Source organism: Cyprinodon tularosa, unplaced genomic scaffold (genome assembly GCF_016077235.1).
Source record: "Cyprinodon tularosa strain WSP-4 unplaced genomic scaffold, ASM1607723v1 ctg635, whole genome shotgun sequence".
NCBI lineage: Eukaryota > Metazoa > Chordata > Actinopteri > Cyprinodontiformes > Cyprinodontidae > Cyprinodon > Cyprinodon tularosa.
The window spans coordinates 204,667-320,719 of NW_024039380.1; the positions used below are offsets into that span (position 1 = coordinate 204,667).

General features: G+C 38.9%; 3 protein-coding genes across 5 annotated transcripts in view; all 3 read right to left on the reverse strand.

Moving 5' to 3' along the window:
- ndufs5 (NADH:ubiquinone oxidoreductase subunit S5) overlaps window positions 1-4,314 on the reverse strand; it is a 4,861-nt gene extending 547 nt beyond the window's left edge. The window contains exons 1-2 of the mRNA XM_038308367.1: window positions 4,211-4,314; window positions 2,128-2,353 (exon numbers count right to left, since the gene is read on the reverse strand). Of these exons, the coding sequence (XP_038164295.1) occupies window positions 2,128-2,343 (216 nt within the window). The 5' untranslated portion in view covers window positions 2,344-2,353; window positions 4,211-4,314. The remainder of the gene's footprint in view (window positions 1-2,127; window positions 2,354-4,210) is intronic.
- A 7,060-nt stretch (window positions 4,315-11,374) lies between these two features.
- Window positions 11,375-78,968, reverse strand: rnf19b (ring finger protein 19B). 2 transcript variants are annotated; one of them, XM_038308363.1, is made up of 10 exons: window positions 78,729-78,968; window positions 38,472-39,606; window positions 22,101-22,300; window positions 18,797-18,941; window positions 18,539-18,701; window positions 14,442-14,556; window positions 14,222-14,362; window positions 13,939-14,128; window positions 13,720-13,854; window positions 11,375-12,053 (listed from the first exon to the last, which is right to left on the reverse strand). In XM_038308363.1, exons 2-10 carry the CDS (start codon window positions 39,113-39,115, stop codon window positions 11,636-11,638), a joined length of 2,151 nt encoding a protein of 716 aa, XP_038164291.1. In that variant the 5' UTR covers window positions 39,116-39,606; window positions 78,729-78,968; the 3' UTR covers window positions 11,375-11,635. The 2 variants fall into 2 exon arrangements, with proteins under 2 accessions (XP_038164291.1, XP_038164292.1); XM_038308364.1 differs by lacking the exon at window positions 78,729-78,968 and adding an exon at window positions 46,221-46,364.
- Window positions 78,969-88,023: 9,055 nt separating this feature from the next.
- ak2 (adenylate kinase 2) lies at window positions 88,024-107,819 on the reverse strand. 2 transcript variants are annotated; one of them, XM_038308378.1, is made up of 7 exons: window positions 107,610-107,818; window positions 106,666-106,791; window positions 102,611-102,721; window positions 101,737-101,831; window positions 96,524-96,596; window positions 90,814-91,033; window positions 88,024-88,192 (listed from the first exon to the last, which is right to left on the reverse strand). In XM_038308378.1, exons 1-7 carry the CDS (start codon window positions 107,706-107,708, stop codon window positions 88,185-88,187), a joined length of 732 nt encoding a protein of 243 aa, XP_038164306.1. In that variant the 5' UTR covers window positions 107,709-107,818; the 3' UTR covers window positions 88,024-88,184. The 2 variants fall into 2 exon arrangements, with proteins under 2 accessions (XP_038164306.1, XP_038164304.1); XM_038308376.1 differs by lacking the exon at window positions 88,024-88,192 and having other exon boundaries at window positions 89,247-91,033; window positions 107,610-107,819.
- Between the last annotated feature and the right edge of the window lie 8,234 nt (window positions 107,820-116,053).

A 116,053-nucleotide genomic window follows, 5' to 3' on the forward strand; every position in this document is an offset into this window, starting at 1 on the left:
CTGATGGAGCGAAAAAGAAAACAAAACGGCAACCAAAAAATAGTCTTAATGGAGACTTTTTTCTGCTCCACCATTTCTCCAAAGACGGAGACGTTACTAATGAGCAGGACGGAGGATCTCAGTTTAGACAGAACTTTCTGCTGCGGCTGCAGGTCAGTCAGTCTATGGTCTGCTGACATCAGACTGAAAGGCTGACTTTAATTTAACGGTAGCAGAAACAGAGCAGGGACACAGTGCAAACAGCAGCATTTGGTTTTGGTACATTTAAAAAAACAAAAACAAGTCATCTATGATCTATATGAAGGGTTCCAAAACTTGTGTGAAACTAAAAATAACAATGGAGACTCCCATAAACCTTTAAACCTTCACTCTATATTTAGTTTTACTCTGTAAAGTGCCTTGAGATGACATGTGTTGTGAATTGGAAGCCTGATAAACCAGACTAAATGTGAGATTAAATGTGTAATCTAGTCTGGCCCTGATGAATGAGACATCGGACGATTGTTGATGAGAACAACCCGTTGTTTTTCAAACCATGTCTGTGCCTATTGGCCAACGCTCTGACCAATGAGGGCAACTGACTGTGACGTAGGAAGCTCAACAGGAAGCTGGTGGGGGAGTGTAAACAAACAGTAAAACGGCGAATACGTCCTTCTTAAAAATGAATGAGCGTAGAGCCTCTTCCTGCTCATGTTTCAACGAAAATAAAAGCCGGATAAACATCAGTTGGAGCGCGACTCAAATCGAAGAACCTTTGGGAGCAGTAACATCCACGTTTGATTTAAGCTTAGGTCAAACCGTCCGACGTTTTAATCTGCAATCTGATTTATTCTTTCCATGTCACACTGACTGCAGTTCGTATAGAGAGGATCCTGCTGGTCAGAGTGAGCAGATCCCGATCTGTACAGAATTTTTTCACTTCTGACTTTGTTCCCCACTAATTCCCCACTAAAAACCCAAATGAAATCCCAAAGCTAAAAAAAAACAAAAAACAGCTGGAACAGCTACAAAGCAAAGCCTCACTTCATGACCTGCGCAGTAAAATAGAGGATTTTAACATATCCAAAATGAAAGGAAAATGCAGCAATGAAGGCCAGAAATGTTTTTGGTTGTTTTGTAAAGAATTGAGAGCAAGCTTTTAGCTAGCAATGGATACAGGCATTCATTTTATACCCTTCACTAAATATATTAGAATTTTACACCCTGATTTTGGGATGTATGGCTTTGGTACGCCCTAATTTTTCCCCTGGAAACTTTGCTTAAATGTTCAAAATTTCAGATACTGGAGGTTGAAAAATTTTACTTTCGCTGCTCGACGCGCCACATCAACCAATCAGAGATGGTGATCTGGGAGCTGGCAGGGAGTCAGACACAGCACTGATGATACAGAACGCTATGATCACTCCTCTGAAACCGTTTATTAACGTCTAAATTAACTTAAAATGCTGAAACCTGCCGACAAAGCGTGTTCGCTTTTATTATCCTGGTGCCTGCAGTTTGTAGCACATTTTATAAGTATTCTGTCCTCCTATAACGTATACAGCATTCTGCTTCTTAAAATGTTTTGGTGATTATTTATATCTACCTGACTTATTATTTTGATTTTATTCTGTATTTTCTCCCAAAGCAGATGTGTTACTTAGCAACCAAGTCTTAAAAGTCTTAAACCCATGAAATTGCTGCTGAATTGCTGCATATTCTGAATAAAGTAGACCCGACATCTCGATCTGATCTAAGAAAATCAGTCAGGTTTTCATCCCCGTTCGCTTTCAATAAGCAGTAAATGCCACAAACTCTTAGGACATGAATTTCTGTTGTTGTACAATAATGTTCAATGTGTTAAGGACTTTAAGAATAGTTTCTCCCAGGAGTCGGTAAAACTTTTCTTCTCCTTTATGCTGCGTTCACACCAAGAGCGTCTAATGTGACCGCACCACTACAGGGAGATCTCTGGTCATTTGCATGAAAAAGGAAAACGCCAAATGATGCAACTCGGATCCTCTGCAGCCGGTTTGTTCATTCTGAGCTTTGTTTTCACACAGTTCTTACACTCGTCTCAGTTTTTGGACACCATTTATTTAAAATGGGAGCTACGTCCTGCACGGATACAATCAGAAAATCCCTCACCGTCTTCTGCCTGTGCATGCACTCATAGAAATCCTCAAACTCCATCAGGCACTCCTTCTTGGCTCGGGTCTGACCGATGCCATGAGCGCACTCGATCCATTCTTTCTCGAAGGCGTGGCAACGGGACGCCCGCTTGTACGGCTGCTCTCCGCTCTGCAGCAGCAGCCAGCGGTCCACGTTGATGCCGAGCCGTGACTGCAGGTCAACAAAGGGCATGGTGCTGGCGCTGTCAACAAAAGAAAAGGAGGTGGAAGATTTGGACAGGAAGCAAGGGAGTTTAGGATGAGCACTAAACATAGAGAAGTAGAACTTAGATGTGCTGCGTTCCTGTACAGCTAAAGCAGGATGGACGAATATTCAGCCTGTTGATCTAACAGGACTTAGATCAATAATTACTGGAACATTTCCAAACAGCTGCAAATATTTAAAACCAGTTTCTAATTTGTAACACCTTTATTTTGTTTGTGGGATTTTTATTTTTTCAATAACTCCTGCTTTACAACTTCAATGCTTAAAGGAATAAAATAATAAAATTAATATTGTATGCACTTGGATTATTTTTCCATCCTATCAGAACCTGAAAGTCAAAGGGATAATGTTCTAAAGTTTTACAGTGTCTTCACAACCTTATTTTTCTCTCTTCTGTAAACGGTTGCAATGCAAGAAAAATAATTTTCCAAAGGGGATTAGTAAAGTAATTCTGATTGAACCCTTGAGGTCCTTAATATCATGAACTTAATAGCATTCACATCTTTTCAAATGTTCTAGTAACTATCTGCATAATCTGCTGTTTTTATTCAGGTCTTTACTTACTAGATAAAGAAATGATTACTTTCCTCAGATACTGAAATATGTGTTTTACCATGTGGAATAAAATAGTGGGATAAAATAAATTTACACTTCAAAAACTTAAAGTTGGAGTTTAATTGCAAAACTTTCTGCTGCAGTTTTTGCTCATATGTTGCTCCATGAGATTATCAATAAACCCTGCCCAAACATACATATGTATATATGTATGTATATATATATATATATATATATATATATATATATATATATATATATATATAGATGAATAACATGATTATGTTTAGCGGCAGTATACAAAAAGAAATTTCGTTCAGTACAGCTCTCTTCTAAAGTAAAGCGGTGATAAAAAAGTAAACAAACACTGTACATGTTGCTGTTCATTAGCTGATTTAAGACAATTTGTGAATAAATATACAAGTTATTGTATTTCATATGGTGTTAATGTAAGTTAAAATGCATTTAAATATTATCAGGTACAAATTCATATAACTTTTCTTAATCTTCAGCATCCTTCAGGTTCACCTTTACAGTAATACAATCCCACTGCATATTTCCTTGATAGCAGTCTGAGTGATTTTAGAGCCACAAACATAAATATTATATATTATTTTGATGAAGTTTTTAGGTCCATTCTGTCTAACTGCTGACACCAAACCATAAAATAACACAAATCAAACTGAAAATAAACATTCCACAAATCAAGAAGCAAAGAAAACAATGTGGATAAGAGACATTTCTATTATAGTATTGCTTACATTTTAAACCTACAACCAGTGTGTAACAAATTCCCAGATGTTGTTAAATAATTGATCCACTAGAACAATGTCTCTGAAGAGGATATGAAGAGGTCACAAATTTAAAGATATTTACAGACTTTATTTTAAGTCCAATATTCAAATGATGGATAAATTCCTGGCAAACCAGTAAAGCAAACTATTGAGTCTGTTGGTTTTCCTCCTGCTAGCCAAACGGCTAACAGATAAACATAAACACAAGGGTTCAACGACGTTCATTGGAGGAAACAAAATAGTAGATGAAATATATAAACACAGTAAATACTTCATATAATAAGCAATGTGTGTTTATTTTTGCAGCTGAAGACTGACTCTGTCCGCAGGTTCTCCTTCAATGACAGGATGCTAATGCTAACAATCTTTTTCGAATTAATTTACCGAATTAAAACTGTCTGATAAAATTAAATAAAGATTGAATGCAGCTTCTTATATGAAATGTCATATATCTTTAGGTCGGGCGTTAAAATGTCTCTATTTACCGTATATCCAAGTTTCCTCCGAGCGGATTTAACCTTCCTCCGCTTTACGGCAGTCGAAAACACGGCCGTAAAGTGATTTGTTCTGGCTTCTAAACCGGTCATAAGGAGAGACAGCGCCTCTCAGCGGATTCAGAATGTAGAGCAGGTGATATATTTATTTATCTTTTTAAAATAAACAGTTTATTATTGCCTGAATATTGTCTCTTATTTGCGGTATCATTTTACGATGTGGTGGAATAATAATTTATATTTTATTCTCTAATAATATGGTGAGATAGTTTGGGGATGTTTTTCTTTTTACTTTAGTTTTTCATTATACTTTCAAAAAAATTACATTTAACAAGGCATTACATTAGTTCATTAAGCTTTCTGTTACTGTGTCTATTTTTGTGTGTCTAACTTGTTGTATTTCATCATGCTAAACTAAACTAAACTAAACTAAACTAAACTAAAGTAAACTAATGTCAACCATTAGCCAACAGTCAATATACTGTTGGATTAAAAAAAGGAAAATTGGGAAACTTGATTTTTTTTTATTTTTTGCAATCAATTTCTTGTATAATTCAAATATTGACAAAGGGAATAAATTATGTACGAAATTAAACAAAAATAAAATTGCAAAAATTGGAGTTTAATTGAAACCCTTCTGCCATGAGTATGGGCTGGAAGTCCCAAGGTCAAAATGGAAGACACCTCCTAAGGTAGTTGAGAATGACCGAGCTAAGATCCTATGGGACTTCAAGATCCAGACTGACAAACAGGTGATGGCTAACCAACCAGACATCGTGTTGATCGACAAACAGCAGAAGAAGGCAGTAGTGATAGATGTGGCAATCCCAAGCGACAGCAACATCAAGAAGAAAGAACAAGAGAAGCTTGAGAAATACCAAGAGCTGAAGGAGGAGCTAGAAAAGATGTGGAAAGTAAGAGCAGCAGTGGTGCCAGTGGTAACTGGAGCACTGGGGGCTGTGACCCCCAAACTGGGAGAGTGGCTACAGCAGATTCCAGGTAAAACATCAGAGGTCTCTGTCCAGAAGAGCGCAGTCCTAGGAACAGCTAAGATACTGCGCAGAACCCTCAAACTCCCAGGCCTCTGGTAGAGGACCCGAGCTTGAAGATGACACATTCCACCCCACGAGGGGTGAGAAAACAGTTTAGTTTATATATATATATATATATATATATATATATATATATATATATATATATATATATATATATATATATATATATATATATATATATATATATATATATATATATATAATGCATATATATAGTTACTATGTAACTTGTGTGATCAGTCTATATGAAATGTTTATTTATTTTGGAATTGAATGCTGCATTCTATATATATAATATGTAGTATAAAATTGCAAAAACCTGCTTCATAAGTTTGCCCACTCCTAGACTAATATCTTCTCCTAATGTTAGTGAATCTGTTTAAATGTTAACAAATTATTGAAACCAAATTTCAGCATTTTGCCCCCCCCAAAAATCCAAAAAGTAGATGTGCACAACCAATAGATGACCTTGGAGTCATGTTTGAGAGCAGTTTGAGATTTTACAAATCAATTGACATTAGGACTAATTTATATCAACTATGTTTTTCACCCAGATAAACCCTTTTTTTTTATCATACAGACTTTTAGAAATCTATTCATGTGTTTATGAGCTCGAGAATTGAGTTGCAGGGGCTGCTCAGTGGCGCAGTGGGTAGCACTGCTGCCTTGCAGCAAGAAGGTTCTGGGTTTGATTCCTGGCCTGGGGTCTTCCTGCATGGAGTTTGCATGTTCTCCCTGAGCATGTTTGGGTTCTCTCCGGGTACTCTGGCTTCCTCTCACAGTCCAAAAACATGACTGTTAGGTTTGTATGTCCTGTTTGTCTCTGTGTCTGCGATGGGTGTACCCTGCCTCTCGCCTACTGACAGCTGGAGATAGGCACCAGCACCCCTCTCGACCCCAACTGGGACAAGTGTGTCAGATAATGGATGGATGAATTAACTATTGCAGCGCACTCTGCAATCAACCATCTTCAGTTAGTTCAAAATGCTGCTCGCTTTTTAACCAACATTCCCTAAACTCAGCACATCAGCCCAGTCCTGCTTTCTCTTTATTTTAAGACCGATCACAAGGTCGATCTAAAGGTTCACAAAGCAGCTCTAGAAGTCGCTAGAGCTACAGTAGGTATGATGTTATGTTCAGGCCTTCTCAATCACTGGGAAAAGGCTACTGAATAAATTGTCTCTTGACATTTGTACGACTACTGACTGAATTTGTCATTTTTCAAACCCTATTTATTCAGACTGGCTTTTAGCATTCAGTATCATAGTTTAATGTTAATTTCTTCTTCTTGAACTTTTTTCCTTTCATTCTGTTTTCTGTCATGTTGATTTTATACACAGCACTTTGGTCAACTCGTGTTGTGAAGGGCTATATAAATAAAAGAAAATGTTGGTGGCAGTATCATGCTCTGGGATTTCAGACTTTGCCAAGGTTGATAGAATCATAAACATTTTTAATTAGCAGTTATTTCTAAAAGCCAAAGCCAGAGACGAAGAGGGACTTTTTTTTCTCTTTGATGGGTACGTCCAAATCAACTAAATAAAGGCTTCACCAGAAGAAAACTAAAGTTTATAGAAAGGAATAAGGCAAATTTAATGGAGTTTTTGAAGCATTTGCCTCAAGAATGTGGTGGACAAGAAAACTTTGAGGGTTGAATGTAGAGCAGGAATATAAGGATGATGTGAAAGAAAGGGACAAACTGTTAGTAGGCCCATTGACACAGCCAGGCCATTTCCGTTGTTTGATTTATTTCAAACTTTTTATTTTTCAGTTGAATTTTACAATCGTGGTCTCATTCTTTTCACAACACAAAACTTTTTTTTTATATATATATTTACAGGAGGGGTGTTATCATAAAAAAAAAAGTTAAGTAAAGTGTCTAACAGTCTGGACGCACATTTTACCTTTTCAGTTTGCATTAAAATAGAATGAAACACTTGACCGTAAAACGTTTAACAGTGTTGCTTCTATTACTCCATGTAGCCAGTCTGTGTGTGCAGATTCCTGGGGTGCACAGACTTTCACAGCTCGTTATATTAAATCAATCCATCCCAGTATAACAGACAACAAACCATGGCTTTGGTGCAACATAAAACTGTGTTTATTTATTAAATCTCCCCCCAAAATCTCCACAGTCTTACAGTCCGGCATGTGCAGTGCCTCATCAAAACAAGGCTTTCACCGCAACAATAATAATAAAAAAAAACAGTTCCTTTAATTATAACACTTAAATATTGCCATCTATAAAACCATTTCAAATAAACACAGAAGCAACTGTGTTCCTAAAGGGGATTAACACTCGTTGGGGCTCTTTCAAAGTCCCGGTTTTCCGTCTGTGGTACATTCGTCTTCTTCTGAAAGATAGGCAAAAACCTGTGACATGTGTGGACAAAACAGCACCGCTAAGTAACGAAAGCAGCAGAATCCATAAAGCTACTCTGAGATGAAGAAAAAAAAAACCCCAAAAAGGTTTCTGAAAACCTTCGAAAAAAGAAGCACAGAGGTGAGTCCAAAGCTTAGAGACGCGTCAGAATGGATGTGAGAAAACTCAACATTTGGCTCCAAAACTGGATGTTTACAAGTGATACTGGCTTGTAAAAATGGTCAGAGCGACGAAAATTCATAAAAAGAATGAAAATGAATAAATTATGTTAAGCTCTTGCATCACAGCATTGATTAAAAAGACACACACCAAAAAACACAATTTAAGATAAAAAAATACTGCGAAATAAACATGGTTTTGGAGGCAAACTTTTCTCTCGTTCCTTCCAACAGAAAGGCGTTTGTTTTTGGTTGTACCACAGACTTTTGTTTTTTACTCAAGTAAACATGTTAACAGCAACAGGTGATAACAGGCAAAAAATAAAAACATAAATAAGACGTTCAGATAAAGTGCACAAGTGCTCAGTCAAATCAAATGACAAAGTGGGTCGCACAAATACATTCATCACATGTTCTGTCGTTCATGCATGTAAGAGTGGGTCAGACGGGTAAAGAACTTCCAAAGCAGAACCAGCTGGGTGTGTTTGTGGTTGTGCTGGTCAGTGAGCGGCGTTCAGATGTGAGCCTGGCGCCAGATGCTGGAGCAGAAAGAAACCCTGAAAGAGTTCTGATGGAGCGAATGGCTCAGTGTAAAAACAACAGATCAGGTTCTGGATAAAATTTGGAGTAGAGACAAATACAAACATTTGGTCTGCTTTTGGTAAATATTTCTTTCCAAAAGGATTTTTTTGTTCAAATAAGTGTTGAGTATGTCTACATCAAGGGATATTTCAGGAAATTATGCAGTAAATGATGCCGATAACTGATACCGATAACTGATACTGGTAACTAATACCGGTAACTGATACAAGTAACTGATAGCGGTAACTGATACTGGTATACCGGTTACTGATACTGATAACTGATTCCAGTAACTGATACAAGTAACTGATACCAGTAACTGATACAAGTAACTGATACCGGTATACAAGTTACTGATACCGATAACTAATTCCAGTAACTGATACAAGTAACTGATACCGGTATACAAGTTACTGATACCGATAACTAATTCCAGTAACTGATACAAGTAACTGATACCGGTAACTGATACAAGTAACTGATACCGGTAACTGATACAAGTAACTGATAGCGGTAACTGATACAAGTAACTGATAGCGGTAACTGATACTGGTATACCGGTTACTGATACTGATAACTGATACCAGTAACTGAAACCAGTAACTGATACCGGTATACCAGTTACTGATACCGATAACTAATTCCAGTAACTGATACAAGTAACTGATAGCGGTAACTGATACTGGTATACCGGTTACTGATACTGATAACTGATACCAGTAACTGATACAAGTAACTGATAGCGGTAACTGATACAAGTAACTGATACCGGTATACCAGTTACTGATACCGATAATTAATTCCAGTAACTGATACAAGTAACTGATACCAGTAACTGATACAAGTAACTGATACCGGTATACCAGTTACTGATACCGATAATTAATTCCAGTAACTGATACAAGTAACTGATAGCGGTAACTGATACCGGTATACCATTTACTGATACCGATAATTAATTCCAGTAACTGATACAAGTAACTGATACCAGTAACTGATACAAGTAACTGATAGCGGTAACTGATACTGGTATACCGGTTACTGATACTGATAACTGATACCAGTAACTGATACAAGTAACTGATAGCGGTAACTGATACCGGTATACCATTTACTGATACCGATAATTAATTCCAGTAACTGATACAAGTAACTGATACCAGTAACTGATACAAGTAACTGATACCGGTATACCAGTTACTGATACCGATAATTAATTCCAGTAACTGATACAAGTAACTGATACAAGTAACTGATACCGGTATACCATTTACTAATACCGATAATTAATTCCAGTAACTGATACTGGTATACCAGTTACAGATACCGATATCTGATACTGATAACTAATTCCAGTAACTGATACCGGTAACTGATACCAACATCATGACACACAATAGGCTACAACAATAAAGGATAAGTAGTTGAGAGTTTTTGAAAGATTTGGCCGTGTTAGGAAAAATATTTTAGCGTTTAGACTCTTAAGCAAACCACAAAATGCGATACTGATATTATAACCCAGAAGGGATCAATAGTTTGGCCACTATTTCCAGTCATTCTGTTGTTTTTAGGTAAATTTTTCTGTCTGTCAAACCGTTTTTTTAACACAGTCTTAAATATTCCTAAATCAACTAAAGTGTCAGGAAATGGCGCAGTAACAATTAGATAATCAGTATGTTTAATAATCAATCACAACCCTTATCTTAGCTACATGCTTTATATGATTGTCTTCCACAAAACTGTAAAATAAATCTTGTTTCTGAAACTTCTGCTTCTGAAAATTCTGCTTCTGTTTATTTAGCATCTATGATTTATTGAATATATATATATAAAAAAACATTTTCATTGTAGCTAAATATTATAAGTGATTATCTATGATTGTCTCTTCTAAAACAACAATTTTTTTATGTTAATTTTAGGTCCTGCTGAAGTTTCTGAATCATAGTGAATTTTACAGAATTAAACAGTTAAGATATTAATTAATTTTATACATCTTTAAACATTTTTCTTAATTGATTGTAGCAAATGTGTTTTTTTTTAGATGCTCTGGAATGAGTTTATATAAAACTATAAAATTGATCTTTTTGTTTGAGAGTCAGAATCATTAAAGCTTTAAAAACAAATCTAATAATAATAATAAAGGGAATAATAACCATGGATACAATCAATCATTTGGCCGATTAGTTTCTTTTAGATCAAAATTAATCTATAACGGTTGTTTTTTTTGATCATCGTTTATGAAACAAAGAAAAAATGATTTTCTTTATTTTTAGGGGCTGAAACAGAAAATCTTTTCATCCATTACTGAATGATTCATCTTTCTCTGTGTGTTTTTGTGTTTTGCGTCGCTGTCGTCATCAGAACTCTCTCATTAGTTCACTCCTGCAGCGTGTGCACCGCTCCAAGGAGCTCCTTTACCTTTAGAGAACCGCTTTGTCCTCTGAAGGTAAACTCTGGGCAGGAAATGGTTCATGCAGGCTCATGCACGCCGCAAAGAAATACAATAACTTGATGTCAGAAATAGAGATGCACCGATCCGATGCGCTGATCGGATATCGGGTGAAAGATGCCGATCCAGCTTTCCGATCCAGTGATTTCTATTTTTGTTGATATCATGCGCAGCAACGCATTTACAGCGATCAATTTTAAGCAGTGATCATCTCATCATCCTGCAGAACAGCACAGCAGTAATTAATGATTTATATCTGTGTTTTTATTTTTTTATGAGCTGTACAGTTATTTCATTATACGGTGTTATCGGATCGGTATCAGATGTCAAATATCGGCTGAGATGCTCAGGCCGTGTATCGGATTGGATCGGATTAAACCTGATCAGTGCATCTCTAGTCAGAAACAGCAGAAGAAAAGAAAAGAAAAGAAAAGCAGACAGCTGTTGGTCTCCATTCAAACACGCCTCCATGTCTGTCTGCTGTGCTTGGTAACTGTCTCCTTATTTTATATCATTTTTGCATTTTTACTTCTCTGAATCGTTTTTCTTGTTTTGTTTTTTTTTTGCTTAAGAAGCCAAGGCATTTTGCACCGAGGAGTAAACAACAAATGGGAGAGGTAGAACCCTGACCGCTCACTCAGAAAAGGAGGCTGGCCAGTAGATCGATAAGACAAACGCTGTCTGCGTTTCAGACATTAAAGCAGCTGAAGAGAAACGACCGGAGGGAGGAAAACAAGGTTCCAAGGTGAGTTCATCAGTTCGTGTGCAATCCTGAGAGCGTCGCCCCTCTCAGACATACAGGATGACGTTGCTGTCCGCGGGACAGTGAAGGCCGTCGGCGGGGGGGTTCAGGAGCCTGCAGGAGGGAGGCTGCAGCTGCTGGCAGCTCTTCAGGTGAGGCGAGTCGCAGTCGTCCGACGTCAGCTCGGCGATGTCGTCCGACTGAGTGTCCGACATCTCCAGGTCGCTGCGGATGCTCTCCGGCTGAGCCAGGGTGACGTCTCTGAGCCCCTCCCTGATCGACGCCCCGGGCGAGCAGGACAGAGCCCCGCCCCTTCTGGAGCTGCAGTCCTGAGGCTCCTCCCCTCCGGAGGCAGTCGCCATGGCAGCAGAGCCTGGCTGTGGAGTCAGGTCCTCCTCGCTGGTCAGGCAGAGATGGCTGGGTTTGGTCTCGATGTCCACCTGGATCTCCAGGTTGGTGCAGTCCCTGAGGAGGAGAAACGCGTCACAACTCTGGAAATACGACACGACATTTCACTCTGATGACAGATGGGGCCTGCTGCAGCGCTGGACCTGTTCAACAAATACCTTCTTACCTAAAACAAGAGATAAATCTTAAGATTTTGTCACTCAATTAAGTTAATTCTTCTTTTGAAATTTGAACATATTTGAACATTTGAAAATAGATCTAAAGGTTCCATAAATCCCAGCCGGTGCTCTGTCAGCTCAGCATACCGCGTCAGGCCAGCATACCCTCAATAATACGCAAAACTTAGAGCGTCCTCTCTCTCCGCTCTCCTTACAGCCAATCATGCTGTTTTCACTAGGTTCACTACACACATTATCTTTTAAAAACAAGCATTTATGTCCGTTTGACGAGGATCCTATTAAAGAATGATCGGGACTTTTTCACAGAGAATTAGATATTTATAGGGAGAGGATCTTTTTTTATTTATTTATTTACTTTTACGTTACATGCAGAACTTTCAATTATTTTCAGATTACACGTAAATGATGCATGCATGCGTATTACTAAGGGTATGCTGGCCTGACGCGGGATGCTGAGCTGAAACCTGGCGGTTCTTCTCATTTCCCTTCCTTGAGTCGAGATGTTTCAAAGCAACGGTTTCAGTGGATTGAGGCTTAAAGGAATAGTACACCCAAAACATGATTAGCCTTCATTTTCTACTCCCCCCCATGCTGAACAACACTCTGGAGTACTTTTTTGATATCTCAAATGTATCTGGAGATCTGGGAGGCTTCTTGCTGTCTGCTGACATTCAAATAATGGAGGTCTATGGCGCCCGAGACAGAAAGGTCCATAAAAGTCCACAAAAAACGTGTCAATATTCCTCCATACTGCTCGTCCAATGTATTCCAAGTGTCCTGAGTGGGTAGCGTCCATAATTTACTCGAAACAAAGTCATTTAGAATGTTTTTAGAGCATAAACAGTAGTGTATAGGATTTCCTAAAAGCGCGTTCACGACGCTACGGAAGCCGGCAGACCAAACCAGATGAAAGTGCGCATTCAGCGTCTGCTCTGCCGATAATGCAAGCGTAGAAGAAGAAATGTGCTGTTTACCTGTGCAAAGAAAGAAACAACGAAAGAAAAATGTCTGAGGACTTCAGTGTTGAGGAAGAGCATGAGTTCTTTGCCGAGCTGAATGCGCACTTTCATCTGGTTTGGTCTGCCGCGGTTTCCTTAGACTCGTGAACGCGCTTTCAGGAAATCCTATACACTACTGTTTATGCTCTAAAAACATTCTAAATGACTTCGTTTCGAGTAGATTATGGACGCTACCCACTCAGGACACTTGGAATACATTGGACGAGCAGTATGGAGGAATATTGACACGTTTTTTGTGGACTTTTATGGACCTTTCTGCCTCGGGCGCCATAGACCTCCATTATTTGAATGTCAGCAGACAGCAAGAAGCCTCCCAGATCTCCAGATGCATTTGAGATATCAAAAAAGTACTCCAGAGTGTTGTTCAGCATGGGGGTGAGTAGAAAATGAAGGCTAATCATGTTTTGGGTGTACTATTCCTTTAAGCCTCAATCCACTGAAACCGTTGCTTTGAAACATCTCGACTCATGGAAGGGAAATGAGAAGAACCGCCAGGTCGCCCAGTCGGACGCCGCTTCCTCTCACCTGTCAGGTAAGGTGTAGGAGGAGATGATGGATCCGGCTATTCCCCGGGTGCTGGCGCAGTCGCTTCCTGCTCCCAAGCTTCCCGTCTCTCTCTGGGCCGATTCCTTGTTAAGTTCGCCGGGTTGAACCTCCAACCTGGAGCAGCACAAACATCTCAGTCATGACATCACATCCTGAGAGCCGGATGACTTCAGGCTATAGAACCTCTGGATCTCTGACCTGCTGTACTTGCTGGTTCGGGTCCCCAGAGCCCCGCCGGCCAGCGTGTTGAAGTGTGGAGTGTCTCCCAGGTTCCCAGGGGCCACAGAGAGCCCCTCGCTGGGGGACGTGGTGCTCAGACCGCTCACCGCTCCGTCAAGGCTGCTCTCTCCGCGGCTCGGAGACTTCAGGGCTCGCCAGGCGTCCGCCACTGCAGAGTCAGACGGAGAACATCGACCCGTTCAGATCCAACAGATAAACTCAATCGCTCTGCCGGAGGCTTTATCGTTCCTGTGAGACTCACCTGTGATCGGACCGTCGTCTTCATCAAAGTCGATTCGCACGCCGCGGCCCTTCCCCCTGCTGACGCCGCAGCCGCCTCCTCTGCACAGCGAGATGGGGACGACGCCGTAGACGTAGGCCAGCATGATGGGAACGCCGATACCTGGAAGCAGGTGGTAATTTTAGAAAGAGGAAACTAAAAGCTTTTTTTACTCATTTGAGACGGACCGGGCGATTCTTACCGACGCTGACGGCTGCGATGACGGGGGCGGTGATGACAGACAGGGCCACGCCCCCCGTGATGGCAAGGTTCCTTCTGTGGCGGGAAGCCTTCTTCAGCTCGTAGTGGGCGTGGATCTGCAGAGGACGGGAAAATTAAATCTTCTGATCAACAGAACTTCACTGGATTCATCCACATCAAACATGACCTGCAGAAGCTCTGAACCATGGAGACATTATTTATTACTGTTATTAATCTCCACAAGATGGCGCCAGAGATATAAAAATGAAACGCAAGGGTGGCCTTTGCTCTCATTTAAACATGCAACCCCCCCCACCTTCCAGTAAGAGCTAATTAGTGTCTGACTGCTTCACAAAAGACCCACAAAACCAAAAACCTCAAACTGACACAAGAAAAACAAAAACAAAAAAACATGAAATGAGAGAAAATTCAGTATCTGTAGGTTAAACTGGATTTTTGTCAGAATACGTGAGTTTATGTGGAAACAGAGAGGATCCGAGACCAAATTTGGTCATTTCTTATAAACTTTCATCACCGAGGTGAAAGTGAAACTGCAGCATCATTGAGCAATGCTGTAAATTCCAGATAATCGCAGAGGGAGGATTGTGACAGAACCCCTGTGTCTCTGTGGTTTCCTGTTTCTGGTCCCTGCAGGTGAGCAGCCTGGAGGCAGCGGCACAAAGGAGGCGTCCATAACCCGTAATGAATGAATGAATGGCGTGAGTGAGAAGACTGAGGGAAGAGTTTGCTAGAATGAGGCGTTTATCAGATGACAGGCTGCAAATGAAGGCCTGAACACACAGGCTGATGTTTCACAAGGTTTGCAGTCATTTCCCTTTGAAAAAAGCCCCTCTAGTTGATCATTAGCATTTCCTTTTTGTCAATTTTTACATGCAAACAGTTGCAAGCTAACCAAAATGGAAATACAGAACTGAAAACAAAAACGTTTATGTTCTGTTTCTGAGATCTTTACCTTATTAGAATGAATTTTAACATGATCTCGTTCAATTTCAACTTTCCGAAATATTTTAAAGGTGTGAACACAGAGCTTTCTTCAACGCTACACTTCTTCCACACAAAGCAGATTATTTTCTTTTTTTTTTTGTTGATTTTCTCTCTTCTGCTTTTGACTGTTAATGTAGATATTAAAATCATAAAATAATTTTATATTGAAAAAAAAATTTTATATCACAAAAACTATAAAAATACAGTAAACTAGCATAAAAAGTAAAATTACAATAAAATATGGTGAAACAGACATAAAAAAAAGGAAAAACATTAAAGTTATTTTGGGGTGGATCATCTAAATAAGTGGTCCTCCTAGTGTCAATCATTGATATATTTAAGGCCGTCCTACGCTCTCGCCCTGTTAGCTATCTTTTTCTGCACATGCACACTAAGGGTGTGCAAAATAATCGTCATGATGATGCATCGCGATTCTAATTTTTGTGATCTACTGCATCGATTCTTGCCTTCAAGAATCGACTATAAAAAAAAAAAAAAAAAAATGAACAAATCAAATACATTAATGGTTGGCGCACATCAGCCAAACCAAGTGGAATACAACTTCCAGTCCAGCAGATGTCGCTGACGCCCACTGCTTTGTGTCACAAGTATGTCCGGCCGTGGGATACTGCGACGAGTCATTCGTGAACAAAATATGTAGGAGATTGAGAAAATTCGCCCCCCGGCTCCATCACATTTCAAGTCAGATGCTTGGATGCATTCTGGCTTTAAAAACAAAGAAGGTAAAAATGAAACTGATATGATGCACGTCATTTCCAAAAGGGAAAATATACATTTGAATGTTTTCATTTAATTGGTTTAAAGGACCACTGAGGCCATGTAAACGGCTCTGATTATCCTTATTTTGTTATTTTAAGTTTGATGAATCCTAAGATCTTTTTGTCAGTGTGTCCTCACCAATAATAGTAATATTTCTGTCCAGTATTTGTTTCCATGGCAACACCTCCAAAAGTCGTTTCAATAAATACAGCTATGTATGAATTCAGTTGCTTTCAGTTATGCATCAATTGAAGACACCATCCAGATCACACCCAGCCAGTCAGCCACTGGTAATGGCTGTATCTTTTTCTTACAGTGTTCAGTGAAAATATCGCAATGCATCGCAATATTTCAAGTATCATGATGCATCGTGATAGAATCGCATCGTGGCATGTGAATCGTGATTAAAATCGATTAATTACTTCTTTGCCAATGCCCACCCCTAATGCACACTTTCAGGCATACGTCTGTGGTGAGCTACGGTTTCAGACAGTCATTGAAGCTCACCTTTCTCATCACGGGTCTTTGAAAATGGCCGACGGTCATAAGAGAAAAAGTTTCCACGGACTTTTTGAGAAGAAAAGAAAGGCCTCAGAAGAGGGAGATATATCCCAGAATGCTTTGCACGGAGAGCTCTCTGCAAAGCATTATGGAATTTGCTGACACAGAGGCAACTAATAACAAAGATGGCGCAGGTACTGCACAGTGGAGGAGTTATGTGACCAATAGAGCAAAAAGCAGTGATCATCTGTCCGAACGGTCCGTTAACTGAGTTTGCTATAAAGTCCACTATATATTCCCCGCTGCAGGTGGACACAGTTAGCTTGTATATTTTAAACAGGCCGTGCACGAGGAGAAATGGGCTCGTGCAAGCTCTTGCACATGCATTTTTTTAAATGTGGAGAGGGTGGTTACTTTTTTTTATTTCTATTTCTACAAGTAAAAACAATATAAAACAATGTAATTATATTAAAATCTATGTATGTTTCAGTAAATACTGTGGTACAGGAGTATGTTGCGCATTAATCTGTTTATCCAGCTCTCCCCAGCATGATGCTGCCTTTATGGTTTGGGGGCGGGTCATGAAGTTGGCTGCTCGATGCTGATTGGTCAACATACTGAAGGATTTTTAACTGACAGAGGGCAGACAGTGAGGAGGTTTTCCTCATAAATCGACATCGTAAAGTGATTATTCAGTCAAAACAGTCATTTTTGTGCTGAACTCTTGTAGTTTCTCGAGTTTATTATTTCACAGCGCTTCATATCAGAGTTTTATTTTTAATATTGGTTCATGCAAAACATGACATTTAGGTTTAATTAACACCCGCCACTGCTATGTGGCGCATTTAGGAATAAATTCTAAACAAATTAAGTAAACATAAAACGAATAATAGCTGCATGCTTTTAGATATTTATCTCTGAATAATTATATTATTTGTTAAACTTTTGATTTGCCTATTTATTACCCATTAAAACCAAAAAGAAAATTAAAAGCAGATGTTGAAAACTGAAAATAGTTTAGAAGGCTAATTAAAAGTAAATTAACTAAAAAATATTTAGGAATTTTATCCTTTTCTTTGCTTTAAAATGTTTTTTTTTTTCCTTCACACTGATCTCAGCTCTTTGGTTAGTGGTTTGCTTTTTAACAATTTTTATAAAAATTCTCTTGCGCCCTTAAAGTTAACGTAAAATTCGATCCAGAAACGGCCCTCTTTGGTGTCTCGGACACTCTTAACAAATTGGCTCGTGATGTAACAACAGTGGTCTCCTGTGGCATGATGCAAGGCTGACAGACCACCTAATTTTGAATCTTGGATCAAGGAATTTACAGGAATCTTGCACATAGAAAAAATTTGATTTGATTTAATAAACTGTCCTCAAAAATATTACAAAATTTGGAAACCCATTTTAGAACAACTGAAGCCATAAAGAACCCCTATCTCCCCCTCTTTTTTTGTTCTTCTTTACCCCATTTGTCATGAATAAAGGTGTGGACACTTCTAATTGACTGGTTGAAACTCCATAAAGTGTTTTTTTTTACTTTCAGTATGTCTAAAGTGTAAATGAACAAATTATTTTTATATAATATTATTTTTTGTTTGTCTAATGCTTTTTTTTTCTTTGTTTTTTCTGTTTTCTATTTTTGTAACAAGTGCTAAAGGACATTAATCATTGTCATGTTCTTGTTGTATACCTGTAAAAAAATCTATCAAAATAAAGTGGAAAAAAAATAATTTTTTTATAAAAAAAACCTTGCTATAAAAGACTCCATTTACACGTCTTGATGCGTCTCAGCAGTTTTTCTTCTCTCACCTTTCGGCCGACGTAAACCGGGATTCCGATGACCATGGCGGGAACGGCGATGCCCGCGATCAGGGTGATTCCCACCGGAGCTCCGATCAGCGTTCCCAGTTGCCACAAGATCTTCTTCTTCCTGCTCCAAGGCTTCTTCCCCCAGAAGGTGCAGCCAGATGGACTGATGGAGGGAAAGCAGAGGTGGAAGATGAAGAATGACAGACCGGGGGGGTGAATTCACATCACCGGGAGGTTCAGCAGGGCTGCTGCAGATACCTGAGGTAGTGCAGGTCGGAGATCTCCTTCATGCAAAGCCAGCAGAACTCGCAGCCGCAGACGGCGCAGGTCATGTGATTGCAGCTGCCGTCGTTCATCTTGATGATGTAGGCGCCGCAGCGTGGGCAGGGTTTGATGTCGTCGGCTGGAAACACAAAATGAGACGAGTTTAGGACAACTGATCAACATTTCCCCTTCTGAGACTTTAGTTCTGATAGAATTAAATAAGCTGCTGCTTTTAGGAGTCTGGGAAGCCATAAAGCTTTACGAGCAGTCAGCCTCTATAGACAGCAGCCATAAACATTAAGACTTCAGCAGCAGCAGCCAATAGAGACGCTGAGGTCTGAAAACCTTTACAGGGAACTTAATGCAGATCAGTCTCTAAAAATAGGAGATGAAAAACGCGATCTCACGGCCCCGGGTTCTGAGGAAAATGAAGAGGCAACATCGTTTCCTCAAAGCAGCAAAGAGACGGCAGTTTTTCCTTCCACTAAATTAACTGGAAGAACTCTTATCTTGTTTGTTTCCTGTTTCAGAAATACCTCAAACTCAAAAGTGATGAAATGTTCCAGTTTGGTTTGATTCAGTAACATTTAGAGAAACCAAAACAGAATCTGGAAATCATTTACAAAAAAACAAGTCCTTTTTTTATCTCTTTTCCATTACCTGCCAGGAATAAACTTGTTGTAAAGAAACAAACAAAACTCTTAAAGCTGCTGCAGGAACGACCAACAAACTGTAAAACGCTCCGTCGGGGGTCGTAAATACACAGGAGGGCTTTTAGAGTCGAATTCTAGAAATAAAACAGGTTTGCTGATTGAAGTAGGTGAGAAAATTCTTTATTTGTACTTTTTGTCTAAAAATGACCAACACAGACCCTTTATAGGAGTCTAAACCTGGGAGGCAATTTAAGCAGAGTCCTGTAGAGGAGCCAAACCTCATTAGAGTAATGGACCAAAAAACTGCAGCACCCGCATTTCTCAGGGTTCTACTGCATGTTTGGAATCTGCTGATCTGAGGTCGCTTTGAGCGTTTGTTATCAGCAGATGAATCTGCAAGGAAAGAAACGCTCCGAACTAGGGATGCACGATATTGGGATTTCGGCCGATATCCGATATGCCGATATTTTAAAACTCATGTAGCCGATAACCGATATCAATACCGACGTTAAAGCTGGACAAAAATAAGTATTCATTGAAAATAGCAGTTTTATTATCCATTTCTGACACTTTGAAAAATAATATACTCAAATATATTTTCATATGCTGATATCAAATAGATTTTTAAAAACGCGGTATCGATCTATTTTACTTTCAAAATCTCGTGAAATTTCATCGATCGGTTACAAACTCTTGCGATATTTCGCAAATTATTCCGAGATTTTGTTAGTAAAATAGATCGATACCGCGTCAATATATCAACATATAAAAATATGGCAAAATTTCGTGAATTTTCGGGGGATTTCGTAGCATAACGATGACATATAGCAACATTTCATTAGTAAAAGAGATTGATATGGTGTTTTTAAATGGCAATATATCAGCATATGAAGATATTGTGATATTTTAATGTATCAATATTTTTTCCCCCGTCTTTAGAAGTTTTTAAGTTTGTAAAAAAAGAAGTTTTTGAGGAAGAAGAAGTAGTATTTTATTTATTTTTTTTTTTTTTACTTTAGAAACTCAGAAGCTGATCAAATATCGGGTTAAATATCGGTGGGGTGGCCGATGTCCGATATTCAGTTTTAAGGCCGATACAGGCCGATACCGATAGGGGGCCGATTGTATCGTGCATCCCTACTCCGAACCCTTCGCTTCGCCGCTACTACTTCTGAAAACTTGGTGCAGGAGATTAGCAGAAAAGATCGGCGGCTAGAGGGATTTAGTGGATGGATTTTTTAATCAGAACAGGATTAAAGTGAAGATAAAGATGTTTGCTTGAACACCCTGCAGAGTTTATGCTCCACGTCTCTGATTGCATCACAAAGCAACACCTCAGCAACAACCGAGGCATTCTGTTTATTTCTGCTTCCTTTTTACATTTCTGTTGGACGCCACAACAAAAAAAAACCTAAGAAACAGAAGTAAAGGTCAAAGACGTCCGACAACAGAGAAAAAAATATGATTCTTTTAATTTCTGTCTAATTTATCCAGTGAATGTTTAACCAAAGTCATGAGGGAAACCAACTGATGGATGTTTAATCATCCCATTTCTTTAAATCGGGGAATGATAAACTGCTTTTAGCATCTTTTAGCCTATTTCATTACTATTTAACCCTACAAAGCCAAATGTATCATATTTGATACATACGGTTTCTGAAATGTTTTGCGTCTGACACCTTTTGCATAATTTAATTGTAAAAACTTTGCTCAAAAACCTATAGTACACAATCAGATATACCTGATAACAGCCAGTAGAAGACTACACAAAAAATAATCTTGACTTATCGCATAGTAATAAATTATTAATATCAAAAATGTATTTCTGTTTTTTCTTTTTACATATTTTGTTAAAAGGGCAAATAAGGAATTCAAACCAAAAAAAAGTAATTTTCTGTTTTGTTTTATTCTTGGATCGGGCTTTAAAGGGTTAATGGATGATTCCACAGCTACATGAAAAACATTAAGCCTGGATTAACAAGAGGAGGTTTATGTTTTAGACCAGGTTGGTTTGGACGACCTTCTAACTTAATACATAAAATCCTCAGAAAAAAAACTTATTTTATTCCCACAGACTGTCTTTAAGAAACAAAGAAGTAAAAACTGAAGCAATCTGAAAGAGGAAAGATGCTTTTCACAGCTTTTTTTATTTTTTTATTTACTTGTGTGCGACAAAGTTTTGGTTAAACAGCCGAGCTGAATGTGTTAAATCGGTCTGAAAGCCACAGAATGCAGAAATGCAGCACGAAACATGATCCCGGAGGTGACCTGAAGTTTTGGTGACATTTGAGACGTTTGACGGGTGCAGGATGCTGCAGTCGTGAAACTATCGAGAAACTGTGACAAAAATAGACACAGATGACTGATTTAAGCACTTCGCACTTCCTCCAGCGGTGGGAACGGAGCGCAGCCTCTGCTGCAGACGCCTCGCAGGGTTTTGATGCTGACAGACTGAGCAGCCGGACGTGTGATAAAGTTCGATAAAGACACAGAGCGTAAGAAAGGTGTGAAAATCATTGTTTAGAACAGGAAATGCTGCTGGTGTGCACCGTCTGTTTCAGCGCTGGTGCTTATCCGCCACATCAGCAACACAACCAGTCTAGTTTGAGGTCTCAGTCGCAGTGTTTGGGTTCTGGGGAACTCACCGGGACCCTGTTCCTGTGTGTAGCTGGGCGAGTGGCCGCTGTGGGTGTGCAGGGACTGCGCCCTCTGTTGGCGGGCCGAGTCACAGGTCTGGTTGGGGTGCCATGCCTGTTTGCAATGGTAGCAAAACTCTGCGCCGCAGCCTTCTCTCCGACACACCAGTCTGGGACAGCTGGCACAGCCTGAGGCGATGACTGCAAACCTGAGAGCAAAACACGGAGGAGGCACAAATGAAGGAGTCAGAAACATTTTCCAATCTATAATAAGCACTGAAACAGTCGTGTGTTGCAGCATCACAGAGACATCCTGGCAAACAGAACTGGGCCCCAATAAGCTGCTTTTAAAGCCAGACTCAGAGGAGATCCTCGCAGCCATTTTGCAGCTTTGTTCCGTAGAACCCCAGAATGCAGGTGATCCAGGGGGAACTGGGAATAACTAATGAGGCAAGCTGTCATGTAAGCTGTTTCACACCCTACTCCAGGGAAAAAACACGTCTCCATATCAGAGAGGCAGCGTGGGAGGCAGCAATCAGTGGTGCAAATGGACACAAAAATCCTCAGGAGGCTTTAAAAGCCGAGAACTTCCTGTTCTTTTCATCAAACTGTTTAACAGCGAACAGAAACCACAGCCTGTCGATGTGGTAGCATGACGATGATAAAACTTTAACCTGTTTCACATGAATAAAACTAAACTCCAAGTAAGCAAACATCAGCTCTACAGCCGTTTCAGGATTAAAAGAAGATTAGTTTTGTAGATTTCACAGATTATAATTAATTTACTTTTTTTGAAATTATTATTAAAATGCAGAACCGAACCTGGTTCTGCTTAGGTGGGACACCAGGAGGGAAGCATCAGCTGCTGCTGCCGTCAACAACTTCCTTATAGCTGATAGAGTCTGACCTGCTTTTCAGTGTTTGGTCCTGTTTCTCTCACAGACAGCTATGGGTTCAGCTTACATTGCAACCTGCTGGATGTGCTCTCTTTCATTGCTTTTGACTTGACAACCACCTCAGAGCTGATCTGTTTCTATCCAAGACAAGGCCACCTTTTCTAACATAGAACGTATTAATAGATCAGTGCTTCTATGTTCCTTTTATTGCCTGTGTTTTTTTCTTAACCTCTAGACCAGGCATCCCCAAAGTTAGTCCTTGAGGGCTGCCGTCCTGCAGGTTTTAGTGGTTTCCCTGCTTTAGCAGAGCTGATTAGGATGATTGCAGTTGAGCAAAAGCCTGTAAATCAGCTTTCAATTAAAATCAGCTGTGCTGGAGCAAGGAAACCTCTAAAACCTGCAGGACAGCGGCCCTCGAGGACCGACTTTGGGGATGCCTGCTCTAGACGGTCCTAGCAGAAGGCCGCTTACATTTAAAGGGAGTTTTTCCTCTCCACTGTTGCTGCATACATGCTGCATGAGGAACATCTGCTGTTGCTAAATGCTCATCTAGGAGAATTACATCCATCTACGTCAAAGGCAGGATCCAATCAGCTAATTTTCTTTAAAAAAATATATAGTTTTGACCAATCTGACTGGATGATCTGATCCCACAATGACATGTTGGAAATTGGTGTTGTATAAATAAACAGAATTAGGCTGAACTGAAGCATCCTATTCAAAAGAAAAACTGGTTATTGAAGAGGAATCTAGTGGCCAACCTTGGCATTATAACTTAATCAATATCAGCTTATTTTAGCATCTCTGTTCAGGCATGTAATGAAAATAAACATTTCAGCAATATTTATCTATTTATTTATGTAAGAATCCCCATAAGTCTCTATGAGAGTAGACCTGGACTCAACTTTATTCCTCCTCTGGGATTCCTCCCATTATGGTAATTATGGTTCCAGTAGCTTACAGAGAGTACAGCAAAATGCAATTAAAGATAAAAATACAACAGACAATATAAAATATGCGTATATAGTACAAAAGAGCATAAAAAGTTGTAATGTCCTGGAATATGTTTCATTTAGATATAAAATATCTGCACAGTAGAGAGCTAAGGAAAGACTGCACAGTAGTTGACTTGAATTAACGACTTGTACTGTAGAGATGTACTGACCATATAAATAAAAATAAATTATAAAATTAACGTGGATTATAGAGACTACTCTTCCTGGGGTCCATTTAATAAACATAGAATCCTCTGATAAGGAGGTTGTTCTTTGGGTGAGTTAGAATATTTAATGACCAAAAAGGAAATAGATAGAAGAACAGATGTTGACTCAAGTTTGAGACATTTGAGTCACACTTAAGTCCCAAAAATCAAACTCGTCAGACTTGACTTAGACTTTTGGTCTGAGACTCAGTTTTTATCTCCATCTCTTCATAAAGAGTCAAAAGAAGTCTGTATGCGAACGACAGGCTGCATATTTTACATTAAAATGATTAGTTTAATTATTGGTCAGTGACATTAGTGGATTATTATGGGATGTTAATGTTTCATAACCATCTGCTAATGTTAGCTGTAGCTCCATAATAATGACCATATTTACTAAACGCTGCATTAAGTGACTTTGGATCATTTGGGAGACAATTAAAATGCCCCAAAACTACATTTTATCATCTGTTGGGTAAATATAATCAGCCAAATGCTTATGTTGATCATTGAGGAACTTTAAAAACAGAAGAGTTCTGCAACAGTGAAGGAGATGAACAGGAGACGGAGATATGTGAGGCTGTCAGTCACAAGAAATAACAAAGCAGTGGATTTTAAAAGGCTGTCAGAAAGCTTAGTGGATGGAAAGACGTTGTGGGAGTGGAAGAAGAAAACAAAGCTGTTGTGTTATTAGGGCTATTAAAGGGAAAGAAGAGCGCAGCAGAAATGATAACCTGACAAACATTTTTATTGTGTTGCTCCTCTAACGTGGCAGCTAGTCGCTCCGGATTAACGCCTCCTCAGACTCTGACAGGCCTGCTCTAAGGACAGGGACTCAGCGGATACCGGCACGCTTCTTCTCTCCTGATGAGCATTGGAATCCAAACTAATCTCTGGTTTCGGTGCAAAGCCGTGTGGTTGGAGGTCAGACATGAAAGTCATCACATAAAAGAGCAGGAGATGAAGCGAAAATGGAAGATAACGCCCAAGGTGTTGTGAAGCGTAATCAGTGCGACATCATGCAGTGATGGAAGAACTTGCGTCACTAAAGCACGGCTGCACGGATAAAAGCAGTTTACTCCTTCTAAAAAGGCAACAAATTTTAGCTTTATTGTTGTGATCCCTGCAATAGATGAACCTTAAAGCTTGGAAAATAGCAACTCTTTAAAAAAAGTTCACTTTTTCCAGTCATGTTGAGAGACGAGGTCAAATTCCAGTGAGACGTCATCCATCCCAGTTAGTCTGGAAAAAACTGCACCTCTACGAGAATTCACCAATTTAAGTAAGAAAATAAAAACAAAACAGATGCACATGCTTTTCCTACAACATCAACACTTTAAATCTTTAAAAGGATTAGCAGAGAATCAGCCAGTAAGAGAAGCAGCGGTTAGAGTGGATCCCAAAGGTAAACCAAATGATGGTTTTCTGGGATGAAAAATGAATGAGATCAACAGAATTTACCAAATCTGCAAAGATCCTGTGCAAATCACCAAAAGTAAAAAAAAAAACCACATCTGTTTGGTAGAATAAATCTGAAACAGGGAAAATAACATAATAATTATTTACTGACTCTCTTTTGAGGATTTAATAGTAAGTTTTTTTTTCTCCATAGGAGTCCATCAGTTTATCTTTACATGGTGGCTTTTAACCAAGCTCTACCATTTTTTAATCTCTCAGATTGCAGAAATCATCTCTTATTCCCTGGCTGTCTTCAGGCAACCCAACTAGATCAGTTCTCAGCTTTTTCTAAACCAAACCAACAAATTTCCTCCACTAGAGAGTCAACTAATATTGCGGGTATCCTCTGCGCTAACCATGAGCATGTCGAGGTTTCTCTCCAGGGCTTTATTATTTCCATGACCTTAAAGTTCCTTTTCAAAAGTCCATTATCGCAGGACTTTACTCTTACTGCTGCATGGATAAGTTCTACTTTCTATCCTATGCATGATTCTGCATGCTAGCTGCAACCCTTTCTTCTCTTCTGTGTAGCAGCAAGCTAACTTTATGTGTATTACCAACACCTGAAGGGCTTGAGCCCAGAAAGATATGTATTACTGTTTGTTGTTAAATGTATTAATGTGAAATCTATTTATTAATTCCCAGTCCTACTGGGAACAAACTGAAACCCTAAGAAATAAACCCCTTCATTATGGTAATTCACTTCAAGAGCTGATCTAAGATAAAGTAAAACAAAAAAAATGAATTAGTTTGAGCCAGAAATAAGATGATCTGCTTGTAAAATAGTGTTTCTCTCCTTAAAATAAGATTATATGTTGTTATGCCCTTGAAATAATGCAATATAGTCTTTTTATTTTATTCCAAATGTAAATAGTCCTATTCTATCAAATCAAGGGAAAACAGAATTACTTAAAAAAAAAATGTCTCTACTTAGATTCAAATTTTTGCAGTGCTGGAGAGGGCTGAATGTTTAAAGGTATAGTTGACGACCTTTTTATTTCTGGGTGGATCATCTAAATGAGTGGTCCTCCTAACTGTCAATCATTCTGGTGATACGTTTACGTAAGGCCGTCCTACGTGCTCGCTCCGTTAGCTATATTTTTCTGCGCATGCGCACTTTCAGGCGTATGTTTGTGGTGAGCTACGGTTTCAGACAGTCGTTGAACCTCACCTTTCTCACCGCGGTTCTTTGAAAATGGCCGACGGTGGTACGAGAAACAGTGTCTACGAAGTGAATGAGAAGAGAAGAAAGGCCGCAGAAGAGGCAGATATATCCCAGAATGCTTTGGAGCAAGAAGCAGTGATCGTCTGTCAGAACGGTCAGTTAACTGAGTTTACTATAAAGTCCACTATATAGTCCCTGCTGTATTTGGACACAGTTAGCTTGTATGAGCTATGAGAACAGCACATTTTAAACAGGGCGTGCACGAGGAGAAATGGGCTTGTGCACGCTCTTGCACGTGCATTTTTTTTTTTTTAAGTGGAGAGGGCGATTTGTTTTTAAAAATCCTCCATAATGCCTTTAAGCATTAAACTGGTGCGTACCGTATGTTCAAAGAGAGAAGGACCCCCTCATCATGACGCTGCCATGAGCTGGTTTTGTAGCTGAGAAGTTCCAGTTTGGTTTCACCGACCATGATTGTCTGTCTGTCTGACTCAACATCTAACTGTGTAATTTCAATATATCATCATGACTAATGAGGGTCTATTTGCAATATAACACTGTATGATCTCATGCTGATCATGTCAATTTTTTCTGAGTGAAACTCGACCCAAAGATGAGGATGCATGAGGGAGCAGAAACGAAAACAAAACCCCAAATGTTTCATGTTTTTCTCCTCAGAGCGATTCCAGCATATGTGCAGGATTTGTTAGCTATCCAGCGACTTGTTTATAGAAAGGCATTTTTTCCCATGAAGGGGTAAAAGCGAATCTTTCAGAGAAGCAGGAGGAGCTTCATGAGTGCCGACGTGTTGCATGTAGAGAGGAAACGTGCACAGACACTTCTGTCTGTGTGCATCTCCTCTGAGAGCCCTGCTGGGGCGTAAAATGCTTCAGCGCACACAGACACACACCGACCGCAGCAGGTCTGAGCCAGAAACGCTCAGCCAACCTCCTTCAACAGAAAACGCTCAGAATCCAACACCTGGACGCCCTCAGGCTCGTCCAGCGCTCACGTATTGATCAGTGTAATTAAGCGCCGTTACCCCGGCAACACTCCCTCTGCACCACACTGATAGTCGCCATGGCAACTGACAGCCAGAGCCAACGGCGGAGAGACCGTCCTTTTGTTCTGACTGGATACTCAGATCTGACAGTCACAGAGGACAGATTCTGATTGGCCCAGACCAGGAGGAAGGGGTCAAAGGTGAACCACAACAAACATCAGGGGCACGGCGTGTTCCCATTCCAAACATGTTCCGTCTGAAGGGGAGTCTTAGTCATGATATGCTGCTGGGCGCTGAGCAAAGTCAGACATGTTTCAGAACAAACACAGGTGAGGAACGCGCTTGTGGTGCCGCTTCTGCATCATCACAAACACCAGTCACAACAAATGATGAGTTTAATCCATCGAAACCAGACGTGTGTCGTTACCTTTAGATTATATACTGGGAGCACCAGATCAGACCTGGTTTCCAATAAACCTAAGCTCACTTTCTGTTCTGATCTTCACGGAGGGCTAAGAAGAAACAAGCATATGGTGTTAAAAATGAACACATATGGCTCCATGAAAGAGTCATTTCTTCCTATGGATCATTTTCCATTTGAAAGACCTCTAACCGATGCAAGTGCTGGATTAGAGACCGAAATTCATGTTTCATTTACAGCAAGCTATCTAGATTCTCAAGCAGAAACCACCAGTAAACCCAGACCACCATACCTCCACCACTATGCTTGACCGGTGGTACAAAGTTCCATTCTAAAATGCTGTGTTGATTACACTCTACATTCGGTGCACTAAATATTTTGGATATCTTGAAATTTCCTTTTTTAAAGGAAAAGTCCGGTCATATTCAGAATTCAAATTATTACATTCTGTTCAATAAATGATCAATGTTTTTAATTAAGAGTAATTTCCATTTGAATGTGCTTTATTGGAGGCATCCATGTTTGTCAAAGAACACTACTGCCACCTACTGGTTTGTGACGTCACGGTGCGGTATCGGCTGTTGATCAAGTCCCAGTGCTGTATCTGGTGTTTGTCACAACGCGCTATTATCCAAGTCATCTTGAAAACATTCTTCTTCCAAATGTTGGCTACATATTACGGGTTTTTTCTCTGGCCAGAAGTTCGATGACAAATCCTCCCTCTTCAAGTTGGCGATCCAACGACCAACCCGTCCGTGGAGGATCAGGAATCAGAAAGGTGGAATGACTCTTTTTTTTCACTTTTACCCGATGTATTCCAGCATCCAGCTGCCATGCACGTGGGCATTGTCAGTTTCACTATAGCTCTGGTGAATTTCAATGGTGAAGTCCTCTGGAAATCTTCAATAATTGTTGTTGATTGCAGATGTGTCTAGTAGTTCCCATTGATTTAGCTTGGAAAGCGGGGAGAATGGCGCTAGGCTTACCGCACCGTGGCGTCACTGCTGGAAGATGGCAGGAGGGAGGGGCTACTATATTTGGGCAAAGGCGGTCCTGGGCTCAGTGATCGTGAAAAATATTGCTTTTATTTTTTTACTGATTAACGCTAAACTCATTAAATCACTGCAAAAGTATTAGTTTTAGGTATTAATAATGATCCATTGATTATTCCTTACTGACCCAACTTTTCCTTTAATAAATGTGAGATGGGAATTGTGTTTTATTTTGGGTCAGCAGTGGTTCTGGTCTTTCCATAAAGGCCATATTGGGCCAGTCTCTCTTTTTTAATGTTGACTTAAAGAAAAGCACTTTTGCAGTAATTCAGGTGAACCGGCGGCTCCTGTTTCTGTTTTCTGGAGTCCAGAGCCGTGGAAAAAGGTTCTGTCTGCCTTTCCAGACTAATTAATTAATATTATTTTTATTTTTTTCAGATCAGGGGATAACATGAGGCTGCTTGGGATCTTTTAGCTTTCTTCATATCGTTGTTCTTCGGGAATAATGTGTTCTTGAGGTTTAACAGTGATGACGTCTATTGAAGCAAAACTCTCCTTAAAGAAAATGTATCTTAATACAACTGCTAAATGTTAAAGTGGATGGATACATTTTCACATAGAAAAATTATTTTGATCTTGTGGAAAAACATTTTTTTTTACACTGCAAAAATGATCTAGAAATAAGTAAAAAATTCTTAAATTAAGTGTATTCACCCTTAATTTGAGTAATTTTACTCTTAAAATAAGATAATTAGATAATATGTACTTGAAATAAGACAATGCAATAGTGTTTTCTTATTTTAAGTGTAAATTGTCTTGTTTCATTGGCAAAATGTCTCTTTTACCTCCTCAATTCAAGAACAAATGCACTTATTTTAAGAAAAAATGACTTATCTAGATTTAGATTATTTGCAGTGTAGAAAAAGACCATGAATAACTTGACTGGGACCGGTTCATAAAGCTTTAAAGAAAACTAAAGACCAGGTATTTTATTAATTCATGCAGCCATCTTCATCAGTGTGATTTCAATCAGATCCAGCTGCTACACTTACACTTTTTACTCATTTCAGTAATAGTGAACTCTTAAAAACCACCAGATAAATCAGGTCACGTCTCCATAAATGAGTCCTTCTTCAGCTTTCAAAAACACTCTGAAGAAGTTCACAGCCTTCCCTCCCCTCTAGGGAAAACCATCAGCCACTCATTCGTCTCTGCAGCTCCGGATGTTTGTGCTGAATAACAATTTGGACTTTTGTCAACCTGTCTGAATTAAAGAGGGGCTGAGTCACCGCTGGCGTCAGTCAGAGGATCGTCCTCTTCCATATTCAGGCCAGCAGCCTCGCCTTTCCTGCCACACATGGGTTTTATTTTGTTTCCAACAGGAAACTGCAAGAACGACACATCTTGACATCTCTACTCAGAAACTGTCTTTAGCTGCTCTGTCCCAAAATGTTTTCAACCAACACAAGATAATAAACATGAATCTATCCAAGATGAATCAGATGAGCCCATCCTTTAAAAGGTTTTACTCACAGAAGGAAAGAAAATCCAAACCCAGCTGAATGTAAGAAGGGTTAAGATGAACCGGCAAAGCTAATCTTTACACAATAGTTTGGAGAAATAAAGAAAAAAAAGGCTTCAGGTTTATTTCCATCTGCACTCATGGATGACTCACACCATAATAACAAGGAGGCCCTGAAAACAGAACGAGAGGCCAGGTGACTGGATGGGTCTGATGGTGGGCGGAACCTTAATCAGATGCGGACAGTTGGGGTGTGGGCTGACGGTATTTCTATACGAAACCCAGAACAGGCTAATCAACCAGATAAAAACATATATAACTGGCATTCAAACCTCGACAATCACCACAATGAGTCACTCTCTTTCCAACCACACTGCAAAAAGGATCTGAAATTAAGTAAAAATGTTTTAAATCAAGTGTCTTTACCCTTAATTTGAGCAGGTAAATAAGATAGTTTGCCAATGGATTGAGTATTTTTACACTTAAAATAAGTCAATTAGATAATATGCACTTGAAATAAGACAATGCAATTGATTTTTCTTATTTCAAATGTAAATTGTCTTGTTCCTGTGGCAAAGTGTCTCATTTACCTCCTCAATTCAGGATAAAATGCACTTATTTTAAGAAAGAAATTACTTATTAAGATTTACATTTTTTGCAGTGCAAAGCTCCAACGATGAGCATACATTAAAAACTGAGTGAGATTAAATATATCTAAAGGGGATAAAAGTGCTGATCAGTAGCACCAATAATAATGTTCCTGTTTGTTCCTGCGATCGGCGCATTAACGAGGTTTAGGATTAGGGCTGGAACAATTAATTGGATTAATCGATGATTGAAATAATTAGTTTCTAATTTAACTAATTTAGTAATGATTTAATCGTTAACGGAAGTATAGAGACTCTAAAATGTTCCTTTAGCTGACAGAGTGAGACACTTAGAGCAGGAATTATAGAAGACAGCAGCCTTTTAGACAAAAATGCAATTCAGTTACTGAACGCTTTAGGCTCTTTTCTCTGATTCGTTAGCCTGGAGGCCAGAGAGAAAAGCAGTTAAATGTTTCAAAAATTTAATTCCAACAAATTTGTATTTTCTTTTGTTTTCAGGAGGTAAAAAGCACAGTTTGGAATAAGAGGATTTATGGTAAAAACGAGAAAAATAAATTAGGGATGCACGATATAATCGGCCCCCTATCAGTATTGGCCTTAAAACTGAATATCAGACATCGACCACCCCACCGATATTTAACCCGATATTTGATCAGCTTCTGAGTTTCTAAAGTCTAAAAAAAAAAATAAATAAATAAATACTACTTCTTCTTCTTCCTCAAAAACTTCTTTTTTACAGACTTAAAAACTTCTAAAGACGAGGGAAAAAATATTGATACATTAAAATATCCCAATACCTTCATATGCTGATATATTGCCATTTAAAAACACCATATCAATCTCTTTTACTAATGAAATATTGCTATATGTCATCGTTATGCTACGAAATCCCCCGAAAATTCACCAAATGTTGCCATATTTTTATATGTTGATATATTGACGCAGCATCGATCTATTTTACTAAAAAAATCTCACAAGAATTTGCAAAATATCACGAGAGTTTTTAACAGAACGATGAAATTTCACGAGCTTTTGAAAGTAAAATAGATCGATACCGCGTTTTTAAAAATCTATTTGATATCAGCATATGAAAATATATTTGAGTATATTATTTTTCAAAGTGTCAGAAATGGATAACAAAACTGCTATTTTCAATGACTACTTATTTTTGTCCAGCTTTAACATCAGTATCGATATCGGTTATCGGCTACATGAGTTTTAAAATATCGGCATATCGGATATCGGCCAAAATCCCAATATCGTGCATCCTTAAAATAAATCCATTATCTTATTTTAAGTGCAAATGTTCCTTTAGCTCCGCGTTTCTCAAAGTGTGTGGCGCGACCCACTGGTGGGGAATTGAGACGTGACAGGTGGGGCGCGCCAAGTTCCGGTGTGTGTGTGTGTGACTATAAATGTAGAACGTGTGAGAGCAAACTGTCCTTATAGCTGTATGTTGCCGCTTTTTAGACCAATCAAACCCACAAATTAATCATTACTAGCCTACATGCAGTCTAATTAAAAGAACATTAGATATGAGAAAAATTTCACCTGGAACTGAAGTGCCAAAATAATGATTGACGTGATGTCGGCATATTATTTGTAACGGAATAAACTTTCGCGCCCCAGTGTTGCCAACTCAGCGACTTTGTCGCTATATTTTAGACCCCTCCAGCGACTCTTTATCAAAAAAGCGACTAGCGACAAATTAGCGACTTTTGGAGACTCTTACGCGAAAGCACGTATCGTTCCTTTTCTTGTCCTCCAGCGGCAGGTGCTGCCGTGGGGCGCCTCCTCCATCCCAACCCTGTTCTCCCTCTCAGCGCTGCAGTCAGAGACACAGCATGTTTACCCTCAGCGCCCAGACTGCAAATAAAGCGCACATGCGCCGGGATTGACGGCGCAGGTTGATCATAAATAACTGAATTTGAAATATTTTATCTTAAATAAATAGGACCAGTTTATTGAAATGAAGTCTGACTCCACCCTGAGGCTCAGGTTTAATGCTCAGACTCATAGTGAATTCTGGTTTGGAGTGGAGAGGGAGTTTCCACTCATCGGGCAGAGAGCTGTGTGCATTCTTCTTCCCTTTGCCACATCATATCTCTGTGAGATGGGCTTTTCAACTGTTGCTTCACTGAAAACAAAATACAGATCTCAGCTGAACATTGAGCATGACTTGAGAGTGGCAGTATCAAGCCTGCAACCCCGTTTTGAGAAACTGTGCAATGCAAAACAGGCTCATTGCAGCCACTAATGCAGGGATAAATAGACCTGTATTGCCAGATGGATTTCACGTCTTTTCTTTTATTAACAGATTGCAGAGTGGCACTTTAATTTTTTCTATCTTTGAGCTTGATACAAATTTTGACACAGCTGCATTTTTATTTTCTTTATTTTTGAGCTTGCTGTTATTTGATGTAGATAGTTTGTATTTAGATACTACTTGTTACTTCAATAAAATTGGAACATTTTAAGATTGTTGCATATTTCATTAGCATTGTGTTGGGGCGAAGGGGACAGGCGGGGCTTGAAAATTCCCCCTTGTCCAAAGTGGGGAATGACAGAAAAAGTTTGAGAACCACTGCTTTAGCTGACAGAGTGAGCCACTTACAGCAGGAATTATACAAAGATTGTAAAAAAAAAAAAAAAAAAATGAACAATGAAAAATGAACATTTTGCATTTAAGATAAAAAAAAAAGTGACTGTCAACATGCTCTATCCAGAACTTCAGAGGAGGACAAGTTTGGCTCTTTATCTGATTATTAATCAAAAAAATAACCAAAAGAATAATAATTTTGCAAAATAATCATTAGCTGCAGCCCTACTTAGGATTTAATTAAAAAAAACAACTGAAGAAAAAACAGCGGAAAAGTTATTGGCTGTAGGATGTCCAAAGTAAAAAAAAAAACTACAAATGTTTAAGAAATATTAAGAAGTTTAAACTGGGCTCGGATGTAGACTAAGATGAAAAGTTAACATCAACATTGTGACATCAGCAAAATATTAAAATCCAAACAAGGATTGTGTAAAAACTGCAACAGGAACCAAAATACCAACTAGATGCCTTTAAGGTTAAAGTTTCTGTTGCGTATTTTGACTTTTTTTCCTTTTTCTTACTCATCTGTTGTGAAATTTAGAAATTTCCAAAACACTGCATGATGTCTTCCATCACGAAGTTACAATTTCCTAATCGTGCTTCATGTTTCTGTTCTGATTGGGGTTTCCCAACGTAACGGGAAGGCTAACCATTCAAAAAAAATGTGACGGAAACGCAGCGTAACAGAATAAAACTTCCCCATTAAGGCCTAACAGTCAGTTTAGGTTTAAATAGGTTAGAGTCAATTTAAACAGAAAGATGTGCTTTCCATCATCATTTACCCTGTGATTCTACAGCTTTATTATTATTAATACAGATACAGTCTTTACCTTTGCTTCAAAGAGTGGTGATCTGGGATATTTTAACCCACTGACTGAAGCACAGCAGGATTTGGACCCAAAAACTTTGTTCATGAGCTTTTTGATTGACAGCAGCCTTCAAACAAAAATGCAATTCAGTTACTGAACGCTTGAGGCTCATTTTTCTGATTCGTTAGCCTGGAGGCCAGAGAGAAAAGCAGTTAAATGTTTCAAAAATTGAATTCCAAGTAGTTTCTATTTTCCTTTGTTTTCAGGTGGTAAAAAGCACAGTTTGGAATAAGAGGATTTATGGTAAAAACAAGAAAAATAAACCCATTTTCTTATTTTAAGTGCAAATATATTGTGTTTGACAGATCAGTTAATTTTCCTGTTTAAATCAAAGGAAAAACACTTGTTTTAAGAATTTGCACTTATCTTTAAATCTGTTTTTTTTTTTCTTTTTCCAGTGTATAATTTGGTTCACATTATTGCAGTAAAAAAACTGTAGGAGCCCTACACTGGAAAAACGATCTAGAAATAAGTAAAAATTTCTCAAAAGGTATTTAGGTATTTAGATAAAATGCACTTGAAATAAGACAATGTTATAGTTTTTCTTATTTTAAATGTAAATTTTCTTGTTCCATTGGCAAAATATGTCTTTTACCTTCTAAATTCAAGAAATAATGCAATTATTTTAAGAAATAATGACTTATCTAGATTTAGATGTTTTCCAGTGTACAAAATATGTTACCCTAAAAAAATGGAAATCTAAATAAGTGCATTTGTTCTTGAATTGAGGAGGTAAGTGAGACACTTTGCCAACAGAACAAGACAATTTACATTTAAAATAAGAAAAAGCACCTGCATTGTCTTATTACTGGTGCATATTATCTAAATATCTTATTTAAAGAGTAAAAATACTCATTCCATTGGCAAATCATCCCATTTACCTACTAAATTTAAAGGTAAATACACTTGATTTAAGAAATTTTTACTTATTTCTAGATTATTTTTGCATATTAAGGCATACTCCTTTACAAAAGTTACTAGGGCTGCAAGAAGGCTTGTTCTGCACCTGAATATGTGCATAAAGGGAGAAACTGGTGAACTTTCCAGATCCCAATTACATCCTGTTATAAATATAAAGATTTTTTTAAAGCTAAATTTACATAAATAAGTAGAATTTCCCCTAAATGAAAGCTTAGCATCTCATTTAAATGTGAGAAAGCAGAGACATGCCGTCTGCTTGGCAGCCGCCACCAAATTTGAAATAGGAACATAGTTTGACAAAATTTACTGCAAACATTTCCCAGGCTTTAATAGATATTTAAGAAACTCAAAATTAAAGTGGTTAACAGAGATAAACCCTGCTGTCCTACTAACTTCTGCTAACCTTCCTCAGAGGCATGCAGCCTCACTAAAGTAATAAAAATAAATAGTATCATGTAACATTACGGAAGATTAGATGTTTATTGCTTTTAATGTGGAAAATTGACAGGGATCTATGAGCAGATATGATGGTTTGAACATTAGATCGAACTGCATGTAGTAAAGACAAAGTGGGGCATCATTTGGAAGATTTCTGCAGACATTAAACTTCCTGTATGTCCGCAAAAAATCGGAGACTTAAAGAAACAGTTAGCAACCCTGGTGTTAAAATAATGTAATTTTAACTTGACATCATACTGATGTTAGACTTGGGCAACAAAAGAAATTAAACTATTCTCCAAAAACAGTTCCACGAACCGCTAAAGGAATTATTAACTTCAAAAGCCGCCTATTTTAATCCATTTCTGGATCTACGTCTGCAAAAGATCGTTTTTGAGAAATCCAGCAACATGTCTACAAACCTTTTAAACCTACGTACTAAAAAAAGGCAGAAATCAGACAATAACAATAAAATAAAGTTTAATTCAACAGATGACGGCTCTAAAACAGCTGTTTGGTAAAAAAGAAACAATTTCTGAATTATTGAGCGGAAAACTACAAGTAAAGCTTAAGATTGGAAGGGCTAAAGTTAGCTGTAGTTATAGGTTTCTACCACCAGATGTCACTCTACAGCTGAAGTTAAACCTTTAAGATTTGGAGGAAATATAGAGCTATGAGATTAAAATGATGAAAAATCTCAAATTAAGAAAAAACCCCTGCTTTAATTAATAAGTTCCTGGTAAATAATCAGGTTTTGGATTTTTTTTTTATATTAATGGCAGCTTCCTCTTTAACTTAGTGCCGCTCTGCTGCTTCTGCTAAACAAAAAAAAAAAAAAAAAAAAAAAAAAAAAAAAAAAAAAGAAAAATCACTTTCATTGTCAAAAAAAAAAAAACCCGTCTGAGAGTGAGACAGAAAGCAGAGACCTGAGATGAAATCAGGTTTTTCCAGCTACCGCAGAGATTCTGTGGCTTTCCCCTCTGACTCTACCTGGGTTTTTTAGTCTAAACCAGAGCAGGAGAAGAATATCACAGCCTGCTGAAACCCAACGACAGTGAATCACTCCTGCTTTTTATGATCAAACAGACGCCTCTCATTTGTTCCAGAAACGGAGCAGCTCAGCCTCTGACTCTCTCCGACCACAGAGAAGCTCGCAGCTCTCTAACCCACTTACTGCCTCTCAGATCTCACTTTCAGCCTCTCACTTTTTTATCTGATCGGGTCGAAGCATCTCCTCCTTTATACTGTATATAACTTCCAAAACATGCGTTGAAAATAAACGCCTTCATCCGCAGCCGGGGCTCAGTCAGATTACATACACTGCAAAAAAGATCTATAAATAAGTAAAAAATTCTTAAATTAAGTGTATTTATCCTTATTCTAAGTAGGTAAATGAGGTAGTTTGCCAATGGAATGAGTATTTTTACTCTTAAAATAAGATAATTAGAGAATATGCACTTGAAATAAGACAATGCAATTGTGTTTTCTTATTTTAAGTGTAAATTGTCTTGTTCCATTGGCAAAATGTCTCTTTTACCTCCTCAATTCAAGGACAAATGCACTTATTTTAAGAAAAAATTACTTATCCAGATTTCGATTTTTTCCAGTGTGCATTCTGGAAAAAATCTAAACCTAGATAAGTCATTTTTTCTTAAAGTAAGTGCATTTCTTCTTAAATTGAGGAGATTAAAGAGATATTTTGCTAATGGAACAAGACAATTTAGATTTAAAATAAGAAAACACAATTGCATAGTCTTATTCCAAGTGCATATTAACTAATTATCTTATTTTAAGGGTAAAAATACTAATTCCATTGGCAAATTATCAAATTTACCTGTTCAAATCAAGGGTAAATACACTTAATTTAAGAAATTTTCACTTATTTCTAGATCATTTTTGCAGTAAAACTTCCTTGTTTTCACTCATTGCAAATAATGACTTCCCTTAAATATGTGAAAGATAAGAGTCAAAGCTACGCTATAATTGTGCAATAATTACAGACAGAACAAGAATTTGAGTTTTAAAGTTGCTCAAATGGACCAAACTGATCCTAATTTGACATTTTTAGTATTCATTATCAAACTATGTTTCTATAATATCTACCTCATTATTTGAGTTTTTCCTTTGCCTCTTTTAAGTTTAGTTTTTAATTCATAACTTGGAAGTTTTTTCCGTCCTTATGACTAAATATCTGCAGCTCAGGACATGTCTGGTGTCTTAGAAACGAAAAGTTAAACACATAAAGCCTGGAGGATCTTCTCTGAAGGCGCAGTGGACCGTTACTTACCCACAATCGGGCGCCGGGCACCATCTGCAGTCCGGGTCAGAGGCGAGGCACCTCCTCAGCAGGAACTCCTCGTACTTGTCCAGCAGGGCGGCGTCGTCCAGGATGTCGGCCACCTGCCGCGGGGCCAGCCTCTCGGCGCACTCGGGGCAGCTGAGCTGGACGCGGCTCTCGGTGATCTCGATGCGGAGGTACTGCCGCAGGCAGCAGAGGCAGGAGCGGTGGCTGCAGCCCAGCAGCTCGGGCAGCTGCTCGGCGGGCTGGCGCACCAGGCACAGCGGGCACTCCAGGAGGTTGGGTTCCCCGGATGCGGCGGCTCCCCTGAGGGACGGCTGGCTGGAGGAGAGCGGCTTGGAGGGGGTGCTTGAGGCTGCATCCTTACTGTTTGTAACTGCTGTGGTGGTCGTGGCGGAGGCTGCGGTTGGCGTTGAACTCAAGGCTGAAGGCAGCGGCTGATGATGATGATGATGAGTTAAAGGAGTGGCCGCTCCTCCTTTGGGGCCCCTTCCACTCCGAGAGCCCCTCTTGCTGTGGAAGAGGCTGTGGAAGGAGATACGGCCCTGGCGTTTCCCAGCTGCTCGGCACTTAGGGTTGGGAACGCTGCTGACTGATGAATGAGGAGACTCAGAGCCCTTTTCTGAGCCCATTTTCCTTTTTTTATTCCTCCTTAAACTTCCCACAAAGGGACACAGAGTCCGGTATGTTCCCTGGTAGAGCTGAAGTGAAAGTGTTTTCAGGCTCAGACTCTTAAGAAACTCCTCCTCGTGCTTTCATGAGAAACCAAACATCATCAGGAAAGGGCAGAGAGAGATAACACAAACAGAAATCGAAAGGAGTGACGCAAGTGAAGCCTGGGAAAAAAAAAAAAATTCCCTTCAGCTGCCTCTGTCTCTCAGACCGACCGTCTAAAGTTTCACAAAGAGAGAAGAGAGGAAGAGAAAAGCTCTATTTCAAAAATACAAAGTCAGCTTCATTCAGTCACACCTACAAAAACACAGAGCCATAAAAATCCTGAAAATCCCCGTTTGATGGATGTATCTCCTCTGGAATGGATCTTTTTGTCCTCTCTGCCGAGTCCAGGGCGTCTGATCCTCTCCTGCTGCTGTTGCTGAATGCCGGCTTCTCTGAACGCTCCTCTCTGTTGGAGAGAAAGAGGGCAGGAAGTTAACACAAAGAGCATGCTCAGTATGACACACGCCTCCTCTCCCTCCCTGCTTCTTCTGGCTCCTCCTCGGTTTCAGTTTTTGTGTGTGTGCATCTGAACTAATTGCATATCAGCTCTGATGGACATAAACACGTGGCGTGCTGTTAGACGGCACGCGCAAAGAACCAAAACCCATCGCTGGAGCAAAGTCTGCAAGATGAGACGAGTTGAAACCTCCGGCTGAACACATGACATCATCCTCCGCTCCAACCAATCGCTACCTTCAAACAGTCTCCCTCTCTACCACGCTGAGCACCACGAGCTCTTCCTCCACTTCACGCTGTGCGGATACTGCCGTCACCATGGCAACGCTCACTACAAGGATTCAAAACAGCGAGTTTCAACCTGACAGCTTTGTGTACGACGATAACAAGAAGACAAACCCATAAACTGGTTAATAGAGTCAGACGTTCACTAGAGACACCTAGAAAGGTGCTTTAATTAAATCAATCACAGATGCAGCTGCAAGAAAGATATGCAGAAACCTAACATCAACTTCTCCATCCCCTTTTTGGCTTTTGCCTATTTTATAAAATTATAACCTATAATTTAGATGTTTTTTAAGTATCATGATATGAGATGAATCTGCAAAAAAATGTCCTGTTCTATAACACCTTCCTTGTTATGCTGCCCTAAAAAGCTCTGGTGAAACTAACCACCTTCTAAAGTCACATAATTAGACAAATGAAAACCACCTGTATGTGATCCAAGCACCATGTTGTTCGGTATGAACAAAGGTTTTTCTAAAAGGCTGCAACGCCACTAAAGAAGAGTAACTAAGAGACAAAGTTGAGGAGAAGTAGGAGTCAGGGCGGAGTTATAAAAATTATGAAAAGTCTGTGATTTGCCCTCAGAGCTAAAACCCTCAACCTTGAAGGAAAACATGAAACAACAAACCTGCCGAGAAAGGGCGCCTCTCCAGAACCAACAGACGAAGCACGTAGGGCATCAATCAGAGAGACAGCACAGAGGCCAAAGGTAACCCTGAGAGCTCCTGGTGGATCTGTCCAATTATTTTATTTTATTTTATTGATTCATCGGATAACCAAAGGTTACTTACAGAAAAGCTTTTACGAAATGAATCCATGTGAAGCTGAAACGCTTCTACTTGAGGAGTCGTGGATAGAACATATTGACGAAAAATCTTACATGCAAAATGTTTACTTAATTTTTATAATTTCAGGTTATCCTGAGCTAGCTCTATAGTTATGCTGCTATAGGCTAAGAATGCTGGAGGACATAGGGTCCGCTCTTTCATCATTCTATCTCTATTCTCCCACTCTGCAGAATCTGTTAGTTCAATCTCTAACGTTCTGCTCTCTCTGCTTTTTCTCATAGTAGCTTCATCTGGTCTGTTCCTGTTTGGCTGTGACTCCATTCTGGAGAGAAATATCAGCTGTTGCTGCCATCAACACCTTTGTTTCTAGATGTTGGAGATTTGCCTGTTTTCCAGTGTAGTCCTGTTTCTCTGACTGTGACTAACTGGATGTGCTCTCTTCATCCTCTGATAGGGGAGCTGGCTCGGAGCTCGTCTGCCTGGCTGTGTGTCCTTGACTGGGCCGCCTTTTACAGTTGCCTTTTGTATCGATGCTTCTTTTTCTATCTCTGCTTCTGTCTCCTTGAACTCCAGTGGGCCTCAGCAGATGGCCGCTCACACTGTGCCTGGTTCTGCTGGAGGTTCCTTCCTGTTCAAAGGGAGTTTTTCCTCTCCACTGTCGCTACAAGCATGCTTAGTGTGTGGGATTGCCTTCGAGTCAATGAGTCGATAAAATCAACTGGTTTTCCTTAGATAGAAAACTATAAATCCCGTTGACTGGATGATCTGGTGAACTGTAAAATGCCTTGAGATGACGTGCTGTGAATTGGCGCTATAAAAATAAACTGAATTGAATTTTGAGACAGTCTCTATACTTCATTTAAAGGTACACTATGCAACCGGTGTTGATTTTCCAGCGAGGCTCCCCCCAGAGGGCGAAAGTAAAAGTGAACTGACGTAAATATGCTCAGCTGTTCTCCTGGTTTCTCCGTCAAGCCAGGCGCGGTTGTTTTGAGCTTAGCAGACAGGCGAACACAACGAATGACTAACACAGTGAAAGTATGAATATGCACACAGAGAGAGAGAAACCATTCCAATGTTACTTACAATCGCATCAGCAGAAACGCGAGGTCCGCGTCAGCCTTGCAGCCTTCTTTTTATTTTAGCTCTCGCCATTCGGAAAAAGCTTGCCCGATGTTCACCCGTGTACGACTCCTCTCTCTGTCCGGATCCCTTTTCCTCTTTCTTGCCTGCTCTGACATGGGCTTTCGCTGTTTTCACGCTGGTTCCGCCATGATAACTGCACAAAGACCGCCACTGTGCTAGCAACGAGCATGCTTTTAACTGGGGGCGTGTAGCAGTTCTCGCCGTAAAGCAAGACCGACTCTCGCGAGACTTCTGAGCCTGTGGGCGCGGGCCGAGGGGTCCTGCAATTGCAAGTGCGGTATTTCCCCCACAGACCACCAGGGCGGCCGAGAAAACCTTTGTTCAACCTGAAATGACTAATTTAATCATCCAAAACGTTATGGAACACATTAATTAACTGAAAAATGTTGCATAGTATGCCTTTAACAATTAATCGCTTACTAAATCAGTTGACGATTATTTCAATAATTGATTAAACAGGATTAATCTGATTGTTTCTTTCTATATATTATACGTATACTGTTAAGCTTTTGAAGTTCGCAGACGACGCCTCTCTAATCGGACCTATCTCTGACAGTGACGAGTCCGCCTACAGGTGGGAGGCTGACCATCTGGTGACCTGGTGCAGGGACCCCATCACCCTCTGTGACTCCACAGTTGACACTGTGAACCAAGAAAGCCCAGCAGAGGATGTATTTCCTGCGGAAGCTGAAAAACTTCAACCTGCCAAGAACAGCTATGGTGCACTACTACTCCTCCATCATTGAGTCCATCCTCACCTCCTCAATCACCATCTGTTACGCTGGTGCCACCGCCAAGGAGAAGGGCAGACTGCAGCGTGTCATCCGGTCTGCAGAGCAGGTGATTTGCTGCAATCTTTCATCTCTCCAGGATCTGTACGCCTTCAGGGCTCTGAGGTAGAGCTGGGCGATATGGCGATATATATCGTGAGGACGAGAGAAACATGTCTATCGTGACCTTTCTCCTCTATTTTTTTCTATCGTGATAAACTTTTTTATTATTATTATTACTGCTAATATACACTTTAATATAATTTGTTAATATAACATTTTGCGTTTTTGCTATGCAAACTCTAAGTGTATATAACAAAAAAAAAAGAGAATAAAAAGATAATGTGTATAGAACGTGGTTTTGCGACACTACACCGCTTTACGTCACGCGGCTTTGCACCATACGTTTGCGACATTACTGACGGAGAGAGCCCGCGAAATTTCTTTCTGGCTTGAAAAAAAATGAATGATGGACACCCAAGAAGATGTTACCACAGCAGCGGTTACAGAGTCCGAAACGGTTGCCAGGTCACAGACACAACAAACACCACTTTTGCCCAAAAGGGGAGGCAGCTCGGTTGTTTGGTTATATTTCGGATTTCAGCCATCTGATAAAGAACAAACGCAGCCGATATGTAAACTGTGCAGCAAAGCCGTTCCAGCGGCTGATGCAAATACTTCCGGCCTCTTTTACCACCTGAAGAAAAATCATGAACAAGAACACGGGAAACTACAACAACTCCGATCAAAACAAACAAGGGATGAAAATACAGGAAGCACTGGAAAGAAATTCTCACAGCCGAAGCTTAAGGAAGCATTCGCCCAAGGATCACAATATGAGAAGACATCTCAGCGACACAAGCAGATCACAGGTGCTATTTCACGCTATATCTGTAAAGGCATGGCCCCCGTTTACATAGTCGAGAAAGACAGCTTTCGGGACCTCGTCCGTACACTCGATCCCAGATATGTGATGCCTTGTCGAAAACATTTCAGTAAAGTGGAGCTGCCTGGCTTATATGCTAGTTGTCGGGCTGAAGTGGAGAGAGAGGTACGCAGTGGTGCGACGCATTATGCGTTGACTACGGACATGTGGATGAGTAGAGCAACACAGCCTTATATGAGTAAGTGAAAGACAAGAGAAAAACCTGGCCTTGGAATTTTATAAAATGTCAATAACAAATGAATATTAAATGATTAATTACTGCAGCGCAATAGCCAAGATTCTATACTGTTCACTGTCATGGCCGCAAATTGCATAACTGGTGTTCTTGGTTTGGAGTTGGGATTCTCATATTAGGAAACAAGATGATGGGTAAAAAATAGACGATGAAAGATTTTTTTCAACCCTGTCCATCTGACGGACTATGAAAACATAAAATGCAACATCAGTTGTGGTATATCGTGATATATATCGTTATCGTGATATAAAATAATCCATATCATGATATAGTTTTTTTTCCATATCGCCCAGCCCTACTCTGAGGCGTGCAGGGAAGATTGTACCTCCTCGCACCCCAGTCCCAAACTATCTCAGTCACTCCCCTCTGGCAGGAGGATGTGGTTCATCAGGACCAAAACCTCACACCACAAGAACAGTTTCTTCCCATCCGCTACCAGCCTTATCAACAAGGCCAAGAGATCCCCTTGACACTGCCTCTCTCCCTCCCCCGTTTTACGACCTAGAAGCTAGCATCTCCAGACCTTCTACGTTACATTAACACACATTCTACTGTGTATATAGCTATAGATTCTGTCTATATATATCTATTTTTTCTGCACCATCAACACAAAGTCAAATCCTTTGTAGGTGCAAACCTACTTGGCAATAAACTCGATTGCGATTCTGTTTATAAACCTCCTAAAAACGAGCGCAATGCACACAAAAAGCTGCATTGACATAGAAATACTGTAGTAGAGTAGGAAAATGATATTACTAGCCAACAGGCACACACATGTATGACAGGCCTAAAGGCATGCAGAGGCCCAGTACAGTGAAACAGGAGGAGCAAATGAGCACTCACATGTGAAAAGTAATAATTACCTAAACACAAAATATACATTCTAATTATGTTTTTACTAGAATTACAGACTTTTTTAAGCCTCTTCTCAAGATAAAGGCCCTGCAGCAGCAGATCTAAGCAAGCCTGTCTGTCTTTGGATCTCTCACTTTAAAGTTAAACAGATACTCTCTTTTGAGTCTTTTTTCTTTTGCTGCTAGACATATTGCACCTAAATCAATTTTGCGAGGCTTTGTCAGCCAGTTTTTGACATCTGTGTAACATCCAATTAAGAATAAAAGGAAATAGTAAAATTAGGATGTCAGCTGCAGTCAAAGAGGAGACAAAGTGGATTTTGGAAAGAGATAAAAGGGAAGCAGATGAGAGACCAAACTCAGCTACATCATTCTGGGCCATATGTAATAACTGGGTTATTATAAAGGAGGAATGTGTGCTAAACTAAGACATGGTTGCAAAGCAAACCCTTAAATATCATGCTTCCCTACCAGCCTTTCAGAGGGCTTACATAAAGCAAAGACGGAGAAGAAAGAATCCAGGTAGCAGCAAAAGCATGGGCGGTTCTAGACAGGGGCCAATGGAGGCCAGGGCCCCTGTAGATCATGTCCTGGCCCCTGTACTGAAGACATAATACTCAAAGAAATTCTGATGATGATCTGCGCTGGAACAGAAATGGTTACCAATAGATCCTTTGGATCTATTCCCTTTTTTTCTTTACAAATTCTGTTTTATTAACTGTTTAAAAACATAGCATCAGTGGTATTGAGATAGGATCCCAGTTTTCATCTGCTAAATGTTTTTTTTTTTTTTCAAAACAAATGTAAAAAAAATACTCAACTTAAACTCTAAATAAATTCTAATTCAGATTTTATAGAAAACTGTAATTTCAACTTAAATTAAGTAAAAAAAAAAATCTAAATTCCTAAATTCTGAATGTATATTGACCTAATTTTTATTTTATTTTTTATTTAATTTTATATACAGAGGGAAATTACTTCTCTGCATTTAACCCATCCCTTTGGGGAGCAGTGGGCTGCCATTGTGAGGCGCTCAGGGAGCAGCGTGAGGTTAAGGGTCTTGCTCAGGGAGCCAGAGTGGCAGTCTGTGGGAGTGGGGGATCGAACTCACAATCTCAGGATTAAAAGCCCTATGCTTTGATATTTGAATCCCTGTGTTTTATTTCATGCTTTTCTCTGCCCCCATGAAAACACGCTGGCCCCCTCTTGGCCCCCCCTGGTACATTTGGTCTAGGACCGCCACTGAGCAAAAGTAAAGGAGGGAATTTCTCTGACAGCTGTGTGGCACAGGGTTCATATTCACTATTACTAATAACACTCCCTCATGAGCATGGATATAAACATAGTGCTTCCAGCTCAACTGATTAATGGCATTAATCATATTTTTCCAATAAAAAGAACTGAAAGGTGTTCCTGAAAAGTTCTTACGCATTAAGATTTACGTTTAAAGTACTACTGAGGAAGAAAAAGCTGTGCTGGTTTGTGTCGCAACAGAAAATAAATTCCCAGCACAACAAAGGAAACAGACAAACACACTCACTCAGCAATCCAGATGTTTCCTGGTTTCCCCTCTGTGAAGCACCAAACAACTGAGCAAGCTTCTGTGATTGACTTAGCATTCACAAATCTGATTACAGCCACTCGTCCAAAGGCCTCTGTCTCTCTCACACACACACAGAGTTATGCTGACCCAGTAAACGTCAGAACATTCATGTGATTAGGATGTCTGAGAGCGTGAGGAGGGGACTGTGACGCACAGAAAAACATAGATAAGCCGACCAACCTTGGAGAGGCTGAGGCTCTGCATCCATAGTTTACAGAACCACAAGTTCTCTTATAATCACTGTTTTAGAGATCTGCAGACATCTGCACGTTTCCATCGTTATTTATTATTTTGATTTAATTTGGGGGCAAATTGATGCATCTGTGTGATCATTTTTGCATGTCTGAGCCCTCTAGTGGTCATGTTGTGAACTCCAACACCAAAAAATGGAAAGCATGAAGCAGATTCCAATCATATTAAATATATTATTAATAATAATAAGGCTTTTATTGAGGAAAAAATAAGGAAGAATAACAGAGCACAGTGAGATATGTTGGAACATGTCTGAAACAGCCAGACTGTGGGCATTTAAAGCTGTTCCTAGAATAATAAACAGAAACTGTTGGGATAATCTGAGCTGAAGATTGTCGGTCTCAACACCTACTTCTAGTCAACAAGCCAAGTTACTGTGGAACGGATGCAGCTCCGTCAAGGAGTCTCTAAAACAGTCCTACCTCTAATGTTCCTCCTTGTGTTTAAATGTGGTCTGATGAGCACAATTCACTGCACCACAAAATGTGGATTATGTGTTTTTCTTTTTTTTATTTGCATTTGTTACCTTTTTTTGTACTGAATGGTCTGCAAATATGCTCCAGTCAAATATAACATTTATGTTTTATTAAACTGTTTGAAAAATAAATGTGGGTAGTTGAAACAAATGAGATGTTTTTAGACACATTAGCAGAATATCATGATAAGTGAATATTAGTTTTGTAGATGCAAAACACAATACCATGTCGCCTCTATTAAAACCTCTTTAACTTTGCTTTAGTTCACCTCAGCTACACAAATCTTTCCACAGGTAATATTCACATCAGCGGGCAAGTGACTTTCACATTTCATTTGCCCAGAAACAATTTTTACTTGCCCAGTATAATGTTTGATAAATATAGTTCCTAATATTCATTTTTGTATATATATCAATGAAACAAGTTTGTTTTTTTAAATGTTCTTTTGTAATTCAGTAAGTTTCCAGCTTCCTGGTGTGTATCTGCATGCGTCAGATAATGAACTCAAGCCTACATTACCGTGTTAACATGCTTTTCAATCCTTCCTGCACATTCTTTTCAAACTAAACTTTGCTTTAAACTGTTGTGTGCTTGGAAAAATATAAATTGTAATGTTAAAAATAAAAAAAAAACTTGACAGGTAGCTTACTAATCACTAATTTAACATGTTTAGCTCTATAACATTTAAATGCACCACTCTAATGTCTAAGAGAAAAAACTTTAATGAATATTTTTTAATGTATGACCACTGCACAGAAGCCTGCCATATGATAGACATATTTACACTGTGCGCATACAATCATTATTATTTTCCTAATCCCTGACTGATCATTTTTAATCTAGCATGTATTATAGTATAGATTAAATTCATCATCCAGCTGCTGCTCTGCAGAATTCTCTCCCCAAGAGCTGAATCACAACATCTAGTGGAAAATCCCGCGGCTTTATCAAATCACGCGAGAATGTGTGCAAAACAACAAAGATGGCGCCGGCAACGCTTGTTGGTCGTTTTCAGCGAATGTCAGTGATTATAAAGTAATTTTGAGTGATGAATAAAATATTTTTTTGGGATCATTGCACTTGCCCGGCGGGCAAATGCAAGGAAATTTGTACTCTCCCGACAATAAAAACTACTTGCCCCGGGCGATCGGGCGATGGCTAACATCGAGCCCTGCACATGTTGAAATACGGTTTCCAAAACTTTGTAGCCTTCTTTATTACATTTCTAAAAGGATTATACACTTCTGCTGAAATACACACTGTTAGCTTTATTTTGATAGCAAGATTATTTTAAAGGAAAAGTTCGCTCATATTCAGAATTCAAACTTCTGAAAGTACTTTCAGAAGTAAGACGTCACGGTGCGGTATCGGCTGTTGATCAAGTCCCAGTGCTGTATCTGGTGTTTGTCACAACGCGCTATTATCCAAGTCATCTTGAAAACATTCTTCTTCCAAATGTTGGCTACATATTACGTGTTTTTTCTCTGGCCAGAAGTTCGATGGCAAATCCTCCCTCTTCAAGTTGGCGATCCAACGACCAACCCGTCCGTGGAGGACCAGGAATCAGAAAGGTGGAATAACTCTTTTTTTCACTTTTACCCGATGTATTCCAGCATCCAGCTGCCATGCACGTGGGCATTGTCAGTTTCACTATAGCTCTGGTGAATTTCAATGGTGAAGTCCTCTGGAAATCTTCAATAATTGTTGTTGATTGCAGATGTGTCTAGTAGTTCCCATTGATTTAGCTTGTAAAGCGGGGAGAATGGCGCTAGGCTTACCGCACCGTGACGTCACTGCCGGAAGATGGCAGGAGGGAGGGGTTACTATATTTGGGCAAAAATGGCCGCTCCCAGACTCAGTAATTGCGACGAAAATTATTATTTTTTAACTTATTTACGCTAAATTAATTAAATCACCCCTAACATATTAGTTTTAGGTATAGATAATGATCCATTGATTATTCCTTGCTGACCAGAGTTTTCCTTTTATATTGTGTAACTGCTAAGAAGACATCATTTAGATACGGGCAAGCTATTTTAGCACAAACTTCTTGAGAACTCACTGGGGCGTAACATGTTTGAATATAAAAAAGAAACAAAGCTGTAAACAAAGCTAAAATTATGCCCCATCCAGAACTTCACAGTTGCACGATTCGGTCCATCATAAGCAACATATGGACTTTACAGACATGAGACCATAAAGCAAACATGGTTGATGGTGAGAGAAGCAGAAGGAAAGCGGCTCCCTTTGCTTCTCTTATCCTTAACTATAACATTCTGACCTTTTTATGCATTATTGAACATTAACTTGGAGCTGTGGTAGCTAAATCAATCACAGAGATGTGAAATCCGCTGCCAAACTGGCTCCAACATTTCCTGTCAGCTGACACATTCACACGTAACCATAAAATGCATAAAGTGGTAAAGAAAAATCTGCTCTTTAATGGGTTCCAATGGAATTACATAAAAGTGGAAGAAATCTAAGCTCAGGGACGGATAAATGCAGTTTGACAGTGATAAAAAATATAAACATTTAACGGCTGTGATTAGGAATTTTTCATTGGAACTGCTTAAACGCGATCCGGATGCTCTTGGATCTTCAACCCTCTTTGTTGTCTGAGTGCGTATCAGTCAAAACAAAAGCTTCACAGTGACTTCAACACCTGTGGCTGATTTTATGGCTTGAGTTTAGATGAGATAAGAACATGCGGAAGTGAAATATCAAGTCTGGTAGGCAGGGCCATCAGATATGAGATAAAGATAAGCTTCGTCAGAATGCCAACAAGGCATTTGATCATGGAAGGTAACTTTCCTCGTAATTTCCAATCATTTTATACAGACCCTTAACTCCACATTACCACTCATAGGTAATGTGACAGCATACTCAAGGCTGCAAAAATTAAAAGACATAAAAAAGTACTCTGGAATTACAAACTGCAAAAGGTAAATACATTAAGCTCAGGAGCGTCTCTAGAGTCGAGTAAAGGGGGGCTACCACCCTTCTGCAGATCCTTGCCCCACCAGCTGTCTCCTCCAACTTTGTCTTTAAAATAATTATAAACAATGATCACTTGTTTGTGCAAAATCCTTTTACAGTCTTTTAATTAAACAGTATTTTAGCACAAATATATAAAAGTTAATATAAAGGTTTTAAATACAAAACCCCAAAAAACAAACATCTACAGTAGTAGTCATTCAAAATGTCCCCACTTTCCCTGATGGGTCGCCTAAAATTCATTCCTAAAGTCGCAGGGAAATCATATTTAAATGTCAAATCATTATGGTTTAAACATGTATATAAATGTACTCTTTATCAAATGATATGTTTTTTTCCAAAATTTAGAAAATTTCTATTCTTAAAATCTGTTTTTTTTTGTTGTTTTCTTATTCAGGCAAGTTATTTATATGTCAGCCTGAACACCTAAATTCGGCCAATCATATATCAACGGTCATCTGTCAATCAAATTTTTTCGGTCATAGCATTTTGATTCATATGTCGCAGCTAATATACGCAACGGTTGAAATCAGAATCCTTTCCTTTCCCATTGAGTTCCGCCCTGGCGTCCTCTTCCACAACATCTTCATCCCCCTTTCCTCCTCTAAATAAAAAATGGATGACGGAGGAGACTCATCCACGACCTCCGACACTAAACTCTCCTCCTCTTGCATGTTTCCGCTGTTCCCAGAAAAAGCATTGGTTCAAATTAGGATCTCTAGGCTTTTCACCTTTGCTTGCTCCAGGGACAGTATTTGAACATATCTAGTCACTGAAGAACAAAAAACTAATTCATCTCCAATTTGTCCTCGTTTAGTTTGATGCTCAGAAACACAATAAATCTGAAATTTGTGTTTATTTATGAGCCATAATTACTCAACAAGCCATGAAGCGGACCTAAAAACTGACAAGGAATGGAAGCCATACATTCAGAATAAACAACTAAAAAACCTTAAATGTCTGTTTTTAATACTAAAACACCTCAGGACAAAATCTAGCAACACCTGGGTAAAAATTAAAGCTTAAGTCTGGTTGCCTTCCAGTTTAAGCCTTTTGTGGAAGATTATTTACCATTTCCCTCCTGCTGTTTAAACCCCTGAGAATGATTGATCACGCGATCACTGAAACCTGGCTTCTGCTCTGTCATGTTGCATAATGACAAAAACTCTTGAACATAAAGAATAAGCTTGTCTATGACACACAAAGGGTCTGAGTTTGTTTTTAGATGCAAGCCTTCTCTGAACACGCAGCATCAAAGCTCGGATAAGAGAGGACGTCTCTTCTATCACAGGAAAAAAGATCTAGAAATAAGTAAAAATGTCTTAATTTAAGTGTATTTACCCTTATTTTGAGTAGGTAAATGAAATAATTTGCCAATGGTATGAGCATTTTTACTCTTAAAATAAGATAATTTGATAATATGCACTTAAAATAAGAAAATGCAATTGTGTTTTCTTACTTCAAGTGTAAATTGTCTTGTTCCATTGGCAAAATGTCTCTTTTAGCTCCTCAACCCAAGAAAAAATGCACTCAGTTTAAGAAAAAAATGACTTATCTAGATGTTGATTATTTCCAGTGTATACCCCTCCCCAACCTGTTGCTTAAATTCGATTAATCTCAGCCAACAGTTTGAGTAAAAAACAGCTGATTGGTGAAGTCAAGGAGTTGAACTTAGAACAGGTAGCGAGAAATATTTCTTCTTTTGGAGGTTAATCAACAGACAGACTCCAGCAGGCTAAAACATGTTCAGCTGGTTGATCTATCCTCATTTTAAGATATTTAGAAGATTAAAAATATCCAACTTTAAATTTTGGACTAACATGTCTAACCGAAGTGCTGTTAAAGAATATTAATCTCCTTCTTTTATCATTGTTTTTGTCATAGTTTAATATTATCAAACTCATTTAAATGTGTTTAATGAAATACAAGCAGCAGTTATGATTAAAACTTTTTTCATAAAGGCGGTAAAGCTATCAAAGCCAAACTGTTCCTAAGTCAAAGAAATGAGACAAAGCGTATTAATTCCGAGAATCTGCTTTGGAGCCACACCTGCACCCTAAAGTGCTTTCGAATCTAATTCCAACAAAGTGAAACAAAAACAGGTTTTCGTTTCAGCGAGGAATCACGGGATCAGATTCCTGAGGACATGACCTCCGTGTTCAGGAACAAATCAGCGTTCCTCCCTCTGATCGTGAAGGTCTGACGACGTATTTGGATCCTTCCCTGAAAGATCAAATCAATGCAATATGTCGACTGACGTTTGATAAAGGGAGCAGATGAACAAAGGAGGGATTCACGGCAGTAGAGAGTCTCGCAATGACAATATCAAGTGTGATATAAGCCTGCTTGTAAGCGTGTGCAGCAGAAAGACTCTACCCAACTGGCTAAATATTACAGCAGCGTATAAAGTGTAGAACATTTGGTATATATGAGCAAGCAATTATTGCAATCCAACCAGTCCTTAGCAACACAGATATTGCAGACATTAATATTGTGATGACAGCATATTAGCATGTATTGTGCATGGTTAGGATAAATGTCAGGAGAGCAGGCAATAGTGTGCAGATGGAGCCGAGCAGCCGCGGAGAACATGGTTTGTTATCTCACACTTCTCCTCCTACTCCACGGCTGCTCCCAAACACATGCAGCTTCAGTTCTGCAGACTTTCTGTCCTGCAAACCTGGTAAAATGTCCTCCTCTGCACATGTTCTTCCATTTAATTTCCTCCTAAATACGTTTCTCTTCCCCAGTCTTTGAAAACGGAGGCCTCTGCTTTCAGATGTGGACATGATGCAGAGGAGGAAAAAAAGCATCTAAATTAATCAGAAGACAATGGCATTGGGTTCAATAAGAAAGCTGGAATAGATTATGATCTTCCTTTCTTTAACAGTTCAGCTGTTAAATGTGCTGACTCTAAATGTGCTGAATAAAAACAACCTGATGGAAAAAACAAAAGAGAGAAAAATAAACTTTTTTCCCCCCTTTCTTTATCGCCTTGTTATAAATTTCAATTGCTGTGGTTGTTATTGTTAGATAAAACTATGACTTTACTGCACCTTCCAGAAGTATTCATACCTCATAAACATTTTCACATCATGTTTTTGTCATTCACAAAGTATTCTACTGGGATTTTATACGATAGAGACAAAGTACTGCATAATTATTAGAAGAAAAAAAGGATTTTAATTTTAGATACACTCAAATAAAAATAGAATAGAATTCAACTTAATTTTTATTACATTGTCACTAATATAAAGGCTGCAGAAGTCTCCCTAATTAATAAACAGAGTCCATTTATGTGTATTTTAATTTTGGTATAATTTAAATATACCAAATTATTGACCATCTACCAACGCAAGCATTGCTGTCCATTATATGAGCAAACTTTAAAAATGTTGCAAAAAAGAAAAAGTTAACCATTTGCATCTATTGGAGGGAGTAAACCAGGTGATGCAAAGTGTAATATCATCATACGTTTAGGTTAATGAACAGGAAGTAGAGTTAGCAAGCTAGGATGGAGCAGGGGTTCTAATGGATGCATTACAGTCGGGTGAGTTCAACTTCTTCTCAAGGCACTTTACCGTTCAGCAGATCATCCAGTCAAATTGATTCAAAGTTTTCTATCTAAGGAAAACCAGTTGATTGCATCGAATCATTGACTCAAAGGCAATTAAGCATGCTTAGAGCGACAGTGGAGAGGAAAAACTCCCTTTTAACAGGAAAAATCTCCAGCAGAACCAGGCTCAGTGTGAGCGGCCATCTGCTGAGGCCCCGTCCAGGAAACACACAGCCAGGCAGACGAGCTCCGAGCCAGCTCCCATGTCAGATGATAAAGAGAGCACAAATGTGAAAAGGTTAAAGGGGGTTGCTGACCTTAAACCAGCAGCGGGTGGGAAAAACAAGCCAGCAAACAAACATGTCAGCTTAAAGAATCTGAAATTTAAGAAGATGCCTTTGGGCATCAGAACAAAAACCTGATTTCTGTTGAACTGTAAAGGTTTATCCTCCTGTACGTCATTGAAAATTTCCACTATGAGGGAAATGGTTAAGGATTTGCCTCTGAAGGGGACCTGCTCCACAGTGTGCGATTTTCACAGTGACATCATGTAACAGATCCAGGTTCATGTTGGGTTTTCTGAGTCAGAAACAGAAGGTCAGACGAACAGGAAACTCAGAAAGGAAGACTCCGCTGTGCTCCACTTAGAAACGTTGCGGATTCCCACTTTGAAACTCCAAGGACTTCATGAACCTCTGGTCTCTTTTGCTGCAGGGAACACCCAACCTACATGCTGGAACTGGCAGGACTCACTCCCACACATCAGCTCAAGGAAGAGGACTGTAAATGCAGGTAATAAAACTAGCCCTGCTTCCAGCTTTACAGACATGAGGATTTAATGAGAAGAAGAAGACGTGGTAGCGCTTTCCTGATCTAGCATCAGATGAAAGATGCCTTATTATTCTACACAGCAAACTATTAAAAGAGTCGTAGAAAACAAACCAATTATTCTGTACAACGACTCTGATGGGTTTTCTGGGTAAAAGCAGCTGTAATGGGGAATTTTGATGTGCTCAAACACCCACCTGAGGCTGGTGATAATCAGCTCTGAGCTACAGGTGTGCTGCTGGGAGAATTGATTGCCGTTATGCAAACGGATCATCCAGAGCCAGCATTAAACACGTCCCATCATGTCCACATCAAAGCTGCAGCCAGCTAATCAGAATGAAATAAAAATTCGTATCACGCAACATTTCATCTTACAGTAAGCAGCTGTGATGGCTTTAATGGAAGAACAGCAGCTTTAGATCAGAGCAGGGTCGCATCAGAGTTAGTTTAACTCATGGTTTAGCAAAAAATAACTGAATCAAACATCTGTATTTACATCACCGAGAAAATTAACTGCTATATCAACAGCTTTCAGATATTGCTTGAATATAAGCAATATAAGGTGGCATAAAAAAAATTTCTACTTTGACCTTTTAGAAATAATTCTGAAAATGATCACTATCACTTTTGAGTCTTTTTTGTCAATTGAATGTTTTTTATTCTATTTGGAAAGAAGTAAAACAGCATATTCAAAGAACTGCGGTGAGAAAGGTGAGCTTTATATAGCGCCAATTCCCAACACATGTTAATTAAACCAGATCATACAATGAAATTGATTCAAAGTTTTCTATCTAAGAAAAACCAGTTAATTGCATCGACTCATTGACTCTTCAGCAATCCCTCACACTAAGCATGCTTGTAGCGACAGTAGAGAGGAAAAACTCCCTTTAAACAGGAAGAAACCTCCAGCAGAACCAGGCTCAGTGTGAGCGGCCATCTGCTGAGGCCGACTGGGGTTCAAGGAGACAGAAGCAGACATAGAAAAGGCAACTGTAAAAGGAGGCCCCATCCCGAAAACACATGGTCCTGAAATTTGATGTTCGGTCCTGAAACAGTTTCACTACGATTTTGATGAAATTTGCTGATGTTTAAACTTGTTCAAACAACCAACTCTTCTGCAGATTTCATTGAGTTATAAAAGCAATATTCCATTTTTTTTTAAATCTACAGAGTGATCTAAATGTGGAGAGTCAAACGAGGAGCTGTGCAGAGTTAGCTAGAGTAGCATGCAGCTAGCTTAGCAACAGCTATAGTTTAGTTTAAAACTTGCAAAACAAAAAAAGGCATTAAGACCGGTCCGTGGAGGATCATGAATCTGAAAGGTGAAATACCAATTTTATTTTGACACTTTTAACCAACGTATTACAGCATCCAGCTGCCATGTCAGCATTGTCAGTTTCACTATAGCTCTGGTGAATTTCAATGGTGAAGTCCTCTGGAAATCTTCAATAATTGTTGTTGATTGAAGATGTGTCTAGTAGTTCCCATTGATTTAGCTTGGAAAGCGGGGAGAATGGCGCTAGGCTTACCGCACCGTGACGTCACTGCCAGAAGATGGCAGGAGGGAGGGGCTACTATATTTGGGCCAAAATGGCCGCTCCTAGACTCAGTGATCGCAACGAAAATTATTAGGCCCGAGCAGCAAGGCGCTGCGAAGGCCTATTGTATTTCGAAAGTTTCTTTTTTACTTTAATTTTTTTTACTGATTAATGCTAAATTCATTAAATCACCACAAATGTATTAGTTTTAGGTATAGATAATGGTCCATTCATCATTTCTTGTTGAGTGGACTTTTCCTTTAAAGGCAGTTACTAAGTCAGCCTTTTACCACCTGAAGGTTATTTCTAGGATTAAAGGACTAATGCCCAAGCAAAACTCATTCATGCATTTATCTTCAGTAAAATTGATCTCTGCAACAGTGTCTTCATAAGTTTATCTAAAAAGCCCATCAAACAGCTGCAACTGATCTAAAACTCTGCTGACCATGTTCTCACTAGAACTAAGAAAGTAGAGCACATCAGCCAGTTCTGATGTCCCTACCCAGGCTCCCTGAAGCTCAGAGAATAGACTTTAAAATCCTTGTTAGTCTATAAATCACTGAATAGATCAGCACCTCAATCCATAACAGATCTGTTGTAAGTAGATCGACCTCTCAGACCACTCAGGTCTTCTAGTTCCAGCCTCCTTTGTCCACCCAGAACTAGAACCAAACATGGAACAGCAGCATTTAGTTCCTATGCTCTATGATCTGGAACAAACTTCCTGAAGACTGGAAAAAAGCTGAAAACCTGATTTCCTAGAAGTCAAAGTTGAAAACCAGTTTGTTCAGATCTGCATTTGACTGTTGAACTGAAACTGTTAACTGAGGTATTTTAACAGTTGTGGTCCAACTGTTTTGTTGTACTTAGACAAATTGTATTTAGTTATTTTGTACACAAAAAGAAATCTTGTTAAGTACAGCACTCTAGACTATCTCATTTTATAAAGTGCAGCTTCGATAAGGTAAGCAGCAGTGAGAAAAACAATGTGATGAAAAACAGTGACGTAGAAATATGACTGTACAGTATAGTTACAGTCTAATATTCAGTTTTTGTTAAATTTTTTTAATAACCCATTTTACCAAACATTTAGTCGTCTGATAGCAGTGAAGAAGAAAGTGTTCTGGAATCTGCTGGACCTGCATCGGATGCTTGGAAGTCTCTTACCAGAGGACAGCAGGGAGAACAGTCCTACAGTACCACCTGCTTTTATCATGTTTTTATCTGTATTTGCTTTTATTTTTCTTCTATTTTACTGCATAATTAATGTAAAACATGTTTAATTGTCCGTGTATTAAATGTTGCTATACAAATAAACTTTACATATATTCATTGATTTTTCTTTTTTTTTATTTATTGATCAAGCAGGTGGAACTGTGGACGGAAAATTCTATCTTCTGTTTTCTTCTTCGATTTTGCATTCACTTTATAGAAGTGTTCAATCAAGCTTTTTCTCACCTGCAAGGCCACACAGTGTCTGAGTGAGAGGAGTTGTTGCTTTACTATTTGTTTGGGACACAAAGTAAAGATTTCCACAAGGAGCCAGGCTCCTTCTCAGGGTCTTATTTATAACATTTTACTATTTTCCTCAACTGTCTGTAGCTTGTTTTGAGTAAATGTATGTAGAAAACTTTGCAGTTTTCTAGCAGACTTTAAGTTAGTGAGCGAAACGTCTAGTCAGAGGGAGACGGAGCAACAAGCTGTGTGCTCTGATCCGTCTTGTCTACTGCTTTCCTACAACACCTGTTATGCCAGAATGCCAAAAGGTCTAAAATTAAATCTGAAAAAGTAAAACATTTATTGATAAGAAGGATATGACTTTGAATAACCCCTAAAATAAATAATTAATCATTAATTAATTAAAAACATAATGCCGATCACAGTTGCATGTTTAACCAAAGCGTGTATATCTCCTTCGTAAAAAGCTGTAAAAATATCCACTCGGAGAAATACAGAGATGGTTAAACAAATATTCTCCTCCCTGATTTTTTATTCATAAGCATCCAACACATTTAGATTGCATTATTTTAGTTCCCTTAGATATAACAAAGCTGCAGCTTAGATTAAAGCTAGACTTTGATTTTTTTAATTACTAATGAGCAATTTTTGCTTAAAAATAAGTTCCAATCAGACACAGAACAAGTTCTGTTGAGTGTAATTACAGATGGAAGGAAGCCAGAAACATTAGTAAAGAATGAACTTCCTAGTTCTCGTTAGAGTCCTTTTATTTCTTAACTTGCTTAACAGGACTTTAATTGTTCCGCTGTAACAAACTGGACGGTTTACTCTGCTTACTTTCTTTAAAGTGTACCAACCTCAACAATAACTGTTAACCTACCAAAAGTACCAGACTTATAGACGGATTTTCAGGATGCTGTCAGGAAAAAACTGCAGCCTGCATTTATTCAGCCAATATTTATTCCATAAATATTTCTCTCCGTTTCATTTTTCTGCATAACCGGTTATTCATTCCAGTCATTATCCTTCCTTTCCTTGGAACTTTAATGACGTTTATTGTATTTGCTAATTCACACAGCCTTTAGTGTTACTTCCTGCTGCTCTCTGGCTCTAAACGTTGATCTTAGTTTTAAAACAAAAGCAAAAGGTGATGCTGCTTCAATCTTTCTGTAAAGGAGGCAAGCAGATGGCTGAAAGGTTAACGCAAGAGTAGCTGCAGCCCAGATGCCTTCCTTAATGTCATTTCAGCCTTTGATCTCTACCTGGGATGCTTTCATAAAATAATCTATTTAAATTACTGTTTATCTTTATCTGGAAATTAAACAGGAATCTTTCTCTATATCTGGTGCATTATTCAAATATAGAGTGAAACTCTGTTTTTGTCAAACATAAGTTGCTTTGCATTCCCTCTTTAGTCACATAATAAATCACCAGGATTACTCTGCTCAGCCTTTCCAGAACATCTTATCGCCTCGGATAAGAGCGTCAGCTAAAAGCCTGCTGCCCAAACTGACTGATGGCTCTCTTCTGTTTCCGCTCGAGCAGATCTGCAGAAAGCCGGAGTCCTGCAGGAAAGTCGGCTCAGACTTTCATCCTGTTTGCAGGAGTACCGACTAAAACCCTGCTAATCTGAGAGCTAGGGGGCCAGCTGCTGGGGGCCGGCCGTCTATGGATGGAACAGGTGGTCCTCCATTCAACAAACAGCTAATAATGTATTACGTCCGTGTGTGTCTGCGTTTTAAGGGAGAGCTAATTAGAGTCAATTAGCTAAAAGGCTAGCAGGCCGTGCTGTAAACAGACCTCTCCGTTTCCACGGAGCAACGGTGGCCTGAAAGATGGGTTCAACATCTGAACCAAAACTAAGGAAATAAAAAGATATTTCTATTATTTCTGTGATTAGGATTTGCTATATTGATAGGTTAGAAGCATCTTAACAGGTTTACTCTCTAAATGAATATTAGAAAGTGAAAAACTCTCCTCTGTCTCCTTGTATAGTTCAGCTGAGGACATCAAAGGGGGGGGGCTGCAGAAAGCTACCATTATATGCAATGGAAATGGTTAAAATATGCAACCAGAAAAGGTTGCATATTTAAAATAAAACATATTTTAAATAAAACATGAAAAGGCTAGAGATCAACGTATGGATTAAAAAACAATTAAAAATGTAGGTGACTAAATATTTTTAAAGGGCAATAAATGCATTGCTGTTTCCAGACTCTGATAATAATGGAATTTTTAATATTTATCTCTAAAACAGGTAAAATAAATTTTAAAAAGGTGGAGTTTATTCTGTCCAGAACCAAAGTGTCCTCCAGGTCTATGGAGTAAACAGTCTCAGGTCATATCTGATCACTAAGCTACCCTGTATTTAAAGGAGCTATAACCTGGTAATAATCATTCTGAAATTGTCTTTCTATTCATGTTTATTCATTATTATCAACAAAGTAAATAAAAAGAGCTTGAAGTAGTTTTAGAAACGTTCGTTTACCATTGTTTCCTGGTCTCTTACATAAAGGTAAAATGTAACACAAGCAGCATCACTTAGGGAATGCCTGCAGGTGAGTGTGATTTGGAGATTTAGTTCGTTTTAGTGAACATTAGAACTAGCATTCATAATCAAGGCGGAGGACCAAAAAACACGTCCTTGTGGGATTTTTCTGATTTCAACAAAGAGCCCAATCTATTACCCTTTTTCCCACTGGCCAAAAAAAACGGTTTAAACCCCGAAACAAGCTCTGATCGGCATGCTGTGGGAACACCACAGCCAGGTCGACTCACTAAATTACGTGTAACCATTGAACGCAACATACGGATGTCAACGCACCGCACCAGTTGCTTCTGATCTATAGGGTTGGGAATTTATGAGATTTTCAAGATTTCTATTCCCTTATCATGAAACGATTTGATTCTCTTATCGATTCTGTGAAACAATGACCTTGGTAAGTGCACTGTGACATTCATTTACCTTCGCCTGGAACATTCTCTTTCTGCCTTCCTCGGCGAAAACAGAAGGCAGTGAACGGGAGCTCCCAGCCTCTGATCCAGCCAGGCTACCCGTCTCGTCACAGTCATCCAAATCTAATGGAGAAGGCATCCACTTAATGAAAAAGCAATACTGTACAATTTCGGGAAATAAACTCATCTCCCCCTGATTTAAATAAACGAGCGTCACCTTTCTCTCGCTCCCTGAACTGCGGAGCAACTTCGTAGCGTGTCTAATAACTCCAAAGAGAGGTAGGAAATGGGTTTGTTTCGAGAAATGGCGTCTGATTTACAAGGAACCACATTAAGCACAGTCAGTGCTTAAGAGTTTCCTTCCATGCTGGTTGTAACTTTAGCTTCTGTCCGGAAGCATCAAAAACACGGCATTCGCTAAAATGTACGCCATGTTATTGCCACTTTGCAGTGATTGCAATGATTGCAAAGCGTCTCGTTTCCATCTTTCTCTTCCTTAAAATGAAGCCAAACTTACCCGATTGGATGCCATTTTTTTGGTATTGTTTTTCTTGACTTACGCCTAGTCACATCGTACTTGCTTACTGAACGCAGTGTGCGTAACTTGCGTCAAAAACGTGACGTAACTTACGTGACGTAAGTCGTGCTCTCCAGCGCTAGGCTCTGGTGCTGCCTGTAACCGTTAAGAGAACCGTTAAGTGAGCTGCAAAACGGTGCCATTTAATTGGGACACACAGAACCAGTTCTGAACAAGAACCGGTTTCGAATCCCTTCCCTACTGATCTAACAAGCTGAAACAACTCTCTTTACATTCGATAAACATGGAGCAGCTCTTGTGAGAGGGATTCAGAGAGATAATAGAGCAAAACAATAAAGCACACTGACTACACCCTGGCTTCCTTCAATGTTTCTCTACATTGTTTACTTTCCTGTCACAGCGGTGACATCATCAATGCTAACACAGTGTGATGACGTCACCAGACACGCAGCTGAGGGAGGGCAGAGGTCACACAGCTTTCCAGCAGGGGTTAAACCAGCTTTTTTTGCCAACGGGAAGGGAAACAAACGGCGACTGTTAGCGTGTCGACTCCTGTTAAAAAAAACATGCGCTAACGCGCTATTTTCAGCGAGCAAGTGGCTTAAGAAAACAGGCCACTCTCAGATTCCCGATTGTACGGTAGGTTTTAACTGAAGCCAAACACCAACACAAAAGATATAACATAAAAAGGACATTTTCAAGACGAGACACCTTTAAAATCCAATATGGCTGCCACGGATAAAATATGAAGTGAGATAAACAATACTCAGGCAAGTTTATCTACATTAGTCACCATGTTCTGTCTAATATTTTACGCCTTTTACCTGCCTATGCTGCTAATACTGGATCGCAACCCAACATTTAGTTAATCCAATTCCAGGTTGAGGTCATTCCTGGATCTAAGTTTTGCCTTCCCAAACACAGCATTATCTTCCCAGAGTATCATTAAGTTCTCCAGAGGCCTGCTCATTAAAACCAGGTCTGTTCAAGTAGAAAATTACCCAGAAACACAAAGAGTACTGGTCCTCTGAAGCTGAAGAGGCTCATTATTCCCACAGGTTGGAATTTCAGGTTTGATCCACATTCACTACAGTTAAATGTTAGAACCTCACAGTGAACCAAGCTCACACCAGCGTACATTTTTGCTGTTTTGCTCATTTGCAGACAAACAGCCTGCATAAACTCTGAGCACCACTGTGGCTCCATTCCTCTGAGCTATAAGGAAACAATATTAGGAAAAGTATTTTCATTTTGGCTCAGTTCAAAACAAGCATGACTGATTTCCTTTACACTGGAAAAGTTGAAATCTAGATAAGTCATTTTTTTCCTAAACTAAGAGCATTTATTCTCGGATTGAGGAGGTAAGTGAGACATTTTGCCAATGGAACAAGACAATTTACACTTAAAATAAGAAAACACAATTGCATTGTCTCATTTCAAGTGCATATTATCTAATTATTTTATTTTAAGAGTAAAAATAATCATTCCATCTCATTTACCTGCTGAAAATGAGGATAAATACACTTAATTTAAGACATTTTTTCTTATTTCTAGATTGTTTTTCCAGTGTAACAGCACATTAACATAAAGCGAAATAAGAAAAAAAAAAGATCCAACTGATGTTTTCAAAATACAGACAGTGTCTAATTATTATCTTTATTTGTATTAATGAATCCCTTGCACTATTCTTTTACAGATGAAAGTTCACTGTATAGCCGGGCATACACTGTGCGATTTTTTTCAATCGTTGCACGCAGCTACAGTTTACACTGTACAACGAAACTGCATGGTTTCGAGGAATATGAAGCTCATTATAGTGAATCGGCTGCCTTGGCAATTTGTGCAATTTTGTGCTGAAAGCTCTAAAAAGAAAAGGCGACGTATTTGGACAAAGACATGGCTGAGCAAACGTTGCTAAAAGTCTGTCAGTTTTACAGAAAGAACTCCATTTCACTCATTGCATCCCCGCCATCCTTCTGTGTTTTCATCTAAGAGGAAAAAGAAGAAGAATCGTTGTTTGAGCATGAACATTGAGGGATTTGCCCACAACGGCCGACTGAATTTCAAACATGTTTGATTTTCTCCTAACGATTCCTAATCGGGAGGTGGCCATGAGAGGCTGATCGCCCCTCGTTACCCCCTGTACACTACATGACATACGATCTGGCTGAAAGTCGACCCCAATCGAAAAATTTTCGCATGACTGGAAAGTAGGCCCGAAAGGGGCAAACATTTGTACATTGTATGCCCTGGCTTAAACAAAAAAAAGACACCTTTCTGCACTACATGCAATGAAATATTAACCTGACTCCGCCAGATGGATTTTCTACGCATATCTATCTGGAAACCTTCCGTTGAAGTAATTTTGGGAAGGGGCGAAAATACTGGTTAGCTGATTGGCCTATGTTGGTGATAGACGGGCCAAATAAACCAATCAGATCAACGAAGCATATGACGTACTAACAGAGCGACGACAAAGAGGAGCCAATTGATAGATCAAACTCTTGCCGAAACCAGTCGGGAGAAGAGCAAAAACATCTTTTCCTCTGAGAAAAGCTCCAGAGCAGCGTTTTGCTCTTCTTTCAGTGAAGAAATACTCTGTAATTCCGATAAAACTTGCTCGATAGCCACGCTAACGCTAGTTTCATCGGCTGAAGCCGCCATGTTCTTTAGAATGAACTGTCGCGCTTCTCGTTGCGTCACACCTCAACCCGCCTCAAAGCCAACGCTGATTGGACGTTCGTTTGGTGAATGGCTCCAAATTTTCTTCAACGGAGAGTCTCCAGACTGATCTGCGAGTGAAACCTTGAAAGCTCGCGAGATCAGGATGGTCTCACGAGGCTAATGAAATATCATTTGGAACCAGAAATTTCTGCAAAGATGTAGAGGCTGATTTTCTTTGGTTCAACGGGGCAAAAGAATCAAAAAGAACTAAATGGAAAAAAACATGTGTTTTTATTTTTCAGGATAAACTTTCTCCTTTTCCAAAAAGTGTGGGTCTGCACTGCAAAAACGATCTAAAAATAAGTGAAAAATTCCTTAAATAAGTGTATTCACCCTTGATTTGAGTAGGTAAATGAGAAAGTTTGCCAATGGAATGAGTAATTTTACTCTTAAAATAAGATAATTAGATAATATGTACTTGAAATAAGACAATGCAATAGTGTTTTCTTATTTTAAGTGTAAATTGTCTTGTTTCATTGGCAAAATGTCTCTTTTACCTCCTCAATTCAAGAACAAATGCACTTATTTTAAGAAAAAAATGACTTATCTAGATTTAGATTTTTTGCAGTGTGCTGGTCTGGTGTAGGATTAGAGCGATTTAAGTTCCCAGGAGTCGCCAGCAGCATTTTATTAGATAAAACTATGTAGAAACTTGCTAAATTACTTTAGAAGTATCCTTTTAACTAAAGCTGCTGCCAATTGCACAGCAATACGTCTGAACATGCTGGTTTCTTGGGAAAAACACGCAAAACCAACACATCTGTTCAGCCCCCTTTAGGGGGGTTCTGACTGTATCTGCATGCAGCCGACGAAGACTGCTGACTCGTTATTATGGGTAATTTATGGTTTCACATGCAGTTCTTACGGGGCATAAAAGCAGCCATTATTGTGTTGTCAGGAACCGTCCAGCAGGGAGGTAATAACTGGTTTAATGAACGACCAGATAAAAAGAAAAGTCTGCTTATTCTGTTCATTTTTTAAACAGTTCTGGGAAAGCAGAGATCTATCTCTGTGCAGATTGAGTGGTTCAGTTTAAACCCAGCAGCAGCCTTTAATTTCTTATAATATTTTAAAGGTTTCTATTCACCATGATCCAGTAGGAACAAAAGAGCCAAATCACCTCCATGATGCACCGACCAGAACAGTCTATGATCTTCTAAAGTACTGCACTGAAAAAGAAATAATGCAACAGTTTTGGTATCTACTTAATTGTTTTTTGTCCTGTTATGTTAACATGAAAAAACATGTGTTAGTAAGTAACTTAGTATTATAAGTAGAACCTGAAACGGTTGCATTTTTTTTCCAGTTCTTGCTCTGACTGGTACAAAGCTGCCTCCACCTTGATTCCCTGTAGGGATGATGTGTTTTCACATTGAAACCCAAAAAGTTCAGTTTGGCTTTCAGCGGTATATTTTACTAGCCGTCTTCTAGTTGGCATTTTTATTGCTTTCTTTAAACAGTGACTTTCTTCTTGTTCTTATTTCATAAAAGTCAGATTAGTATGGGTTTAATTTTGCCCAAAATTAAACTAAAATAAAAAAAGGTTTTGGGAGTTGTCCAATCAATTTACTCCATTTTTATATTTGCAAATGTTGTTTTTATAATTTCATTTTCATTGTTAGCAGATTTTACCCTCTTTTAGATTTAGTTTTATGAATTCCGTTTTTTTAAATTGCTTTTTACAAATCACATTCTATTCACTCGTGGAGGCAGGATTTCCTCTGGAATGTGGAGAGAAAATGAATTTCTATCGGTCAGCACGGACACCAGGAACAAGTTATATATTGGTTAACAGCAGGTTTCTGTATTGACCTTGAAATGAAGAGAAAAAAAAAACAGTTTGAAAATGGGTACGTTAAAAAAATTAAATGAAAAAAATTTAATATGAAAGATAAAACATTAAAAATAAATCATTGAAAAAATAAGCGAAGCTAAACTTTCTTAATTAAGAGGTTTTTCAAAGTTTCATTGCTGGATTCCAGATTTTTTTTTATTTCCATTTACAAAGCTTGTTCTTTGCTTGCAATAATAATGTGTAAAATATTCACTTCATATTTTAGCAGAGTTAGCTGTCCTGTGGACAGATTCTCCCACCTGAGCTGTTAATCTTTGCAGCTGCTTCAGAATCACATGGTCATCCCGGCTGCTTCCGTGATTAATGCTCTTCTGTTCAGCCTGTCTCTCTGGAGCAGTAAAGGACCGGAGACATTTTTAATTACAATCCGTTACTTTAAAAAGCATTTAACACTGAAATAAAAGGTTTTTATGTGACCATGTTATTGAACTTTTAAATAAAAAGATATTTTAAAATGAATTTTTTTTCCCATTTTAAAATCTAAATCGTTTTTTCAAGTAGAGAACACCATTTTGGTATATAGACAATTTCCTGATTACCATCTTTTATCAAACACCTGAACTGAGCGTTTGTTATTTTTCTTTCTTTTTTCTGTCTTAATGTTGGCAGTGGGCTTTAGGCTGCCCTGCAAGGCTTTAAACCTGGGTTTGAATGGAGACTAAGCCATTCTCAAGCATCTGTCAAGGTGCTCATTTTGAGCCTGAATCCTTGTTTATTGTTGATTCTGTTCATGGTGGAGAATCCTGCTTCACAGCAGCAGGTTGAGCCAAACATCCGCTAAATGTGCAGGGTTGTCTTTGAGCACGCCATTTCCCTTTTTTTCCCCCACTAGTTAACCGCTCTTCTTCCAGCGGTCCATGCTTTCTCTGCTTTCTATTTCTCATCACCCGGCATGCCACAGGTTTGCCTGATTTGTCTAAAACTGGTTCGCCACAGTGACCCACACTGGCAGCTCATTGGCTAATTTGTATCACATGTCGCCTGGTCCCGGAGGCTCCGGATGGCTTTACCATATTAACAGGAGAAGCAACGCAAGTGATGTTTAGACACTGTCGTCAGACAACATGCAGTAATTGATGCGTTTTTAACAGGTTGAGTCTGGATTAGCCAGCAGGTGAGTCCGGATCCAAGTCTGGTAATCTGTGACCTCTGCTTTAAAGGGAGTGCAGTTGGTCCATCCTCTCTCTCGGTTCAGATAATGGATTAAATAGAGCTCTGGGAGACAGTTCTAGACCCTGAACCTGCTCTAAACTGAACCAGAACTTCCTCTCCAACATGTCTCGGACCTCATGATGCTGCATTAAGAATCTGTTAAAATCCCACAAAGGGAAGCTGGTTAGGTGCCTGCTGAAGGCGCCTGGTTTCACTGGATTTTATTTATCAGAGTGAAAGAATGTAAATCTTTGTTCTTCCTCCCACTTCATTATAATCAACTCATTTTTGTTGGTCTTTCATAAGGTTGCAGCAGGGTTCATTCTCTCCTCATTTCCAAGGGACCCATCAGTCATAAATCCTTAAATGAATCAACCGTAGAACCAGATGAATCAGAATCATCTCTACTTTGCTTTCAAAAGTCACGGGGTTGAAAAAATTTCTTGCATTTTAGTTTCATTCTTTTAGTCGTTGATTAAATCCAACCTGGAAACAATTTGAAAACTGAAAATGTTAGAGCAGATCAGTTAGTGTAAACAGAAAAAAGAAGTATGCACAGCACTCTGCTGTTACATCACTATCAGTGATTACGGAAGGGAAATTCACTGGAAATGACTGCAACCAAGTCCAGGCAGAGGCCTTCAGGCTATTTTCATGGAAGAAACACCCTCTGGATAAAGCATGTGTCAGAACGCTCTCCAAATATTTATTAAAACGCTGATCATGTTTAATTTTGGGCTTCCTGAACTGCAGCCAGGGTGATTTGCAAAAGATTAGATGTTTTTAACCCTTTGAAGCTATGAAGCTGTGGAGCTTTATATTGGAACAGAACAACGCTGTGGTCCGTTTTCATATCACCTCCTGAACTTTGAATAGAACAAGCTTTCTCTAGATGCTTACAGTCCTAAAAATGATTTCATGTCCTCCATCTTTTATGGCACAAAAAAAAAAAAAGAAAATGTCTGCTTCTGTCTCCTTGAACCCCGGTCGGCCTCAGCAGATGGCCGCTCACACTGAGCCTGATTCTACTGGAGGTTTATTCCTGTTCAAAGGGAATTTTTCCTCTCCACTGTCGCTACAAGCATGCTTAGTGTGAGGGATTGCTGAAGAGTCAATGAGTCGATGCAATCAACTGGTTTTCCTTAGATAGAAAACTTTGAATCAATTTGACTGGATGATCTGGTGAACTGGAAAGTGCCTTGAGATGACATGTGTTGTGAATTGGCAATATAGAAATTGAATTGAACACAAAAGCTAAGATACACTGTTCAAAAAAATAAACAGAACATGTAAACAACACAATATAACAAATTAAATCAAACTTCTGTGAAATCACTTAGGAAGCAATTAACAGGTGGAAATTATTGGCAATTAGAAAGAAGCACTCAATAAAGGAGCAGTTCTGCAGGTGGGCACCACAGACCACTTCTATGCTTTTTGGCTGATGTTTAGGTCCCTTTTGAATGTTGGTGGTGCTTTTACACTAGTGGTAGCATGAGACTGACTCTACAACCCACAAAAGAGACCCAGGTAGTGCAGCTCCTCCAGGGCGGCACATCAATGGGAGCTGTGGCAAGAATAGTTGCTGTGTCTGTCAGTGTAGTTCCTGAGGCTGGAGGCGCCAGGACACTTGCCGTAGGAGGGCAAGGAGGAACAGGAGGAGCATCGCCAGAGCCCTGCAAAATTAGCTTCGTGAGACCATCCTGATCTCGCGAACTTTCAAGGTTTCACTCACTAATCAGTCTGTTAGTGTGGCTATCGAGCAAGTTTTATGGGAACTACAGAGTATTTCTTCACTGAAAGAAGAGCAAAACACTGCTCTGGAGGCTTTTCTATGAGGAAAATATGTTTTTGCTCTTCTCCCGACTGGTTTCGGCAAGAGTAGCCTGGCTGTTAGTACGTCATATGCTTCGTTGATCTGATTGGTTTATTTGGCCCGTCTATCACCAACATAGGCCAATCAGCTAACCAGTATTTTCTCCCCTTCCCAAAATTACTTCAACGGAAGGTTTCCAGATGGATATGCGGAGCAAATCCATCTGGCGGAGTCAGGTTACTGCAAAACGACCTCCAGCAGGCCACAAATGTGCATGTCTCTGCATAAGCGATAGGTTATATGCTCTTCATTTTGCAATGATGACAAATGTGGGAAATAATTACAAAATACAGAGGTAAAAATCAAATTTGGCTGATTTACCCAGCAATTCATGTCAATTATTGGGGGTGAGTATTAGCATGGGTGTTGCGATACGATACGTGTCACGATACTTGGGTCACAACATGATATTATCGCGATATTGCAATATTACTATATATTGCAATATTTTTCCCATATATCACATTAAATATATAGATAAAAAGAAATTATTGTTTATGTTCATCTAAAGATATTGATCGTTTAGTTATTTTGGTATCCATGATGTTTGGGGTTTGAGTCAGTCCACGTCTTCCACTGTGAGTGTTTCACCTTCAGATATAATGCTGCGCCGCACAGCGCCATCTGCCAGAGTGGTGGTGCAGAGGTAGCCCATTTTCCTCATTGTTTTGTTTTTTATTGATACTAGGAACTGGAAGATTGATATTATATTGTGTAGTCAAAAATTCACGAGACAAAAAAAAACGTTTTTTTATTTATATAATTTAATAATAAAGTGGGATAAATAATTGTGATTTTCGGGGAGTGGCGGCCTGGAGGTTAAGGCATAGAGCTTGGAATCCTGAGGTTCTGAGTTTGAGCCCCACTCCCACAGCCTGCCACTCTGGGTCCCTGAGCAAAGACCCTTAACCCCACACTGCTCCCCGGGCGCCGCGCAATGGCAGCCCACTGCTCCCCAAAGGGATGGGATAAATGCAGAGGTAAATTTCTCCAATGTGAGATCAATAAAGTTTAATTATTATTATTATCATGTGATTAATAAAAATGGAAAATCATAAGAAATGACTTATGATTAAAGGTTAAAGCCTGAGTAAAAAGGAAAAAAGACACAGATCTGAGTATTTAACAGGGGTGGAAAGTAATGAATTACATTTACTCAAGTTACTGTAATTGAGAACTTTTTATGAGTAGTTCTTGAAATATGTAATTTTTACTTTTTCTCGAGTAAATTTTAACCTAAGTAGTTTTACTTTGCTACATTTAAAGCCACCTCACGTTACTGAGTAAAAAAAAAAAAAAATACTGATGGTGAAAACATTAAATGTGGCCCTGCCTTGCATTTACCCTTTGTATTGTCTCATAATCCAGAGCTGCGCTTCGGAAGATGGCAGTTGCTAATAACAACTTAGGGAGTATGGATGAGGAAAGGCTTGAAGAGGAAACATATTCTGGAGACGAAAGCCAGAAAAACCCTCGGCCATATTTGGAAGGATTATTTGTTTTCAAATGCACAAAAGGGAACAATGTGATAATGCAGAGCAACAATTTCCTGCCCAGCAAAACGGAGCTTTCGGCTTTTAAAACATCAACATCCAATTTACGTAAAAATGTGGCGGTAAGTTAGTTATCATGGTGTCAGTTGGACTGTAGGATTGAAAATAGTTTGCACTTTATGGTTCAGGTTGTGGCTGTCCTTGTGCTGTGAGGAAGTAGGTTCTTTAGCCCAGGTGATCTTTTGCAGGTGAGGATGTCCACTGAAATATGCCTTGAAATCGATTAAAACACCTTGTGCTCAATTCGATTCATGACTCATCCTTTTTTGCATTAAATAATTTAAAGTAACTAAGTAACTTTTACTCAAATTACATTTTAAATGAAGTAATTTTGAACTTTTACTTGAGTAAATTTTGAGATGGGTAATATTACTTTTACTCTGAGTAGAATTTAGGCAAAGTAAAGATACTTTTACTTAATTACAATTTTTTAGTACTCTTTCCACCTCTGGTATTTAGTGTAGAAATGAAGTGAAACAGTTGATGCAGTGGGAGGCAGATGGGTCACAAACGGAGAGCTCGAGTCCTCTCGGTTTCCCACCGTTTCTCATTAACGCCTCGCTCCCACACACAAACACAGGGACCGTACAGGGAGAGTCCGGAGTGCTGCGGAGTGAATCGGGCTGGGTAGCTTCTATAATTAGAGGAGCCTTCAGGAGCCGCACTGCTGAGCTGTTGAATGTTTAATGCCTTGCCTGCGGGCCCTTCGGTGGCTGAGAGCAAACCTCTGAGCTTCCTCAAACCCCCATTTCCTTCACCGACTGAAGCATGAGTCAATTCCCAGCTTTGTGCTGTAACCTGAAGCCCATCATGTGAGGGGAACCTGAACCTGAACCCGCACTGGATGAGGTAATGCTCCATCAGAGCAGGAAGGGGAAATGTCTCAGACAAACGGAGGACAAAGGAGGCTCACCTTCATATCCTTTAGACTTGTAGCATGTTCAGGCTCACCTTCCAGCAGAAACAGCTCAGAAAATACTTTATCCTTAAATATATAACCCTCCACATCCGTGGCCCTCCACATAAAGTGCCCATAGTGTAAATAAAGGTTTTGTTTAAATATTCCCTGAGAAATAATCAGATTTTAGGCATCTATTATCTAAAATTCTGGATTTCCAATTAGGCAAATCATTCAGTAAAATATAAGTTTACCAAATACTGCTTCATTTTGTATCAGTCTGAACACATTCCAATCACTCTAAATTTGTCTAAAATGCAAATCCTTCAAGATACACTTTTGTTCTTTAACATAAAATCCATGCTGATATCATTGCTTTATAATATTGGTAATCAACCATTTTCATTTGCCTCATCCTTCTATGTTCCAGCTTTTTTCTTGTCATTACACTGTCACAATTATAGAGAAATGAAATTAAGTCTCTGTATTTAACCCATCCCCGTGGGGAGCAGTGGGCTGCCACTGTGCGGCGCCCAGTGTGGGGTTAAGGGTCTTGCTCAGGGACCCAGAGTGGCAGTCTGTGGGAGTGGGGCTCGAACTCAGAACCTCTGGATTCCAAGCTTTATGCCCTAACCACTACACTGCAAAAAATTAAAATCTAAATAGGTCATTTTTTCTTGCAATAAGTGCATTTTTTCTTGAATTGAGGAGGTAAGTGAGACACTTTGCCAATGGAACAAGACAAATTGCATTAAAAAAGAGAAAAAACAATTGCTTTGTCTAATTTCAAGGGCATATTATCTAACTATCTTATTTCAAGAGTTAAAATACTCATTCCATTGGCAAATTATCTTATTTACCTACTCAAATTAAGGGTAAATACACTTAATTTAAGACATTTTTGCTCATTTCTAGATCGTTTTTGCAGTGTAGGCCGCCACTTCCCTCAACTTCCCAGTAGCCATTTAGTTTAGTTGGGTTTCACTAGCTGACTTATAAGTTTGTAACTTAAATACTGTATGCTTGACATGAAGTTAGTCTGTTTCTGTAAATAGAGTCTTATGTTTTAATTGAAAACTGTCAATTTATTCTATATGATTGTAGAGTTATCTGTTTGACCATGATTTGAGCTTAAATCACAATATAATCTTTTAGTCCTAACACACAACTATTTGTAGTTTATAGAACAACAGGGCAGTCTGATCGTTATTTGATTAAATACCAACATAAACACATTCAATTGCACAACACTGACTAATAGGTGATAAAATGTTAAGAAGCTTTTAACCACAGCTACCTACACTTTTAATTACAACTCTTGACTCACTACGGAGGCATGTCTGAGTCAGACGCTTTTATGGCGCGATCAGTTTGGACTCGGAAATCGGAATGCCACGCATTTTTCCATCGTCGTTATGGCTACATATAAACAGGCAGCTTATAAACAGCTATGTACACATGTATTATGCTACCCAGACAAGTACTAAGTAATGATGGGTTCATGAGGCGTCATGAAGCGTTTCGACTCATTGGCAAACTGTATTGATACTCGTGTCACTGAATATCAACACCTGCTGGACATTAAAAACACTACATGCAGACTCAGACTAAACTGACACTGATTTGATGACCTATATTAAAATCATATGCTTTAACGTATATATCATATTTTATTTTAAATTGAAAATATGTTTGATATTTTTGACGAACTGACGAAAACATTTAAGCGAGCATGTGGGACTGGGATTTATTTATTTATTTAAGATAATTTTAAGTTAATAACTACAGGAAGAACGACAGGGTCAATATGAATCCGGATAAGTTGAGGGATAACTGAGAGGAACAGGATGACAAACCAAGAAAATAAATTGAAATATGAGATAGGAAGGGTCCCACTCGGCACCCTAAAACCTTTCTTTTCTCCTGAGGCTGATCCATGTTTTCTTGATTAATTTGATGATAAATCGCAAAACATCAGAATTTTTTTGGGCAGATGTGTTGCGTTGACAGATGCGCTTATAAACACAGTTTAGTGCGTCAGTCAGTTAGAAACAGCTCCTGTATCGGTCACGTGACTTTCTTGAAACGATACGCGCACCGACACAGGGTTTTGCTGTTAGAGCTAGACACACGCGCCTGTGCATCGGTGTTGCTGGACACATCTCTAGTACTAAGCTATGTTACACATTTCTATAGCGACGTAGACATAAACCAAGCTATGTAGAGATATACTTAAACACTCAGTCAAGCACTTAGCTATGTACAAATATATTAAGCTCTATAGAGATGTATCACGCTATGTAGACATAAACTATGAGCCAAGCTACATACAAATATACCAAGGTACACAGGCATGTAATATAATATGTAGGCATGTGCTAAGCAACCCAGACAGGCACTTAGTTATCTACATACAGTGGTGTCGAAAGTACACGTTACTTAAGTAGAAGTATAGATACTGCAGTTTAAAAACACTCTGGTAAAAGTTCAGGTATCAAACTGACCTCTTTACTCAAGTAAAAGTGAGTGTGTAAAAGTGTGCTCCAAAAACTATTTAAAGTATAAAAGTATAAAGTAATCTTTAAAAATACAGCCAGATGCCACTATTTGAAATGAAAGCTCAATTTTTCGACTATTGGGAAAAAAGGATGAGGGAGGTCTTGTTGGTCTCTGTCTCCATCTCTGGATACGCTCTCGCCTGTGTCCGACCTTTCAGACATTTCAACATCTTTTTCTGAATCCGACATTGTAGCACGGCATAGACAATTCACGATTGCAGAAAGTAACTTTTTGAGGAACACATTTTTTCCAAGAAAGGTAGACAGGAGAGTAGAGAGTTGAAATAAATGAACTAGAACTAGTTCCTGTTTCTACTTTAAACTTAGTTCTATCAACAAATTAAGTTTGGTTTAACCCTGCTGGACCAGGTTTAGAACTAGTTCTTCTTAAAGATAACTTGACACACCACTGCTTTTGTGCATTAAAGATATTGTGGAGGTTTTACGCACATTTTTTAAAAGACCTGCCCTCTCCACTGTGGTCGGAAAATTGTCTCATATATTCATTTATGCTATTCATCCAGTTAAAAATGTTTTTACTCAGTCTGTTTCACCTGCAAGGCCGCAAAATGTGAGAAGTGTTTTGCATACAAGGAATACTTATCCCATAACAAGCCAAATTATTTCTCGAGAATTGTTATTGTTTAACCCAAGTGTGTTTTATTTGTTTTGACTCTGACACAACCTTCACAGTTTTTTTTTTCTCATTATAAGTAGGGGAGGCAAACTCTGTCTAGATCAGAGCAGGTCTGATTACTGTGCTGTAACGGCCTTATGATGAACTTTTCTCTCTTTGCAAAGATGTAAAATAAAGTGGTGACAGAGTGAAATCCATCGATCTCCGTTTATTTAACTGGGAAGGATAGTTAAATACTTTTTTCCCCCCCCACTAAATCACTTTTTAAACCATTTTAACCATTTCTACGGAAGAGGATTAGGGCCACTGGAAAAAAAAAAAAGAGTTTACTGATTTTTAAATTTGATTGAATTCTGACTTTTTTCTTAAGAATTCTGACTTTAATCTCAGAATTCTGACTTTTTTCTTAGAATTCTGACCTTTTTCTCAGAATTCTGACTTTTTTCTTAGAATTCTGACTTTAATCTCAGAATTCTGACTTTTTTCTTAGAATTCTGACCTTTTTCTCAGAATTCTGACTTTTTTCTTAGAATTCTGACTTTTTTCTTAGAAGTCTGACTTTAATCTCAGAATTCTGACTTTTTTCTTAGAATTCTGACCTTTTTCTCAGAATTCTGACTTTTTTCTTAGAATTCTGACTTTTTTCTTAGAAGTCTGACTTTAATCTCAGAATTCTGACTTTTTTCTTAGAATTCTGACTTTTTTCTTAGAATTCTGACTTTTTTCTTAGAAGTCTGACTTTAATCTCAGAATTCTGACTTTTTTCTTAGAATTCTGACTTTTTTCTTAGAAGTCTGACTTTAATCTCAGAATTCTGACTTTTTTCTTAGAATTCTGACTTTTTTCTTAGAATTCTGACTTTTTTCTCAGAATTCTGACTTTTTATCAGAATTCTACAATAAAAAAAAGTCAGAATTCTGAGATTAAAGTCAGAATTTTGAGATTAAAGTCAGAATTCTGACTTTTTATCAGAATTCTACAATAAAAAAAAGTCAGAATTCTGAGATTAAAGTCAGAATTCTGAGATTAAAGTCAGAATTCTGACTTTTTTCCCCATACTATACTGAAATAAAATTAAAAATTTTTTTTTTCCAGTGGCCCTAATCCTCTTCCGTACATTTCTCCTTGTACAGGCTCTGTTTAAAAGTTGCTTTTCTGATAGCTCATACAAGCTTACTGTGCCCGAATGTCTGCCCTAACCCCTAAATCCCTCAATCAATATATAGAGCGGGGCCTATATATTGGACCTTATAGCAAACTCAGTTAACTGACCGTTCGAACAGATGATCACTGCTTTTTGGTCCCTGTTGGTCACATAACTCCTCTACCAGAGCGCGGTGCCTGCGCCATCTTTGTAATTAGTCACCACTGTCGTTTAGGAACAGTGAGCCGATGTAACAGCAAATCTCATAATGCTTTGCTAGGACAGCGCTCTGCGCAAAGCATTCTGGGATATACCTGCCTCTTCTGAGGCCTTTCTTTTCTTCTCAAAAACTTTTTCTCTTAAGAATGAGAAAGCTCAGCTTCAATGACTGTCTGAAACCGTAGCTCACCACAGATATGCGCCTGAAAGCGCGCATGCGCAGAAAAAGTTAGCTAACAGGACGAGCACGTAGGACGGCCTTACGTAAACATATTATCAGAATGATTGACAATTAGGAGGACCACTTATTTAGATGATCCACCCGGAAATAAAAGATTGTCCTCTATAACTTTAATCAGCATGTCTGTGCGAAGGAGGACGGTTGAAAAAAAGAAGACTTTGAGTTCTGAGAAAATATCTAATTTTGCCATGGAGGAACTTTGTGCCACATTAAAAAAAAAGAGAATACGTTTGTTACCTCTATTGGATCTCCTGTTCTTATTCACTTTGCCCAGATGATAGATTTGTTAGTTTTCAGGCAGGTAATAAAGGATACCGGTGAAGAGGAAAAAAACGCTGTGAAATGTTTACTCATAATCTCATTCTTTACGTCAAAAAGCCAAACACATCAAGAGGCATGAAGACTGTCTTCATCCACTGAATCCCAGCTGATGCTTCTTTGCAGCTGCTGCTCACAAAGCAAACACCACAGAGATAACAAGCCATTACAACCCCTCATCAGGTGTTATCAGATGTTATCTAGAAAACCCACAAAGCGCAGGAAACAGTTCTTGTTTCTCAGCTGCAGTGTTTGTGAAACTTTTCCTCCAGGTTATATGATTCTGGAGAAACGTCACCAACTCCCACATGGCAGTGGTGTCACACGTATACTGCAGTTAAAAAAAACACTTAAGTATCAACTTGACCTCTTTACTCAAGTATAAGTGAAAAAGTATGTGCTCAAAAAACTACTTAAAATATAAAAACAGCCAGATGCTACTATATGAACTGAAAGCTCAATTTTTCGACTATTTCTAAAGATTCTCTGAGATAGGGCCATGGATGAGGGAGGTCTTGTTGGTCTCCGTCTGCCGATACGCTCTCGCCTGTGTCCGACCTTTCAGACATTTCAACATCTTTTTCTGAATCCCACATTGTAGCATGGCATAGACAATTCACGTTAGCAGTTTGAAGAACACCTGCTTGCTTCTGATGATTTCTTTAGCTAACCAATGAGTGTTTGCGTTATATGACTCATCCAATCACACTAGTTTTCACTAGATTTGGGGGGAGCCAATGATCTGCATTGGATGGAGGACATGACGGGAAATAAAGATTTAGAAACATTAAACCGAAGCCAAGAGTAACGAGTAACGTTTGTTTTAAAAATGTAAGGAATAGAAACTTCAGATCCTTGTGTGAAAATGTAACGAAGAGAATTTTGAAGTAGGAAGAAAAATACGTAATGGAGTAAAGCAGAGGTCTTCAACAGGGGGTCCGCAACAACTAGGGGGTCCGCGGAGGTACGGCATGGGGATCCCGAAAGTCTTGGTTGATTACTTTTTTTCATATTCCCTCCTGCAATTTTTTGCACTAATTAAAATGTCTTTAAATCCACATTAACATGAATTGAACAGACTGTAGTAAACAGATAAATGGAGGCAGAAGATGTCTTTCAGTCATCAATGCTCACATTCAGCGACACACAGGAGCTCTTTCAAGCTGGACACCATTTCATTCACAACACCTGTCCCATCAACCAGGAATCAGAATCAGAAATACTTTAATAATCCCAGGGAGGGATTACTTTAGTTACATTACTCCATCTGTAATAGAGTGACTGTAGGACCAGTTTGATGTAACACAATTTCATACAATATATATAATTAGGGGGTCCCCGCTCCATCTCACAATCAGTTTGGGGGTCCTTGGCTTTGAAAACGTTGAAGACCCCTGGACTAAAAAATAGATACCTAGAGTGAAGTATTTGTACTTCGTTACTTGACACCTCTGCTACATGGTCCCAAAATCTGGCCTTATACTTAACATCAGCTTCGTATATCTAGTCTTATTCATATATCTAATATCCAGTTTCATCCTAAATGGGGAGTTGGAGGATTCAATATTTTATTATAATAACATTATAACAATAACAAGGCTAGGCTTAAAACTTTCATTTTTGATAAAGCTTCTAGTTAGAGTGGCTCAGGTTATCATGAGCTATCTCTATAGTTATGCTGCTATAGGCTTTGGCTGCTGGAGGACATAGGGACCCCCATTTCATCATTCTGCTTCATTCTATCTCTATTCTCCCACTCTGCAGAATCTGTTAGTTCAATCTCTAACGTTCTGCTCTCTCTGCTTTTTCTCATAGTCTGTTCCTGTTTGGCTGTGACTCCATCCTGGAGAGAAACATCAGCTGTGCTGCTGCCATCAACACCTTTGTTTATAGATGTTGGAGGTCGGCCTGTTTTCCAGTGTAGTCCTGTTTCTCTGACTGTGACTAACTGGATGTGCTCTCTTCATCCTCTGACATGGGAGCTGGCTTGGAGCTTGTCTGACTGGCTGTGTGTTTCCTGGAAGGGGCGCCTTTTGCAGTTGCCTTTTGTATCTATGCTTCATTTTCTATGTCTGCTTCTGTCTGTTTGAACCCTAGTCAGCCTCAGCAGATGGCCGCTCACACTGAGCCTGGTTCTGCTGGAGGTTTCTTCCTGTTAAAAGGGATCTTTCCTCTCCACTGTCACTACAAGCATGCTTAGTGTGAGGGATTGCTGAAGAGTCAATGAGTCGATGCAATCAGCTGGTTTTCCTTAGATAGAAAACTGAATCAATTGGACTGTAGGATCTGGTGAACTGTAAAGTGCCTTGAGATGATGTGTTGTGAATTGGCGCTATAGAAATAAACTGAATTTAACTGAATTAACAATATGCCTTGTTATTATTTTAATGGGTTTGTTTTTCTGATCACTGAAAAATGACCATATGGTGATTTGAAACGGTGGAGGTGTTTAACTGGATACAGATATAGAATCTGAGAGGATTGCTGTCAGACATCCAGCTGCTCTGCTGCTGAATCCTCCCTGCATCTAACGGTCCACATGAACACATTCCTCCTCTGCTCTGTTTATCTTTCAGACGATTTTGACTAACATCCACATTTCCACCCAGTTTATCTGCGCAGTTCTAACACTGAGATAGGATTTAAATGCTTGTCATGTCTGCAGCAGCACTTACCCCTCCAGCGGCGGATGTGTTCCTCCGCAGAGGCTGAGGAGCGGCTCCTCCTCCGCTCCTTTATCCACCAGCAGCGGGTCTGAGCTCCTCGGAGGACGGGGCCTCTGCTGCGGGGTTTGCTGGCGGTTTGAGGCGGTCTCCGGGCTTCCTGCGCTCCGGCACAGCAGCGCTAATCTGGGGCTATAATCTCTGAGCTCACTGCCGCCCCGCGAGGAGGAAAACCCTGCCGATGACGTCACCCCGTCAGCTGTACGGAAACCCCACCCTGTGACGTCTTCACCCTTCAATATCCAAAACATATTTGGCTGAACATATTTAAAAACTCGAAAAGCCTTTGTCCTTTTCAATATTATTTAGAGTGCTGTTTCCCCTTAGCGTTAATTTTTGTTTAATAAATGTAAGATCTTAGTTTTTTTTTTTTCCTTATTGTTTCTTGTTTTGCACAAAACGAGTTCATTTACTTGACTGGTAAAAATGTGAATTTACACTTGTTGAAAATGTCTGTAAATAATGGTTGTCGTGAATTCCTATAGTGCAATGTGGTTGCTCTGTATTGTTCTTTGCAGAAACAAATAAAGTTGTTTGAAAAAAAAAAAAAAAATGCAAATTTTTGATATTTTGGAGATACTGTTCTATAGCTTGTGATATGTTTTGTAATAAGCAACTTTTAAATAAAGTTTTGTATTGAAAAAAAGTAATAAATACATTTAAAACATTTAGAAAAAATATGGACATATTTAGGCTATATGAAAGTGACTTATGTTAATAATAACAGCAATAATTATTATCATTTTAATGATTAAATTAATGCTGCAAAAAAACTAACAGAATTTCAAAAAGCAAAAGACAGAAATGCTAGAAATATTTTTCTGCAATTCATTTATGCTTAAAAATGTAGGTTTTAGCTTCATATAATTTTTTTTTTCTCTGAAGGAACGTTTATTAGTGTTAAAGTATTTATAAGCTGAACAAATACGTCATCAGTAGCGGTTTCTGGTATGGGCTATATGGGCAGACGCCCAGGGCGGCTTTGCCTTAGGGCGGCATTGGCATGAGATCCCTCCACTGAGTGCATGCCTCCATGCACGTGTAAACAATTTAAAATAACAGCCTTGTTTGATTTCTTATTTTTATTTTTAAACCTCTGACATTTGTTAAATATATTATTTTAGGTAAAATTACGCTCCATGTCCAGAAGCTGCGCATGCGGACCGGGCCGTGGAGGCACCCCGCCTCGACCACCACCCAGTCCGCTCAGGAGCCCAGTCTGATCTAAAGGAGCCAGCTGAGGAGACTTAAGCATCCGTTCCGGATGCCTCTTGCTCACCTCCCTCAGGAGGTGTTCCAGGCATGTCCCAATAGGAGGAGGCCTGGTGGTAGGCCCAAGACACGCTGGAGGGACTATATCTCTGAGCTTGCCTGGTGTCGCCTCATGGTCCCCCCAGAGCAGCTGGAGGCTTGTGTGGATCGGGAAGTCTGGGCATCTCTGGGCATCTCTGCTAAAGAATGTCTGCAGAGATTTTATTTTCTTCTTGAACATAATTGTATAAATTAAAGATTATTATACAGTGAGACTGTATCATACTTTACGAGGAGCGGAAAGATATTTCCCAAAGATACCCGGAAATCACTACTGACTTCAATTCTGCTTAAACGTTTAGTGCCTATTCTAAACATATGTCATATGATGACACTTTATTGACATGATTTAGTCAAATCATGCAATTAGATTAGTTAACCCCTAGAACCCTACGGACCCACCGGTGGGTCCAGCTGCTACGTGACCTCGTAATTTTAACAAACCCCCAATATTGATGTAAAAAACACATTTGGCACAGTTTGGTGACATTTTTGGATAAATGTGCCAAAATGGCCTCTCCGCCTAAGAAATTTCTCACTAATACCATTCTAAAATAAATATGATTCATCTGATTGAGTCCAAATTTGGTATATTTTTACACAACATTTAGATTTAAAAGTCTGTACTACTTTTTTGTGCTATAAATAATATTTTGGTAGTGTTTTGCAATGTTTATTTCAAAGAAAATTTTGGCGAGGTTCAAAAAATGCAAAATATTTTGTATTTTGTCCCTAATATTTCAGGCAGGGTCAAAGCTACAATGGTGCTGACACCAGAAAACCATTCTATGACATCTTACCTTTACAGACGTACCAAAAGTTTCTTCTTAAATCTAATAGCTGTGAGGCTATAAGTGATTTACTTTTGTGTGTTTTTGTCAGGCAGAAATTTATTTATACCGCCTGAGGGTGTAAGAGGTTAAGAGATTTCTATCTATGGAACACCAGCTGACTGCATCCATTCATTGACTTTGCAGGATTTGCTCCTCCTGGATCAGCACTTTACACTTGCATTGTTTCATTGACAATTTGGCAGTTTCTTACACAGAGCATGCATGCAGTGGCTCGACAGACGCCTCTGTCTAGGAAACAAACACTTAAGCAGATGACCTCTGTGCCACTTTTCATGTAAAAGGGGTTAAAGAGAGCACCTCTAGTTAGTCACAGTAAAAGCTAAGCCCATAGTTATTACTAAGAGAGAAACAGGACTTAAGTCTGAAAATCAGTCCCAACTCTATCATTCCAAAAAAGTTAAAAAACAATCCACTGGACTTTGTTTCCACGTTTTGAACACGTTTCACTTCCCATCCAGGAAGCTTTTTCAATTCAAAATGTCAGAAATAGCATTGAATTGAGGTTGTTTTGGGTTCTTTGTTAGTCTGCGATACCTGATACTGATCTATGCCCCTCAATGCTAACTCTCAATGCTAACTAATTCTGACATTTTGAATTGAAAAAGCTTCCTGGATGGGAAGCGAAACATCTTGAAAACTTGGTAACAAAGGCCAGTGGATTCTTTTTTGAAATGACTATGACCTGGATGACTGAGAATCTACACCTGCATAAAATCCCAACTCTATCATTTATATGGGAGTTGTTAATGGCAGAAGCTCTGCTGACTCCCTACAGGATGGTGTCACAGCCAAACACAACCAAAACAGAAAAAAACTACTTTGTGGAGAAAAACAAGTAGACAACATAAAGTATAGACATTAAATGAAGCAGAATGATGAACAAGTGGTCACCATGTCCTCCAGCAGTCTAAGCCTATAGCAGCATAACTGTAGAGATAGGTCAGGATAACCTGTAAACGTTTGACAAAGGAACCTTTCTAAGCCTATTCATCAAAGTATACACGATGTCTGCCTCACGGGCTAAAACTGGTAGTTGGTTCCACAGTAGATTCAATTCATGAATTGTACCAATGTGTTTTCAGCTACCAAAATGAAAAGTTGGATTAGCTTTGTAGGGTATCGATACCACCCCATGCCATGATACGACCCCACCATCAACCTGGCTGCGAGCACTTAGTGCTGGAAAGAGGTGATTTATTCCAGCAAATACCTAGAAAACTGATCTGTTCCTTTAATTTGGTTTCTATTACATTAAAGGTTAGGTGTCCCAAAGTGCCTCCCTGCTGCTGCTCTGTAGTTTCTAACCGTTTTAGCTGATTAACAACTTCCTTAAAACAGCGCTTGTAAATGAAATTGGGAATTAAATCTCAGTGCAGCTATTTTCTTCCCTGTGTGAAGCAGGAAATGTATTCTGTATAATTTTCCAGGGAAGTCATTAGGGCTAACTAATGGAGTGAGTTTCAGTTTGAAGGTGCATTTTAAAAGTCATCTTTCCTTACTAACAAATAGGAACCAACATTTGCAACAATGAATTTTAAAAACAAATATTTAGTTCAAAGTATAAGTTTTAAACCTGCACAATAGTCAATTTACTCTGCAGGACATCAGAACAATATATTTATCTCTTACATAACATAAAGAAGACAAAAAAATATTTAAACATACAAGATTATCCTTTAAGTCTTAATCTCATTTACTGACTTATTTCAAAAGTTAAACATATTAAAGAAGTCATAATCAAAACGTTTCCTTTTTTGACTTTAGCTGCTTTTCCTGTTTTTCGGTGGATTTTTTTGTTCTGTTTTTAAACCAATGTTATTTACCTAAAACACAACATGAGGTGAATCTGTTGTAACTTGCAAGGAAACCAGAAAACCTTAATTAAAAAAAAATACATACAGATTTTGCTTTTCTCTCATTCTTTGGCACCACATCAGATGTTATGTTGATACCACGTACTATCCCACCCCCAACCAGGATTTAGAAGTTAGAAATTAGAATTTAAAAGTTTTAACACAAGGCAGGGCTCAGTGTGTCCAAAAAACAACAAAAACCTAATTTCCAGATTTTATTATCTTCTATTAATATCTATATAGAATCCTTAGAATTCAGTTCAAATGCTAAAGCCATTAAAATCATAACTGCCCTTAAAGATTTGCAACCCTTGAGCACAGATTTGATTTTGACATCGTAAAATTGCTCTGTTTTATAAAGCCCTTTGATGTTGTATCTGTTTGTAATTAATAATGTTCTATATTATTCTTATTTTTCTTGTATGTTCTTTTTTGCAATAAAAAGAAAAAAAGAAAAAAAAAAGTGTCCAAAAACATGGCCGCAAATCAGACTTCCTATATTACTATATGGAGTCAATTTTGCTCCATTATTGCTGCAAGTAAAGTAATGCATTTTGTAAGTGAAGAATGAAAAAGAATCCAATGCAGAAATTAAAAACCACTAGATAACAAAAAAAAAAAAAAAAAAAAAAAGATTTGAATAACTTTAATCGTGGCTGTTTTCTTGAGACTCTTTTTCATATTTAAATTTTTTACTTTCTTTTTCAGATTTGGTTCTACAAATTAATTCTCTTCATTACTTAACCTGAGCTTCCTGATGAGGATCAAGATTTAGTTTTTTTATGGCTAGAAATGAATCTAATAACAAAAACATGCATATAAATCCAAGGGAGCTGTCATTACTAACCTGTCTATGTGTTGGAATCTGCATCGTTGCTGCACTGTAAGGGGGAAGAGGGGTAGGATACAGACTGGCAATACCGGTAATATTTTGACAGAAAAGAAAAATATTCACAGCACTATAAATAGTGTCAACAGTATCAATTCTGCTATAAGTTCTAAATCAATCAAAAAAGTTTACAATTTTACTTCTTTACATTTTTCTGTTGTGGCTGAGGAATGAAGATAGACTTTATGATTAATGAAAATCAAAACATTTAGCTGAAGGAGGCGATTAATTCAGAAAAACCTTAATCTGAATTTTATTCATTCTAACAAACTCAAGTTATTTAAAACCCAGAACATATCAGTAACTGATATAAAGTTGATTTTATTTTATTTTTATTTATCCTTTATTTAACCAGGTAATACCCATTGAGATTAAAAATCTCTTTTGCAAGGGAGACCTGGCCAAGATAGGCATCAAAATTACATCACATAATTACATACGTACAAAGACACACGCATAAAAGCCAAATATGCACTATCCAACTCAAAACATCTCATTCTCAGCTTAAAAGTATTCAAAGGAACCAATTTACTAAGGTTCAAGTTATTTTGCAGCAAATTCCCTGTAAAGGGAGCAGAGTAAGCAAAGGCCTTTTTACCCAGCTCAGTACTGACACGTGGGACAGAAAGTTCTTGAATCTTAGTCGACTGCTGAGATCCTAAAATCACTTTTATTCACTTATTTATCAGAGCTTTCCAAACATTTGAACATTAGTGTAAAAATGTTTCTTCTTATATGAATTCATTTTACTGCCCTTCATTCCACTTAGGAATAAACTACATAGATTTTCCTTCAAAAATGGTTAATTTTTTAGACTTAAACTTTATTGTGATTTTGTACACACAGCGTGTAAACAAAAAGAAATTTTTTTCAGTACTTGCTCTTCAGATATTCCCGTCTCTTAAAGTGCAGCAGTGATAAAATGTAAACATGGTGATCAAATGTAAAGACAGAGATATGATTTACAGTTTTTCCAACATTCCGTTTTTTTTTCCTTCGTTTTATGCAACATTCATCAGTCTAATGGAGGTGGGGAAGAAGCTGTTGCAGAACCTGCTGGTCCTGCATCGAATGCTGTGAGGCCTCTTCCCAGAGGGCAGCAGGGAGAAAAGTCCATGTTGGGGGGGTGAGGGGTCATTGATGATGTCACTGGCTCGGGACACGCAGCGCTGGGATTAAATGTTTCTTTTATCGAGGGAAGAGGAGCCCCCATGATCCTCTCTGCTATTCTCACCTTCTTCCAGTCTGAGGCGCTGCAGCCTCCACAGCACACAGTGAGACAGCTGGTCAGAATGCTCTCTACGGTGCTTCTGTAGAAGGTGGGGAGGACTTTCCTCAGACACTTGATGCGCTTTTGTGCCCTTTTGACCAGTGAGCATTTTAACCATCAGTGAAGCATTTACTGTTAAATTCTTTAACTTCTGTGTTTTAAAATATATAAAAACTCTCATTTAGGACATTCATCTTTGCCTCTCTATCAGTATTAATATCCGTTATTAAGAGCTGTGTGGGTCCATGTCATACATACCAGAAACTGCCACTGATGAAAGTATATTTTCATTCTGAAAATACTCCAACCCCATTAAATGGTTGTTAAGAAAAAATATTTTTATGCAAGACGAAAACCTACATAAGAGTTTCAGTTTGAGTAAAACTGTCCTTCAATTAGTTTGTTTTAATATAATTTCATATATTACTCATTGTTCAGGACAATAATACAGTAAACAAATGAAAGGTAAATTTGCTGTAAATCGATAGTGCACCTTTAAACATCCCTGAGCTGAAGGTTTAGAATCAGCACATTATGTAACACTGATTGCTGATGAAGATGGTCAGGCATCCCCAACCTCGGTCCTGGAGGCCCGCTGTCCTGCAGGTTTTAGAGGTTTCCTTGCTCCAGCACAGCTGATTTGAATTGAAAGCTGATTAACAGGCTTTTGGTCTACTGCAATCATTATAATCAGCTGTGCTAAAGCAGGGGAACCTCTAAAAGCTGCAGGACAGAGGGCCTCGAGGAACGACTTTAGGGATGCCTGATCCAGGTCATAGTCATTCCGTAAAAGTGAAAAAACAAAACAAAACAAAAAACAATCCACTGGACTTGGTTTCCAAGATTTAAAGATGTTTCGCTTCCCCTCCAGGAAGCTTTCTCAATTCGAATGCCTGGATCCGCAGTGAGGTCATCATAGAGGAACAAAGTACCTCCTATCTCCAGCCGGTGAACAATACCTCCTTAACAACCGACCCTTAACAATCAGACAGGTTTCAGGTATCACAGGCTAACAATGGAACCAATTGAATTGAGAAAGCTTCCTGGAGGGGAAGCGAAACGTCTTCAAACTTTGGAAACCAAGTCAAGTGGATTTTTTTATTTTACTTTTACGGAAGGAGTAACACTGATTATTTACTGGCACCAGTAGATACGGTGCTTTTTCCCAGTTTGAGCAACACTTGCTTTGTTTACACCTAGTGGGACAACTGCAGTAATGTGATCTAAATGACCGTTTAATGTTTTTTTTTAGGCAGAGGTGTCAAAAATACTTCCTTATCTTCAAGTATAAATTATAGCCATCTATACTTTATTGGTATTAAGTATTATTTTATGCAATTTCTTACTTCTACTCCTTACATCTTTTTGCAATTATCTCTACTTTCTACTTCTTAGAATAGAAAGAATAGTTTAATTAGTTTGATTGCATGTAACTTTATTTTCATTATGGCCTGTTGGCATGGGCGGTTCTAGACGGTGGCCAACAGGGGCCGGTGCCTCAGTAAATCATGTCCTGGCCTCTGTTATGGCCCCTGTACTGAAGACATAATACTCAAAGAAATTCTAATGATGATATGCGCTGGAAGAGACATGGTTACTGATGGGTCCTTTGGATCTATTTCATTTTTTTTCTTTAAAAATTCTGTTTTACTAATTATCTAAAAACAAAGAGGTGATAGCTTCAGTGGTATTGAGATAGGATCCCAGTTTTCATCTGATAGTTTTTTTCCCCCAAAAAATATTTACTCTAATTTTTAGAGGTGAATTTATCAGTTTTTTCTTGAGTTCTAATTCAGATTTAACAGAAAACGGTAATTTTCACTTAAATTAAGTCAAACATATGTAAAATTCCGAAATTATGAACATATATTGACCTCAGAAGAAGATTAATTAAACCTAATTGAATAGAAATTTCACTTCATGCAGCTCTCTTAATACGTTTGAAACCCTTGCCCTGTTTTTTATTTCATGCTTTTCTGGGCCCCCAAGAAAACACTCTGGCCCCCTCCTGGCCCCCTGGTACATTTGTTCTAGAACCGCCACTGCCTGTTGGTATTTAAAAAAAATAAAACCCCTCAAAATAATTAGTTTCATCCAGACTATTTCTCTACTGCACCAACTAGTTGTCCGCCACATGCCAAAATAAAGTTTTTTAAAATGATGCAAAGTAAAATAAAACGCTGTTACTATTGGTTATAAAACTAAGATAAGCTTAACTATATTATCGTCCAGAATTGTAGAAAAATGATTCTGTAAACGGGTTGTGCAGTATAAGTTTTAAAGCATCTGTCTTTAACATTTCTTCCTGCGTTACTTTTAATTTACACTTTAATTGTAAAAATTGTACTTTTACTTAAATAAAACACTTACGTTGATACTCTAATGTCCAGAAAACTGTTTTTAAACAGTAGGATTTATATTTCTACCTGAATAATACTTTTGGGACCTCTGGATTTAGGAATATTCCCTCAACTATTACCGTAGCTAAAGTAAGATTATATTTTTCCTAGAAGCTCTAATTGTTTCATCAGTCAGAACTTTTAAGTACTTTATTTCAGGTTAAATTCTCTCCATTCTTCATCGTGTCGAGCTAATCCTGATGATGTGTAAGGCGAGCTTGCAGCCATGTTTTACCGGATTAATACCGGAATAATTAGCTGTAACTAAGGCTACATTCACACTGCAGGCAAATAAGACCAAATTTCACCACCTGATTATTTGTAAAGCCGCCACCTCTGCTTTGTAAGAGATTTGTGCTCCCCTAAAACCACTTTGTAGGTTTTAGATTGTGCCACACTTTTAGTGTTAAATGCTTTTAAATTTGCTTATAAAGAACTCAGTTTTTTTCATTTTTGTTCCTTAAAAACTGACAGAAAAAGTATTTTTTTTTGCTTTTGATTAAAAGTATGGCTAAAGCCATTCAAGGCAAATGATTATGCTAAAATATATTAGCGTGTTTCGTGAATGCTGCGAACTCCTTCAGTTCATGTTGGAAGTTAAAAGGAACCAGAATAAACAAGAAGACCTGGGTGTCAATAAAAAGGTTAAAAAAGAACCCACAGGAAAAAAATTGTGATTGTAGAAAAGCAGCAGGTTTATTAGAGGGGATGCGCTGGCTCAGTCATAACCTACAGGGAGTAGAAACGCTTTGAGGAGCCTAACAGCACAGTGAACTCAGTCTACCCTCCTCCCTCCTGTTTGATCACCTCGGGACGCGGAGCAGCTCAGGGTTCAACCAGCTGCAAGAAAAGAGGGAACGGGGAGGAGAAGGTTCTGGGTGAATGAACGTCACTGAAAAACCAGAACCAGAAAACATCTTTAATCTCAGTCCGTTACATTCAGGAAGGTTTCACTGTAAACGTTCACAGCTTTTTAACAAACAAAAGATACAGATCAGGAAGTCTGGGACGAGAAGAAGACAAACGACAGAAGGAAAGTTGGATCAGGGGGAAAATTAATGCAGCAAAAACATATTTACCAACATGAATCAGAGGATGAATTAAATTTTAATTTAAAGCATTTGTATTCTCATATAAGATATAAGATAATCCTTCACAGAAACCAATAAATGATGCCAAATATCTCACAACCCAAACTACAAGAGCGCTGAGCCTCAGCAGCAGGCCTCTAGAAAATAAAACTTAAAGAAATGAATGTAAAAAGTGATAAAGTGCTTCAAGTAACAACATTATCCCTCAAATTAGTTTTTATACCAAGAAATTAGAAAACAAAAAACAACAACAAAATGTTCAAGTCCTCTGCTGTTCAGCAGGGGGCGACTTCTATCTTCTATCAGAAGATCAGGACCTTCAAACAGTGTTCTACGGAAGAGGATTAGGGCCAGTGGGGCAAAAAAAAGTTAACTGATTTTTTAATTTTATTTCAGTTTAGGGTGGGAAAAAAGTCAGAATTCTGACTTTAATCTCAAAATTCTGACTTTGATCTCAGAATTGTGGATCTTAATGTAGATGGGCACCATGAAGGAAGAGATGTGGAGCACTCAGCTTCACTGACAAAGATGTGAGTCGTTTGAGGTGGCCAGTGACACATTGGTGGAAAATGATGGAATTAGGCAACTTTTTACGTGCCTGAGGGGTCCCCTCATTAATGGAGGAGAAGAAGGTCATTAAAACAAGAGAGCTAGTCTCTAAAACAGACATGGCTATGGCTTGATGCTAACATGTTTGTTAGCTGTCAGAATTCAGAGAAAAAAGTCAGAATGCAGAGATTAAAGTCAGAATTCTGAGAAAAAAAAAAATCAGAATTCAGAGAAAAAAAGTCAGATTTCTGATGTTTCTGTAGCCACATGGAAGACCAGGAGCCATGGTTTTAAATGCTCTCTGCTCCCACGGGTTGAAGTCAACAAGTTTCAGATCTAGACAGCAGGAATCCATCTGCCAAACATGGATGAACAAAGCTCTAAATTCTCCATATGAGCAAACAAATCTGAGGATTTTCCTAAAGCGCTCAGCCGAAGATCCCGATATTCTCTGGTGTTTGAGTTGCAGATCATCACCAGGATATTTTCTGATCATATTTAAAGTCCGTCTTAAATCCTGATGATTTACTTTTCATGGTTCAGATGCAGTCAGAAAACCAACCTCCGCAGCCAATAAAAACCCACCATCTGCTGGTTCTAGAGAACCTCTGCAGGGTCACATTAGGTTTACAGGAAAACTCTGCTTCTTCACTGAAAACAACATTCTGTCCTCTTCCCAGAAAAAGGTTCTTATTGATTTGGCTAATTAGGCCGACAGTAAAAGCTCCCTTTCTAATGCAGACGGGTCATCAGAGGGCGGCAACAGCAGATGGCAGATTGTTGCACTAATGGATAAACAAATGAGGGAGATTTGATTCGCTTCTTCAGGCACTGAGAAAGAAACGCAGCAGACAGAGGATTAGTTTCCTCCTCTGTAGGACAGATTCTAGATCTATAAAACCAGATCCCTCTACTGGTCAAAAGGTTAGTGGAGGAGAACACATTTGATTTACCAGCTGGATGTTCTGGTTTGGTAAAAAGCTCCAGAAACTGTTCAGCTCTGGTTTAAAAACCTAAATGTGTTGCTCCTTCCTGGTCTGAAAGTTCATATTGGATGAAATACAGCAGCTTTGGATCCAACATCCTTACTTTAGACATCCTGTTGCAGCTCGATAACTTTCATTACAGATTTGTTTCCTTTGTTAATCTGGTTCCAACTTCCTCATAAAGCAGCAGACGGATCAGGTTACCTTGTTTGAAGAAAGGTTTGGCTCACTAAGCAATCTAATGAAGCTGCCTAAGTGGTGGTTAAAATTAACGGGTTTATAAAGCAGAAACAGCATCAGTAGCAGATTTAATCCATTTCTGATTTCTGGTTTAATCTCTTCTCACATTTAAAGCAAAGAATGGTTTCATTTACCTTTTAGTTATTTGGGACACAGACAAATGAGTCAGGTTCCAAAATCTACTTTTAACATTTAGAAACGGCGAAACAAATTCAAATCAGCTGCAGTTTTTCAGAGCAGGTGAAGTTATAGGGGGAAAAAGAAGCTGGAATGGGACGAAAAAACAGGATCGTTTATAAGAAGAAAGCCTCGAGAGGAAAGGAGAAGGTTAAAGAAAAGCAGATGTGTCCAGAAACAAAAGGAGAATACTGAGGGAATGTTTCCTGAGGAGCGGTTTGCAGCGTTCAGTTCAGCTAAAGGTCAGAACTATTAAGCTAAACTTTTAATCTGTTATCACCACAGAAGCCACCCGCTTAGTAACAGCCCATCTTCTTGGACTCTGACACCTCAGGTCTGGTATATAAAGGAAAAAGAGGCAGCGGAGCAGGAAACAGGAAGGAGGAAGAGGTTTAGATGAAGAACACTTGGTCTTTACAAGCTTTGGCGCGAGCCGGGACTTCTGTGGCTGCGGAGAAGGCGGCGACGATGGAGGCGAAGACCACGTTGGGGCTCTGGGCGGCGTCGATGGCAGTGTGCAGGCCCCTGGCGCTGTAGTACTGCACCAGAGGGGACGTCTGCCGGTGGTAGGCGACCAAACGGGAGCGTAGCGTCTTCTCGTTGTCGTCGCTGCGGCGGATGAGCGGCTCGCCCGTCACCTGAGGTAAAGACAAAGCAGGAAGGAAGCCTCAGTTTGGGAACCATGGTTTGAGTCAGGCATGCAGCTGCTTGTTTCCGCTGTCGCCCGAGGAGGAAAACAAAAAGAAAGAGTAAGAAAATCTTTAATCAAATGAGTCAACAAACTGACATGTTCCAGCAGAAAAACCTAAAGATTTGAAAAAGGTTCCCAGGATAACTTTAACGACTTCAAATTAAAAACTCAGAAATAAAATCAAGGATGGTTTAAAATAAGGCTGAACTAATTAATCCGATTAATTGATTATTGAAACAGCATGTATACAAAATGAAATTAAAATGCATACAGCTTACAACAGTAGAACGGTTAAAATCTGTATTAAGCCACTGCCTGCGGGAGCCGCCATGTTGGATTGGATTTATTTTTGATTCATTGTTAACTGGAGGCTCTAAACTGTGTCTTTAGATGACAGAACGACCCACTTAAGAGCAGCATTTATACCAAAATTGATTTCAAGATAAATGAAAAGTTTGCGTCCGTCAATCTGCTCTATCCAGAACTAGTTTGACCTGGTTTAGTTTCATACCAAAATCTGCTTTGAGGAACATTTGGGAATCCGATTATTAACACAAAAAAATAATCGTTAGTTTCAGCCCAAGTTTAAACGAATCAGTCAACCTCTAAGACAAGAAGCGGAACACATTCCTTTTAAATTTGACCTCAGAGGCTTAAATCTGGCGAGTTCATTTCTTTTTTACTCTTAAAAGTCGCATAATTATTTTTTTTCCAAACGTCAACCACTTTCGGGATATTAGCCCATTTATCAACAGGACTCCTAAAGGTCAAAAGGTCAGGAAGGGAGCAGTTAACAGACAGATCCCAACATGCTGGAAGTAAACTCTCTCCTTCAGAGCTTTTCTTCCTGCTGCTCTTCTCCCTCTGATGGACACCTGACAGCCGCCCTTACAACCTGCCCCTCTACCCAGAAACAAAACAATGGGACGATACGCACACAGATACCATAGCCCTACTTCCTATGAAGCAGGGGCCACTAATTAAAAATCAGTTGGGATCCGAAAAAAGAGAATCAATCATTAAAGGTCCAGAGACATTTTTAATTATAATCAGTGATGGGAGTAACGGCTTTTTTTAAGCAATTACTTTGTAACTATAATGCAGTTACCATTGCAAACACCCCGGAGGATGAGAATGGCTGATGTAAAGTGAGATTCCGTCTGTCAGTTGGGTAGGTGGGTGTTTCTGCTGGTGGGTGTTAACGTACAGCACACACAGAGAGATGGAGAGTGAGGAGGACTCCAGCAGCAAAACTACGTTTTCCAGATGGAAATACCGGTGTTACGTCGAGCTGCGTTTTCCCATCACATACGGTTTCCCCTGCATCTCCGCACAGAGCAGATGGCACGATTCACCGCACATGCTCGCTAAAGGCGCGCAACAGTTGCCCTGTGCTCGCGCCACAGGGGAACTACGGAGAGCGTGAACGATCATTAGCCTATATGGAGAAAGGGAGAAATCTGGATGGATGGATGGATGTTGCAGTATCTATAACAACCCAAACACACAGGGTTTCAGAATTAAACATCCCCAGTTATTAATTTCATTCACTCACCAGATCTGAACGTCCTGTTAAAAAACTTCACACCCATTAGTAGAGGTAATGCAGCCTGATGATATTTACACCGCATCAGATACCGTTCCCCCATGTAAAGCAGGGGGAACGCTATCTTACGGGGTTAATAGACCCATCAGGTGGCGTTCCCCCCTGATGTCATTTACGTTGAGTTGCAATAAATGCTAAACTCTCTGCAGGTTCTTGTCTTTGTCGTCCGCTCTATTCAGCTGGCTTTGGAAACACACGGCGAGAAGGTGGGGGCCGGGTGGGGAGGGTTAGGGGGGCGAGAAACGCAAAAGTAACGCAATAGTTACTTTTACTAGTAACTAGTAACTTTTATGGTGGAGTAACTCAGTAACTCAGTAACTTTTTGGGAGAAGAAACTAGTTACTGTTACTAATTACTTTTTCAAAGTAACATGCCCAACACTGATTATAATCCATTACTTTGAACAGTTTTTAAGATTGAAATAAAATGCAGGTGTTTATGCATCCATGTTATACTTTGATTTAATAAAACAAAAAATAGAACGTTTTTCCGTTTTAAAATCTAAAGTGCTTTTCAAACAATCTTTCACAGTTCAGCATAAAGATGATTTCCAGACTTAAAGCTACAGTGTGTAACTTTTAGCGACATCTAGCGGTCACACTGCAGACTGCAGCAACATGAACATCTCCCCCCCACCGCTTCTCCCCCCCAACAGTACGGCGAGCGTTACGGGACAAAATGTCTTCCACGACGTCCGCATCACCTACCTTCTCAAGTGATGAGGTTTGTTTACATAGATAATTTTACAGATAGTATTTCATTAGTTTATGTGTTCAGTACCGTCTCAGTTCATCTCTCTCAACTTGCCGTAGTTACTTTCGAGCGTAATGGGCGATCTCGCAATCGCTAGTTTGTTGGCTCTGCGCTGCCGTAGCGCAAAGATGTCTGCCTCCATGGCTGCGAGACCCGCTCCTATGTAGTTATAAATAACGAATTCTAAGGCAACGCAAATATTAAGGTTAAGAGGCTGAGCTCGTAGATGATGATAAATAACATAGTTATGTATAATATATTACATTTCTGACTGTATATCCCTGTAATTATTACACACTGTAGCTTTAAGGTTTTATAAAACATCTAAAACTTCAGCTGATCCAAAATGCTGCAGCCAGAGTTCTAATGAAAATTAAAAAGAGAGATCATATCTCGCCTATCCTGGCTTCTCTTCATTGGCTTCCTGTTAAATCAAGAATAGAATTTAAAATCCTCCTTCTCACATATAAAGCCTTAAATGGCCAAGCTCCATCTTATATCAGAGATCTGATTGTTCCTTATGTTCCTAACAGAGCACTTCGCTCTCAATCTGTAGGTTTACTAGTGGTTCCTAGAATTTCTAAAAGTAGAATGGGAGGCAGATCTTTTAGTCATCAGGCTCCTCTCCTGTGGAACCAACTACCAGTTTTAGTCCGTGAGGCAGACACCCTGTCTACTTTTAAGGCTAGGCTTAAAACTTTCCTTTTTGATAAAGCTTATAGTTAGGGTGGCTCAGGTTATCCTGAGCTATCTCTATAGTTATGCTGCTATAGGCTTAGACTTTTGGAGGACATAGGGACCCCCATTTCATCATTCTGCTTCATTCTCTCTCTGTTCTCCTATTCTGCAGAATCTGTTAGTTCAATCTCTAACCTTCTGCTCTCTCTGCTTTTCCTCAGAGTAGCTTTGCCTCGTCTGTTCCTGTTTGGCTATGACGTCATCCTGGAAAGAAACATCAGCTGTGCTGCTTCCATCAACACCGTTGTTTATAGATGTTGGAGATCGGCCTGTTTTCCAGTGTAGTCCTGTTTCTCTGACCGTGACTGAGTGGATGTGCTCTCTTCGTCCTCTGGCATGGTAGCTGCCTTGGAGCTCGTCTGCCTGGCTGTGTGTTTCCTGGACGGGGCCGCCTTTTACAGCTGCTTTTTGTACCTCTGCTTCTGTCTCCTTGAACCCCAGTCGGCCTCGGCAGATGGCCGCTCACACTGAGCCTGGTTCTGCTGGAGGTTTCTTCCTGTTAAAAGGGAGTTTTTCCTCTCCACTGTCGCTACAAGCATGCTTAGTGTGAGGGATTGTATTTGAGTCAATGCAATCAACTGGTTTTCCTTAGATAGAAAACTTTGTATCAATTTGACTGTATGATCTGGTTGAACTGTAAAGTGCCTTGAGATGACATGTGTTGTGAATTTGGCGCTATATAAATAAACTGAATTGAATTGAATTAAAATGACCTTTTTTCCCCCCTATTTCAATTTTTTTGTCTTAATGAGAGAAGCGGGCTTTACGCTGCCCTATGAGGATTTTTAAACAAGGTGCTCATTCGTGAGCCTGGATCGACATTTATTTATTATATTGATGGTGGCGAATCCTGCTTTCATCAGTTCACTGCGCTTCTTGGGGCAGTCCACACTTTCTCTGCTCTCTCATCATCCTCCTTCTTTACCGTATTAACAGTAGAAGCAGCGCAAGTGAAATTGGATACTGCTGTCAGACAACTTGTTGTATTTTAGAAATATTTTAAACCAGGTGGGTCTAGATCTGGGCTGTGGTCTGCTAATCTGTGACCTCTGCTCTTAAGTTTTAAATATTAAGCTAATGAAGATGCAACATGAGCAAAAAAGAAAAGAAACCACAGAATGTTTTTTTGTGTGAACCAAACTGACCAATATAGACAAGTCTGATTCTTCAATCCGTTTAATTGTAGTTTTTGACTGGAGCGCATGATTATTTAAATACATTTTACAGCATTTTTTTTATGTTGGAATTTGATAGTAAGATTTAACATTTTTATTCCACCACATGAAAATACTGATAGTTAATCAGACTCAAAGAACAAAAGAAAAAACACTGCAAAATACTATTTTTGTTATATTTTTCTATGAAAAAAAGGGTGAACCGTTCAGTTACCGTATTTTCACAACTATAAGGCGCATATAAGCGTTTTTTTCCCCTCAAAATGTGTGGCGCGCCCTATGTGTGTTGTTACTGTGGACGTTTGAGACCACCATGAGATCGTTAAAGTGGGAAGTGTGGGAGTGGATTGTGTATAAGAGAACAGGTATGTACTTTATGCAGAACTCCTCATTGAGGCCTAGTGGTTAGGGCTTAGAACTTGGAACCCAGACGTTCCGAGTTCAAGCCCCACTCCCACAGACTGACACTCTGGGAAAGACCCTTAACCCCCAGACTGCTCCCTGGGTGCTGCACAATGGCAGCCCACTGCTCCCCAAAGGGATGGGTTAAATGCAGAGAGCTCATTCTATTGCTCTGTTTGTTCGACAGTGTAATGACAACACTGGAAAAAAAAAAGAAATAAAGACCATACTTAGTTATTATGATTTATTGATAACTTCTGTGCACATTTTTATAATTAGTTATATTATAAATAGTTAGAATATAGTTAAAAGTGGAGGGAGGACATGAAAGCTAACGGAACTAGCCCATGTGAATGAGTTGAACTAGTTGAACAGGTTTCAAGTCCAACGAAAAAGCAAAAATGACCTTCCTAGGTCAAATAAAATATGTCAAGGTTTAGTTCTGCATGAGGCAGACATGCTTTCCAACGGCAGCATTTATTTGAGAAGAGAAAGCGTTTCCCCAATGGACACTTCTGTCCACCTAGAAGGACAGAACAGTCCCCATGAACTGAAAGTGGGTCAGAGCTTTCAGGGAAGTCTTTACAGACGTGACAAACAAACACCGCATGTGAAAAAACCCCCCAACATGATGCAGGTCTGAAAGTGAAAACAGGTTAGTTACTGAAAAGCAGCAAAACTCTGACCCATTTCCAGCCTGAGAGTCATTTCAGGAGGATTACACAGACCGTCCTCTGAGTAGGCTGAGGATGAAACTACTTACGTCATCCTTCATGGGCTCTTTGGGGGGGTTGAACTCCTCGTGGTAGGAGCGGCCGCTGGGCTGGTGGATGAGTCTGAGGAGGAGAGAGGCGACAGAAACGGCGGTCAGGCAGGGCTGATGACTCACTACTTCTCTGTCCTTTCACATCCCACATCATGTCCTGGTAGGACCCAGGAGGCGGCGGCGTCCTCGTTAACGGGAGGACCCGCGCAGACAGATGACTGTGCTTTAACTGAGCTCCAGTTGGGACAGGTTTATGTGATTCAGAACAAACAACACATTTCACAACCCGCATCTTCCTCTGAAATGTCCGGAAGAAAAAAAAATGTTACAAAAGGAGGAAAGATGGAGACAGAAATGCAGACGCGGCGTCTTTCTCAACGTTTTCCAGGTGGGATCAGTTAAACCACAAAAAAACATCCTTCACAGAGTAGCTGGAAGCTTAAATTAGACACGGTTATGAAAATGATCTGGCCTAACACCAGCTGGCTGTGCTTCCCTCTCAGGCAGCGTCATTTACGGACACTTTCACATCTCAATGGGCCGATTCCTGCATCACTGATCTGAATAAAAACGGGCGTTTAGAAAAACAAACTGTCCTGGATGGGCTGAAGTATGAACCGTAATTCCAAATGTTTTTCAGATGAAGTCTCATCCAGTCTGTGTGACTCTGAACACCAACTGAATCAGTCAGAAACCTAAACTGTGTCGAGATAAATGAATCACAAAAAGACTTTTCTACCTTTCTAAAACATATTTTGAGACAGATTAACCATCTTTATTTCATGTTTCCTCTATTGGTTAAAAACGTCTACTTATCCACCAAAAAACTCCAGTCTTAACTTATTTTTTAATAGATTTGCTTACAATATTTTATAAAAATGTTTCATTGATCTGAGAGGGAAATAAAAGTAAACTGAAAAAGTTTAAAAGAGTTTGCATTTGTAAATGAAGGTTTTTTTTTTTTAATCTACTAAATTAATACTTTAACTACAATATTTCACTTCACATGTAGCATTAAAGCAAAAAGGACTTTTTAACAAATACAACTTGGTTATAATAGAATAGATAGAATAGATTTACTTTATCCCAAGCTGGGAAATTGTAGTGTAGCAGCAGCTTTACACATAGTGACAGTCACAACACAATAAGATAAAGAAAAAGTAAAAAAATCACACAACATCCACACGTATTTACATTATAAAAGTACAGTGAACAGTCCTAAGGTGCAGTGAACAAATTATAAATAATGTATTAAAACAGCCGTAGACAAAATATAGAGCTTTTCCTTGCCGCTGCAGGACTACGGTGCAAAACAGAAACCAGTATAACAAAAATTATATATTTAAAGATAAAAAATAAGCTTTTTATCTGCTTCCATTCATGGCGTCAGAGTCTGTGCCCAAAGTCGGTATTTGATGGAGTTTCCAGCACAGCTGATTTTCATTAATAGATGATTAACAGCAGGGTTCCTACAGCATAAGGAAAGTTAAATTCAAGACTTTTTAAGACTTTTTAATGCCACTTGAAATAAAAATTTAAGACCAAATTCACAAGAAAAACCTGCTTGCGACAACTTAACCCAAAGGTTTATTCTAACATAAACCACTGCACTAATGTTTCAAATTTAGAAAAGCTTCCCATACAGGAAGAAAGCTAAAAACACACAAATGACAGATATATTTTAACAATTATTTAACTGAATTCACAAACTTTGTTTTAGCAGGGAACAAAACAAATCAGTTTTAAAGCCACAACATAACCAGTGCTAAGTCTTTTTTGCAGCTTTTTTTCTTTGTATGGTTTTCTTAGTATGTTTGATTTGGTGATAAGTGGAGGCGTTGCAGAGACAAGGGTGGAACTAAACTGAGAAATACCGGCTGTTTCTCTGTAACTCCATTTTGACGCTTTGTGTTTCGCGCTTCGCATGTGCGACTCCACTGCCTTAATTCCCATCGTTCTGAGCTTGAATCGCTTCTTGCACTAAATCCACTGAGCCTCATGTATGTTCCCTGGTTTTAGTCATGGAGAAAACTCTTGGCTGGAGACAATTTTGGTTACATTTACACTTGCTCATATTTTCCAGACAAAAAGTAAATGGCGCATCTCCCAAATGTCCCGGCCGCAACAACGCTTTTATTGGTTCAGCTATCGGGACGGAACCAATAATGGCGAACCGTTTTTTATTTTAATGTTTTATTTAGATTACAAAAATAAATCATAATAAAAATAATCCTATTTATGATGCTTTAAAAAATAAGACCTAAGAAAGACTGATTTAAGACATTTTAATACCAATTAAGGCCTTAGTTTTATTTTGAAGAATTCAATGCCTTTTAAGACTATTTAAGGACCCGCGGGAACCCTGCCTGCTGTAGAGTGTTTAACGACATTAAGGGAAAAATGGCGGTCAGAATCAGAGCAAAACTATTACATCTGCATCACCTTCCTCACATGAAGGCAGCTTTTAGGAGCATTAGTGTCGTCTCAATCAGCTTCTATTTACAGAGTATGTGTTTAAAGACACATAAGTTGAATTAATTGAAGAAAGAAAACTTTCTGGGTTTTTCCCACAGTTCAGTTTCAGAAGTTGGAAACGACAACCAGGAAGTGAGCAGCTTTGGCACTCCAGCCTGTTTCGCAGGTTATCACTTCATTAAAGATTATTTGCAGGACGCTCCAGCACCTTCAGGCCATCTTCTGTTAATTGCATGATTTCACGCTCCACTTGGCTCCAACACTATCGCACCGTCCCAGGCGCTGCCGAATTAATCCACCGACCCGACTGGAGTTTAAGATGCAGATGGAATGAGGATCATCTGAAAAAATACTGTCATGACTAAACATCTTCTATCCAGATCCGATGCACGATGGTTTAATGGCTGATTGCTCAATAGAACACTGAGGTGGTTCTACTGGATACCAGATTTAGATCAGAGGGAAGCTGTGGGTCCAGGTATGATCCATCAAGAAAAGTTAAAATATTTAGGGTCAGGATCCCCCCTCTGTTACATATTTAACCCTCATCCATCAATCCCGTCTGCTGCATAATGAAGGTCGGGTCCCAGAGGGTCTGGTGATTAATGGCTGCTCTGATTAATGGACACAAAATCATGAAACATCCTGTGCAGGGCTGAGGACGTTTTCCAGGCATCACAAATCGATGAAAGATTAAAAAAAACAGAAGAAAACTTTAAGCACCTCCCACCACCTGGTCATCAGTTCATAAGGCGTTAAAACAAACTTCCAGAAAATGACCAAACCAGAGGGGATTTCTATCCCACTCAGAGTGTTTTGGGTCGATCTTTTCCAGTAACTCATTAGAGTTGCTTTGGTTTGGGAGGTTCTTTAAAACCTCTAAACACCACAGGAGAGTTTTAGAATGTAGATGGAGCAATAAATCAGAGCTCCGCCTCTAAGCTCAGCTGCTTCACCCAAACCAAACTTACAGGAACCTTTCAGAGGAACCAAACACTAGTAATAAATGTTAATAACCAGAACAGCTTACAGTTACAGGTCAGCGGAGGGGCCTGGTTTCATTCCAGTAGGGGATTTATCAGATCTGGACACATTCACTTTGCTTTTGTGTTTGAGTGATCATCTTTGCAGGGGAGGATCTTTGAGCTCCTTTCTACAGGACTCATTATTTGACTTTGGCCATTCAGTCTGGTGCTTCAGTGGGATTGATAGCAATGATGGTGAAGAAACCAAAAAGATTTCAAAAGGTCCTGATCCAATCATCATATTGAGGCTAACTCACCTAAAGTCTGAACATGATGGTTTGAAAAGTCGCTCATATTCAGAATTCAAACTCCTGAAAGTATTTTAAGTATGAGATTATTCCATCCTATTCAATAAATGATCAGTGTTTTTAATTCAGAGTAATTTTCATGTGAATGTGCTTTACTGGAGGCATCCATGTTTGTCAAAGAACACTACTGCCACCTACTGGTTAGTGACGTCACGGTGCGGTATCGGCTGTTGATCAAGTCCCAGTGCTGTATCTGGTGTTTGTCACAACGCGCCATTATCCAAGTCATCTTGAAAACATTCTTCTTCCAAATGTTGGCTACATATTACGGGTTTTTTCTCTGGCCAGAAGTTCGATGGCAAATCCTCCCTCTTCAAGTTGGCGATCTAACGACGAAAAACGACGGTAAAATAACTCTTTTTTTTCCACTTTTACCCGATGTATTCCAGCATCCAGCTGCCATGCACGTGGGCATTGTCAGTTTCACTATAGCTCTGGTGAATTTCAATGGTGAAGTCCTCTGGAAATCTTCAATAATTGTTGTTGATTGCAGATGTGTCTAGTAGTTCCCATTGATTTTGCTTGTAACGCGGGGAGAATGGCGCTAGGCTAACCGCACCGTGACATCACTGCTGGAAGATGGCAGGAGGGAGGGGTTACTATATTTGGGCAAAAATGGCCGCTCCCAAACTGAGTAAACGCATTTTATTTTCAACCGATTACCTCTAAATGCATTAAATCACCAGAAACATATTAACTTTAGGTATAAATGACGACCCATTGTTTATTCATTGCTGACTGGATTTCTCCTTTAATAAATGACAAATCATTTATTTGAGAACATAAAAGCTTTTCTTCTTCAGGGAAAGATCGATCATCATTTATCATAAACTTAATTTTAATAAATGTGGAGAGGAAATTAACTGATTTAACCCCTGTAACCCAGATAACATCTCAGGCCAACCAGATCATGCACAGTCCAGCAGTGCCACCTAGTGGTCCAATCTGCATCCTGCACTGGTTCCCAGTAATGTTCTTTCACTCAATTCAAGAGCCACATTAGTTTAGACATTTCTAAGCGCTGCTCCATGTGTTTCATCCAGCATTGCGCAATAAGTAAACCTTTCTGTTGTGGTTCCAACTCATCCTGCAGCCCTTTGGTTCTAGTCAGAGCAGACCGGGTTGGGTCGACTGATTCCTGATCTTAGCTCTCCTTGCATTCAACCAGCAAACATGTTGCTGCAGTAGCTTTAATTTTTTTCTTTTTTTCCCCCCTGGCATGAAGCCAAAAAATACGGCTGCCAGTTAAACGCTGGCAGTGAATCAGCAGAGGAACCGCTGGAATGAAAAAGCCCTGGAGCTATGAGAAAAAAAAAAAGAAGCAGCTATAACCCAGGCTGCTCATCAAACTTAAAACTGTCTGCATCTTAATAACACCTTGTGATTCTGGACGCCTACTAACCTGCCGCAGATCCGGCGAACCAGCAGGGAGTCGTCGACAGAAAACTCGATCACAGAGTCCAGCTTCTCGTCCCTTTTGTCCAACAAGCCATCGAGCTGGAGGGAAAACCATACCGGACATGTTTAGACGTCTTTACAGCCTCCAAACTTTTCCAACTTCTAAAGTTCAGTTCTTAGAGCAAATTTAACCAGAGAGGAAGGATGCTGCAATTAGTGACGAATAAAAAGATTTAATGTTAGTATTTAGGTAAATAAAATCAACATGTTATTAAGTTATCAATGTGTTGTCTATTGTTCTATGACTGAAGTTTACACCCATGAGATTAATACAGATGTGTAGACTAAAGTTTACATCTACATGTAAAAAAAAAAAAAAAGTATATAAAGAAAAAGAAATACATTTTCATATATCAGAAATAAATAGAGTGATAAATTTCATACTCCTCACATATTTACATCTAGAAATAAAGTAAAAATGTTATATTTCCTCATCTTCTCAGAAAGGAATCTGGAGAATTAAACTAAAGAGATTTTATCAAAATTTCCATTTTGTCTTTTGTCGCCATTTAAGTCTTAAACGGAAAATATCTAGAATTTGGTTGGAAAATAATGCTTAATGTTTGGCAAAGAAGTATAAAAACAACAGAAAATTTTTGATAAAGATGCCGAACAAACTTTATCTTGTCAACAATTTAAATTAAATTGAATTCATTTCAAGTAAAGATGCAGCAGGGAGGCCTTTGAGATGTAGCTTATAAAAAGAAAAACAAATTATTACACTGAGGGACAAATTTTCGTAAATATCAAAAATTAACTCAGATTTCCCAAAACCTGACAAATATCAAAATCGATCAGGAATAAATTAACTTTCTAACCATCTCTGCTTGTTTCACGGTCCGAGGAAACCCGTCCAACAGGAAACCGTTCCTGCAGGCGGGCGTGTCCAAGTTTTTCTCTATGAGCTCAACGACCATCTCATCGCTGACCTGCAAACAAAAAAATCTTCAGCTTATTAAGAATGATTCAGCTTTATACACACAGTAGAGACTTGGTGCTGGGACCATTGCAACCAGTCACTATTTACCAAAGGAACAGATGTGGGAGAAATATTCAGGGTTCACACCAGGAGTGTTTTTTTTCTTTGTTAATCTTATTGTAGCAACAAGAACCTGGATAATAAAGTCCTACGTTTCCCGCCGGTGTAGAGGTGGACTAGTAAACGGTAAATAATATCGATGAAAGGGTTCAGCCCAAAGTAATTAGCAGCACACATCAGGGATCGCATGGACCGATTAAATAAAAATCAGTATCGGGCTTGATAAAAATTTTGTTTGGTTGATCTCTACACCAGTGTGTAACTCGATTCTACCTCTGTCTAATTATAAAGCATATTAAGATAGAAGAGATGCAGAAGGAAATACATCATACATAGTTAAATGATTTACTATTTACCTGGATTACACTACAGGTAAACCGATAAATCAACCGGCGGATAATGGCATTTCTGCCGTGTATCGGCCTACACATGCATGCCTCATAACTTACACAAAACATACTCATAACTTATCCAACAGAAGGGCGTTTTTGCCAGATTTTTAATACGTCAGGCATATGCTGGTCTAAATCCTCAAGGTGTAACAGTGGCTTTAAGCTCTGAACTGATTCAAAATGATCTAGCCTACTTTTTCAGTGCCATTTTATTTGTGCAGGTAAAAATATTGTTTGTGCTGATTTGTTTTTTTTAAGCAGCAAGCGTTAGTGCTGCGCTCATTTCCTGATATAAAATTATTGCATAACATCACATCTCATTCCTCCGCTCTATTGAATATAACAGTGGGAATTTTTTACCTCATTTAGTGGCTGGAATGATTGTTTAATATTTACTTAATCACCAGCCTTCCAGCCCTCTGCTTTTAACTTGCCGTTACCCCGGGAACCCATTTTATTTTCTGTAAAGGTCTTGCTGTCCATCTGCATTTCACAATAAAAGCACAGGTGAAACTTATCACTGTCTGCTGTTAAATTGCTCTCTACGAACAACGTTTTAATCACCTTTGGGAGACCATCATTTTTTTTTTGGAAAAGCACAAAACCTCTGACAAAAAAAAAAAAAATCCAGACCCTTCATTGCACGGTTTGTATAGGGATTCTATGTGAATCCACAGCACTCTGCATTGCCACCGCCTCCAGTGTGAAAATATCAGCATAACTCCAATGTAAGTTTCAGCCTAGATGTTAGTAAAAGGACTATCTCTATACAGGTGCTGGTCATAAAATTAGAATATCATGAAAAAGTAGATTGATTTCAGTAATTCCATTTAAAAAGTGAAACTTGTATATTATATTCATACATTACATACAAACTCATATATTTCAGATGTTTATTTTGTTTAATTTTGATGATTACAAATGACAACAAATGAAAATCTCAAATTCATCATATCAGAAAATTAGAATATTGTGAAAAGGTTCAAAATTGATGGCCCCTGGTGCCACACTCTAATCAGCTAATTAACTCAAACCACCTGCAAAAGCCTTTAAATGGTCTTTCAGTCTAGTTCTATAGGCTACACAATCATGGGGAAGACTGCTGACTTGACAGTTGTCCAAAAGACGACCATCGACACCTTGCACAAGGAGGGCAAGACACAAAAGGTCATCGCTAAAGAGGCTGGCTGTTCACAGAGCTCAGTGTCCAAGCACATTAATAGAGAGGCGAAGGGAAGGAAAAGATGTGGTCGAAAAAAGTGTACAAGCAAGAGAGATAACCGCACCCTGGAGAGGATTGTGAAACAAAACCCATTCAAAAATGTGGGGGAGATTCACAAAGAGTGGACTGCAGCTGGAGTGAGTGCTTCAAGAACCACCACACACAGACGTATGAAAGACATGGGTTTCTGCTGTCGCATTCCTTGTGTCAAGCCACTCTTGAACCACAGACAGCGTCAGAAGCGTCTTGCCTGGGCTAAAGAGAAACAGGACTGGACTGCTGGTGAGTGGTCCAAAGTCATGTTCTCTGATGAAAGTAAATTTTGCATTTCCTTTGGAAATCAAGGTCCCAGAGTCTGGAGGAAAAGAAGAGAGGCACTTCATCCACGTTGCTTGAAGTCCAGTGTAAAGTTTCCACAGTCAGTGATGGTTTGGGGTGCCATGTCATCTGCTGGTGTTGGTCCATTGTGTTTTCTGAGGTCCAGGGTCAACGCAGCCACATACCAGGAAGTTTTAGAGCACTTCATGCTTCCTGCAGCTGACCAACTTTTTGGAGATGCAGATTTCATTTTCCAACAGGACTTGGCACCTGCACACAGTGCCAAAGCTACCAGTACCTGGTTGAAGGACCATGGTATCCCTGTTCTTAATTGGCCAGCAAACTCTCCTGACCTTAACCCCATAGAAAATCTATGGGGTATTGTGAAGAAGAAGATGCAATACACCAGACCCAACAATTCAGAAGAGCTAAAAGCCACTATTAGAGCAACCTGGGCTATCATAACGCCTGAGCAGTGCCACAGACTGATCGACTCCATGCCACGCCGCATTGCTGCAGTAATACAGGCCAAAGGAGGCCCAACTAAATACTGAGTGCCTTACATGCTCATACTTTTCATGTTCATACTTTTCAGTTGGCCAACATTTCTATAAATCCTTTGTTTTTATTGGTCTTCAGTAATATTCTAATTTTCTGATATGATGAATTTGAGATTTTCATTTGTTGTCATTTGTAATCATCAAAATTAAACAAAATAAACATCTGAAATATATGAGTTTGTATGTAATGTATGAATATAATATACAAGTTTCACTTTTTAAATGGAATTACTGAAATCAATCTACTTTTTCATGATATTCTAATTTTATGACCAGCACCTGTAGTTATGCTGGCTTAGACTGCTGGAGGACATAGAGACGCTCATTTCATCATTCTGCTTCATTCTATCTCTATTCTCCCACTCTGCAGAATCTGTTAGTTCAATCTCTAACGTTCTGCTTTTTCTCATAGCAGCTTCATCTGGTCTGTTCCTGTTTGGCTGTGACTCCATCCTGGAGAGAAATATCAGCTGTGCTGCTGCCATCAACACCTTTGTTTCTAGATGTTGGAGGTCTGCCTGTTTTCCAGTGTAGTCCTGTTTCTCTGACCGTGACTGGCTGGATGTGCTCTCTTCATCCTCTGGCATGGGAGCTGGCTCAGAGCTCATCTGCCTGGCTGTGTGTTACCTAGACGGGGCCGCCTTTTACAACTGTTTTTTGTATCTCTGCTTCTGTCTCCTTGAACCCCAGTCGGCCTCAGCAGATGGCCGCTCACACTGAGCCTGGTTCTGCTGGAGGTTTCTTCCTGTTAAAAGGGAGTTTTTCCTCTCCACTGTCGCCACAAGCATGCTTAGTGTGAGGGATTGCTGAAGAGTCAAGGAGTCGATGCAATCAGCTGGTTTTCCTTATATAGAAAACTTTGAATCAATTTGACTGGATGATCTGGTGAACTGTAAAGTGCCTCGAGATGACATGTGTTGTGAATTGGCGCTATAGAAATAAACTGAATTGAAACTTAATTCTCAACACACCTATAAAAGGAAACATGTTCAGGCAAAATCAGACATAAGTCTGAAGAAATAAGGTCTTCAATAATATTACGACTGAGCACCTTTATCCTTTTTCTGAAGACCTGTTTTTAGTTTCTGCTCACACAGCGTTGTTGCAAACCTGTCACTACATGCATGGCTGGTGGGAGTGATTTATAAAAAAGGCAATGACTCGATACAATTAGCTGGGTTTCTTAAAAAACAAACTTTAAACCAGTCTGTGGACGATTTGACTCTCAACTGCTTTCAGATGAGGCATTTTGAATAACTAGGTGTATTAATTGTGCTCCTGATATCCACATTCTGGATTCGATCTGGAGCAGTTGAGATGATGAAAAGCAGAAATGTTTTACCAGTTTGCCGGAGTCCATGGTCTCCTTCAGCCTCCTGCCGAGCTCCGAGCCAGAGGCCACCATGGCTCTCAACATGTCCCCTGTTGCCAGGTGGCAGACGCAGTATTTCTCTGCTAACCGCGGAGCCTGCAGGGACAGCACACATTTTTCCTCATTACAGCTTCAACTAAGCCTGCAGCACATTCAGTGTCTCTATGCTCAGAGATAAAAGGAGCATGTGCATAAATAGAGGTTATAACCATTCATTCATTTGGGAACTAACCAAAGTTAATGGATAGAACTGTAAATGTATAGTCATATTTACTATTTTTCAAGGATGCACTTTAAAAATGATTAAATTGTCCAGAGAGCTGCTTTCAAACGAAATTTCTTTGTTTTTACACCTGTGTAAACAAAATGACAAATAAAATCGGTCTAAAACATAAATACACATGCATATTTATATAGGTGGAAGTCATCCAGGTTCTACATAAAGCTGTGACTGCTTGGTTTCTCCAGCATACAAGTTTAAATATGGTCCTTAATACTTTAAAAAAAAGGTAATTTCATGGTGTCATTTTAACTGTCTGCAACATTAATTTATACTTTTATAGTTTTAGTAAAATGAATTAACTTGAAAGGAACAGAACTTGTTTGGAACTTTTATATAAACACATTATCTTGTATATTAAGATGCAAATAAAAGCCCAAACATAAGCAATATAAAAAATGTTCTTCTTTTTGAACATTATTTTACACAGAAAGAAATAGATAATGCTCTAAAAGAATTTAAACTAAATTTTATTTTTAGATTAATAAAAAGCGCATTCAAACAGCCTTTAAAGTCTGGCGATATCAAGGTTTATTAAAAACTTATTAAATGTATTATCGAGCATGCGCATAAGGGCTCTCTATCTGATGGCTAACAGCTAACATTAGCACTGTTAGCTCGCGCCGAGGTTCACCTGAGTCCCTTTACCGGCTCCGGGAGGTCCGAGTAGGATGGCTCGGATGCCTTCCTGTACATCAGCTATCGCCTCCTTTAACTGGGCGCTGGGGGCCATGACAGCAACGGAGGCAGGGGGGGGGGACACCGAGTAGAAACTTTCCAGAAGTCCTTCGGTGCGGCGGTGCTGTCGCTACAGCCGAGTTAGCCAGAAAGAACGAAACGCCTCCTATTTTTCAATAAGACATCTTAACCCCGCCCACACCGATGATAATGCGGAATTCAATTGGTTTACACTGCAGTCAATCAACCGGTTTCGTACAGGATTGGAGGACGTGTACTAAAACTCCCGGAAGGACCTTTAAAGGAATGCGCAGTATAGTATTACAATACGGGAGGAAGTGGGTTCGATTCCCGGTTGCGTCAGGAAACCTTATCCGTCGTTAACAATTTGTCAAATCTATGAGTTTTACTGATTTGCTCTCCCAAAATAATTCTCCTATATGCATTCTTAAATTCTATTCTTAAATTCAATATATAATTCTTAATTTTATTGTAGGACCTTGATGAAAAGATCAAAAGAAAACGTTTTAAAATAAAAACAATTACAACAATAATAAATAATAATAGCGAATGACTGAGAAAAAAGAAGAAAAAGAGCGTAAAGGGTTATATTTTCATATTTACACTTCCAGGATGTGTTATTCGTGAATATTTGATAAATTATCATTGATACCATAGCCTTTTCATCTTAATATTCTTAATAATTCAGCTAATTTTATTACAGTTGATTAAATAATTAGCGGTGGCAAAGAGAAATCGATGTAATTTAAAGTATACGCATATATGATAATAATCTAATAAAACATTCTGAATGTAATGAACAATTTATTTAATCAGTCGCAAGTAATTACATTTTTGAATATTTTTTTTAAATATTTGAATTTCTATGACGACTTAAAAGGTTTATTTGTAAACATGAAAAATAAATAATTTTACGCTGCACTGTTTGATAATTTATTTAAGTATATGACAATGTCAATGTCAATATAGTTCCACTAGAGGTCAGTGCAGGTACTAAATTCTATACAGAAGACACCTTTTGGTAGCTTATACAGAAACTAAAACCTTATAAATTTATTTATTAAGTTTTAAAAAGCATAATGACTAAAAATACTTAATGCACACTGTTTTAAAGGTGCATTATGCAATGATTTTGTCTACAAGTTCCTGTTTGGTTGTAACACATAACCTTAAAGCAGGTGAGGTTAAAGGGGCTGGAACTAACTAAAAAAAAAAAAAAAATAGAAGAAGAAAAAAAAAAAAGAAACTACAGATGCACTGATCTAGATCAGTAAGGGCTGAAAAAAGAAATGCAATGTAATAAAATGCTGGCATTTACAGGAGAATAACTAACCAAACAGACAATAGGGATACAAAAAAAAAAAAAAAAAAAAAATACACAAAAGGAGAGTTAAAATAATGACTAAAGACATTAAGTGATTGAACGCAGAAATATTAAACAAACAGACTGAGGAACTTTCTTTAAAAATATGACACACATTACTCAAGAAACCACCACCGACAGAAAGCAGTCAAATCAAAATTTTACAAACAAAAGCCATTCTAAATAAAACCAGCATACATACACTGGTATCTTTGGTCTCCCAGAGCAACATAGTCAATACTCTGCAAGAGAGTTGGAAGTGATAGCTTTTACCTCTTTTATATTAAATCCCCACCTTCTCTTTAACTGGAAATCAACTATAGTCCCATCCAGCACAAACTGGATAAATGTGGTCATGTCCATCCTGAAAGCGGAGAAAATTACATACACATTAACTGGAAACTTGAACAAATTCTACTCTAAATGGTAACCGTTTATTGACTTTGTTGCGTCAATGTAGAACTGTAAACCCCCCCACCCCCCACGCACCCAGCTTTTTTTGTTTTCTTCTCCCTGAGGTATACTGGGTTTTTTTTATTACTAACTTTCTTCCATTATGTTTTACTATTGTAGTTGCTCTGTATATATGTTCTTTGTTCTTGAAAGCGTTTATCTTACAGTTAATGCTATAAACCAGGGATGTCGGGGTCTTATACTCCGAGGACGAGGGAAGCAAGTTCACCGTAGACCGAGGGCCGGACTGGTTCTGTGTTTGCTGAAACATATTGATATAATACATTTATAGGTCTGGGATAAGGCCAGGTCAATAGTGATATGAAAACAAACATTATAATTTCGTATTGTTTTCAAGTTTTGGTTCTAAAACATCGAGCCTGTTTACTAGTTCTACTTGATCTGAATCAGTAGTACCACTGAAACATAGAACAGGTCAGAGTAATTTTGTGCAGTTCAGCTTCATAATCTATTTTATTAATTGTATCATACTTGTTACTGTCACAGTCTTGGTTCTGTTATGTTTTCTTTTGAGTATTAAGTTTTACTTTGCTCCATGTTTTCTAGTTTTAGTGGTTTAATTTTTATTTGGCTGTGTTGTCTGTTTATTTTTTTCAGTTTTCAGGTTTTTATTTTTTGCCCTCTGCTGCCCTCTTGTGTTCTCCTTTTTCCCTAGCTCCTTTCCTGTCTGCTCTGTTCACACCTGCTCCCAATCTGCTCGTTAGTCCTCTCTTTGTCCTGTCTCCCATAAATACGCTCTTTATGCACTTCCTCAGTGGCTGGTTCCTAATTTCCTCCAATTCCGTCTCACTGAGTCTTCTTCCTTGTGATTGTTTTCCCCCAGATGTCTCCATGGTTTCTGGTTTGTTTGACTTTGTTTTCATGTTTGATTTTTGGATTCCTGCCTTAGCTGTCTGTTTACCTTCATTAAATCAACAAGAAACTCACCTCTGCCTCCCTGCCTCTGCATTTAGGTCCTCACACCACAATTAAATCCTGACAGTTACAGTGTTCATATAATTGGGCATTTTTACGTTTATTAATGTCTTTTATCTTCTGTCTAGGAACTGCAGGTGAAAATGTAACCTTATCTACAGTAATGCTAATAGTATTTATTGTCCCTGTAATAAAAAAAAAAAAAAATACAGCATACATGGGGTTTGATAGCTTCACAGTCAGAGGACCAGTATTGGATAGAGATGGACGACGACACACACGTGTCACCCTGCTATGAAGTCATTAATAGCATTAATGAAACTGACCTCAGACAAATCCCAATCGAAACTCTATCAACCCTCTACAAGTACTTTTAATGAAGCATCACCAATTTCCTATAATCCTCTAGCCTCGTGAGACCATCCTGATCTCGCAAGCTTTCAAGATTTCACTCGCTAATCAGTCTGGCTACTCCGTTGAAGAAAATTTGGAGCCATTCACCAAACGAACGTCCAATCAGCGTTGGCTTTGAGGCGGGTTGAGGTGTGACGCAACGAGAAGCGCGACAGTTCAGTCTAAAGAACATGGCGGCTTCAGCCGATGAAACTAGCGTTAGCGTGGCTATCGAGCAAGTTTTATTGGAATTACAGAGTATTTCTTCACTGAAAGCAGAGCAAAACACTGCTCTGGAGGCTTTTCTCAGAGGAAAAGATGTTTTTGCTCTTCTCCCGACTGGTTTCGGCAAGAGTTTGATCTATCAATTGGCTCCTCTTCGTCGTCGCTCTGTTAGTACGTCATATGCTTCGTTGATCTGATTGGTTTATTTGGCCCCTCTATCACCAACATAGGCCAATCAGCTAACCAGTATTTTCGCCCCTTCCCAAAATTAGTTCTACAGAAGGTTTCCAGATGGATATGCGGAGCAAATCCATCTGGCGGAGTCAGGTTAATAATCCTCACCTACTGCTCTTTAGGGCTCGTTCATGTCCAACCTGACAACTCTCCTTTTCTCTCACTCTTTGCCTCCCCTCTGGTGCCCAAATGCTCTACATGGGAAGAAAATTATTTCCACACATGTCACTAGTCTGCTTCTCTGCCAATTAGATCTATCTCAGATCCTTCCTTAAGAGTGCAGATTATATTTATGTATACAGTTTATTTGGTCAACCTATGTGATCAGAAAGCAAAAATGTCCTTTCACTTCTTAAAGAGAACACAAAAGGGAAAAAAATGAAATAAAAATATATTAAATCAAAACCAGCTACAAATTGCATTTGGTCTTTGTCATGTTTCTGCCCTCTAATAAAGTGAAGGATACAATGATGGATAGATCGATACAGTAAGTTTGATTATAACTGTGGGACTGAAGACACCCCCTCCTGCCTCTAAACCACACTAACATCTACCGAGACTCTTTCAGGTCTTAGTTCTGTTTAATTCTAAGAGACGACCGGGAACAATGTGGAAATAAGTTCAACATTATCATTTAACGCTTAACTGAGAGCAGACAGGAAGTTAGATTGTAACTGCATCACAATATAATAACTGTTTATGATGGGAATTTTTGTACAAGTCCAAGTACACCTTCCTTTTTCAAAAAAAACAAAACAAAACAAAACAATTTATATCTACAAGAAAAATAAACATTTCGCTTTTTACATTTCTATACTGAAATGTCTTTTATTGAACCATAGTAAGTTCCTTGTTTAATTGCAGAAATTTGCTGCTAATTCTTTTTTCCCCCTGATGTTCCTGTAAAGATCTAGAAAGGAGAAGTGGTGAAGAAAGACAGCAGGTATGAAACACATTTTATTACATCAAGAAGTTATTTTTTATTAACTTAGCAGGAAAAAGTCGTTGCCATCAGCTTCTTCCAGTAAAGACATGGAAAATGATGAACAAGCTCCACTGGGAAAACTAAGCACAGGATGACAATGCGTTGCCTCCTCTGCACTCTAACAACAGATTGATCAATACAACCCAAAAATCTGGTTGGTAGTTATGTGTCCAATCAATCCTTTGGTTAAAATTAAGGGGAAACCAATACAAATAGGTTACTTTAACCAAAGTATTGGTTAAGTATAGCAACTTTGCCAGCCAATGCCAGGCTTAAACCAACAATCCTTTGAAGGGCAAAACTTCTACATCCAACATCACTGTCAAGCCTAACATCCCTTGGAATTTAATACTACTTGATCTAATGTTAAAACCGGGGTTAATGCAAATATTTGGATGCAATATATGTAAACATCGCTGTAATTGCTCTCTAGGTGCATAACTATTGAACGTTGCACTTGACTAAAGCCAAACAGTCAAATTCATAAACCATCTGTTGCCCTTTTTATTGGTTGTTCCGTTAACTAAATAAATTGATTGATCTGAAACCAATGGCTTGGTCAGTCCCTGAGTATTATCAATGTTGATTTAATTATTGGATAATCTAACCAACATTGGTTTAACCAACTAGATTGGTTGTTTTTCCAACCAATCTGTTCTTAGCGTGTATACAGGTAGTTTTTTCTGATTTTACAAAAGGTAAATGTCATGTTGGGTTCAAGGCATCTAACCCACATGCAGAAAACACTCAAGAACACAGGGGAAAAGTTAAATGATTTATTTAAACAAAGTTCACAGAGTAATGATGCACAGGTTCTGGGTTCTTCGAACTGGTCACGGGAGGGACACGACTGAGGAGGACAGAGCGGTTAGTATTGATCCAGGAAAGTTGAAGTTTACAGATGACAGGGTAAAATACCTGCTCAGAGATGGATCTGATCAGCAGGGGGGAAACCTTGAGTGTCCAAAGGCAAGTCGGCAGGCAGAGGGCTGAGGGCAGAGGCAGAGACTGAAACAGAGTGCAGGCAGGCAGATTCCAGGCAGAGATTTCAATCTCCAGGATTTCAGGTTTTCAGACAAGTGAGGATCTATGAGGCAGAGAGAAACAGGGTCAGACAGGTTCTCAAAATCAGGGTTTCAGATAAGCAGGCTGGCTCAGGATTTGCTAACCATTACTGGCAAACACTCTGGCTGGGAAGTGTCAGCCTCCTCCTCCTTAAATAGGTGCTCTGTTGAGGAGACAGGAAACAGGTGTATAGGAGTGAGCTCACGCCCTCAGGAGGAAGATCTCAGGCGCCCTCTGGTGGAGAATGTGGACAAGTCTCCAGATCCCAACAGTAAAATTAGTAGAGATTTTTTTTTATGCTGTTTTATTTATCTTAAAAAGAATAAATAAACTGATTTAGCCACAGCATAATTTGGCATTAACCCTATATTTGTACTAATCTATTCTGTAGACCCAGAACCGAAACCAAACATGTGGAAGCAGCTTCTAGTTCTTACGCTCCAATAATACAGAATTAACTCTCAGAAAACTGTATATAAGCTATAAACCTTAATTGCCTGAATTTTTTATTAAAAGTAATTAAAGTAAAGAGAAAGCATACAAAATTGTAATAAAACTTTCATTACCAAAAAAGATATTCTGTATTCTGTGCTGTTTACTTGGTAGTTCAAGGTTATAAAATGCTAAAAAACCTAAAAAAACAAACTCTTTCTAGAAAATGGATTAATTAAAAAAATCTTTTATTTACCATGTTTTTGTTGTATATTGAGAAAAGAGGTGGAAAATAAGAATGTTAAAAGGCGTTAATGTTATAGTGCAGTGAAAAATATAAATCTATAAAACGTATTTGAGCCACAAGCGTGAATATAAATGATTTCCCGATTACATTTCAGGTACCTTAACATTTGTTTTTGACTATTTAAAGGGTTCCCATAGTAACAAAATGAGGAGAAAATATCTTCTATTAAGTATGATTGAAATAAAACACTATTTTTGTCGTACTTCAGCACTAAACTGGCCGTTCAATGAGCAGACACTTATTTGACTTGTGATCCCTGATTTAAAAGGAAATATAAAATAATGGAAATGGGTTCTCTGACATTAACTGAAAACATAAACACTATTGTTAATCTTTCTGATAAATAAAGGGACTTAAATTAACAAAATTTTCTACACGGAAAAGAATCGTTTAAAAAAAAAATAACATTGCCCCTTTCTGTTGGTGTTTTTGACCTTTAATATGTTTAGAAATAGAGAAGCTAATGTTAGATAATCATCTAACCTTTTGTGTTTACTTAATTTCTCTTAAAAATATCCAACTGTTTTACTTGTTAATGTAACACTTGGGCTTGGCTGACTGCAAAATGATCTCAGAAGTAGATTCGGCTACAGAGTCAAGGGGTGTGAATAAGCACAACGAAGAAAATTATGATTGATAGTTGTATATTTATTTTTTAATAGAAAGAGTATTGGTGACATATACATGTTAATGAGCTATATTATATGATTTATATGGATATGAATTAATAGAATATACACACAAATTAGATGATAAACATAATTTCAGAGGAAAAAAAACAAAACAAAAAAAACAAATATATTCCAACAGGATAATTCAAAAGAGCAAAAAAAAAAAAAAAAAAAATGAAACAGTTCATGAGGTCCATTGGGAAACCAAAATCAGAGGATCCAGGTTTGTCAGAACTTTTTCCTACCACACTGTATTGGTGGTTCTCTGGCAGCTCGCCACCCAATGGAGAGTCAAAGGAACAGCACACAACAAAAAACCTGACCTGAAATCAGGCCAGAATCTTAAATTAGTAAAACAACAATAAATTTAATCTAAGCAATAAATAAATAAAATAGTCAGTTACTTATGCCTTCTGCCAGTTGTTTGGATGTTCACTAGAGGTGCAATCACTCCCAATTTGTCTTCTACTTTGCTTAGATGTTAGAATTTACGCACCACAAAATAAGCAAAGTTTTAAAAACAAAATATGATTTTCAATTTTATGTTTGAAAATGCGATATTACCGAAATAATATTTGACCATTTTAACTATTTATTCAAATGTATTTAGCATTTTGATTATTTTGTCTGAGGCCCTGCACAGCTGCTCACCTGTGAGGAGAAAACACCTGGTCCATGGAGCAAAGAAAGTCAAATTTTAAGTAAAACTTTAACAGATATTTTTGTGTAAAAATCTTAGGTATGAGTGTGAAGGAGTCCCTTCTTAGGGTGTGAATAATTGCCGTCCTTTTCTGCGGTTTTGGATTACTGTCTAGGCATCTGGTTCATGTATTTTGGTGAAATGAGCTGTGGATAAAACCAGTTTTAGTCCTATGTCATCAAATACTATTAATGTTGTTATTATATATTAGTAAAATTAATTTTTTGTTACCTTAAGATGGTTTCCCTTTAGTGCTATGCTATATGTAAATGAATAAAGACCTGCAGATACCAACATTTTCTGCCTTTACTTTCATCTCTACTATAAATCCAACCAGAAAACACTTGACTTAAAGCACCATGTTTTCTAATTGAAATCAAACATAAATCAGCTTTAGAGGAATTTGAATTTCCAACGGGTCTAATATAAAAAGTATAAAATATGAATCAGTTAGGAAACTTTAATGAATCTTCCATAGCATAATGCATAGCTGTGGGTTTGCATCCAAACCCTTTTATGAGGTGGATCTCTTCCCCTTTTAATGTCATATGGCCCTGGTCCATTAGAAAGGATTTTATATTACGTTGTGATAAGAGGTACGACATTTTTCAGGTT

Bases quoted from the DNA above. Each gene is read 5' to 3' on its own strand.
- ak2 (XM_038308376.1), bottom strand. From the start codon at position 107,708: ATGGCCCCCAGCGCCCAGTTAAAGGAGGCGATAGCTGATGTACAGGAA. The intron at 101,832-102,610 runs GTTAGAAAGTTA...TTTTCCCTCCAG, and splicing joins CCGTGAAACAAGCAGAGATG to CTCGATGGCTTGTTGGACAA. The intron at 96,597-101,736 runs GTTAGTAGGCGT...TCTCCTCCTCAG, and splicing joins GTTCGCCGGATCTGCGGCAG to ACTCATCCACCAGCCCAGCG.
- rnf19b (XM_038308363.1), bottom strand. From the start codon at position 39,115: ATGGGCTCAGAAAAGGGCTCTGAGTCTCCTCATTCATCAGTCAGCAGC. The intron at 14,363-14,441 runs GTAAGAATCGCC...ACCTGCTTCCAG, and splicing joins CATCGCAGCCGTCAGCGTCG to GTATCGGCGTTCCCATCATG. The intron at 14,129-14,221 runs GTGAGTCTCACA...CTGACTCTGCAG, and splicing joins AGACGACGGTCCGATCACAG to TGGCGGACGCCTGGCGAGCC.